At 42.3% G+C, this 122,707-nt stretch overlaps 1 protein-coding gene across 1 annotated transcript; it reads left to right on the forward strand.

The window, feature by feature from the left end:
• Window positions 1-16,726: 16,726 nt before the first annotated feature.
• Window positions 16,727-115,594, forward strand: LOC120038183 (trichohyalin-like). The gene is made up of 7 exons (XM_038984043.1): window positions 16,727-16,748; window positions 16,935-17,954; window positions 18,003-18,438; window positions 35,935-35,971; window positions 76,803-76,835; window positions 114,698-115,021; window positions 115,178-115,594. The coding sequence occupies exons 1-7, from the start codon at window positions 16,727-16,729 to the stop codon at window positions 115,592-115,594; spliced, it is 2,289 nt and encodes a 762-aa protein (XP_038839971.1).
• The last annotated feature ends 7,113 nt before the right edge of the window (window positions 115,595-122,707 follow it).

Genomic DNA, 122,707 nt, shown 5'->3' on the forward strand with positions numbered 1-122,707 from the left:
ATCCTCAGACGGGTCAACAGCAACAACAATGTTCCTGCCAGGACATGATGAAGAAATACATGGTAAATACCCTGAACCTATGTTTAGGTGAATGTATACACACATAATAACACTTCCCAACATATTAAAATTATAACATGTCCCAACATATTAGAATTATAACATGTTATTATATAACGTAATAACCAGTAACTTGTGACTCTTACACATTTCAGAAAGCAACAGAATCAACGCAGTCCTTCTAAAATGATAAAACAGAGATAATCCTGATAATACTTACTATTCCAAACCCCAGAGGATCTGCTGCTCTGTACCAGTGGACAGAATGAAGAGTCCTGTCCTGTGTAACACTGTGGAGTAGTAGAGGTCTGTCCTGTATAGTGTAACACTGTGTATTAGCAGAGGTCTGTGATGGTGTTATTTCCTCTGTCAAACACACAGACTGACCAGACTGTCTCACTGGAGCACAGCTCAACACAGAGGAGTGGGAGGAGAGCAGCACTCAGCTGGGCTGGGTACTATGTCACACACGCACGCACGCACGCACACACACACACACACACACACACACACACACACACACACACACACACACACACACACACAGGAGGGGAGCAGCACCCGGCTGGCCACTATGTCGCACCCAGGCACAGACACACATCCATACACCCACACTACACACACTAGCATGCACACACATACTGGCACACACACATGCGTAACAGATTAGCAACACAATGCAACGTTATGTCCCACAGACTGACAAGAGTTTGTGTGTTTTTCATGAACTATATGAAACTATCATTCTCCATATGGTACTTCTCTGTATTACCGTCTGACTCCATTTGTCTTCCATCATGTATTTCAGCAGTTAAAGTGTTAACGTTCTAGATTCAGTTCATGTCTTCCATCATGTATTTCAGCAGTTAAAGTGTTAACATTCTAGATTCAGTTCATGTTTTCCATCATGTATTTCAGCAGTTAAAGTGTTAACATTCTAGATTCAGTTCATGTCTTCCATCATGTATTTCAGCAGTTAAAGTGTTAACATTCTAGATTCAGTTCATGTCTTCCATCATGTATTTCAGCAGTTAAAGTGTTAACATTCTAGATTCAGTTCATGTCTTCCATCATGTATTTCAGCAGTTAAAGTGTTAACATTCTAGATTCAGTTCATGTCTTCCATCATGTATTTCAGCAGTTAAAGTGTTAACATTCTAGATTCAGTTTGTTTTCCATCATGTATTTCAGCAGTTAAAGTGTTAACATTCTAGATTCAGTTCATGTCTTCCATCATGTATTTCAGCAGTTAAAGTGTTAACATTCTAGATTCAGTTCATGTCTTCCATCATGTATTTCAGCAGTTAAAGTGTTAACATTCTAGATTCAGTTCATGTTTTCCATCATGTATTTCAGCAGTTAAAGTGTTAACATTCTAGATTCAGTTCATGTCTTCCATCATGTATTTCAGCAGTTAAAGTGTTAACATTCTAGATTCAGTTCATGTCTTCCATCATGTATTTCAGCAGTTAAAGTGTTAACATTCTAGATTCAGTTCATGTCTTCCATCATGTATTTCAGCAATTAAAGTGTTAACATTCTAGATTCAGTTCATGTCTTCCGTCATGTATTTCAGCAGTTAAAGTGTTAACATTCTAGATTCAGTTTGTTTTCCATCATGTATTTCAGCAGTTAAAGTGTTAACGTTCTAGATTCAGTTCATGTTTTCCATCATGTATTTCAGCAGTTAAAGTGTTAACATTCTAGATTCAGTTCATGTTTTCCGTCATGTATTTCAGCAGTTAAAGTGTTAACATTCTAGATTCAGTTTGTTTTCAATCATTTATTTCAGCAGTTAAAGTGTTAACATTCTAGATTCAGTTCATGTCTTCCATCATGTATTTCAGCAGTTAAAGTGTTAATATTCTGTTGTTGCAGGAGAAGTAAAACTTTGAACCTCAGGTTTTATTGATGTTATCACATCCCGGAAATATCTTGATAAAACCTTGGACTACAGTCTTGCCACAGATCACCTGAAACAGGTACTTAAAATCTGAAACTTTCAAAGTTAGTGTGTTTAAACTGATTTTACGTGTAATTTTACAAAGAAAACCCTTTGAGATAAGAGAGATATAAAACATATTGCTTATAAGTGATTTCCAAATGTGTCTCCGCTGAAAAGATAAGCGCAGGATCCGTGAGGCTCCCGTGTGTTGGCGAGGTCATGTTTTAAACTCTAACGCTTTTAAAATGTATCGTTAACCCCACAAAATGCTTTGTCGGATGTTTTAATCATTCTAAAGTGATTCAAATGTCAGTTGAGTCCATGTTCAATGCGTTATATTGTCTAGATCCTGCTGCTCTCAGGAGAAATCAGATGGCCTGAATTAAAATTCATGTTAAAGATTAGCTGATGAGAAAGCATAAAATGGTGACCGTTTCAAATAATGTAAATGCTCATAGTGTATGAGTCATAAATGTTGCTCTTCCAGTGTAGCAGATTGAAAATGTGTAATGTGTGATTTTGGGGGGAATCTATTTCTGGGATGTGTGTAGTCTACATGTGATGGATCACCTGATAGAGTCTAGGATGTGTGTAGTCTACATGTGATGGTTCACCTGATAGAGTCTAGGATGTGTGTAGTCTACATGTGATGGTTCACCTGATAGAGTCTATGATGTGTGTAGTCTACATGTGATGGTTCACCTGATAGAGTCTAGGATGTGTGTAGTCTACATGTGATGGTTCACCTGATAGAGTCTAGGATGTGTGTAGTCTACATGTGATGGTTCACCTGATAGAGTCTAGGATGTGTGTAGTCTACATGTGATGGTTCACCTGATAGAGTCTATGATGTGTGTAGTCTACATGTGATGGTTCACCTGATAGAGTCTAGGATGTGTGTAGTCTACATGTGATGGTACACCTGATAGAGTCTAGGATGTGTGTAGTCTACATGTGATGGTTCACCTGATAGAGTCTAGGATGTGTGTAGTCTACATGTGATGGTTCACCTGATAGAGTCTAGGATGTGTGTAGTCTACATGTGATGGTTCATCTGATAGAGTCTAGGATGTGTGTAGTCTACATGTGATGGTTCACCTGATAGAGTCTAGGATGTGTGTAGTCTACATGTGATGGTTCACCTGATAGAGTCTAGGATGTGTGTAGTCTACATGTGATGGTTCACCTGATAGAGTCTATGATGTGTGTAGTCTATATGTGATGGTTCACCTGATAGAGTCTAGGATGTGTGTAGTCTACATGTGATGGTTCACCTGATAGAGTCTAGGATGTGTGTAGTCTACATGTGATGGTTCATCTGATAGTGTCTAGGATGTGTGTAGTCTACATGTGATGGTTCACCTGATAGAGTCTAGGATGTGTGTAGTCTACATGTGATGTTTCACCTGATAGAGTCTATGATGTGTGTAGTCTATATGTGATGGTTCACCTGATAGAGTCTAGGATGTGTGTAGACTACATGTGATGGTTCACCTGATAGAGTCTAGGATGTGTGTAGTCTACATGTGATGGTTCACCTGATAGAGTCTAGGATGTGTGTAGTCTACATGTGATGGTTCACCTGATAGAGTCTAGGATGTGTGTAGTCTACATGTGATGGTTCACCTGATAGAGTCTAGGATGTGTGTAGTCTACATGTGATGGTTCACCTGATAGAGTCTAGGATGTGTGTAGTCTACATGTGATGGTTCACCTGATAGAGTCTAGGATGTGTGTAGTCTACATGTGATGGTTCACCTGATAGAGTCTAGGATGTGTGTAGTCTACATGTGATGGTTCACCTGATAGAGTCTGGGATGTGTGTAGACTACATGTGATGGTTCACCTGATAGAGTCTGGGATGTGTGTAGTCTACATGTGATGGTTCACCTGATAGAGTCTAGGATGTGTGTAGTCTACATGTGATGGTTCACCTGATAGAGTCTAGGATGTGTGTAGTCTACATGTGATGGTTCACCTGATAGAGTCTAGGATGTGTGTAGTCTACATGTGATGGTTCACCTGATATAGTCTAGGATGTGTGTAGTCTACATGTGATGGTTCACCTGATAGAGTCTAGGATGTGTGTAGACTACATGTGATGGTTCACCTGATAGAGTCTATGATGTGTGTAGTCTACATGTGATGGTTCACCTGATAGAGTCTAGGCTGTGTGTAGTCTACATGTGATGGTTCACCTGATAGAGTCTGGGATGTGTGTAGACTACATGTGATGGTTCACCTGATAGAGTCTGGGATGTGTGTAGTCTACATGTGATGGTTCACCTGATAGAGTCTATGATGTGTGTAGTCTATATGTGATGGTTCACCTGATAGAGTCTAGGATGTGTGTAGACTACATGTGATGGTTCACCTGATAGAGTCTATGATGTGTGTAGTCTACATGTGATGGTTCACCTGATAGAGACTAGGATGTGTGTAGTCTACATGTGATGGTTCACCTGATAGAGTCTAGGATGTGTGTAGTCTACATGTGATGGTTGTTCATACAAGAGACCACAGGAAACTTCTTTGATCAGAGGTTAGTTTGTTTAATAAAGATTGCAACCCGGAGTTTACACTTACAGCAATTTGCAAGCAAGACACTCAGTTCAAAATATGGTGTTTTCCTTTTTTATCCCCTACTGAGGATCACCCCGCCCAGGGTGATGTCCCTTAACTTTAATACCATATAAGCTCATAATTAATAGTTGCTAATACAAAGATGTCTCTGCAAGGTGGATTTCAGCTCATTGTTAATTGCAGTTAGTTTCTCAATCCTTCTTCCTCCTATTGCAGAAGTAAGACTGGAACATAGTATCAACAGGAACTGAAAGTATAGTTTCAACACAAAGACATTTGACTTTTGTACAGTTGACCTCTTCATGCACTTACAAAGTGTCTACCACTGATTCTTAATCTCAAGCTAAACATCAATCGTTGTACTTTTGTCATTACAGGTGTTCCTATATGTACAGATATTATAACATTTCATTCATGGTTCACCTGATAGAGTCTAGGATGTGTGTAATCAAATCAAACTATTTGTCACATGTGCTGAATACAACAAGTGTAGACTTTACCGTGAAATACTTACTTACAAGCCCTTAACCAACAATGCAGTTCAAGAAGAGTTGAAGAAAATATTTAACAAATAAACTAAAGCAAAAAATAATAAAAAGTAACATAATAACATAACAATAATGTGGCTATATACAGGGGGTACCGGTACTGAGTCAGTGTGCGGGAGTACAGGTTAGTCGAGGTAATTTGTACATGTAGGTAGGGGTGAAGTCACTATGCATAGATAATAACAGCAAATAGCAGCAGTGTAAAAAAACAAATGGAGTGGGGGGGGGCAATGTAATAGTCTGGTGGCCATTTGATTAATTGTTCAGCAGACTTATGGCTCGGGGGTAGAAGCTGCTAAGGAGCCTTTTGGTCCTAGACTTGTCGTCTACATGTGTTGGATCACCTGACAATTTGTGATTTGCTCTTTCAGCAATATTTTATTCATAACTTCCTCAGTGTGGTGTGATAACATCACATGTTGTGAGAGTCTCCTTTTCCCCGGCTGAGCTGAGATGGAAGTGAGTCTGAGTAAGTTCCGAACTATTCTTGATTTCCTTACTTCGTAAAACTAAACGTTGATAAATCATAAAATATCCTATTGTAGTGCATGTTGACACTCACCTGTGTATTCCTGTTAATTTCAATAACTAGTAGGCAACACTTTCTTGGTTGATTATATCATTAAAATACACATTCATAAATACATTTCTATATTTCTTAATTTTATTGTGTTACTTTTAGATTTGTGTGTATTGTTGTGAATTGTTAGATATTACTGCACTGTTGGAGTTAGGAACACCTGCAATAACATCTGCTAAATATGTGTATGTGACCATTACAATGTGATTTGATTTTAAACATAATAATGAATAACTTAGGAATAATTAAGTAACATTATAAACTGTGTGGTTCAATCCCTGAATGCTGATTGGCTGAAAGCCGTTGTATATCAGACCGTATACCACGGGTATGACAAAACATGTATTTTTACTGCTCCAATTACGTTGGTAACCCGTTTATAATAGCAATAAGGCTCCTCAGGGGTTTCTGGTATATGGTCGATATACCACGGCTAACTCTGCGTTGCATTGTGCATAAGAACAGCCATTAGCTGTGGTATATTTGCCATATACCACACCCCCTTGGGCCTTTTTGCTTAAATAACCCATGAAATATAAAACTGCTGTATAGATTCTGGTCTTAACGAGTAATGATCACATTATAATGGGTAGTTGTTTGGAATTGACAGTGATTTGTAGATAGTGTGTCTATGTACCAGTGATTTGTAGATAGTGTGTCTATGTACCAGTGCCTTGCTCAGGCCAGACTCTAATGTGGAGAATGTTACATAACAGAACAAAAGTCCAATGACCACATTTCCCACCTCATCAGCCAGTCTCACTAGGGAGAAGCCAGAGGAGTATCAGCAAAGGACCATGGGAGATAGAGTCCAGAGCCAAATGCAGACATGCTACCAAAATGAACTGGTCAGAACTGCACAGAGCACCGCTGTTTTCCAGAATCCTACAGTGGGTGAGTGACTCAACATTAAACAACATACTACATTCTCTATTGTCCACCTCAGATCAGTGTCTGGGGGCTACTTCATCTTTCGCCAACCTATCCAATCCTGTTAGGGCCCCTTTATAGGACTAAAACACCAAGGCTGACCTCAGATCAGTGTCTGGGGGCTACTTCATCTTTCTCCAACCTATCCAATCCTGTTAGGGCCCCTTTATAGGACTAAAACACCAAAACTGACCTCAGATCAGTGTCTGGGGGCTACTTCATCTTTCTCCAACCTATCCATTCCTGTCAGGGCCTACTTACAGGCCCAAAACACAAATCTGACCTCAGATCAGTGTATAGGGGCTACTTCATCTTTCTCCATAAATAGAAATATCTCCTTTTCAGTCTTTTAGTGAAAGCTCTCCATCCAACGGTGATTTGTGAAATACGTTGAATAAATAATCTGTGCCATTTACTTAATTATACTTATTCACAATAGTTACAATACAGTAAACTACAGTAAAATACAGAAGAATATAGTATTTATGAGGTTATTTTTCATACACTTTCCTCAAAGAACATAGATCTCTTCCACCTTGGTGACTGTTTCTCCCTTTGAGTAAAGAGGGGTGTGTCTTTCTCTTGGCAGTGCGGACCAATGAGGTGGAGGAGAGGGAGCGCTACAGATACCAGTGGAGGAAGGAGGACAGGCAGAGAATCGTCGGTGACAGATTGGAGCTCTTCGTCGCCATAGGGACGGGGTTGTTGATGGGAGTTCTGACAGGTGGTTTTGGGGGTGTTGTCATGGGAGGGTTGACAGGGGCGGTGATATGGTTTACAACAGGACTGGTCAGGAACTGGTGGAGCCCCTGATTCACTGGGAGGCACCATGTGTAGTGCATGGATCTACTTTTATAAAGACAGACACCATGTGTAGTGCATGGATCTACTTTTATACAGACAGACACCATGTGTAGTGCATGGATCTACTTTTATACAGACAGACACCATGTGTAGGCTATGGATCTACTTTTATACAGACAGACACCATGTGTAGATCTACTTTTATACAGACAGACACCATTTGTAGATCTACTTTTATACAGACAGACACCATGTGTAGATCTACTTTTATACAGACAGACACCATGTGTAGATCTACTTTTATACAGACAGACACCATGTGTAAATCTACTTTTATACAGACAGACACCATGTGTAGATCTACTTTTATACAGACAGACACCATGTGTAGATCTACTTTTATACAGACAGACACCATGTGTAGATCTACTTTTATACAGACAGACACCATGTGTAGATCTACTTTTATACAGACAGACACCATGTGTAGATCTACTTTTATACAGACAGACACCATGTGTAGATCTACTTTTATACAGACATTTGGAGGATAAAACATTTTGAACATGTATAGATAGAAGGGCTTAAGTGGTGGGTCTTGTTTCTTGATGCAATTATTAAACTTAATTATGAATCATTTGGAAGTGAATAAAATCCCAATAAAGAGAGAAAAGAAACAGAGAATATATTGATTATTTTAAAGAGAGATGAAACTCTCATATTCATCACCAGTGCTAACCTACTTCTGTGAAGTCAGTCCTGATATGGGTCTGAACCTGTTAGTCATGAAGGGATTAAAACAGAGATTCATCCAGAAATATCTTTCCCTGATTTCAGCTGACCAAGTATTCAGATATTGTGTGACAGTAGTTATGGCCAGGCGAATGAAAGACCTTCATCCTACCCTGTAAAATCCTTACAAATAACAGCAACAAGAACTAATGACTAGATCACCATATATACATGATCAAATCATTGTTTATGTAAACAAACATAGTGATCCTACTAGAACCCCGATCCAGTGACTGTCAACCCAACACATTCTGGCTAAGATCACATACCGTATCCAGAAAGCATCTCAGAGTAGGAGAACTGATCTAGGATCTGTCCATATATTCATTATGATCTAAAGTCCAATCTGATGCTAGATCAGCACTCCTACGGGCCCTGGTCACTACTAATCTCAACTATGTTGTTATTGCTGTCGGCTCAATCTGTCATGGAATCAGTAAACCGTACTCTCATATCTGTCATGGAATCAGTAAACCCTGCTCTCAAATCTGTCATGGAATCAGTAAACCCTGCTCTCAATCTGTCATGGAATCAGTAAACCCTGCTCTCATATCTGTCATGGAATCAGTTAACCCTGCTCTCATATCTGTCATGGAATCAGTAAACCCTGCTCTCATATCTGTCATGGAATCAGTAAACCCTGCTCTCATATCTGTCATGGAATCAGTAAACCCTGCTCTCAATCTGTCATGGAATCAGTAAACCCTGCTCTCATATCTGTCATGGAATCAGTTAACCCTGCTCTCATATCTGTCATGGAATCAGTAAACCCTGCTCTCATATCTGTCATGGAATCAGTAAACCCTGCTCTCAATCTGTCATGGAATCAGTAAACCCTGCTCTCATATCTGTCATGGAATCAGTTAACCCTGCTCTCATATCTGTCATGGAATCAGTAAACCCTGCTCTCATATCTGTCATGGAATCAGTTAACCCTGCTCTCATATCTGTCATGGAATCAGTTAACCCTGCTCTCATATCTGTCATGGAATCAGTAAACCCTGCTCTCATATCTGTCATGGAATCAGTTAACCCTGCTCTCATATCTGTCATGGAATCAGTAAACCCTGCTCTCATATCTGTTATGGAATCAGTAAACCCTGCTCTCATATCTGTCATGGAATCAGTAAACCCTGCTCTCATATCTGTCATGGAATCAGTAAACCCTGCTCTCATATCTGTCATGGAATCAGTAAACCCTGCTCTCATATCTGTCATGGAATCAGTAAACCCTGCTCTCATATCTGTTATGGAATCAGTAAACCCTGCTCTCATATCTGTCATGGAATCAGTAAACCCTGCTCTCATATCTGTCATGGAATCAGTAAACCCTGCTCTCATGTTAACACACATATTTGGCCTAGATTTGGTCATTTAAATTATATTTATGATTGCTCTTCTGCTGTTCTACATGTAAGTCATTTAGCAGACGCTCTTATCCAGTGTGAACCACAGGAGTAATTAGGGTTACGTGCCTTGCCCAAGAGCCTTTTGACAGATGTTTCAGCTCGGGATTCAAACCAGCGACCTCTGGGTTATTGGCCCAACATTCTTACCCGCTAGTCTACCTGCCCTGAAAGAGGCCTCCACTAAAGTATTAGAGCTGACTGTATAAAATGTCATTGCATTTTACAGGCCTGGCAGATGATGTTGAAAATACATTTCAAATAGTCTGTTATCAGTAGTGATGAAGCTTGTTCAGTTATAAGATGTTGAATGGTGCCCCCTGCTGTATGTTGATGGGATTACATGAACTTTGAACCAATCCCCAACCTTCCTTCTATTTAACTGTTTTACTTTCAAACGTTGTATCCACAAGTGTTATTTCATAATGATTTCCACCATACTGTTGATTTATTTGAACACACTCTGATGTGTGGAATGGAATGCTGTGACCTTATGGAATGCTGTGACCTTATGGAATGCTGTGACCTTATGCATCATTTTAACTGTATGTCCTTTTAACTCGCAGTGATGAAACTTGATGATTCAAGCCAAATAGGTAGTCTACTGCAGCCTGGAGCATGTGGCCACTGGTTGAATATACGTTGTTTCCACGTCATTTCAAGCAAAAAAATATATGTGATGACATTTAATCAACGTGGATAACCAAAAAGTCATCAACGTGATGGCATTCTTTTCACCCAACTTTTATCTTAAATTCAATGACATGGTGACATTTGTTGTTGATTTTATGTTGAATTCATGGTTAGTTGACAACTCAACCAAATGTAAATCAAAGCTAGACGGTGAACTGACGTCTGTGCCCAGCGGGTGATGACGATGCAAAGCATTTACAGTTTTTTACAATCACTTTGGCACTAATTTCGGAACCTTGATGTCATTTTTCAAAACTCTAGACACAAAACTCACAACCGATGATCAAAATGCAAAACAATTTTTCCAATTGCTTGAATACAGTACACATAAAGCTAAGATCATTTGTTCATTGAACTAAAATCACCTGTTCAAAATGACAGAACTTAACATCAAAGTACTACCATTTCAAAATGCAATTCACACATTCCATCTGAAATGACTGTATTCATTTCATTACAATGATCTAACTATCAATTGATACAACTGCTCAAAATGATAAGTAACTGTTGCGTTACTCTTAATACATAGTTTTATGGAAACTGACTAACAATATTCCATGTTTAGATCATGAAAGTTTCAGGATAACAAGATCCATTGACACCAATTACCGTGGAACATGAACCAATTGGACTACATTATCTATGGATGTAATATTTCATCATCATTCTTTATCAGACACTGTTTCTATGGTCCCATGTACCACTTTTCCAGACCATGTTTTCAGATTTGACATTACTGTATATTCACCGGCCACTTTATTAGGTACACCTATCTAGTACTGGGTAGGACCCCCTTTTGCCTCCACAACAGCCTGAATTATTCACGGTGTTGTAAGTTAAGAGACGCAAATTCTGCACACCCCTGTTTTAAACAGCTGTTATTTGAGCGTTTGTGGCCTTTCTCTTAGCTTGAATGAGTCTGGACATTCTCCTCTGACCTCTCATTAACAAGGTGTTTTTGCCCACAGAACTGCTGCTCACTGAATGTGTTTTGTTTATTGCACAATTCCCTGTAAACTCTAGAGATTGTAGTGCGTAAAAATCCCAGGAAGGCAGCTGTTTCTGAGATGCTGGAATCACCATGTGTGGCATCAACAATCATACCACGGTCAAAGTTGCTTAGATTACGCGTCTTGCCCGTTCTAATGTTTGGTCGAACAACATCTAAAGCTCTCTACTCTATATACTCTATATATTGAGTTGCAGGCAGCCACATGATTCGCTGTTCGAATGTAACCTTCCTTGATGAGCTAAATCAGGTCTGTAGAGCTGATGGCGTGACCTATGTCATTGTGTGGGATAATGTCAGGTTCCACCATGCTCAAATGGTGCAAGCATGGTTTCAGGCCCAACCACAATTTACCACCCTGTACTTACCCCCATACTCTCCTTAAACCGATTGAGGAATATTTCTCCACATGGAGGTGGAAGGTATACGATAGGCGCCACCCTTCTCCAGGCCATGGATGACGCATGCAATGACATCACGGCAGACCAGTGTCAGGCCTGGATTGGCCCGAAGATTCTTCCCAAGATGTTTGGCTAATGAAAACATCCATTGTGATGTGGATGAGAACCTGTGGCCAAATCCACAAGACGGGGTTGAGGGAAATATAGAAGTACAGTAATCAACCTGTGTTTTGCTTGTTACAGTAATCCAGATGAGGAACACTGCAGTTGATCTTTAACAGTTTTTTATTTTTTTGTAGCTAATTATTTTTGCTTTGATTCAAAGAAACGTATGTTGTGATTTTATTGTATTTCATCAATACATTTCAGACTTTGTTCAATGATTCCACTGTGTCTGTAGTATTCTCTCTACTAGTCCTATTACAGTGACGTATTTACGTGTAGGACCATAATGAAACATGTATCACATATTTTGTACTACAATATTTAATGATTGTACGAACAACTACACAGTGTAACTATTGGTATCTTGTGTGTGGCTGATCTAAATGAATGGTCCTATGGTATATCATGATACATTAGTTATTTGAACCAATGATTCTGCAAGTGCAAGGTTTCTTTAACTTCTTGCGACTACAGGGGGTGCTGTTCCGAATTAGCATTTTGTCGTCTCCAAATTAAACTGCCTAGTACTCAATTCTTGCTCGTACAATATGCATATTATTAATTCTATTGGAAAGAAAACACTTTCTAGTTTCATACAAAGTTGGAATGATGTCTGTGGGTGACCCAGAACTCTTTCTACAGCGAAATCCATGACAGACAGTGAAAGGTCTGAGAGCGAAGCTCTGGTTTCAGATCAGTTTTTAAGGTCTCTGTCTATCCTATGGAACGACACGAACTGCACCCGCCTTCCCCTGGATGTCAGTAACCAATGAGAAGTGGAATGGGCCTTCTCCGTAGCTCTCAGAGGTTATAAAAGACCAAGGAGTGAGAGTAGCCCCCCTTTCGACGCTCGCCCTTACGCAGGAAGGGACCTCCGGACGCCATTTTCACAGGCTCGGTTATCAACTTGAAATGTATCCGTCTGTAATTTAATTCGATATAGGACTTAGAAACATCATAAGGTAGTTAATTTAAACCGTTTTATAGGAAATTATATCCGTTTAGTGCGATTTTGAGGAATTTCTTTGTTGTGCACTCTGAAACTTTGGACACGTTTTGGGGTCCCGTTCGATCGTTAGTGGATATTTCGAAGGACAGAGGACATCTATCGACCAAAAGACGTTTATAACATAGAAAGGATACATTGCCCAAGAATATGATGGAAGAACAGCTCATAGTAAGCAATATTTAATATGATAAATTGTTGTTCTGTCGAAATATTTTAAACGCATATTTCGCCATTTTGTTTGGTATAGCTTCACTTGGCGAACCCTGTATTGAAAAGTAAGGATAATTTTACAAATGTAAATCAGCGGTTGCATTAAGAACTAATTTGTCTTTCGATTCCTGTCAACCCTGTATTTTTTAGTCAAGTATATGATTAGCTTTCAATTAAACTAGATCACTCTGATAGATGACGTCAGACATATTGAGGCTTGATTTCCTAGTATTTTTATTGTGTAACCACGGTTTTGTATGGCTAAATATGCACCTTTTCGAACAAACTGTATATGTATGTTGTAAAATGATGTTACAGGAGTGTCATCGGAAGAATTCTGAGAAGGTTAGTGAAAAAATTAATATCTTTTGGCGATGTTGACGTTATAGCGCTCTTTGGCTGGAATCGATGCTCTGGTAACGTTTGCACATGTAGTATGCTAACTTATCGATTTATTGTGTTTTCGCTGAAAAACGCTTAGAAAATCTGAAATATGGTCTGAAATCACAAGAACTGGGTCTTTCCATTGCTATGCTTTGTCTATTTTTATGAAATGTTTTATGATGAGTAAATTGGTCATACACGTTGCTCTATCTAGTAATTCTAGTCGATTTGTGATGGTCGGTGCAATTGTAAACTGTGATTTCTACCTGAAATATGCACTTTTTTCTAACAAAAACTATCCTATACCATGAATATGTTATCAGACTGTCATCTGATGGTTTTTTTTATAGGTTATTGGCTATCAATATCTTAGTTGAGCCGAATTGGTGATAGCACCTGAAGGAGTAAGAAACTGATGGAGTTAGAATAGTGGTGTATTTTGCTAACGTGTTTAGCTAATAGATTTACATATTTTGTCTTCCCTGTAAAACATTTTAAAAATCTGAAATGGTGGCTTTATTCACAAGATCTGTATCTTTCATCTGGTGTCTTGGACTTGTGATTTAATGATATTTAGATGCTACTATCTACTTGTGAAGCTATGCTAGCTATGCTAATCAGTGTGTGGGGGGTGGGGGGTGATCCCGGATACGGGGTTGAGGTTCGGTAAAGGTTAAAGATATGAATGCACAATGCAATGTTTTGAACATTGGACAGCCTGTGTTAGAAGTAATGACCGTTTTGAGTTTTGTGTCTAGAGTTTTGAAAAATGGTTCACAAGGTTCTGAAATTAGTGCCAAAATGATAGTTAAAAACTGTAACCTTTGGGCGGTCACAACATGTTTTAATGATATAACTTTCCCTGTTTCCTACCATCTCCATCATATACTACTGTTCCAACATCATCATGGGTCGAAGAATGAATGTGTCAATTGTATTGATAGCTGTCTTTGATTGTGTGTGTGTGTATGTGTGTGGGTGGGTGGGTGTATGTATGTATGTGTGTGTGTGTGTGTATGGATGTATGTCTGTATGGTGGGGTGTATGTTTATGTGTGTGGGTGTACAGTGTGTGTGTGTGTGTGTGTGTATGTATGGGGGTGTGTGGGTATATGTGTATGTATGGGTGGGTGGGTGGGTGGATGTGTGTGTGTGTGTGTATGTATGTATGGGGGGGGTGTGGGTATATGTGTATGAGTGTGTGTGGGTGTACAGTATGTGTGTGTGTGTGTGTGTGTGTATGTATGGGGGGTGTGGGTATATGTGTATGAGTGTGTGTGTTTGTACAGTATGTGTGTGTGTGTGTTTCATTGATCTCCATTCTAAACTCATTCTCCAAAACACGTCAAAAAGGGAAACATTTACTAAGTCTGAATCGGCTCCATGATGCAATTATGAGTTTGACTATTCAAGAATAAATGGCTATATCACTAATATTTTTGAATGTTGAGGTACCAACCCCAGATTAACACTAAGGTCAACACACACCACAGATGATTCATCAGGGCCATCACTGCTGAACTTTCTTCACGAAGGCTCAACACCCATTGAATATGGCCGGTGTCAGTAAACGTTGGCAAAAAAATGTAATTAAATTGTTGCAGGAACACAGTTGCAGTCACCAACACTCTGGATAACATAAAAACAGCCTAACCAGCTCTGCTAGGGCCAGTAAAACGGTAAGAGTGAGCTGTTCTCTCATATGTGTCTGGAAGTAGCTAGCAAGGTAGCCAACGTTAGCCAGTTAGCTTGGGTGCTTGACTGCTGTTGTTAGGACAGTACGCTCGGATCAACCCTCGATCCTACTCCTCGGCCAGAGTGTCCGGCGTGCGCTCTGACCGCTCTGAGTTTACGAAGGGACAATCTGACAACGCTCTGAGTTTACGAAGGGACAATCTGACAACACTCTGAGTTTACGAAGGGACAATCTGACAACGCTCTGAGTTTACGAAGGGACAATCTGACAACGCTCTGAGTTTATGAAGGGACAATCTGAAAACGCTGAGTTTATGAAGGAACAATCTGACAACGCTCTGAGTTTATGAAGGGACAATCTGACAATGCTCTGAGTTTATGAAGGGACAATCTGACAACGCTCTGAGTTTATGAAGGGACAATCTGACAACGCTCTGAGTTTATGAAGGGACAATCTGACAACGCTCTGAGTTTATGAAGGGACAATCTGACAACGCTCTGAGTTTATGAAGGGACAATCTGACAACGCTCTGAGTTTATGAAGGGACAATCTGACAACGCTCTGAGTTTATGAAGGGACAATCTGACAACGCTCTGAGTTTATGAAGGGACAATCTGACAACGCTCTGAGTTTACGAAGAGACAATCTGACAACGCTCTGAGTTTATGAATGCCCAGAAAGTACTGGCACTCCAGATTAAATTTACGAACACAACCGTAGTATAAACCAGCCTTTAGTCTTGAAATCTTTGTTTGTTTAGTACAAGGTCTCACATGTGAGTCCTTAAAGAGATAGGTGGGGTTAAAGTTTAATAGGCTGTGAACGATTCTGAATGGGTGTAGACAAAGAGGAGCTTTCCAGTATGTGCACCAAAACATTCAAGGGCCATTTTCTCAAAAGTGATTTTACAAGTTTATCAACTTTGAAAGCAGGATTACTTTCCCATTGTCCCTCAAATGTAGTGTATGATATAGCATTTTCTAGCTCCGAGTCTCTACCTTTATCCAATGTAAAAAAAATCATTTCATTTTTTTTTTTTTTAGATAAGACCGAATTGAGCCAGTCGGTCAAATATCGCAAATATTTTGGTTTATGTACCAATCCCAGACTGCCCCTTTAACCCCAGTTTAACACTAAGGTCACCACAAAGCACAGATGATTCATCAGGGCCATCACTGCTGTGTGCCGACTTCCCCCAATTAGACACTGGCATGGCAGGAATGTATGTAACCATGTACAGTACTCTGCCCTCCTTCAGGTACAGGTCGTTATAGTTATAGGAAAAACACCTCATCTGCATAACTCCTCCTCTTCTTTTCTAGTCTGTGATTTCCAGGAATCGCTGTTCTGCTGTCATAGAGAGAGAGAGATGTGAGATGCCAAGCAGCAACACCTTTGTGTATTGTGTATAATACATTTGTTACCTCAGCAGTCCAAGACGGGCAATAATCAGATTCTACAGCGGAACTTGCTGGACTTTTTTCATCTATTCTCATCTGACCACAAGACAAGATGCCGGCAACATGCAGCAAAGGTACGTGTTAGTTTGTAGTTCACTTAAGTGTTGCCTTTGAATAAACAAAAAAAACTATATTGAGGTTATGTTTTGACCTGTTCATACCTGTCACATTGCCTTACAGTATTGTGTGTCTACTGATCAATCAGGAGGTTTGATGACATAACATGCTTTATGTCCTTTGACAAACTGGTCCCACAACAGATTCCACCAACATGAGGATAGTTCTGCTGGGTAAGCCTGGATCAGAGAAGAGTGCAACAGGAAACACCATCCTGGGGAGAGAGGTGTTTAGAGAGGAGCCTGGATCAGGGAAGAGTGTGTTGGGGGAAAGAGAGGTGGAGGGGAGGAGCATCAGTGTGATTGACACTCCTGGTATTTACAGCACAACACTGACTGAAGAACAACTGAATGAGGAAATGGGAAGGTGCATCTCTCTCACTTCTCCGGGCCCCCATGTGTTCCTTCTGGTTATCAGACTGGAGAGATTCACACAGGAAGACAGGAATACTTTGTCATGGATCCAGGAAAACTTTGGAGAGGAGGCCTTGAGTTACACCATGGTGTTATTCACCGGAAGAGAAAAACTAACCAGGATGCAATGGGAGGACTTTGAGAGGACTGAAACAACCAAACAACCAATCAGTGTGTGTGGGGGAGGGCATATTGTCCTCAACAGTAAGCCAGAGGTCCACACCACTCAGGTCACAGAGCTGCTGAGGAAGATAGAAGAGATGGTGGAGAGGAATGGAGGAGGTCACTACCTAGAGGAGAGGTGCCAGGAGGCTCAGAGAAAGATCAGAGAGGAGCAGGAGAGGGAGAAGAGAAAGGAGGAGATAAATAAGAGGAAGGGGAAATTAGAGAGGAGAGAGGAAGAGGTGAGGAGGATGGAGGAGGAGTTGAGGAAGTCACTGGAGGGGGTAAAGAGGATAGAAGAAGATTTGAAGGAGAGACAGAAAGAGTTACAAGAAAAGAGAGAGGAGTTTAAGAAAGTGGAGAAGAGAACAAGACAAGAGGAGGAGGATAAATTGATAGAAAAGGAGCAGCAGAAGAGAGAAGAGAATCTTCAAAAGGTAAAGGAAGAGGCAAGGAAGCAAGAGAACAAAGTAAAGGAAATAGAGGAAGACTTGAAGCTAGCACAGGAACATGTGAGGAAGATGGCAGGAGAGGTGAATGAGATAGAGGAAGTGATGAAGAGAGACGAGCAGAGGAGGAGTGAGCAGAGTACACAGGAGAAGAAGAAAATAGTGGAATTGATGAAGAGAGAGATAGGCAAAAGGAAGATAGAGGAGCAGAAGAGAGAGGAGGAGAAGAAAATAGAGGAGCAGAAGAGAGAGGAGGAGAAGAAAATAGAGGAGAAGAAGAGAGAGGAGAAGAAGAGAGAGGAGGAGAAGAGAGAGGAGGAGAAGAGAGAGGAGGAGAAGAGAGAGGAGCAGAAGAAAATAGAGGAGCAGAAGAAAATAGAGGAGCAGAAGAGAGAGGAGGATAAGAAAATAGAGGAGCAGAAGAGAGACGAGCAGAAGAGAGAGGAGCGGAAGAGAGAGGAGCAGAAGAGAGAGGAGGAGAAGAGAGAGAAGGAGAAGAGAGAGAAGGAGAAGAGAGAGGAGGAGAAGAGAGAGGAGGAGAAGAGAGAGGAGAAGAGAGAGGAGCAGAAGAGAGAGGAGCAGAAGAGAGAGGAGCAGAAGAGAGAGGAGGAGAAGGCACTCTTGTTATTAGCAACTGTTACAGGTGGGTTAGCATTACTAGCTGCAGCGTGTTTTTGGGCCAAACAATAGAAGATTGAAGAAGGTGTTTGATTGAATGCTGACTGCTGATTGAGTGTTTCATCTCCTGACCACATTAGTGACACCTACTAATGAAATGTTTTGTTCCCATCAATACGTTCTGTATGTAGAATTATATTCAGATTCAGATCTTATGTAAATATGATTGACATGTAAAGGTATTGGTATTTAAGGTAGTGTGATATGAGGGTGACATGTAGTCAAGCCGTTATTAAGAGTGTTGGGCCAGTAACCATAAGGTATTGCTGGTTGGAATCCCCGAGCCGACAAGGTCCATGTGCCCTTGAACACAGCACTTAACCCTAATTGCTCCTGTAAATTGCTCTGGAAAAGAGCGTCTGTTAAAGGACTGAACTGTAATATGATATTAATTTATGTCAGATTAACAGTTTCATGTTCTACCAAAACTTTTCTTAATCTTGTTTGAACTGGAATCCTCTCTGTGTGTGACACATGACAAAAAATGTATATAGTACTGCATCTCCTGGGTCATTGATATTGGACATCACCTCAAAATAAATAAACAACGTATTTGTTTTATAATTTTAACCAAACCAGCCCAGAAACATCTGACATGTAGGTAGCAAACTTAAAGACCAAACAAGTGTTTCTCTTGAAATGCTGCTGTCATACCTAACAATGACTCTACAGGTGGATACCACAAGATTATTAATAAGGCAGGGCTAGGGGTTTTCCTAAACTCTGTGTGTGTGAATGCATGTGTGTGTGTGTGTGTGTGTGTGTGTGTGTGTGTGTGTGTGTGTGTGTGTGTGTGTGTGTGTGTGTGTGTGTGTGTGTGTGTGTGTGTGTGTGTGTGTGTGAATGCATGTGTGTGTGTGTGTGTGCGCATGTGTGTGCGTGTGTGTGTGTGTGTGTGTGTGTGTGTGTGTGTGTGTGTGTGTGTGTGTGTGTGTGTGTGTGTGTGTGTGTGTGTGAATGCATGTGTGTGTGTGTGTGTGCGTGTGTGTGTGTGTGTGTGTGTGTGTGTGTGTGTGTGTGTGTGTGTGTGTGTGTGTGTGTGTGTGTGTGTGTGTGTGTGTGTGTGTGTGTGTGTGTGTGTGAATGCATGTGTGTGTGTGTGTGAATGCATGTGTGTGTGTGTGTGAATGCATGTGTGTGTGTCAAGCCGTCAGCTACAAAACTGGAGAGTTGTTGGCCTCCTCTGCTATGTCATCACCATAAAACCAGTTCCTCCAGCAACATGCAAACCACACCTCTATAGTTCCTCCTATTTGTTTCTGATCTCTGATTTCCCAGAATCATTTACATGTTCTAATAGAGGAGAGTGGATTTTAATTAAACCAGTCTACTATTTGAAACATGGTTTACTTTGAGAATTTAAGATACAGATATAGGATCTTAATTTGATCACTCTTTTGTTGCAGAGAAATGCAAACTTGTAGTGTATTTGAGTTTTTAAAAGACTTCTAAAGTTTGCAATCTCCACTTAGAAATTTCAGACAATCTCTTTCTACCATTTTATTTTTATATTCTCTTAACTTCTCCTCTTCCTGTTAAAATGAGAGGAAGATGTAATCTCTCCCCAGATCCTGTTAAAATGAGAGGAAGATGTAATCTCTCCCCAGATCCTGTTAAAATGAGAGGAAGATGTAATCTCTCCCCAGATCCTGTTAAAATGAGAGGAAGATGTAATCTCTCCCCAGATCCTGTTAAAATGAGAGGAAGATGTAATCTCTCCCCAGATCCTGTTAAAATGAGGAAGAAGTAATCTCTCTCCAGATCCTGTTAAAATGAGGAAGATGTAATCTCTCCCTAGATCCTGTTAAAATGAGAGGAAGATGTAATCTCTCCTCAGATCCTGTTAAAATGAGAGGAAGATGTAATCTCTCCCCAGATCCTGTTAAAATGAGAGGAAGATGTCATCTCTCCCCAGATCCTTTTAAAATGAGAGGAAGATGTAATCTCTCCCCAGATCCTGTTAAAATGAGAGGAAGATGTCATCTCTCCCCAGATCCTGTTAAAATGAGAGGAAGATGTAATCTCTCCCCAGATCCTGCTAAAATGAGAGGAAGATGTCATCTCTCCCCAGATCCTGTTAAAATGAGAGGAAGATGTCATCTCTCCCCAGATCCTGTTAAAATGAGAGGAAGATGTAATCTCTCCCCAGATCCTGCTTAATCTGTCCACTCTCAGTTAGAGACAGATGAGACTCTTGCAGAAGGTATATGTTGGCTTTAAGGTTGTTTAGATATGTAAATACTCTTATTTTAACAAGGTGATTAATGCTGATACAGAAAAATAATTTAAGAGGCATGTGAGCATCCTTTAATTTCGATTCTTAACTTGTCTTTTAAAAAAAACATTTTTTATAAATGTTCTCTGAACATATGACTGGACACGCAGAAAAAAATAAACACACTAATGAGGCAAACAAACAATGTCAGCATGCCTTATGGGATAATGCATTCTACACATTAAACTCTTATTAAATTCTACCACATATTTCCATGGGCGATATATGAAAAAAGTAGCCAAGTGCTCTTTTCCTGCAATGAGAAATGGTGGCGCAATCCATTTTTTAAATTTCATTTTAAATTTTATTTTCTTTATTTTCTCTCTTTCTACCTTTTTTACTTTGATTTTCTCTTAACTTGTTCTCCTCTTCCTGTCATCTCCCTTCCTCCTCCTCTTTCCTCTTCTCCACCTCTCTGATTTTCCTCTGAGCCTCCTGGTACATCTCCTTGGTGTAATAGTGTCCTCCATTCTGCTTCACCATCTCCTCTATCTTCCTCAGCTGGGGCCTCATTTATGAACCGTGCATATGTACAATATAGACCCCAAAATGTGTGTGCCCTGGTTTTCACGCAAAACTTGTAATTTATAACATCTGAACTTGACGTGAGAATGTGCTTTCCTCCCAGCAAACTTTAAACCATGTAAAAAAATTCCAGAAAATCACATTGTAGGATTTTTAATGAATTTATTTGCAAATTATGGTGGAAAATAAGTATTTGGTCAACAACAAAAGTTTATCTCAATACTTTGTTATATACCCTAAGTCTTCACAAGGTTTTCACACACTGTTGCTGGTATTTTGGCCCATTCCTCCATGCAGATCTCCTCTAGAGCAGTGATGTTTTGAGACTTTCAACTCCCTCCAAAGATTTTTTATGGGGTTGAGATCTGGAGACTGGCTAGGCCACTCCAGGACCTTGAAATGCTTCTTACGAAGCCACTCCTTCGTTGCCCGGGCGGTGTGTTTGGGATCATTGACATGCTGAAAGACCCAGCCACGTTTCATTTTCAATGCCCTTGCTGATGGAAGGAGGTTTTCACTCAAAATCTCACGATACATGGCCCCATTCATTCTTTCCTTTACACGGATCAGTCGTCCTGGTCCCTTTGCAGAAAAACAGCCCCAAATCATGATGTTTCCACCCCCATGCTTTACAGTAGGTATGGTGTTCTTTGGATGCAACTCAGCATTCTTTGTCCTCCAAACACGACGAGTTGAGTTTTTACCAAAAAGTTATATTTTGGTTTGATCTGACCATATGACATTCTCCCAATCTTCTTCTGGATCATCCAAATGCTCTCTAGCAAACTTCAGACGGGCCTGGACATGTACTGGCTTAAGCAGGGGGACACGACTGGCACTGCAGGATTTAAGTCCCTGGCGGCGTAGTGTGTTACTGATGGTAGGCTTTGTTACTTTGGTCCCAGCTCTCTGCAGGTCATTCACTAGGTCCCCCCGTGTGGTTCTGGGATTTTTGCTCACCGTTCTTGTGATCATTTTGACCCCACGGGGTGAGATCTTGCGTGGAGCCCCAGATCGAGGGAGATTATCAGTGGTCTTGTATGTCTTCCATTTCCTAATAATTGCTCCCACAGTTGATTTCTTCAAACCAAGCTGCTTACCTATTGCAGATTCAGTCTTCCCAGCCTGGTGCAGGTCTACAATTTTGTTTCTGGTGTCCTTTGACAGCTCTTTGGTCTTGGCCATAGTGGAGTTGGAGTGTGACTGTTTGAGGTTGTGGACAGGTGTCTTTTATACTGATAACAAGTTCAAACAAGTGCCATTAATACAGGTAACGAGTGGAGGACAGAGGAGCCTCTTAAAGAAGAAGTTACAGGTCTGTGAAAGCCACCATAATTTGCAAATAAATTCATTAAAAATCCTATAATGTGATTTTCTGGAATTTTTTTTCTCTTTTTGTCTGTCATAGTTGAAGTGTACCTATGATGAAAATTACAGGCCTCTCTCATCTTTTTAAGTGGGAGAACTTGCACAATTGGTGGCTGACTAAATACATTTTTGCCCCACTGTACCTGAGTCTGTGTGAGTGTCTTTGTGCGTGCGTGCATGCGTGTTAGTATGTTACTCAACATCGGAGCAGTGAAGAGATTTGAACTGAGGTAAGGATATTTAAAAAATATATTTCACCTTTATTTAACCAGGTAGGCCAGTTGAGAACAAGTTCTCATTTACAACTGCGACCTGGCCAAGATAAAGCAAAGCAGTGTGACAAAAAACAACACAGAGTTACACATAGGATAAACAAAAGTACAGTCGATAACACAATAGAAAAATCTATATACAGTGTGTGCAAATGAAGTAAGGAGGTAAGGCAATGAATAGGCCATAGTAGTGGAGCAATTACAATTTAGCAAATTAACACTGAAGTGATGGATGTGCAGATGATGTTGTGCAAGTAGAAATACTGGTGTGCAAATGAGCAAAAAAGTAAAGAAAAACAATATGGGGATGAGGTAGGTAGATTGGGTGGGCTATTAACAGATGGGCTATGTACAGCTGCAGCGATCGGTAAGCTGCTCTGACAGCTGATGCTTAAAGTTAGTGAGGGAGATATAAGTCTCCAACTTCAGCAATTTTCACAATTCATTCCAGTCATTGGCAGCAGAGAACTGGAAGGAAAGGCGGCCAAAGTGGGTGTTGGCTTTGGGGATGACCATTGAGATATTTCTGCTGGAGCGTGTGCTACGGGTGGGTGTTGTTATGGTGACCAGTGAGCTGAGATAAGGTTGGAGCTTTTCCTAGCAAAGACTTATAGATGACCTGGGCCAGTGGGTCTGGCGACGAATATGTAGCGAGGGCATACCAACGAGAGCATACAGGTCGCAGTGGTGGGTGGTATATGGGGCTTTGGTGACAAAACGGATGGCACTGTGATAGACTACATCCAATTTGCTGAGTAGAGTGTTGGAGGCTATTTTGTAAAATTACATCGCCGAAGTCAAGGATCGGTAGAGTAGTACGTTTTACGAGGGTATGTTGGCAGCGTGAGTGAAGGAGGCTTTGTTGCGAAATAGGAAGCCAATTGTAGATTTCCTTTTAGATTGGAGATGCTTAATGTGAGTCTGGAAGGAGAGTTTACAGACACCTAAGTATTTGACACCTAAGTATGTGCAGTTGTCCACATATTCTAGGTCAGAACCATCCAGAGTAGTGATGCTAGTCAGGCGGGCGGGTGCGGGCAGCGATCGGTTGAAGAGCATGCATTTAGCTTTACTATCGTTTAAGAGCGACATCATTGATATATACAGAGAAAAGAGTCGGCCCGAGAATTGAGCCCTGTGGTACCCCAATAAAGATTGCTAGAGGTCCGGACAATAGGCCCTCCGATTTGACACACTGAACTCTGTCTGAGAAGTAGTTGGTGAACCAGGCGAGGCAGTCATTTGAGAAACCAAGGCTGTTGAGTCTGCTGGTAAGAATATGGGGATTGACAGAGTCGAAAGCCTTGGCCTGGTCGATGAATACGGCTGCACTGTATTGTCTTTTATCGCTGGCGGTTATGATATCGTTTAGTACCTTGAGCGTGGCTGAGGTGCACCCGTGACCAGCTCGGAAACCGGATTGCACAGCGGAGAAGGTACGGTGGGATTCGAGATTGTCAGTGATCTGTTTGTTAACTTGGCTTTCAAAGACTTTACAAAGGCAGGGCACGATGGATATAGGTCTGTAACAGTTTGGGTCTCGATTGTCTCCCCCTTTGAAGAGGGGGATGACCGCAGCAGCTTTCCAATCTTTGGGAATCTCGGACGATATGAAAGAGAGGTTGAACAGACTAGTAATAGGGGTTGCAACAATGGCGGCGGATAGTTTTAGAAAGAGAGGGTCCAGATTGTCTAGCCCAGTTGATTTGTATGGGTCCAGGTTTTGAAGCTCTTTCAGAACATAAGGTATCTGGATTTGGGTGAAGGAGAAGCTGGGGACGCTTGGGAAAGTAGCTGTGGTGGGTGCGGAGCTGTTGGCCGGGGTTGGGGTAGCCAGTAGGAAAGCATGGCCAGCCGTAGAGAAATGTTTATTGAAATTCTCGATTATCTTGAACGACGAGAGATATGAGGAGAGATGGAGAGGATGGATGTAGAGGAGAGATACCCACAGTACACACTAAGAGAGGAGAGATGGAGAGAGGATGGATATAGAGGAGAGATACCCACAGTACACAATAAGAGAGGAGAGATGGAGAGAGGATAGATATAGAGGAGAGATACCCACAGTACACACTGAGAGAGGAGAGATGGAGAGAGGATGGATATAGAGGAGAGATACCCACAGCACACACTAAGAGAAGAGAGATGGAGAGAGGATGGATATAGAGGAGAGATACCCACATTACACACTAAGAGTGGAGAGATGGAGAGAGGATGGATATAGAGGAGAGATACCCACAGTACACACTAAGAGAGAAGAGATGGAGAGAGGATGGATATAGAGGAGAGACACGCACAGTACACACTAAAAGAGGAGAGATGAGGGAGGATGGATATAGAGGAGAGATACCCACAGTACCCACTAAGAGGAGAGATGAGGGAGGATGGATATAGAGGAGAGATACCCACAGTACACACTAAGAGAGGAGAGATGGAGAGAGGATGGATATAGGGAGAATAAAGGGGAATGGAGAAAGATGAATGGAAGAGATGAGAAGAGGAGACAGAGGGATGTAGACAGGTGAGGAGGGCTAGCAAGAGGATGGAGAGGTAGGTTGATGGTTATTGGGATGAGTATTGTCCTTGAGGCAGAACTGAGCAATTTCCGTTCAATGGGCCAGCTGCAAAGTTAAAATTGGCTATAATGTAAGAATTCATGAAAACAAAAAAGTGCTTTTAGGTCTTCATGTAAGGTTATGGTCAGGCATTACAGTTGGCAGTGTGGTTAAGGTTAGGATAATGTTTAAAATATCACATTTTATGGCTTTGTGTCTGTGCCAGATAGTGACCAGTCTGAAGAGCTGCCTCCAGAACAAGAGTCATGAAGAAAAATGTTAACCTGCGATAGAGAGTGAAAACTCAAGGCTACTGCGGTCCAAACAACCACACTTAAAAGAGCCTAATGGTTTATGACAAGTGTCCACTTTTCATTTAAAATGTGTTTTGTCTGATTTGTTTCCTTAAATGTATTCGTTTTTTGGGCACATACTTGGCCTCCACAGTAACATGCCCACTTGCATAATTGCACATACATACCCACATGTTGAACTGAAATGTTTCTCTTCTGGTAAATGAGAAGTTGAGAGTACCATATCCTGTTTTTGAGACCCTGTAACTACACTGAAAGCCATAACCAACACACACAAGGGGTTTGAATGCTAATTGTCAGCAGGATTATTGACTGTGGTTATGCATGTGATCTATGCTAACTGGTCCTGTTCCAGAGCCTTGTGACTGTGGTAATGCCTACACTGACCAGATCTACCCGTGTCATTGTGTTTTGTCTTTGGTATTAAGCAAAATGTTGAAGTTAACAAAGGATTTAAAAGATCAACTTTGGGTTTTTATGTTTGCATTAAATTGAGACTTCATAAGAAATACATACTGTAGCAGTTTCGTTACCTCGCAATAATAATAAAACATGTTTTATTTGTCGTTACACATAATCTTAAGTTACAATGCATTGATAACCAGAAAATGCACAATATGAGGATTCAACTAATTTAATAAATTGATAGGCTAAAATCCTTTGGGAGGCATTTTGGGGTGCATAATGACTATTTAAGTCATTCAAATGTTACCTAATTAAATTGTTTGGTGTTGAAATACTATGCAAATTGCTTAACACATTTCATTTTTTTTCTATGACATTTCATATTACAGAATAAACAGCATGTTTTAGTTGTGTAAATATACATATTTTAGGACTGGCTTGCTGTTGACTGTCCTTTTTGGCTTTCTTTTCCTTGATTTTGTTCACTTGAGAGTGATGTACCTGCAGAGCTTCAACACCAGTCAGCTGTATATTTGAGAGAGATATACCTGTGTGTGTGTGTGTGTGTTTGTATGTGTGTGTGAGTGTGTTCAAAATCAAATCCATTTTTTTTGGTCACATACACATGGTTAGCAGATGTTATTGCGAGTGCAGCAAAATGCTTGTGCTCTTAGTTCCGACAGTGCAGCAATATTTAACAGGTAATATCTAACAATTCCACAACAACTACCTAATACACACAATCTAGTACAGGAATGGGATAAGAATATATTAATATATGGATGAGCAGTGTCAGAGCGGCTAAGATGCAGTAGATAGTATTAAATACAGTATATACATATGAGATGAGTAATGTGAGATATGTAAACATTATTAAAGTGACTAGTGTTCCATTTATTTAAGTGGCCAATGATATCAAGTCTGTATGTAGGCAGCCGCCTCTCTGTGCTAGTGGTGGCTGTTTAACAGTCTGATGGCCTTGAGATAGAAGCTGTTTTTCAGTCTCTTGTTCCCAGCTTTGATGCACCTGTACTGACCTCACCTTCTGGATGGTAGCGGGGTGAACAGGCAGTGACTTGGGTGGTTGTTGTCCTTCATGATCTTTTTGGCCTTCCTGTGACATCGGGTGTTGTAGGTGTCCTAGAGGGCAGGTAGTTTGCCCCCGGTGATTTGTTGTGCAGACCGCACCACCATCTGGATAGCCCTGCGGTTGTGGACGGTGCAGTTGCCGTACCAGGCGGTGATGCAGCCCGACAGGATGCTCTCAATTGTGCATCTGTAAAAGTTAATGAGGGTTTTAGGTGACAAGCCACATTTTTTTCAGCCTCCGGAGGTTGAAGAGGCGCTATTGCACCTTCTTCACCACACTGTCTGTGTGCGTGGACCATTTCAGTTTGTCGGTGATATGTACAGCGAGGAACTTAAATCTTTCCGCCTTCTTCACTGCTGTCCCGTCGATGTGGATAGGAGGTTGGTCCCTCTGCTGTTTCCTGAAGTCCACGATCATCTCTTTTGTTTTGCTGACGTTTAGTGAGAGGTTATTTTCCTGACACCACACTCCGAGAGCCGTCACCTCCTCCTTGTAGGCTGTCTCGTCATTGTTGGTAATCAAGCCTACCATTGCAGTGTTGTCTGCAAACTTGATGATTGAGTTGGAGGCGTGCATGGCCACTCAGTCATCGGTGAACAGGGAGTACAGGAGAGGGCTGAGAACGCACCCTTGTGGGGCCCCTGTGTTGAGGATCAGCAAAGTGGAGATGTTGTTACCTACCCTCACCACCTGGGGGTGGCCTGCCAGGAAGTCCAGGATCCAATTGCACAGGGCGGGGTCAAGACCCAGGGCCTCAAGCTTAATGATGAACTTGGAGGGTACTATGGTGTTGAATGCTGAGCTATAGTCAATGAACAGCATTCTTACATAGGTATTCCTCTTGTAAGACTTTTCTTTGACTACAGCTCAGCATTCAACACCATAGTACCCTCCAAGTTCATCATTAAGCTTGAGGCCCTGGGTATTGTGCATGCGTGCATGTGAGTGTATGTTACTCAACATTGATATCAGCCTGTCATTCACATGAGGAGTGACGAGATTCGAACTGAGATAAGTATATGAGGAGAGATACCCACAGTACACACTGAGAGAGGAGAGATGGAGAGAGGATAGATATAGAGGAGAGGTACCCACAGTACACACTAAGAGAGGAGAGATGGAGAGAGGATGGATATAGAGGAGAGATACCCACAGTACACACTAAGAGAGGAGAGATGGAGAGAGGATGGATATAGAGGAGACGAGAGTAGGAGAGATGGAGAGAGGATGGATATAGAGGAGAGATACCCACAGTACACACTAAGAGAGGAGAGATGGAGAGAGGATGGATATAGAGGAGAGACACGCACAGTACACACTAAAAGAGGAGAGATGAGGGAGGATGGATATAGAGGAGAGATACCCACAGTACCCACTAAGAGGAGAGATGAGGGAGGATGGATATAGAGGAGAGATACCCACAGTACACACTAAGAGAGGAGAGATGGAGAGAGGATGGATATAGTGAGAATAAAGGGGAATGGAGAAAGATGAGAAGAGGAGACAGAGGGATGTAGACAGGTGAGGAGGGCTAGCAAGAGGATGGAGAGGTAGGTTGATGGTTATTGGGATGAGTATTGTCCTTGAGGCAGAACTGAGCAATTTCCGTTCAATGGGCCAGCTGCAAAGTTAAAATTGGCTATAATGTAAGAATTCATGAAAACAAAAAAGTGCTTTTAGGTCTTCATGTAAGGTTATGGTCAGGCATTACAGTTGGCAGTGTGGTTAAGGTTAGGATAATGTTTAAAATATCACATTTTATGGCTTTGTGTCTGTGCCAGATAGTGACCAGTCTGAAGAGCTGCCTCCAGAACAAGAGTCATGAAGAAAAATGTTAACCTGCGATAGAGAGTGAAAACTCAAGGCTACTGCGGTCCAAACAACCACACTTAAAAGAGCCTAATGGTTTATGACAAGTGTCCACTTTTCATTTAAAATGTGTTTTGTCTGATTTGTTTCCTTAAATGTATTCGTTTTTTGGGCACATACTTGGCCTCCACAGTAACATGCCCACTTGCATAATTGCACATACATACCCACATGTTGAACTGAAATGTTTCTCTTCTGGTAAATGAGAAGTTGAGAGTACCATATCCTGTTTTTGAGACCCTGTAACTACACTGAAAGCCATAACCAACACACACAAGGGGTTTGAATGCTAATTGTCAGCAGGATTATTGACTGTGGTTATGCATGTGATCTATGCTAACTGGTCCTGTTCCAGAGCCTTGTGACTGTGGTAATGCCTACACTGACCAGATCTACCCGTGTCATTGTGTTTTGTCTTTGGTATTAAGCAAAATGTTGAAGTTAACAAAGGATTTAAAAGATCAACTTTGGGTTTTTATGTTTGCATTAAATTGAGACTTCATAAGAAATACATACTGTAGCAGTTTCGTTACCTCGCAATAATAATAAAACATGTTTTATTTGTCGTTACACATAATCTTAAGTTACAATGCATTGATAACCAGAAAATGCACAATATGAGGATTCAACTAATTTAATAAATTGATAGGCTAAAATCCTTTGGGAGGCATTTTGGGGTGCATAATGACTATTTAAGTCATTCAAATGTTACCTAATTAAATTGTTTGGTGTTGAAATACTATGCAAATTGCTTAACACATTTCATTTTTTTTCTATGACATTTCATATTACAGAATAAACAGCATGTTTTAGTTGTGTAAATATACATATTTTAGGACTGGCTTGCTGTTGACTGTCCTTTTTGGCTTTCTTTTCCTTGATTTTGTTCACTTGAGAGTGATGTACCTGCAGAGCTTCAACACCAGTCAGCTGTATATTTGAGAGAGATATACCTGTGTGTGTGTGTGTGTGTTTGTATGTGTGTGTGAGTGTGTTCAAAATCAAATCCATTTTTTTTGGTCACATACACATGGTTAGCAGATGTTATTGCGAGTGCAGCAAAATGCTTGTGCTCTTAGTTCCGACAGTGCAGCAATATTTAACAGGTAATATCTAACAATTCCACAACAACTACCTAATACACACAATCTAGTACAGGAATGGGATAAGAATATATTAATATATGGATGAGCAGTGTCAGAGCGGCTAAGATGCAGTAGATAGTATTAAATACAGTATATACATATGAGATGAGTAATGTGAGATATGTAAACATTATTAAAGTGACTAGTGTTCCATTTATTTAAGTGGCCAATGATATCAAGTCTGTATGTAGGCAGCCGCCTCTCTGTGCTAGTGGTGGCTGTTTAACAGTCTGATGGCCTTGAGATAGAAGCTGTTTTTCAGTCTCTTGTTCCCAGCTTTGATGCACCTGTACTGACCTCACCTTCTGGATGGTAGCGGGGTGAACAGGCAGTGACTTGGGTGGTTGTTGTCCTTCATGATCTTTTTGGCCTTCCTGTGACATCGGGTGTTGTAGGTGTCCTAGAGGGCAGGTAGTTTGCCCCCGGTGATTTGTTGTGCAGACCGCACCACCATCTGGATAGCCCTGCGGTTGTGGACGGTGCAGTTGCCGTACCAGGCGGTGATGCAGCCCGACAGGATGCTCTCAATTGTGCATCTGTAAAAGTTAATGAGGGTTTTAGGTGACAAGCCACATTTTTTTCAGCCTCCGGAGGTTGAAGAGGCGCTATTGCACCTTCTTCACCACACTGTCTGTGTGCGTGGACCATTTCAGTTTGTCGGTGATATGTACAGCGAGGAACTTAAATCTTTCCGCCTTCTTCACTGCTGTCCCGTCGATGTGGATAGGAGGTTGGTCCCTCTGCTGTTTCCTGAAGTCCACGATCATCTCTTTTGTTTTGCTGACGTTTAGTGAGAGGTTATTTTCCTGACACCACACTCCGAGAGCCGTCACCTCCTCCTTGTAGGCTGTCTCGTCATTGTTGGTAATCAAGCCTACCATTGCAGTGTTGTCTGCAAACTTGATGATTGAGTTGGAGGCGTGCATGGCCACTCAGTCATCGGTGAACAGGGAGTACAGGAGAGGGCTGAGAACGCACCCTTGTGGGGCCCCTGTGTTGAGGATCAGCAAAGTGGAGATGTTGTTACCTACCCTCACCACCTGGGGGTGGCCTGCCAGGAAGTCCAGGATCCAATTGCACAGGGCGGGGTCAAGACCCAGGGCCTCAAGCTTAATGATGAACTTGGAGGGTACTATGGTGTTGAATGCTGAGCTATAGTCAATGAACAGCATTCTTACATAGGTATTCCTCTTGTAAGACTTTTCTTTGACTACAGCTCAGCATTCAACACCATAGTACCCTCCAAGTTCATCATTAAGCTTGAGGCCCTGGGTATTGTGCATGCGTGCATGTGAGTGTATGTTACTCAACATTGATATCAGCCTGTCATTCACATGAGGAGTGACGAGATTCGAACTGAGATAAGTATATGAGGAGAGATACCCACAGTACACACTGAGAGAGGAGAGATGGAGAGAGGATAGATATAGAGGAGAGGTACCCACAGTACACACTAAGAGAGGAGAGATGGAGAGAGGGTGGATATAGAGGAGAGATACCCACAGTACACACTAAGAGAGGAGAGATACCCACAGTACACACTAAGAGAGGTGAGATGGAGAGAGGATAGATATAGAGGAGAGATGCCCACAGTACACACTAAGAGAGGAGAGATGGAGAGAGGATGGATATAGAGGAGAGGTACCCACAGTACACACTAAGAGAGGAGAGATGGAGAGAGGGTGGATATAGAGGAGAGGTACCCACAGTACACACTAAGAGAGGAGAGATGGAGAGAGGATGGATATAGAGGAGAGGTACCCACAGTACACACTAAGAGAGGAGAGATGGAGAGAGGATGGATATAGAGGAGAGGTACCCACAGTACACACTAAGAGAGGAGAGATGGAGAGAGGATGGATATAGAGGAGAGATACCCACAGTACACACTAAGAGACGAGATGGAGAGAGGATGGATATAGAGGAGAGATACCCACAGTAGACACTAAGAGAGGAGAGATGGAGAGAGGATGGATATAGAGGAGAGATACCCACAGTACACACTAAGAGAGGAGAGATGGAGAGAGGATGGATATAGAGGAGAGACACGCACAGTACACACTAAAAGAGGAGAGATGAGGGAGGATGGATATAGAGGAGAGATACCCACAGTACCCACTAAGAGGAGAGATGAGGGAGGGTGGATATAGAGGAGAGATACCCACAGTACACACTAAGAGAGGAGAGATGGAGAGAGGATGGATATAGGGAGAATAAAGGGGAATGGAGAAAGATGAGAAGAGGAGACAGAGGGATGTAGACAGGTGAGGAGGGCTAGCAAGAGGATGGAGAGGTAGGTTGATGGTTATTGGGATGAGTATTGTCCTTGAGGCAGAACTGAGCAATTTCCGTTCAATGGGCCAGCTGCAAAGTTAAAATTGGCTATAATGTAAGAATTCATGAAAACAAAAAAGTGCTTTTAGGTCTTCATGTAAGGTTATGGTCAGGCATTACAGTTGGCAGTGTGGTTAAGGTTAGGATAATGTTTAAAATATCACATTTTATGGCTTTGTGTCTGTGCCAGATAGTGACCAGTCTGAAGAGCTGCCTCCAGAACAAGAGTCATGAAGAAAAATGTTAACCTGCGATAGAGAGTGAAAACTCAAGGCTACTGCGGTCCAAACAACCACACTTAAAAGAGCCTAATGGTTTATGACAAGTGTCCACTTTTCATTTAAAATGTGTTTTGTCTGATTTGTTTCCTTAAATGTATTCGTTTTTTGGGCACATACTTGGCCTCCACAGTAACATGCCCACTTGCATAATTGCACATACATACCCACATGTTGAACTGAAATGTTTCTCTTCTGGTAAATGAGAAGTTGAGAGTACCATATCCTGTTTTTGAGACCCTGTAACTACACTGAAAGCCATAACCAACACACACAAGGGGTTTGAATGCTAATTGTCAGCAGGATTATTGACTGTGGTTATGCATGTGATCTATGCTAACTGGTCCTGTTCCAGAGCCTTGTGACTGTGGTAATGCCTACACTGACCAGATCTACCCGTGTCATTGTGTTTTGTCTTTGGTATTAAGCAAAATGTTGAAGTTAACAAAGGATTTAAAAGATCAACTTTGGGTTTTTATGTTTGCATTAAATTGAGACTTCATAAGAAATACATACTGTAGCAGTTTCGTTACCTCGCAATAATAATAAAACATGTTTTATTTGTCGTTACACATAATCTTAAGTTACAATGCATTGATAACCAGAAAATGCACAATATGAGGATTCAACTAATTTAATAAATTGATAGGCTAAAATCCTTTGGGAGGCATTTTGGGGTGCATAATGACTATTTAAGTCATTCAAATGTTACCTAATTAAATTGTTTGGTGTTGAAATACTATGCAAATTGCTTAACACATTTCATTTTTTTCTATGACATTTCATATTACAGAATAAACAGCATGTTTTAGTTGTGTAAATATACATATTTTAGGACTGGCTTGCTGTTGACTGTCCTTTTTGGCTTTCTTTTCCTTGATTTTGTTCACTTGAGAGTGATGTACCTGCAGAGCTTCAACACCAGTCAGCTGTATATTTGAGAGAGATATACCTGTGTGTGTGTGTGTGTGTTTGTATGTGTGTGTGAGTGTGTTCAAAATCAAATCCAATTTTTTTGGTCACATACACATGGTTAGCAGATGTTATTGCGAGTGCAGCAAAATGCTTGTGCTCTTAGTTCCGACAGTGCAGCAATATTTAACAGGTAATATCTAACAATTCCACAACAACTACCTAATACACACAATCTAGTACAGGAATGGGATAAGAATATATTAATATATGGATGAGCAGTGTCAGAGCGGCTAAGATGCAGTAGATAGTATTAAATACAGTATATACATATGAGATGAGTAATGTGAGATATGTAAACATTATTAAAGTGACTAGTGTTCCATTTATTTAAGTGGCCAATGATATCAAGTCTGTATGTAGGCAGCCGCCTCTCTGTGCTAGTGGTGGCTGTTTAACAGTCTGATGGCCTTGAGATAGAAGCTGTTTTTCAGTCTCTTGTTCCCAGCTTTGATGCACCTGTACTGACCTCACCTTCTGGATGGTAGCGGGGTGAACAGGCAGTGACTTGGGTGGTTGTTGTCCTTCATGATCTTTTTGGCCTTCCTGTGACATCGGGTGTTGTAGGTGTCCTAGAGGGCAGGTAGTTTGCCCCCGGTGATTTGTTGTGCAGACCGCACCACCATCTGGATAGCCCTGCGGTTGTGGACGGTGCAGTTGCCGTACCAGGCGGTGATGCAGCCCTGACAGGATGCTCTCAATTGTGCATCTGTAAAAGTTAAGTGAGGGTTTTAGGTGACAAGCCACATATTTTTTCAGCCTCCGGAGGTTGAAGAGGCGCTATTGCACCTTCTTCACCACACTGTCTGTGTGCGTGGACCATTTCAGTTTGTCGGTGATATGTACAGCGAGGAACTTAAATCTTTCCGCCTTCTTCACTGCTGTCCCGTCGATGTGGATAGGAGGTTGGTCCCTCTGCTGTTTCCTGAAGTCCACGATCATCTCTTTTGTTTTGCTGACGTTTAGTGAGAGGTTATTTTCCTGACACCACACTCCGAGAGCCGTCACCTCCTCCTTGTAGGCTGTCTCGTCATTGTTGGTAATCAAGCCTACCATTGCAGTGTTGTCTGCAAACTTGATGATTGAGTTGGAGGCGTGCATGGCCACTCAGTCATCGGTGAACAGGGAGTACAGGAGAGGGCTGAGAACGCACCCTTGTGGGGCCCCTGTGTTGAGGATCAGCGAAGTGGAGTTGTTGTTACCTACCCTCACCACCTGGGGGTGGCCCGTCAGGAAGTCCAGGATCCAATTGCACAGGGCGGGGTCAAGACCCAGGGCCTCAAGCTTAATGATGAACTTGTAGGGTACTATGGTGTTGAATGCTGAGCTGTAGTCAATGAACAGCATTCTTACATAGGTATTCCTCTTGTAAGACTTTTCTTTGACTACAGCTCAGCATTCAACACCATAGTACCCTCCAAGTTCATCATTAAACTTGAGGCCCTGGGTATCGTGCATGCGTGCATGTGAGTGTATGTTACTCAACATTGAAATCAGCCTGTCATTCACATGAGCAGTGAAGAGATTCGAACTGAGATAAGTATATGAGGAGAGATACCCACAGCACACACTGAGAGAGGATAGATGGAGAGAGGATGGATATAGAGGAGAGATACCCACAGCACACACTGAGAGAGGATAGATGGAGAGAGGATGGATATAGAGGAGAGATACCCACAGCACACACTGAGAGAGGAGAGATGGAGAGAGGATGGATATAGAGGAGAGATACCCACAGCACACACTGAGAGAGGAGAGATGGAGAGAGGATGGATATAGAGGAGAGATACCCACAGCACACACTGAGAGAGGAGAGATGGAGAGAGGATGGATATAGAGGAGAGATACCCACAGTACACACTGAGAGAGGAGAGATGGAGAGAGGATGGATGTAGAGGAGAGATACCCACAGTACACACTGAGAGAGGAGAGATGGAGAGAGGATGGATATAGAGGAGAGATACCCACAGTACACACTGAGAGAGGAGAGATGGAGAGAGGATGGATACAGAGGAGAGATACCCACAGCACACACTAAGAGAGGAGAGATGGAGAGAGGATGGAAATAGGGGAGAGGTACCCACAGTACACACTGAGAGAAGAGAGATGGAGAGATGCCCACAGTACACACTAAGAGAAGAGACATGGAGAGATGGTGGATATAGGACAAGGAGGGGAAATTGAGAATGTGAGGAGAAAGATGGATGTAAGAGATGAGAAGACAGAGGGATGCAGAAAGGGGGAGGTGGGCTAGAAAGACGGATGGAGAGACGTTGATTTTTATTGGTAAGAGTATTGTCCTTGAGGCAGAACTGAGCGATTTCAGCTAGATAGGCCAGCTACACAGTTAAAATGAGCTTTATTGTAACAATTCATGAAAACAAATATTAGCTTTTACGTTAGATTGTGGTTAAGTTTAGGGTTAAGGTTAGGATTTTGTTTAAAAAATCTAATTTTATGACTTTGTGGCTGTGCCAGATAGTGACCACTCTGCAGAGCTGCCTCCAAAACAAGAGTCATGAAGAAAAACGTTACCCTGGAATAGAGAGTGAAAACTCAAGGGTACTGCGGTCCAAACAACCATACTAAAAGAGCCTAATGGTTTATGACAAGTGTTCACTTGTCATTTAAAATGTGTTTTGTCTGATTTGTTTCCTTAAATGTATTAGTTTTTTTGAAACATACTTTGCCTCCACAGTAACATGCCCACTTGCATAATTGCACATACATACCCACATGTTGAACTGAAATGTCTCTGTTCTGGTAAATGAGAAGTTGAGAGTACCATTTCCTGTTTTTGAGACTCTATAACTACGCTGAAAGCCAATAACCAACACACACTAACACACACACGAGGGGTTTGAATGCTAATTGTCAGCACGATCAGGAGCCGTGGGTTTCTTCCTCCTTCCTCTTTCTCCTCCTAGAGGCACCTGACAAACTGATGTTACAATAGTAAACAACAGTGTAAAGGTGTTTACAGATTAGAATGTCTTTTTTAATTTCTCTACAGTATGTCAACTGAAATGTTCCAAAGCCTTGTGACTGTGGTTATGCCTGTGATCAATGCTAACTGAAATGTTCCAAAGCCTTGTGACTGTGGTTATGCCTGTGATCAATGCTAACTGAAATGTTCCAAAGCCTTGTGACTGTGGTTATGCCTGTGATCAATGCTAACTGAAATGTTCCAAAGCCTTGTGACTGTGGTTATGCCTGTGATCAATGCTAACTGAAATGTTCCAAAGCCTTGTGACTGTGGTTATGCCTGTGATCAATGCTAACTGAAATGTTCCAAAGCTTTGTGACTGTGGTTATGCCTGTGATCACTGCTAACTGAAATGTTCCAAAGCCTTGTGACTGTGGTTATGCCTGTGATCAATGCTATTTGAAATGTTCCAAAGCCTTGTGACTGTGGTTATGCCTGTGATCAATGCTAACTGAAATGTTCCAAAGCTTTGTGACTGTGGTTATGCCTGTGATCAATGCTAACTGAAATGTTCCAAAGCCTTGTGACTGTGGTTATGCCTGTGATCAATGCTAACTGAAATGTTCCAAAGCTTTGTGACTGTGGTTATGCCTGTGATCAATGCTAACTGAAATGTTCCAAAGCCTTGTGACTGTGGTTATGCCTGTGATCAATGCTATTTGAAATGTTCCAAAGCCTTGTGACTGTGGTTATGCCTGTGATCAATGCTAACTGAAATGTTCCAAAGCCTTGTGACTGTGGTTATGCCTGTGATCAATGCTAACTGAAATGTTCCAAAGCTTTGTGACTGTGGTTATTCCTGCGCAAACCAGCTGTACCCATCTTATTGCCTTTTGTCTTCGGTATTAAGCCAAATGCTGAAGTTAACATCGGATTTAAAAGATCAACTTGGGTTTCCTCCAGATGTGATTCTTGGCATTCAGGCCAATGAGTTTAATCTTGGTTTCATCAGACCAGAGAATTTTGTTTCTCATGGTCTGAGAGTCTTTAGGTGCCTTATGGCAAACTCCATAAGGATGTGCCTTTTACTGAGGATTGGCTTCCGTCTGGCCACTCTACCATAAAGGCCTGATTGGTGGAGTGCTGCAGAGATGGTTGTCCTTCTGGAAGTTTCTCCCATCTCCACAGAGGAACTCTGGAGCTCTGTTAGCATGAGCATCGGGTTCTTCGTCACCTCCCTGACCAAGGTCCTTATCCACGGATTGCTCGGTTTGGCCGGGCGGCCAGCTCTAGGAAGAGTCTTGGTGGTTCTAAACGTCTTCCATTGAAGAATGATGGAGGCCACTGTGTTCTTGGGGACCTTCCATGCTGCATAATTTTTTTGTTACCCATCCCCAGATCTGTGCCTCGACACAATCCTGTCTCAGAGCTTTAAAGACAATTCCTTCAACCTCATGGCTTGGTTTTTGCTCTGACATGTACTGTCAATTGTGGGACCTTATGTAGACAGGTGTTTGCCTTTCCCAATCATGTCCAATCAATTGAATTTACCACAGGTGGACTCCAATCAAGTTGAAGAAACATCTCAAGGATGATCAATAGAAACAGGATGCATCTGAGCTCAATTTCGAATCTCATAGCAAAGGTTCTGAATAGTTACGGAAATAATGTATTTCATTTTTTTTTTTTTATTAATTTGCAAACATTTCTAAAAAGCTGTTTTCACTTTGTCATTACGGGGTATTGTGTGTAGATTGATGAGGGAAAACATTATTTAATCAATTTTAGAATAAGGCTGTAATTAAACAAAATGTGGAAAAAGTCAAGAGGTCTGAATAGTTTCTGAATGCACTGTACCTGCAGAGCTACAACACCAGTCAATATCTCAGTCACATGAAATAAAGGGTTGTGTTCCTGAGAAGCTGCTATATAACATGGAATACAAAAGTATAACAGCAGACCTAAAGTTTTCATTTTGTCCCCTAACACCCCTCACACAGAAGGGAGAGACTGAGATAGATACAACTATCTCTCTCTCTCTCTCAATTTAAGGGCTTTATTGGGAAACATATGTTTACATTACCAAGGCAAGATGAATAGGTAATACAAAATAGTGAAATTAACAATTATCAGTGAACATTACACTCCAAAAGAATAAAGATATTTCAAAAGTCATATAATTTGCAAATAGTTAAAGTACAAAAGGGAATATAAATAAACATACATATGGGTTGTATTTACAATGGTGTTTGTTCTTCACGGGTTGCCCTTTTCTTCGTGCAACAGGTCACAAATCTTGCTGTTTGGTGCTTCTACACCTGCATTGCTTGCTGTTTGGGGTTTTAGGCTGGGTTTCTGTACAGCACTTTGAGATATAAGCTGACGTAAGAAGGGCTATATAAATACATTTGATTTGATTTGATTTGCTGCTGTGATGGCACACTGTGGTATTTCACCCAATAGATATGGGAGTTTATCAAAATTGGATATGTTTAAGAATTCTTTGTAATCTGAGGTAACTATGTGTCTCTAATATGGTCATCCATTTGTCAGGAGGTTAGGAAGTGCAGCTCAGTTTCCACCTCATTTTGTGAGCAGTGAGCACATAGCCTGTCTTCTCTTGAGAGCCAGGTCTGCCTACAGCGGCCTTTCTCAATAGCAAGGCTATGCTCACTGAGTCTGTACATAGTCAAAGCTTTCCGTAAGTTTGGGTCAGGTATTCTGCCACTGTGTACACTCTGTTTAAGGCCATATAGCATTCTAGTTTGCTCTGTTTCTTTGTTAATTCCTTCCAATGTGTCAAGTAATTATCTTTTTGTTTTCTCATGATTTGGTTGGGTCTAATTGTGTTGCCAGGACCTGCTTGCTTAGGGGACTCTTCTCCAGGTTCATCTCTCTGTAGGTGATGGCTTTGTTGTTGAAGGTTTGGGAATTGCTTCCTTTTAGGTGGTTGTAGAATTTAACGTCTCTTTCCTGGATTTTGATCATTGGGCCTAATGGGCCTAATTCTGCTCTGCATTCATTATTTGTTGTTTTACATTGAGGATGTTTTTCACTGAGGAAATGTACAAGCCTGCTGTTAATGATAATGCAGAGGATTTTCCCAAGGTTGCTGTTGATCCATATCCCACAGTGGTTAATGGGGTCAAATCTGTCTCCACTTTTGTGGACTGGGGTGATCAGTCCTTGGTTCCAAATATTGGGGAAGATGCCAGAGCTAAGGATGGATGTTAAAGAGTTTAAGTATAGCCAATTGGAATTTGTGGTCAGTATATTTAATAATTTCATTTAGGATACCATCAACACCACAGGCCTTTTTGAGTTGGAGGGCTTTTATTGTCCTGTAACTCATTCAAGGTAATTGGAGAATCCAGTGGGTTTATGTTTTTGCTGTTTATTCTTTGTTTTTGAGCCAAAAATATTGGAGAAGTGGTTTACCCATACTTCTTCGTTTTGGATAGATAACTTTGTGTAGTTGTTTGTTTTGTGTTTTCCAATTTTCCCAGAGGTGGTTAGAGTCTATGGATTCTTCAATTACATTGAGCTGATTTCTGACGTGCTGTTCCTTCTTTTTCTGTAGTGTATTTCTATATTGTTTTAGTGATTCACCATAGTGAAGGTGTAGGCTCAGATTGTCTGGGTCTATGTTTTTGTTATAATCGGTTTCTTAATTTATTTCTTAGGTTTTTGCATTCTTCATCAAACCATTTGTCTTTGTTGTTAATTTTGTTAGGTTGTCTGCTTGACATGTTTAGATTTGATAGGGAAGCTGAAGTGTCAAATATACTGTTTAGGCTTTCTACTGCCAAGTTTACACCTTCACTATTACAGTTAAATGTTTTGTCCAGGAAGTTGTCTAAAATGTATTTAATTTGTTGTTGCCTAATTGTTTATTGGTAGGTTCCCACACTACTGTCCTTCCATCTATAGCATTGTATTCATATTATTAAGTTCCTTTGGTTTTGTTGCCTCATGGTTGAGTATTGCTCTATTCACATAGACTGTGATTTTGCTGTGGTCTGATAGGGGTGTCAGTGGGCAGACTGTGAATGCTCTGAGAGAATCTGGGTAGAAGTCAGTGATAAAGTAATCTACAGTACTACTGCCAAGAGATGAGCTGTAGCTGTACCTACCGTAAGAGTCCCCTCGAAGCCTACCATTGACTATGTGCATACTGTACATGTACATACTGTACCCAGTGTGCGACAGAGCTGCAGGAGTTGTGACCCGTTTTTCTTGGTTATGTTGTCACAGTTGTGCATAGGGGGACATATGGGGGAGGGAATGCTGTCACCTCCAGGTAGGTGTTTGTCCCCCTGTGTGCTGAGGGTGTCAGGTTCTTGTCCAGTTCTGGCATTTAGGTCACCACAGACTAGTACATGTCCCTGGGCCTGGAAACAATTGATTTCCCACTCCAGGATGGAGAAGCTGTCTTCATTAAAGTACAGGGATTCTAGTGGGGGGATATAGTTAGCACACAGGAGGACATGAGACTCCCTTTAAGAGTGTACTCCTAATCTCAGCTCGTTACCTGTATAAAAGACACCTGGGAGACAGAAATCTTTCTGATTGAGAGGGGGTCAAATACTTATTTCCCTCATTAAAATGCAAATCAATTTATAACATTTTTGACATGCGTTTTTCTGGATTTTTTTGTTGTTATTCTGTCTCTCACTGTTCAAATAAACCTACCATTAAAATGATAGACGGATAATTTCTTTGTCAGTGGGCAAACGTACAAAATCAGCAGGGGATCAAATACTTTTTTCCCTCACTGTACTTTGCCTCCACAGTGACATGCACTACTGCATACACACCCACATGTTTCTCGGAAACGTCTCTGTTCAGTTAAGAGAAGTAGAGGGTGTCACTAGTTTGAGGCACCATTTAAAGACGACTGAATAGTTGGATCTGAGATCATTCTTTGTCTTCACTTCCAACTAACCAGAGTTTCATTGAGAAGTGGAGCTGATGAACTACAGAACAGCTTTTCTAAGAACATCCAGGAAGAAGAGAAGAAAAACGTCAGATGAGAACGGTAAGGACGTTTATTCACTAATCTTTCAATTTCAAATGTAAACACATTTCCAGCAGCAACACCGTAAAGATTGAATCCCACTGAAACAATAAAATGTTTGAATTGACTTTAACTCATTAATGCAAACACACATCATTTTCACTGCCTAACGACAAAGAAAACAAAAGAAGATTAGACAACTTGTCTGTCCCTTCTGAGTTGAAATGACTGGGCCACAGAAACAAAATTATAAAATGCATGGTTCGAGCCCTGAATGCTGATTGGCTGGAAGCAGTATACCACGGGTATGACAAAACACATATTTTTACTGTTCTAACTGCGTTGGTAAGAAGTTTATAATAAGCAATAAGACAATGCTGGAATGTGTAGTATATGGCCAATATACCACGGCTAAGAGCTGGTCTTAGGCACGACGCAACGCTATTGTTTTTAATGTTAGTTTGAGTTTGCTGCAACTGTCTGCTGCTAGGAAGACATTGCAGTCACAGGTTATTTTCATTACAGACAAGAGAGTGCCCAAGTAACCATGGTAATGGTCAGTCCCTTAAATCCCGTGCATCAATTTAAGTAACATAAAAAAATCTGTCAGTTTAAGCTAGGGATACACTACATCACCAAAAGTGTGTGGAAACCCATTCAAATCATTGGATTTGGCCATTCCAGCGACACCCGTTGCTGACAGGTGTATCAAATCGAGCACACAGCCATGCAATCTCCATAGACAAACATTGGCAGTAGAATGGCCTTACTGAAGAGCTCAGTGACTTTCAACGTGGCACCGTCATAGGATGCCACCTTTCTAACAAGTCAGTTTGTCAAATCTCTGCCCTGCTAGAGCTTCCCAGTCAACTGAAGGTTCTGTTATTGTGAAGAAGTGGTAGGCCACAAAAGCTAACAGAACGGGACCACCGAGTGAGGAATCGAGTAAAAATCGTCTCTCCTCGGTTGCAATACTCACTACCGAGTTCCAAACTGCCTCTGGAAGCAACGTCAGCACAATAACTGTTCGTCAGGAGCTTCATGAAATGGGTTTCCATGACCGAGCAGCCACACACAAGACTAAGATTACAATGCGCAATGCCAAGCGACGGCTGGAGTGGTGAAAAGCTTTACGCCATTGGACTCTGAAGCTGTGTAAGCTCGTTCTCTGGAGTGATGAATCACACTTCACCATCTGGCAGTCTGACGGACAAATCTGGGTTCGGGGGATGCCAGGAGAACGCTACCTGCCTCAATGCATATTGCCAACTGTAAAGTTTGGTGGAGGAGGAATAATGGTATGTGGCTGTTTTTCATGGTTCGAGCCCCTTAGTTCCAGTGAAGGGAAATCTCAATATTAATGCTGCAGGATACAATGACATTCTAGATGATTCTGTGCTTCCAAATTTATGGCAACAGTTTGGGGAAAGCCCTTTCCTGTTTCAGCATAACAAAGCCCCCGAGCACAAAGCTAAGGTCCATACAGAAATGGTTTGTCGAGAACGGTGTGGAAGAACTTGACTGGCCTGCACAGAGCCCTGACCTCAACCCCATTGAACACATTTGGGATGAATTGGAACGCCAACTGTGATCCAGGCCTAAATCGCCCAACTTCGGAGCCTGACCACATTAATGCTCTTTTGGCTGAATGGAAGCAAGTCCCTGCAGCATTGTCCCAACATCTAGTGGAAAACAGCTTCCCAGAAGAGTGGAGGCTGTCATAGCTGCAAAGGGGGGAACAACTCCATATTAATACCCACGATTTTGGAATAAGATGTTTGACTAGCAGGTGTCCTTAAACTTTAGGTAGTGTACATTGGTCACAAAAATGAAATGAAATGAAGCAAAATAACCCATGTGTACTAGAGTTCTGAACAAAAAAAGTAAGAACTCAAATGGACAACTAGAAACATGGAACAGAATATGAACTTCCCAATGTCTCACTCAGTAACTTTCCATACACCAGGTTTCTATTCACCCTTCATTGACCCCAACAGAAACATTCCCTATCAATAAGTTAGAGTAACATGAAATGGTGTATTTCAAGCTCCAACACTAGTTATTCATTTCAGTGTTTTGAAACATCAGAAACACGCTTTGAGATGTTTTGGTGTATTTATGGTGGAACAAAACATACATTTCCCTCCCTGTCTAATGTGGAAGCAATGTTGACTCAACCAGTTGGGCCAGTGGGTAGGAAAGACAATTTGATAAATTGACAGGTGCGTGTATTGGACCATATTGCTTTCCTGCATTAACCTGTTATGGCTGCAGCCCGACGCCGGTACACCTATGACAACATCCAGCTCAAGTGCAGGGCGCGAAATTCAAAATCTATTTTTTTTTATATTTAACTTTCACACATTAACAAGTCCAATACAGCATTTGACAGATAAACATCTTGTCAATCCAGCCAACATGTCCGATTTTTTAAATGTTTTACAGAGAAAACACCACATATATTTATGTTAGCTCACCACCAAATAAAAAAGAGGACAGACATTTTTCACAGCACAAGTAGGATGCAAGTAGCATGCACAAGCCAACCTAACTAACCTAGAACCAACCTAAATAACCTAGAAAAAACGACCTCAGATGACAGTCCTATAACATGTTACACAATAAATCTATGTTTTGTTCAAAAAATGTGCATATTTTAGCTATAAATCAGTTTTACATTACTGCTACCATCATAGCTACAGTCAGAAATCGCACGGGAGTAGCCAGAGAAAATACAGACACCAACGTCAACTACTAATTACACATCATAAAACATTTCAGAAAAATATATGGTGGATAGCTAATGAAAGACAAAGATCTTGTGAATAGAGCCAATATTTCCGATTTTTGAAGTGTTTTACAGCGAAAACACAATATATCGTTATATTAGCTTACTACAATAGCTAGCACACAGCAGCATTGCTTCTAGTCAAACGGTAGCATAGCACAGTTCGACAGATATATGAAAAAGCATCCCAAATTGGGTCCTTATCTTTGTTGATCTTCCATCAGAATGTTCTCCAAGGGGTCCTTTGTTCAGAACCGTCCGTCTTGACAAAAATTCTTGCGTCGCATCACGTCTAAAGTCCAGAATAAATTTCAATAATATAATTAAACTATATTGAAAAAACATACTTTAGGATGATATTGTGACATGTATCAAATAAAATCGAAGCCGGAGATCATATTCACCTTTAACGAGGGTTTTCCAGGAGCCGAGTCCAGGTCCTACTTCGCGCCCAGAAAAAAAAATAAAGTGCGCAACTCTCACTCCAAGAGGTTGTGTTCAATCCCAGGACGAGATAATCAAGTCATTTCTGCTCTCACTTCCGCATGACACCCAGGGGAAGGCGTATGACGTGTTTCTACAGTCCTAAGTGACATGCCCTTTTATAGACAAGCTCTTGAAGAGAGACATCGATTTTGGAAATCTCACTTCCGGATAGGAAATGGGCTGTAAAAAGAGTTCTGTTCCACTTAGAGAAATAATTCAAACGGTTTTAGAAACTAGAGACTGTTTTCTATCCAATAGTAATAATAATATGCATATTGTACGAGCAAAAATTGAGTAAGAGGACGTTTGAAAATGGGCACATATTTTCCAGTTTTTCAATACGCCCCCTGCAGCCATAACAAGTTTTTAAGAATGTAACAAGTACTTTTGGGTGTATCAGGGAAAATGTATCGGAATATCAGAATTTTCTTTAGGAATGTTGTGAAGTGGAAGTAAAAGTTGAAAAAATATATAAATACAGATACCTCAAAATACTACTTAAGCAGTTCTTCAAAATATTTTGTATTTACACCACTGCCTAATGTAGTCACCGTGCTAGTGAGCCTGACCTAAAATAAACCCTGAATAATCTCATGACTGTTTTTAATCTATCACCATGTCAGATATCTACAGTTTCTCTTTCTCTGTTATGATTCACGCTCAGACATGTTGATTGCTTCAGAAATAGCAGACATTCATACACCTGTGGTAAAAGATAAGATACGTATCTAAGAAGATTGGTCTGAAAGAGCTCTGTACAAACTGACACATCACCAATGGCAACCTATTCCCCTTATAGTGCACTATTTTTGACCAGGGCCCTAGTCCACTATGAAGTGAATAGGGTGCCAATTGGGACGAACTATACATGTACCTCCTGCAACACAACCCCAATGGAAATTGTTTTTATCACTGAAGTTAATATTTAGTGTAGAGTGATCAACATAATGTTTAGCATATATAGAGTTTCTGTAATATACATTATATACAGTGTTCTATGTGACATTCAAAGAGCAGTTTGATGGTCACTAGACTTGATGCTGAGTGTTATGGATGGTTCTCATACCTGTTGATGAATTGATTGACACCAGAGCAAGTTACTGAAGGTCCATGTTCAACGACCAAGGACACAGCAATTATTCACTGTTGTATTATATTGATGACATTCTGTGGACAATAATGATCTAATTATTTTACTACTGCTGTTTGGTGTAATTGATTACTAATGATGCTTTGACAACTGTGACTGTGTTAATACTGTTATATAACTTTGTAACAGGTGATGTTAATAACTTTGTAACAACTGATGTCTATAACTTTGTAACAACTGATGTTTATAACTCTGTAACAGCTGATGTTTATAACTCTGTAACAGCTGATGTTTATAACTCTGTAAAAGCTGATGTTTATTAAAGCTGATAATTATAACTCTGTAACAGCTGATGATTATAACTCTGTAACAGCTGATGTTTATAACTCTGTAACAGCTGATGATTATAATCCTGTAACAACTGATGTTTATAACTCTGTAACAGCTGATGTTTATAACTCTGTAACAGCTGATGTTTATAACTCTGTAACAGCTGATGTTTATAACTCTATAACAACTGATGTTTATAACTCTGTAACAGCTGATGTTTATAACTCTGTAACAGCTGATGTTTATAACTCTGTAACAGCTGGTGTTTATAACAGCTAATGTTTATAACTCTGTAACAGCTGATGTTTATAACTCTGTAACAACTGATGTTTATAACTCTGTAACAGCTGATGTTTATAACTCTGTAACAGCTGATGTTTATAACTCTGTAACAGCTGATGTTTATTACAGCTGATGTTTATAACTCTGTAACAGCTGATGTTTATTACAGCTGATGTTTATTACTCTGTAACAGCTGATGATTATAACTCTGAAACAGCTGATGATTATAATCCTGTAACAACTGATGTTTATTACAGCTGATGTTTATAACTCTGTAACAACTGATGTTTATAACTCTGTAACAGCTGATGTTTATTACTCTGTAACAGCTGATGTTTATAACTCTGTAACAGCTGATGATTATAACACTGTAACAGCTGATGTTTATAACTATTTAACAGCTGATGTTTATAACTCTGTAACAGCTGATGTTTATAACTCTGTAACAGCTGATGTTTATAACTCTGTAACAGTTGATGTTTATAACTCTTTAACAGCTGATGTTAATACTTCTGTAACAGCTGATGTTCATAGCTCTGTAACAACTGATGTGTATAACTCTGTAACAGCTGATGTTTATAACTATGTAACAGCTGATGATTATAATCCTGTAACAACTGATGTTTATTACAGCTGATGTGTATAATCCTGTAACAGCTGATGTTTATAAGTAACAGGTGTTTTTTATAACTGTAACAGCTGATGTTTATAACTCTGTAACAGCTGATGTTTATAACTATGTAACAGCTGATGTTTATAACTATGTAACAGCTGATGTTTATAACTCTGTAACAGTTGATGTTTATAACTCTGTAACAGCTGATGTTTATAACTCTAACAGCTGATGTTTCTTCCTCTGTAACAGCTGATGTTTCTTCCTCTGTAACAGCTGATGTTTCTTCCTCTGTAACAGCTGATGTTTCTTACTCTGTAACAGCTGATGTTTATATCCATGTAAAAGCTGATGATTTGAAAACTATGTAGCAGGTGATGGATTTAAGGGCCTGCTCAGAGAAGGCTGTTGGAACTTTTTACCTGCTTCTGTGCTGGGGTCTCCTGTTGTAACTTGTAATAAACCAGACTTGACTATAAGAGGTGCATTGTCGTCTGTCTAGTGCACTGCTCTGTATGCAGGGTTTCCCAAAACCTCTTATTGCACCCCCCAACTCATCATCAAGCTCATCACCAACCCTACTCTATAACACACCTTGAATTGAATCCAGGCCATAGTCTTGTTCTCTACTACTACTACAGTGAGCCTGACCTGAAATAGCCCCTGAATAATTTGTGTTTTTAGTCTGTCTAATGTTTCTCTTTCTCTGTTAGGATTCACGCTCAGACATGTTGATGGCTTCAGAAATAGCAGACATTCATGCAGCTGTGGTAAAAGATAAGATAAGTATCTAAGAAGATTGGTCTGAAAGAGCTCTGTACATACAGACACATCACCAATGGCAACCTATTCCCCTTATAGTGCACTACTTTTGACCAGGGCCCTAGTCCACTATGAAGTGAATAGGGTGCCAATTGGGACGAACTAATCATGTACCTCCTGCAACACAACCCCAATGGAAATTATTTTTATCACTGAAGTTAATATTTAGTGTAGAGTGATCAACACAATGTTTAGCATATTCAGAGTTTCTGTTATAAACATTATTTGCAGTGTTCTATGTGACATTCAAAGAGCAGTTTGATGGTCACTAGACTTGATGCTGAATGTTATGGATGGTTCTCATATCTGTTGATGAATAGATTGACACCAGAGCAAGTTACTGAAGGTCCATGTTCAACGACCAAGGACACAGCAATTATTCACTGTTGTATTATATTGATGACATTCTGTGGACAATAATGATCTGATTATTTTACTACTGCTGTTTGGTGTAATTGATTACTAATGATGCTTTGACAACTGTGACTGTGTTAATACTGTTATATAACTTTGTAACAGCTGATGTTAATAACTTTGTAACAACTGATGTTTATAACTCTGTAACAGCTGATGTTTATAACTCTGTAACAGCTGATGTTTATAACTCTGTAACAGCTGATGTTTATAACTCTGTAACAGCTGATGTCTTTAACTGTAACATCTGATGTTTATAACTCTGTAACAGCTGATGTTTATAACTCTGTAACAGCTGATGTCTTTAACTGTAACATCTGATGTTTATAACTCTGTAACAGCTGATGTTTATAACTCTGTAACAGCTGATGTTTATAACTCTGTAACAGCTGATGTTTATAACTCTGTAACAGCTGATGTTTATAACTCTATAACAACTGTTGTTTATAACTCTGTAACAACTGATGTTTATAACTATAACAGCTGATGTTTATAACTCTGTAACAGCTGATGTTTATAACTATAACAGCTGATGTTTATAACTCTGTAACAACTGATGTTTATAACTATGTAACAGCTGATGTTTATAACTCTGTAACAGCTGATGTTTATAACTCTGTAACAGCTGATGTTTAAAACTATAACAGCTGATGTTTATAACTCTGTAACAGCTGATGTTTATAACTCTGTAACAACTGATGTTTATAACTATGTAACAGCTGATGTTTATAACTCTGTAACAGCTGATGTTTATAACTCTAACAGCTGATGTTTATAACTCTGTAACAGCTGATGTTTATAATTCTGTAACAGCTGATGTTTATAACTCTGTAACAGCTGATGTTTATAACTATGTAACAGCTGATGATTATAACTCTGTAACAGCTGATGATTATAATCCTGTAAAAACTGATGTTTATTACAGCTGATGTTTATAACTCTGTAACAACTGATGTTTATAACTCTCTAACAGCTGATGTTTATAACTCTGTAACAGTTGATGTTTATAATCCTGTCACAGCTGATGTTTATAACCAGGTAACAGCTGATGTGTATAACTCTGTAACAGCTGATATTTATAACTATTTAACAGCTGATGCTTATAACTCTGTAACAGCTGATGTTTATAACTCTGTAACAGCTGATGTTTATAACTCTTTAACAGCTGATGTTTATAACTCTGTAACAGCTGATGTTTATAACTCTGTAACAGCTGATGTTTAAAACTATAACAGCTGATGTTTATAACTCTGTAACAACTGATGTTTATAACTATGTAACAGCTGATGTTTATAACGCTGTAACAGCTGATGTTTATAACTATTTAACAGCTGATGTTTATAACTCTGTAACAGCTGAGGTTTATAACTCTGGAACAGCTGATGTTTGAAACTATAACAGCTGATGTTTATAACTCTCTAATAGCTGATGTTAATACTTCTGTAACAGCTGATGTTCATAGCTCTGTAACAACTGATGTTTATTATTCTGTAACAGCTGATGTGTATAATCCTGTAACAGCTGATGTTTATAAGTAACAGGTGTTTTTTATAACTGTAAAAGCTGATGTTTATAACTCTGTAACAGCTGATGTTTATAACTATGTAACATCTGATGTTTATAACTCTGTAACAGTTGATGTTTATAACTCTAACAGCTGATGTTTATAACTCTATAACAGCTGATGTTTATAACTCTGTAACAACTGATGTTTATAACTCTGTAACAGCTGATGTTTATAACTCTGTAACAGCTGATGTTTATAACTCTAACAGCTGATGTTTATAACTCTATAACAACTGATGTTTATAACTCTGTAACAGCTGATGTTTATAACTCTGTAACAGCTGATGTCTATAACTCTGTAACAGCTGATGTTTATAACTATGTAACATCTGATGTTTATAACTCTGTAACAGCTGATGTTTATAACTCTGTAACAGCTGATGTTTATAACTCTGTAACAGCTGATGTTTATAACTCTGTAACAGCTGATGTTTATAACTCTGTAACAGCTGATGTTTATAACTCTGTAACAGCTGATGTTTATAACTATGTAACAGCTGATGATTATAACTATGTAACAGCTGATGATTATAATCCTGTAACAACTGATGTTTATTACAGCTGATGTTTATAACTCTGTAACAACTGATGTTTATAACTCTCTAAGAGCTGATGTTTATAACTCTGTAACAGTTGATGTTTATAATCCTGTAACAGCTGATGTTTATAACTATGTAACAGCTGATGTGTATAACTCTGTAACAGCTGACATTTATAACTATTTAACAGCTGATGTTTATAACTCTGTAACAGCTGATGTTTATAACTCTGTAACAGCTGATGTTTATAACTCTGTAACAGCTGATGTTTATAACTCTGTAACAACTGATGTTTATAACTATGTAACAGCTGATGTTTATAACGCTGTAACAGCTGATGTTTATAACTATTTAACAGCTGATGTTTATAACTCTGTAACAGCTGATGTTTATAACTATAACAGCTGATGTTAATAACTCTGTAACAGCTGATGTTTATAACTCTGTAACAGCTGATGTTTATAACTCTGTAACAGCTGATGTTTAAAACTATAACAGCTGATGTTTATAACTCTTTAACAGCTGATGTTTATAATTCTGTAACAGCTGATGTTAATACTTCTGTAACAGCTGATGTTCATAGCTCTGTAACAACTGATGTTTTTAATTATGTAACAGCTGATGTGTATAATCCTGTAACAGCTGATGTTTATAACTCTGTAACAGCTGATGTTTATAACTCTGTAACAACTGATGTTTATAACTATGTAACAGCTGATGTTTATAACGCTGTAACAGCTGATGTTTATAACTATTTAACAGCTGATGTTTATAACTCTGTAACAGCTGATGTTTATAACTATAACAGCTGATGTTACTAACTCTGTAACAGCTGATGTTTATAACTCTGTAACAGCTGATGTTTATAACTCTGTAACAGCTGATGTTTAAAACTATAACAGCTGATGTTTATAACTCTTTAACAGCTGATGTTTATAATTCTGTAACAGCTGATGTTAATACTTCTGTAACAGCTGATGTTCATAGCTCTGTAACAACTGATGTTTTTAATTATGTAACAGCTGATGTGTATAATCCTGTAACAGCTGATGTTTATAAGTAACAGGTGTTTTTTATAACTGTAACAGCTGATCTTTATAACTCTGTAACAGCTGATGTTTACAACACTGTAACAACTGATGTTTATAACTATGTAACAGCTGGTGTTTATAACTCTGTATCAGCTGATGTTTATAACTCTGTAACAGCTGATGTGTATAATTCTGTAACAGCTGATGTTTATAATCCTATAACAGCTGATGTTTATAATCCTGTAACAGCTGATATTTATATTTCTGTAACAGCTGATGTTTATAACTCTTTAACAGCTGATGTTAATACTTCTGTAACAGCTGATGTTCATGGCTCTTTAACAACTGATGTTTATAATTCTGTAACACCTGATGTGTATAATCCTGTAACAGCTGATGTTTATAACTATGTAACAGCTGATGTTTATAACCATGTAACAGCTGATGTTTATAACTCTATAACAGCTGATGTTTATAACCATGTAACAGCTGATGTTTATAACTCTGTAACAGCTGATGTTTATAACTCTGTAACAGCTGATGTCTATAACTATGTAACAGCTGATGTTTATAACTCTAACAGCTGATGTTTATAACTCTGTAACAGCTGATGTTTATAACTCTATAACAGCTGATGTTTATAACTCTTTAACAGCTGATGTGTATAATCCTGTAACAGCTGACGTTTATAACTCTGTAACAGCTGATGTTTATAACTCTATAACAGCTGATGTTTATAACTCTGTAACAGCTGATGTTTATAACTCTATAACAGCTGATGTGTATAATCCTGTAACAGCTGATATCTAAAACTATGTAACAGCTAATGGTTATAATGCTGTAACAGCTGATGTTTATAACTCTCTAACAGCTGATGTTTATAACTCTGTAACAGCTGATGTTTATAACTCTGTAACAGCTGATGTTTATAACTCTGTAACAACTGATGTTTATAACTCTATAACAGCTAATGTTTATAACTCTATAACAGCTGATGTTTATAACTCTTTAACAGCTGATGTGTATAATCCTGTAACAGCTGATGTTTATAACTATGTAACAGCTGATGTTTATAACTCTGTAACAGCTGATGTTTATAACTCTGTAACAGCTGATATTTATATCTCTATAACAGCTGATGTTTATAACTCTGTAACAGCTGATGTTTATAACTATGTAACAGATGATGGTTATAATGCTGTAACATCTGATGTTTGTAACTATGTAACAGCTGATGTTTATAACTCTGTAACAGCTGATGTTTATAACTCTAACAGCTGATGTTTATAACTATGTAACAGCTGATGTTTATAACTCTGTAACAGCTGACGTTTATAACTATGTAACAGCTAATGGTTGTAATGCTGTAACAGCTGATGTTTATAACTATGTAACAGATGATGGTTATAATGCTGTAACATCTGATGTTTGTAACTATGTAACAGCTGATGTTTATAACTCTGTAACAGCTGATGTTTATAACTCTAACAGCTGATGTTTATAACTATGTAACAGCTGATGTTTATAACTCTGTAACAGCTGATGTTTATAACTATGTAACAGCTAATGGTTGTAATGCTGTAACAGCTGATGTTTATAACTATGTAACAGCTAATGTTTATAATCATTTAACAGCAGGTTTTTAACTCTGTAACAGCTAATGGTTACAATGCTGTAACAGCAGGTGTATAACTCTGTAACAGCTAATGGTTATAATCATTTAACAGCTGATGTTTGTAACTCTGTAACAGCTAATGTTTATAACTCTGTAACAGCTAATGTTTATAACTCTGTAACAGCTAATGGTTATAATTCTGTACCAGCAGGTTTATAACTCTGTTACAGCAGGTATATAACTCTGTAACAGCTAATGGTTATAATAATTTAACAGCAGGTTTATAACTCTGTAACAGCTAATGTTTATAATCATTTTACCTGTTGAGGATAGAGGGCGCTATTTTCACTTTGGGGAAATATCGTGTCCAATTTAAACGGCCTCGTACTCTATTCTTGCTCGTACAATATGCATATTATTATTACTATTGGATAGAAAACACTCAAGTTTCTAGAACCGTTTGAATTATATCTGTGAGTAAAACAGAACTCATTTTGCAGCAAACTTCCTGTCAGAAAGTGACAAATCTGAAATCGAGGCTCTGTTCCAGGGCCTCCCTATTAATTTGCTTGAAATTTATGACTATACATGCACTTCATACGCCTTCCACTAGATGTCAATAGGCAGTGAGAGGTGAAATGGGGAGTCTAGCTATATCTATGGTCAAAAGAGAGGTCTTGGAATGACATGACCCCAATTTCCTTTGTTCCGGAAGACGCGGGAAGGTCATCAGCTTTGGCTTCTGAAAAGCTTTCGTTATAGATGGCTAATATCTCCGGCTTTGATTTTATTTGATAAATGTGATAATATCATCGTAAAGTATGTTTTTTCAATATAGTTTTATCAGATTATTGAAATTTTTTCAGGGGTTTTGGCTTGTTCCGTTCTCTGCGTTTGGTGACGATGGACAGCTTCGCGCCACTTGGCTAGTTTTGATTGCTAATTCAACAGACGAAGAGGCCATACTAAATCCAAACAACGATTATTCTGGACAAAGGACCCCTTGTACAAGATTCTGATGGAAGCTCAGCAAAAGTAGGACCCATTTATGATGTTATTTCGTATTTCTGTCGAAAATGTTTAGACGTATATTCCGCTCTTATTTTGGGCGCTGTCTCGCTATAACGTAAGCTGTATGTCGTACTAAAGTTATTTTTAGAATTCTAACACGCCGATTGCATTAAGAACTAGTGTATCTATCATTTCCTGTAAAACATGTCTTTTTTAGTAAAGTTTATGATTAGTTATTTGGTCAGAATAGGTGAGTGTCAGAAATATATCCGGAGATTCTGGAAAATAGTTGCTACGTTTTCATAATGTATAACCACGGATTTCAGCTCTAAATATGCACATTTTCGAACAAAACCATATATGTATTGTGTAATATGATGTTATAGGACTGTCATCCGATGAAGATTATGAAGGTTAGTGAAATAATTAATATCTTTTGCTGGTTTTGTCGCTATCGCTACTGTTGCCTTGAATCAATGCTGTTGTGTGGTTGGCTATTGTAGTAAGCTAATATAATGCTATATTGTGTTTTCGCTGTAAAACACTTAAAAAATCTGAAATATTGGCTGGATTCACAAGATGTTTGTCTTTCATTTGCTGTACACCATGTATTTTTCATAAATGTTTTATGATGAGTATTTAGGTATTTCACGTTGGTCTCTATAATTACTCTGGCTGCTTCGGTGCTATTTGTGATGGTAGCTGTGATGGTAGCTGCAATGTAAAACTATGATTTATACCTCAAATATGCAAATTTTTCGAACAAAACATAGATTTATTGTATAACATGTTATAAGACTGTAATCTGATGAAGTTTTTTCTTGGTTAGTTTGGTTGGTTCTTGGTTAGTTTGGTTGGTTTTGTGCAAGCTACCTGTGCTGTGAAAGAAATGTTTGTGCTTTTTTGTATTTGGTGGTGAGCTAACATAAATATACGTGGTGTTTTCGCTGTAAAACATTTTAAAATACGGACATGTTGACTGGATTCACAAGATGTTTATCTTTCATTTGCTGTATTGGACTTGTTAATGTGTGAAAATTAAATATTTCTCAAAAATATTTTTTGAATTTCGCGCTCTGCCTTTTCAGTGGAATGTGGGAGGAGTTCCGCTAGCGGAACCCCGGGGCTAGACAGGTTTTAACAGCAGGTTAATAACTCTGTAACAGCTAATGGTTATAATCATTTAACAGCAGGTTTATAACTCTGTAACAGCTAATGGTTATAATCATTTAACAGCAGGTTTATAACTCTGTAACAGCTAATGGTTATAATGCTATAAAAGCAGGTTTATAACTCTTTAACAGCTAATGGTTATAATCATTTAACAGCTAATGGTTATAATGCTGTAACAGCAGGTTTATAACTCTGTACCAGCTAATGGTTATAACGCTGTAACAGCAGGTTTATAACTCTAACGACTGATGTCTAAAACTGTACCATCTGATGTTTCTTACTCTGTAACAGCTTATGTTTATAACTCTAACAGCTGATGTTTATAACTCTGTAACAGCTGATGTTTGTAACCATGTAAAAGCTGATGATTTGAAAACTATGTAGCAGGTGATGGATATAAGGGCCTGCTCAGAGAAGGCTGTTGGAACTTTTTACCTGCTTCTGTGCTGGGGTCTCCTGTTGTAACTTGTAATAAACCAGACTTGACTATAAGTGGTGCATTGTCGTCTGTGTTACGCACGCCTCTGAGAAGAGGGAACGCAACTCCCTGCTACAACTCAACTCTCTGAAGTGCAAGAGGTATGGACTGTAGGTGCGAGTAAGGATGACACAAAAGCAGAATTTACCGTTTACTAGGATTTATTTTCTTACACGGTAATATGGGGAAAAGGGGCTGGACGGAACCAAAGCAAAGAAAGTAAATATCAAAGTTCCCCCTCTCCTATCTAACCTGCCTACCCACTTAACTTACCTAACTTAGCACCACCTGGTGCCCTAACCAAAATACAGGGGGTGGTCCGCCCAGGTCTTACCTAGTGTGCCTAGACAGTGAATATACTACGGGTATATGTATGCCCGCGGGCCTCTTGCCTAAGCACTCCCAAAGTGCCTTCTCCTTCCCCCCTGGGAACAAAATGAAACAGAATAATTATTAACGATTTCACAAACACTTTACAACAAAACTGAGTAAACTAACTCAGGCCACTAAAGAAGCTTTGACAAAGCAACAAACACAGAACTCTCTAATGATTTCTCCAAAACATTCAATCTCCCTCTAATCTCTCTCCTTTCTCTTCCTCTCTAATCTCTCCAAAATATTCAATTCTATCTCTGATCTCCAAATCTCTACTCTCCTCTTCCTGAGCAGAACACTGGCTTTTATATCTTCAGGTGGCAATGGTGATTAGAGTCAGCTGCTTCTTGACGAGGGGGCGGGGTCAGCTCCAATCATCAATTAGCCTGGGGTCGACCAATCAGCTGGTTGGGGAGAACTCAGGAAGCAATGTCCTAAAACACACACACTCAAATACAAAAGCTACAACATAGAAACTGGGGAACGTAACAGTCTGTCTAGTGCACTGCTCTGTATGCAGGGTTTCCCAAAACCTCTTATTGCACCCCCCAACTCATCATCAAGCTCATCACCAACCCTACTCTATAACACACCTTGAATTGAATCCAGGCCATAGTCTTGTTCTCTACTACTACTACAGTGAGCCTGACCTGAAATAGCCCCTGAATAATTTGTGTTTTTAGTCTGTCTAATGTTTCTCTTTCTCTGTTAGGATTCACGCTCAGACATGTTGATGGCTTCAGAAATAGCAGACATTCATGCAGCTGTGGTAAAAGATAAGATAAGTATCTAAGAAGATTGGTCTGAAAGAGCTCTGTACATACAGACACATCACCAATGGCAACCTATTCCCCTTATAGTGCACTACTTTTGACCAGGGCCCTAGTCCACTATGAAGTGAATAGGGTGCCAATTGGGACGAACTATACATGTACCTCCTGCAACACAACCCCAATGGAAATTGTTTTTATCACTGAAGTTAATATTTAGTGTAGAGTGATCAACCCAATGTTTAGCATATTCAGAGTTTCTGTAATAAACATGATTTGCAGTGTTCTATGTGACATTCAAAGAGCAGTTTGATGGTCACTAGACTTGATGCTGAATGTTCATAACTCTGTAACAGCTGATGTTTATAACTCTAACAGCTGATGTTTATAACTCTATAACAGCTGATGTTTATAACTCTGTAACAGCTGATGTTTATAACTATGTAACAGCTGATGTTTATAACTCTATAACAGCTGATGTTTATAACTATATAACAACTGATGTTTATAACTCTGTAACAACTGATGTTTATAACTATATAACAACTGATGTTTATAACTCTATAACAGCTGATGTTTATAACTCTATAACAACTGATGTTTATAACTCTATAACAGCTGATGTTTATAACTCTATAACAGCTGATGTTTATAACTCTATAACAGCTGATGTTTATAACTCTGTAACAGCTGATGTTTATAACTATGTAACAGCTGATGTTTATAACTCTGTAACAGCTGATGTTTATAACTCTGTAACAGCTGATGTTTATAACTCTGTAACAGCTGATGTTTATAACTATGTAACAGCTGATGTTTATAACTATGTAACAGCTGATGTTTATAACTCTAACAGCTGATGTTTATAACTCTGTAACAGCTGATGTTTATAACTATGTAACAGCTGATGTTTATAACTCTGTAACAGCTGATGTTTATAACTATGTAACAGCTGATGTTTATAACTATGTAACAGCTGATGTTTATAACTATGTAACAGCTGATGTTTATAACTATGTAACAGCTGATGTTTATAACTATGTAACAGCTGATGTTTATAACTATGTAACAGCTGATGTTTATAACTCTAACAGCTGATGTTTATAACTCTGTAACAGCTGATGTTTATAACTCTGTAACAGCTGATGTTTATAACTCTAACAGCTGATGTTTATAACTCTGTAACAGCTGATGTTTATAACTATGTAACAGCTGATGTTTATAACTCTAACAGCTGATGTTTATAACTCTGTAACAGCTGATGTTTATAACTCTGTAACAGCTGATGTTTATAACTATGTAACAGCTGATGTTTATAACTCTAACAGCTGATGTTTATAACTCTGTAACAGCTGATGTTTATAACTCTGTAACAGCTGATGTTTATAACTCTGTAACAGCTGATGTTTATACCTCTGTAACAGCTGATGTTTATAACTCTGTAACAGCTGATGTTTCTTACTCTGTAACAGCTGATGTTTATATCCATGTAAAAGCTGATGATTTGAAAACTATGTAGCAGGTGATGGATTTAAGGGCCTGCTCAGAGAAGGCTGTTGGAACTTTTACCTGCTTCTGTGCTGGGGTCTCATGTAGTAATAAACCAGACTTGACTATAAGAGGTGCATTGTCGTCTGTCTAGTGCACTGCTCTGTATGCAGGGTTTCCCAAAACCTCTTATTGCACCCCCCAACTCATCATCAAGCTCATCACCAACCCTACTCTATAACACACCTTGAATTGAATCCAGGCCATAGTCTTGTTCTCTACTACTACTACAGTGAGCCTGACCTGAAATAGCCCCTGAATAATTTGTGTTTTTAGTCTGTCTAATGTTTCTCTTTCTCTGTTAGGATTCACGCTCAGACATGTTGATGGCTTCAGAAATAGCAGACATTCATGCAGCTGTGGTAAAAGATAAGATAAGTATCTAAGAAGATTGGTCTGAAAGAGCTCTGTACATACAGACACATCACCAATGGCAACCTATTCCCCTTATAGTGCACTACTTTTGACCAGGGCCCAAGTCCACTATGAAGTGAATAGGGTGCCAATTGGGACGAACTATACATGTACCTCCTGCAACACAACCCCAATGGAAATTGTTTTTATCACTGAAGTTAATATTTAGTGTAGAGTGATCAACACAATGTTTAGCATATTCAGAGTTTCTGTTATAAACATTATTTGCAGTGTTCTATGTGACATTCAAAGAGCAGTTTGATGGTCACTAGACTTGATGCTGAGTGTTATGGATGGTTCTCATATCTGTTGATGAATAGATTGACACCAGAGCAAGTTACTGAAGGTCCATGTTCAACGACCAAGGACACAGCAATTATTCACTGTTGTATTATATTGATGACATTCTGTGGACAATAATGATCTAATTATTTTACTACTGCTGTTTGGTGTAATTGATTACTAATGATGCTTTGACAACTGTGACTGTGTTAATACTGTTATATAACTTTGTAACAGCTGATGTTAATAACTTTGTAACAACTGATGTTTATAACTCTGTAACAGCTGATGTTTATAACTCTGTAACAGCTGATGTTTATAACTCTGTAACAGCTGATGTTTATAACTCTGTAACAGCTGATGTCTTTAACTGTAACATCTGATGTTTATAACTCTGTAACAGCTGATGTTTATAACTCTGTAACAGCTGATGTTTATAACTCTGTAACAGCTGATGTCTATAACTCTAACAGCTGATGGTTATAACTCTGTAACAGCTGATGTTTATAATCCTGTAACAGCTGATGTTTATAACTCTGTAACAGCTGATGTTTATAACTCTATAACAACTGTTGTTTATAACTCTGTAACAACTGATGTTTATAACTATAACAGCTGATGTTTATAACTCTGTAACAGCTGATGTTTATAACTATAACAGCTGATGTTTATAACTCTGTAACAACTGATGTTTATAACTATGTAACAGCTGATGTTTATAACTCTGTAACAGCTGATGTTTATAACTCTGTAACAGCTGATGTTTATAACTCTGTAACAGCTGATGTTTATAACTATGTAACAGCTGATGTTTATAACGTTATTGCAGATTATGTTTATAAAACTGGAACAGCTGATGTTTTATAACTCTGTAACAGCTGATGAAGGTTACTGCCTTATTTGGACTTCCTACCAGTTTCCAGATCTATTGTTGATAGAACAGCATTATTTTCTTGTTAGTATAAAAGGGCCTGCTCAGAGAAGGCCTGTTGGACATTTTCTCTGCTTCTTTGCTGGGATGTTGTCTCCCTGTTGTAACTTGCCAGCTGTCTAGTGTGCTGCTCTATAACAGAGTTTCCTAAACTCAATGTTTTTTTGTTCAAAAGATTGCATTGGTGTCCAGTTCCAAACAACTGTTTTTTTTTATCTACACTGACTGGTACACACATAGAAATAGAATCTGTGTACACAGGCTACATTGCCACACCATTTACTGGAAATGCACCTCCTGAGGAGGACTGTGAGTCTAGGTGATGTTATTCCATCAACACCAACTACAATGTATAATGTACTTCAGGCCACACCTGTAGGCAAATCCAGGAAGTTATAAAGCCGTGTATTTTCCCTGTTCGCAGAAACCCACTTTTTAAAGACAAGAGAGTGAAGCATTTAGCCTGAGTCAACTTCACCTGGACATCCGTGAGGCAGACAAGAGAACTGAATTACCTTTCCTGGTATAATCTACGGAACACAAATGTTCGGTACACAAAAAACAAGCATGGCAGATGATTCTGAGTATAGTGAGTACACATTGTTTTGTATTTATTATATAATATGATTTCCAAAAACATTTTGAAAAGTTTGCTTAAATTAAACTATACAGAACGTCACTCTGAGCCTGATATGCAAGTAGACATGAGTCTCTTTATTTGTATGTCTACTACAGACCTTTTACTCCAGGAGGAAGATATTACATTAGATTCTGGTAAGTATGGCTTGATTACTATATGTTTAAAAAAAAAAACTGATAATTAATACGTTTGTTTTCAAATAATAATGGTTGTATTTCTATCATGCATTATAGGTGTGTCAAACTCAATCAGCGCATAAGCCATATTGAAAAAACACAATGAATTTGAGGGCCAGACATAGATTTGTTTTTACAAATATTGTTGTTTAATTATTTATTTTTTTAAATATGCTGCGACCCTAATCAAAAAGTATATATTAACTCCAAACAACAAAAACATAGCTATAGGTTGTGGTAACATTTAAACTTAAAACACGTTTAATTGTTTTAGACTGCATGAATCACCAGTGTGGTTGAATGCAGCATTGCTGAATGGTGCACTCAAAATCTATTGTAGTTGAGTAGCCACATAGGCTATAGCTCTGTTACTGTAATAGGCCTAAATGTTTCTCCTTTGTGTGGTGTTTTGTTGCAGGTTTCGTTTTATTGTTATTCATTGTCAAGCTTTAGAAAGCGACTCCAGACAGCAATATTTAGCCTAGCTAGGACTGTATCAAGTGCCTGTACACTTTCCCTCCGCTGTACGCTGTAAACGGGACACATAAAAGAAGCGCAATTAAAGTTGATTTCACCAATGCAAGCGCATCAGGCTGAAATTTCATGAAGTAGATTACTTAATTGTTGACAAATGTATACTCGCTTGTGTGTCCTCTATCTTATAACTTTTTGACCACCAAGATGACATTTTCTGTAGGCTACGGCAATGAATAGTAGGAACCGAAACTTGCCATCAGCATTTAGCCTACAACACAATTAAACTTTGGGGTTGGTAGAAGATTTGGTCAGTGGCATTAGTGATGGTATGATACAGCACATTGACTGGCTCATGAGTGGGTGTCTCTGAGAGGAGTGGTTTGTGGGTGGCAATGTCACTGTCTTTTGACGTGAGCACGTTGGCAGTTTTTCCTATGACTTGCAGTGTAGCGCATCGCGGGCAATATGGTAGCTGGACAAAATGAATTGACAACCCAGTCTGGACAGAAATGTGCAATGGGCAGGATTTGGCCTGTTGGCCTTGTGTTCGACACATTTTCATTACAGTCTTATCAATTTCCACTACAGGTTCTAATTATGAATTATACCTTGGTGAAATATCCTCACCCATTGGTCCTGCTTCACCCAATCACATTCCACCCAAGAATGCCAGCAAGGCAGGTATGATACAAGCTGGACAATAGAATAAAACAATTGCAGTGAAATTACACCAATTTTCAACCTCATAATCGTTCCCTCTCTCTACCAGTGGTGGTCAGTGGCGTTTTTTATGAGCATGACCTTATTTCTATTACAGTGGTCATTCATATTGTCATTCATATTCCATACACCCAGTTCAATGTAACAGCAATAGGTTTAGGCTACTACATGATCATTTTCCCTATAGCCATCATGAGGTTGCTACAATCTAGCCTATGAATTAAAAGGATTGGTGTCCCGCTAGCGGGACAACTTCCGGGGGAAACAGGAGGGCACGCAATTCAAACAAAATCAAAATCATACAAATTATGGATATTAAACATTTAGGAACATACAAGTGTCTTATATCCGTTAAAAGCTTAAATTCTTGTTAACCTAACTGCACTGTCCGATTTACAGTAGTCTTTACAGCGAAAGCATACCATGTGATTGTTTGAGATCTAAATATTTTTCCACCGGCACATGTTTCATAAATTCACAAATAGCGATTAAATATTCACTTACTTTTTGAAAATCTTCCTCTGATTTGTCATCCAAAAGGTCCCAGCTATAACATGTAGTGTTGTTTTGTTAGATAAAATCCTTCTTTATTACCCAAAAGCGTCTGTTTAGTTGGCGCCATCGATTTGAGTAATCCACTTGTTCAACATGCCAAGATAGGAATCCGAAAATCTTCCCCTAAACTTTGTTTCAACAAGTCAAACTACGTTTCTATTTAATCCTCAGATACCCGAAAATGTAATTAAACTATAATATTTAATACGTAAAGAAATATGTTCAATAGGAAAACGATATTAGCAGGTGCATGCCCTCCTCCTCGCGCGCATACACAAATTTCCAAGTATGTGTTATTCTTCCTCGTTTTGGAAGAAACAAGCCAGATACCTTGAACATTGAGTGCTGACACCCAGGGGAAGCCATAGGAATTGCATCCTGAGAGCTAGATTTCAGAATGCCCGAATACTTTCCATTGTAAGAGCATGTGCTCTCAAAAAAAAAAGATTCTGGTTGGTTTTTCTTTGGATTTTCTCCTACCATATCAAGTGTGTTATAGTCTCCTACATTATTGTAACATTTCTACAAACTTCAAAGTGTCTTCTTTCCAATGGTACCAATTATATGCATATCCTGGCTTCAGGGCCTGAGGAACAGGCAGTTTACTTTGGGCACGTCAGTCAGGTGGAAATTGAGAAAAAGGACCCTAGCCCTAACAAGTAGTTTACAACGGGTTGAGAGATACATTTGAGGTGACAGACAGTGACACACACATTTTGTTTCCGTTTGCTTCCATTTAAGAAACGTTTTTTCAACAGAATCGGTGCAATGAATTCACCCCTGATCACGCGTAAATACAGTTCACTTTCATGGCAGCCACGTCCTATGCGCTCTCCTTCTCTCACCTATTCCCTTCGCATGTGGACTTCAATGGACAGCAAATCAGCTGTATGTGACCAGATGAAGAAAAAAAATCCAGCCCAAACAGCTACACACAGCCTACATCGTTGTCACCATATTAACTAAAGTAAGGTCGTAGTCAGCTTAGCTAATAGAACTAACGCGTTAGTAAACATGCTACAATCATGCAGTAATTGTACAGTCAGTGTACAGTCAGTAAGCAGTTACAACGTCGGGCCCCGGTGGCAATATATTAATAAAACCAAACTCTTACCTTGACTTGGAAGAGTTCCAGTGTTGTGTTGGAAAGTCATAGCCAGCTAATGGTGACTAACCCCGTACAAATTTGCACAACCGCGACATTCAAACAAGGCTGCAATGAAAACTAATGGGACTGTTGCGACTGTCAAAATCTGGGGTGTGAACTATGTTTCTATTTTAATTCACCTTTATTGAGGCCAGTTGAGAACAAGTTCTCATTTACAACTGTGACCTCGGCAAGATAAAGCAAAGCAGTTCGACACAAACAACACAAAGTTACACATGAACAAATGTACAGTCAATAACACAATAGAAACATCTATATACAGTGTGTGCAAATGTGGTAAGATTAGGGAGGTAAGGCAATAAATAGGCCACAGTGGCGAAATAATTACAATTTATCAATTAACACTGGAGTGATAGATATGCAGAAGATGAATGTGCAAGTAGAGATACTGTGGTGCAAAGGAGCAAAAAAATTTATAACAATATGGGGATGAGGTAGTTGGGTGGGCTATTTACAGATGGGCTGTGTACAGGTGCAATGATCGGTAAACTGCTCTGACAGCTGATGCTTAAAGTTAGTGAGGGAGATATAAGACTCCAGCTTCAGTGATTTTTGCAATTCGTTCCAGTCATTGGCAGCAGGGAGCTGGAAGGAAAGGCGGCCAAAGGAAGAGTTGGCTTTGGGGATGACCAAAAACAAAAACAAGAAAGGGACAAGGACAGGGTAAGGGGGATACCTAGTCATTTTCTGCGTCATCACTGCAAGTTATCATGACTCTCAAAAGCCGCTGTTTACTTCTGAAGATCACTTTAGCACCGCCCTAAAAACCTGATTCAAATTCGACACAAACCTTCAAATACATATGTAATGACACATCATATAAACTCTTTATAGTGTTTTATTTACATTTTAGAGGTGATAAGGTGATAAGTTGGACAGATTGAGTGAAAAAAGCCGTTTCCCAACACGACATCTCTCCTTTTCACTATCACGCAATAGGTTTCGCTTCCTCACCCGCCATTTTCAAAAAGAGCTGACGAAACTCATTGCCTTCTTGAATCATGCAGAGATGGGTATCATGAAGGTCTCGTCATTGATTTTGTTGAAAAAGGGAGTGCTTTTTTAAAAAGTTGTGCTTTACAATGGTATTGATCTGGAAGAATTATGTTTTTGGCGCTAAAATAAGAGTCAATTGTGTGGACCAGCGCGATGTACAAAAGTGAGTTAGTTAACGTTAGCTAACATAGCATACCTCTGTTTGAGCTGGGTGTTTCAGTAGGCTAAACTAGCTAGCTGAATTTGCTTGCTAAGTAAGTGAAACAGAAAGTGGAAAAAAATGACTCTCTCTCTTTTTCTCTTGCTTCTCCTTCATTTTGGAATAAATTAATTTGATAAAAACTGTAAAACTATTGTCTTTCTCTGAGTCAACTACTCACCACATTGTATACAGTACACTGCAGTGCTAGCTAGCTGTAGCTTATGCTTTCAGTACTAAATTCATTCTCTGATCCTTTGATTGGGTTGACAACATGTCAGTTCATGCTGCAAGAGCTCTGATAGGTTGGAGGACGTCCTCCGGAAGTTAGCATAATTACTGTGTAAGTCTATGGAAGGGGGTGAGAACCATGAGCCTCCTAGGTTTTGTATTGAAGTCAATGTACCCAGAGGACGGAAGCTAGCTGTCCTCCGGCTACACCATGGTGCTACCCTACAGAGTGCTGTTGAAGCTAATGTAGACCTTCTTTGCAAAATAATGGGTTTTAATCAGTTATTTGGTAACATGATTATATTTAGTGTAGTTTTATCTAAAAAGGATACATTGTTAAATGTTTCTCAATTTATGTTCATGAAATTCACTGAGGAGGATAGTCCTCAACCTCCTCCTCTGAAGAGCCTCCACTGGTGTGATATATGGCCAATATACCCCAGCTAAGGGCTGTTCTTAAGCACGACTCAACGTGCAGTTAGCCATGGTATATTGGTCATGTACCCCAACCCCTGAGGGGCCTTATTGCTATTATCCATGTGAAGCTGTTTGAGAGAATGTCAAGAGTTTGCAAATCTGTCATCTAGGCAAAGGGTGGCTACTTTGAAGAATCTCAAATATAAAATGTATTGTGATTTGTTTAAAACTTTTTTGTTTACTACATGATTCCATATGTGTTATTTCATAGTTTTGATGTCTTCACTATTATTCTACAATGTAGAAAATTGTGAGAATTAAGAAAAACCCTTGAATGAGGCGGTGTGTCCAAACTTTTGACTGGTCCTGTAAATATGTTAGGTTCTCAAGGGAAAATATTACATATGTTGAACATTAACATAGGATTCAATTCCAACTGTTTCATTTGATTATTACCAAACCTATTTTTCCAGTAGGAGCAACCTATTTCTTTCAACACTCAACAACATCCAAGATGGCGTAGCAGTCAGACGTGTCTTTGTCTTGTCTTGTCCCGTGTAAATAGTCTTCGTATTTTTCGTATACATTTCGTATATATTTTAATTTCACTTTCCATCTAGGAACTGAATATACATTCCTACATTCCGCCTCACCCAATGTGGTACGGACCTGCTATTTTTTTATACTTTAGAACCGTAACCCCAATCAGAAGCTAGCCAGATAACTAGCTACTAGCTAGTAGTCAGTTAGCCACTGCTGCGGTCTTCACCCTCAACTCGGACACAGCCAGCTTCAATACCGGGCCAATACCTGCCAGTCTGCAAGCGCGATATCAACCCAGAGCATATAGGACTGCTTTTTCTCTACCACATCACCGGATTCCTGACGCAAGCTCTGGACAATTACACCGTATCATCACAGCTAGCTAGCTGCAACCGAGTGGCTACTACTGGCTAACACCTCTGTCCCGAAGCAAGCACCAGTTAGCCCTGAGCTAGCCTCGAGCTAGGCCCATCTGCCGGCTAGCCGAAGAGGTCTACCAGCGAATTCTTGGGCTACAATACCTCTTTTGCCAATTGGACTGGACCTTTTTTTAGCGCAGCTAGCGCCACTGCCACGAAGCTAGCACCAGTTAGCAAACACAATTCTACAATTCACAACCTCTCTTTCGCCATCCGGCTTGGTTTCTCTGTCGACACGACCACGTCTGAGCAGACCCCCTCCGTCTGAGCAGACCACCCCCCGGGCTACTAACTTTAAACGCCGCGTGCTAGCTTAGTGGAGGCCTCCCTGCTCCATCTACGGCTGCCCCCTGGACACTATGATCACTTGGCTACATAGCTGATGCATGCTTGACTGTCCATTAATTCACGGTACTCCATTCTGTTTATTTGTGTTTTATCTGTCGGCTCTGTGCTTTAACTCAGGATCTGTGTGTAGTTAATCCGACCCTCTCTGCCTAGTCGTCGCCATTTTTACCTGTTGTTGCTGTGTTAGACTAGCACCCTGTTATTGCTGCTGTTATCTTACCTGTTGTTTTAGCTAGCTCTCCCAATCAAGACCTGCAATCACTTTATGCCTTATTGTATGTCTCTCTCAAATATCAATATGCCTTGCATACTGTTGTTCAGGCTAGCTATCATTATCATTGTTTTGGTTTGCAATGGACCCTGTAGTTCCACTCTCCATACCTCTGATACCTCCTTTGTTCCACCCCCCACACATGCGGTGACCTCACCCATTGAGACCAGCATGTCCAGAGATACAACCTCTCTTATCATCACCCAGTGCCTGGGCTTGCCTCCGCTATACCCGCGCTCCACCATACCCCTGTCTGCACATTATGCCCAGAATCTATTCTACCACGCCCATAAATCTGCTCCTTTTATTCTTTGTCCCCAACGCTCTAGGCGACCAGTTTTGATAGCCTTTAGCCGCACCCTCATCCTACTACTCCTCTGTTCCTCGGGTGATGTGGAGGTAAACCCAGGCCCTGCATGTCCCCAGTCACCCTCATTTGTTGACTTCTGTGATCGAAAAAGCCTTGGCCTCATGCATGTCAACATCAGAAGCCTCCTCCCTAAGTTTGCCTTACTCACCGCTTTAGCACACTCTGCCAACCCTGATGTCCTTGCCGTGTCCGAATCCTGGCTTAGGAAGGCCACCAAAAATTCTGAGATTTCCATACCCAACTATAACACTTTCCGTCAAGATAGAACTGCCAAAGGGGGAGGAGTTGCAATCTACTGCAGAGATAGCCTGCAAAGTTCTGTCATACTTTCCAGGTCTATGCCCAAACAGTTCGAACTTCTAATTTTAAAAATGAATCTCTCCAGAAATAAGTCTCTCACTGTTGCCGCCTGCTACCGACCCCCCTCAGCTCCCAGCTGTGCCCTGGACACCATCTGTGAATTGATCGCTCCCCATCTAGCTTCAGAGTTTGTTCTGTTAGGTGACCTAAACTGGGATATGCTTAACACCCCGGCAGTCCTACAATCCAAGCTTGATGCCCTCAATCTCACACAAATCATCAAGGAACCCACCAGGTACAACCCTAAATCCGTAAACATGGGCACCCTAATAGACATTATCCCGACCAACCTGCCCTCCAAATACACCTCTGCTGTCTTCAATCAAGATCTCAGCGATCACTGCCTCATTGCCTGTATCCGCCACGGGTCCGCGGTCAAACGACCACCCCTCATCACTGTCAAACGCTCCCTAAAACACTTCTGCGAGCAGGCCTTTCTAATCGACCTGGCCCGGGTACCCTGGAAGGATATTGACCTCATCCCGTCAGTTGAGGATGCCTGGTCATTCTTTAAATGTTACTTCCTCACCATATTAGACAAGCATGCTCCGTTCAAAAAATGCAGAACCAAGAACAGATATAGCCCTTGGTTCACTCCAGACCTGACTGCCCTCGACCAGCACAAAAACATCCTGTGGCGAACTGCAATAGCATCGAAGAGCCCCCGCGATATGCAACTGTTCAGGGAAGTCAGGAACCAATACACGCAGTCAGTCAGGAAAGCAAAGGCCAGCTTTTTCAAGCAGAAATTTGCATCCTGTAGCTCTAACTCCAAAAAGTTCTGGGATACTGTAAAGTCCATGGAGAACAAGAGCACCTCCTCCCAGCTGCCCACTGCACTGAGGCTAGGTAACACGGTCACCACCGATAAATCCGTGATAATCGAAGACTTCAACAAGCATTTCTCAATGGCTGGCCATGCCTTCCTCCTGGCGACTCCAACCTTGGCCAACAGCCCCGCCCCCCCCGCTGCTACTCGCCCAAGCCTCCCCAGCTTCTCCTTTACCCAAATCCAGATAGCAGATGTTCTGAAAGAGCTGGAAAACCTGGACCCATACAAATCAGCTGGGCTTGACAATCTGGACCCCCTATTTCTGAAACTGTCCACCGCCATTGTCGCACCCCCTATCACCAGCCTGTTCAACCTCTCCTTCGTATCATCTGAGATCCCCAAGGATTGGAAAGCTGCCGCGGTCATCCCCCTCTTCAAAGGGGGAGACACCCTGGACCCAAACTGTTACAGACCTATATCCATCCTGCCCTGCCTATCTAAGGTCTTCGAAAGCCAAGTCAACAAACAGATCACTGACCATCTCGAATCCCACCGTACCTTCTCCGCTGTGCAATCCGGTTTCCGAGCCGGTCATGGGTGCACCTCAGCCACGCTCAAGGTACTAAACGATATCATAACCGCCATCGATAAAAGACATTACTGTGCAGCCGTCTTCATCGACCTGGCCAAGGCTTTCGACTCTGTCAATCACCATATTCTTATCGGCAGACTCAGTAGCCTCGGTTTTTCTAATGACTGCCTTGCATGGTTCACCAACTACTTTGCAGACAGAGTTCAGTGTGTCAAATCGGAGGGCATGTTGTCCGGTCCTCTGGCAGTCTCTATGGGGGTACCACAGGGTTCAATTCTCGGGCCGACTCTTTTCTCTGTATACATCAATGATGTTGCTCTTGCTGCGGGCGATTCCCTGATCCACCTCTACGCAGACGACACCATTCTATATACTTCCGGCCCTTCCTTGGACACTGTGCTATCTAACCTCCAAACGAGCTTCAATGCCATACAACACTCCTTCCGTGGCCTCCAACTGCTCTTAAACGCTAGTAAAACCAAATGCATGCTTTTCAACCGTTCGCTGCCTGCACCCGCACGCCCGACTAGCATCACCACCCTGGACGGTTCCGACCTAGAATATGTGGACATCTATAAGTACCTAGGTGTCTGGCTAGACTGCAAACTCTCCTTCCAGACTCATATCAAACATCTCCAATCCAAAATCAAATCAAGAATCGGCTTTCTATTCCGCAACAAAGCCTCCTTCACTCACGCCGCCAAACTTACCCTAGTAAAACTGACTATCCTACCGATCCTCGACTTCGGCGATGTCATCTACAAAATAGCTTCCAATACTCTACTCAGCAAACTGGATGCAGTTTATCACAGTGCCATTCGTTTTGTTACTAAAGCACCTTATACGACCCACCACTGCGACCTGTATGCCCTAGTCGGCTGGCCCTCGCTACATGTTCGTCGTCAGACCCACTGGCTCCAGGTCATCTACAAGGCTATGCTAGGTAAAGTGCCGCCTTATCTCAGTTCACTGGTCACGATGGCTACACCCACCCGCAACACGCGCTCCAGCAGGTGTATCTCACTGATCATCCCTAAAGCCAAAACCTCATTTGGACGCCTTTCCTTCCAGTTCTCTGCTGCCTGCGACTGGAACGAATTGCAAAAATCTCTGAAGTTGGAGACTTTTATCTCCCTCAACAACTTAAAAAATCTGCTATCCGAGCAGCTAACCGATCGCTGCAGCTGTACATAGTCCATCTGTAAACTACCCACCCAATTTACCTACCTCACCCCCCATACTGCTTTATTTATTTACTTTTCTGCTCTTTTGCACACCAGTATCTCTTCTTGCACATGATCAACTGATGATTTATCACTCCAGTGTTAATCTGCTAAATTGTAATTATTCGATTTATTGCCTACCTCATGCCTTTTGCACACATTGTATATAGATTCTCTTTTTTTTCTACCATGTTATTGACTTGTTTATTGTTTACTCCATGTGTAACTCTGTGTTGTCTGTTCACACTGCTATGCTTTATCTTGGCCAGGTCGCAGTTGCAAATGAGAACTTGTTCTCAACTAGCCTACCTGGTTAAATAAAGGTGAAAAAAAAAAAAAAAAAAAAAAATCCTAATTTTGGTTAAATCTAAAGAATAACAAATACAAATAAATATTTCCTGTAAATACAGCCATTTTTGTTATCTTGTCACAAGTATATTTTTCACTTTGGAACTACCTTCCTTCAATTATTTCAACTGGCATAAGAGCAATTCCATCAATTCCATGTTTCATTGACATGTAATAATGATTCCAAATTGATTTTTACATAAAACTTTAAGTATCACATGAACTTATGCTAGTATCATTACAGATTCCGTGTGGACAGTGCATGGTGCATTAAAATTCTGCATGGTAAATACAACATACTAGATTAACTTGAATGACATTCAGTCAGACAGGTGGTTAAAATAACAAACTTAAAGCCACACCCTGAATAAACTCTTCTCTTGATAGGCTGCTGCTGCCGCTACAATCCCATATGGAAAAGTAATATATGGTCATATATATCAAAAAACGTGACATATATTTTAAAAGATATAATATATTTAAAACCCATCTCTAAATGTGACATACATTTTAAAATATATGATCATCTATTTTAATAACATATACAGTCTCCACCATATATGCCTAAATAAAACATATAAGTAATTTACATATATTGCCATTGTCACGACCGTCGTAGTGAGGAGACCAAGGCGCAGCGTGATACGAATACATCTTCCTTTTTATTGAGAGAAGATGAACACGAAACGAAACACTTTTACAAACTAACAAAATCAACAAACGACCGTGAAGCTACAAAACGAAAGTGCAGACACAAGCTACTAACGTTTAGACATAGACAATTACCCACAACCTGCCTAATGCCTATGGCTGCCTTAAATATGGCTCCCAATCAGAGACAACGATAGACAGCTGTCTCTGATTGAGAACCACTCAGGCAACCATAGACATACCTAAACACCTACACTGAACACAACCCCATAAACTCTACCAAAACCCCTAGACAATACAAACACCCTCGACTAGACAAAAACACACAAACATCCCCCATGTCACACCCTGACCTAACTAAAATAATAAAGAAAACAAAGATAACTAAGGCCAGGGCGTGACAGCCATATAAGTATTATACATATAAGCACCAGTGGAGGCTCTTAAGAGGAGGAAGGGGGGAACCATCCTTCTCAGTGAATTTCATAAAAATAAAAATTGTAAAACATTTAAGCAGTTTTCCTTTTTAGATAAAACTATACTAAATATATTCACATACCATCCAATAATTGATTAAAACACACTGTTTTGCAATGAAGGTCTACAGTAGCCATTGGTCGATTCTGTTTAAAAACATTTCTTAAATGGAACGGGGACAAACACATCGGAATTTGTCCAATAGAAACTCTAATTTCAAACTGTTGGACTAATGATTACAACCTAGATCAGCTAGACTCAGGCAAGAGTGGGCAAGGCGGTATTGAATGTATCACTGTCTCTCACCTTGATTACTCTCATTTTTCTCTCGACCTGTGCACCTGTTGAAAACTGTCAATCATAGGCTAGGTTGTAGCAACCTCATGATAGGTATTTTTGAAAATGTTAGTATCATGTAGTAGCCTAAACCTATCACTGTTACATTGAGCTGGGTGAATGGAATATGAATGAGAGTCATCCAATATGCTGTAATACAAATAAGGCCATGTTCATCAAAAAATAATCGTCCTCCCTCATCTTAAATGTCACCGACCACCACTGATATGTACATATGTGTATATAAGTGTAACGTGTGCGCTGGGAGTCGGGAAGCAAGTTCAGGGAGTGCATAATTTAATAAACAAATTAACAAAACAAGAAACACGAACAACGTACAGACAGGAAACTGAAACAGAAACATTGACGCCTGGGAAAGGAACCAAGGGGAGTGACATATATAGGGCAGGTAATCAAGGAGGTGATGGAGTCCAGGTGAGTCGGAGAGGTGTGCACTATAACAAGCAGCCTGGTGAGACGCGGGAGCATGGCGACCTAGGGCCCCGGAGAGAGCACATACATGACGGTACCCCCTCCCCGGCACGTTCGACTCCAGCTGCAGGACGCCAACCAAAGTGATGATCCCGGGGATCCGGAGCGGACCGGTCACCTCTGCTGAGGCGCAGAAGCCTTACGAACCGGCTGAGGCATGAGAGCCTGATGAGCCGGCTGAGACCTCCCCGGTCGAGACATGGGAACCTGTTCACGAAGAAGAAACCAGCTGACGCAGGGGACGTGGACCTGCGGATTAAATCCTATTGGACCGTCTCTTGAATGTAGTCCTCCATGGCCTGGGTCTCAGCCACCGACAGAGGGTAGATGCATCTGCGTGGAGGTGTAGCACCAGAAAACAGGTCATTGGCACAGTCCCAGCGGCGATGAGGAGGGAGACAGGTAGCGCGGGTCTTGGAGGATACCTCCCTTAGTTCCTGATATTCCTCTGGGATGTTGGGCTGGAGGGCAACCACAGGACAATCAACCAACGTGGAACCACAGGGGACAGGGAAGCAGGTTGTCCGGAATTCAGGTGACCAGTCGGTTATTCTCATCCTCGACAATGAGATGGTGGGGTTATGGCACAGAAACCAAGGTAGGCCGAGGATGATCTTGTAAACTGGTGCACTGTTGATGGAGAAGGGGATGTTTTCCTGGTGATTGGGCTCCACGGTGAGGGTGAGTAGTTGGGTGATGTGTGTGATGGTTCCGGATCCTAGAGGCCGACAGTCGAGACTTTGAACCGGAAAAGGAGAGGAGAGCGGGTAGGTAGTAATATTGAGAGAAGAGGCAAGGGTCTGATCCATAAAGTTCCACGGCGCCGGAATCCACTAAAGCTGTAGACACAGGGCAGGAGGGACAGTCAGCCAGGGTGATGGGTACTACAAAAAGTCTGAAGGAAGAGCAGTAGATGGAATACTCATTCCTGGTGCAAGGGACGTAACATCACGTGACCGTCCCTCTGCTCAATTGGATCGCGGATTCTGAAGTAAAGGACACCTCTGGCGCTTGAGCCCTCCCTGGCTACAGTACAGACAGAGCCCCAGCTGTGTCCGTCTGTGTCGTTCCGCTGCGGGAAGGCATGTGAACCTCCATGGGTTCAGGCTCTGATCCCGACCACTCGCCAAGGAGGAAGAGGTGATGAAGATGCCGACGCTCCCGGAGGAGGTTATCCAGACGGATACCCATCGTAATGAGTGCGTCCAGGTAGAGGTTGTCATCTCAGCAGGCCAGTTCCGTCTTGAACTCCTCGCACAGACCTCTTCCAAATAACATGCTGAACGCCGGCTCATTCTATCCACTGGAAGCTGCTACTGTCCGGAAGGTGAGCGCATTCTCAGCGGCCGTCTGTTTCCCCTGCTGGAGTTGAAGAAGACACTCACCTTCCTCTCTGCCCTCTGCCTGGTGATCGAAAATACATTTAAACAGAGCCATGAACCCCTCATAAGACTCAAACTCCTCTTCTCCTCTCTCCCAGATGGCCGTAGCCCATTCCAATGCCCGGCCATTCAGCAGAGAAATAATCATTGCAACCTTAGACCTATCAGTGGTGGGGGCTCCCATCTGATGTGCGAAAAAGAGGGAGCACTGAAGGAGGAAGCCATGGCATTTGGATGGTGTCCCGTCATATTTCTCCGGGAGGGATAGACAGGCATCGCTGACCTGAGCGGGTTGCTGGATGGGCTGATGTGCTGACTCGTTGGGTAGACAGGCTCTAGATTATCCTCCGCTGTTGAGACGTTGTAGACCTCGGAGAACATCTTTCATGGCCGTCCCCAGTTGAGCAAGCTGATCATGGTGATGACGAAGAAGGTAACCTTGTTCATCGATTGTCTGGGAGATGTCCGGTTGTCCTGCTGCTTCCATATTTTGAGTTGGTATTCTATAATGATGAAGCGGTGAGTCAGAAGCAGGTGCAGGTGAAACGTTTTAATAAAACAACAAAACCAAGAACACGACACTAACATAAGGCAGACTGCCGATGCACAAAAACAATACCAACTGGTGAGTGAACATGGGAGAGTGACATATAAAGGGGAGGAGATAATGAAGGTAATGGAGTCCAGGTGTGAATCATAATGATTAACAGGTGCGCGTGATGATGAGTGCCAGGTGTGCGTAATGATGAATCCTAGGACCGGTGGTTGGTACTCTGGTGACATTGTACGCCGGAGGGGAGGAGCAGACGTGACAATAAGCCAGAAATATGTGTCACATATATGAAAATGTTTGTATATTTCAACATGTATGCAACATATATTCACAAGATGTTTTTTTATTTTACCTTTATTTAACTAGGCAAGTCAGTTAATAAGAACAAATTCCTATTTTCAATGAGAGCCTAGGCTGTGGGTTAACTGCCTTGTTCAGGGGAAGAACGACAGATTTGTACCTTGTCAGCTCAGGGATTTGATCTTGAAACCTTTCGGTTACTAGTCCAATGCTCTAACCACTAGGCTACGCTGCCTCCCCATGTGTGGAGACATGCGTATACTCACTGAACAAAACATTAAGAACACCGTCCTAATATTGAGTGGACCAACCCCTTATTGAATATGAGTTTTGAAAAGTGGTGGAATTGCCCTTTAACCTTACAATGAATATGCTCTGAATATGGTCAGTGACAGTGAACATAAGTTAACCACTTGTGTCATTGATAATGATTCAGTTACATACTATATTTTGTGTTTCAACAGAATTACCTGCTGATCTGAAGATAGTTTTGGTTGGGAAGTCTGGAGCAGGGAAAAGTGCAACAGGAAACACCATCTTGGGGACAAGGGTATTTAAAGTGGAGGCTTCTCCAGTGCCTGTAACTACAAAGAGTGAGAAACAGAGTGGAGAGGTGTATGGGAAGAATATTGAGGTGGTTGACAGTCCAGGAATCTGTGACATATTATTGAAAGAATCCCATGTCCTTATAAAATTGATGAACAAGAAAGGGGGAAAAGAGAGAAAGGAAATAGAGAGCTGCATCAAGATGTCAGTCCCAGGACCCCATGTGTTCCTGCTGGTGATCAGACTGGATAAATACACAGAGGAGCAAAGAAAAGCAGTGAAGTACATCCAGGAACACTTTGGAAAAGGGGCCTCAGACTTCACTATAGTATTATTCACTGGTGCAGATCAGCTGGAGGGAAAACCAGTAGAGGAGTTTCTGAAAGAGTGTCAGGAGCTTCAGAAACTGGTCAGAGTCTGTGGAGGCAGATATCATGTCTTTAACAATAAAGAGCAGAGAGACCGTACCCAGGTCAGAGAGCTGCTGAGGAAGATAGAGGAGATGGTGGAGAAGAATGGAGGAAAACACTACACCAATGAGATGTATGAGAAGGCTCAGAAGGTTATCAGGAACAGACAGTTGTTAAAGTTGGGTAAACAAGCAGCTATAGGAGTTATAGGAGTTGGCTGCACAACTACAGTAGTAGGACTAGGTTTTCTTGCAACCCCTGCCGTTGCAGTGCCAGTGATAGGGGCAGGAGCAGCAGCAGCTATAGGAGCAGCTATAGGAGGAGGAATAACACATGTTATGAAGAAGAGATTGGAGGAGAGAGGGGAGATGGACGTGGAGACGAGAAACCTGAGCAGGAAAAAGCAGTAGCAGGTAAAAAGACAACATTAGGAGAGGGAGAGGAGGAGGAAAGAGCAGGACCAGGAAGTTAATTAAGAGTCAATATAATGAACATAATAAAATAATCCCCATCAAAATCTGTCTGTTTAACCTAGAGATACGTGTTATTTTGCATAGGCTGCAGGTCTCAAACCACCGCATCCGCCAATATCGCCCTTCCACTTCTGCGGTGAAAGGTGGCAGAGCTAGAGCGGTGTTTGTCAGTCCATGAGACATCCTGAAATTCAGTCTTCTCACTGAAACGTCTGTAGCATCCGAACGGTATGGCCTCCTCTCACGAACACAATGGTGTTCTCCGTTTGCCCTAGGACACACATAACACAGGTCTGAAGTTGGTACAGCCTCTTCTGCAACTTCTGTCTGTAGCGTCCGCACGGTTTGAGATACACACTAATATGACCCCTCTGTGGAAAGGTGAGACTCTCATGAACACGTTGGTGTTCTCTGTTTTTCCCAAGCCTCACAAGACTAATCTGAAGGTCCCCGGTACCAGTTTTAAAAACAAATAGAAGTTTAAATGGAGATTTAGTGCATGTAATTTTTGGGGTGGGGGAATTGGGTCCTGAACTTATATCTCTCAGATAAAGGACAGACACTTCAGAAATAGCTTCCTTAACATTTTTTGGGGGACTATCTGTTGTTCCATGAAGTGAATCTGGTATTCAATGTGTTTCTATTGGCTAATAGCAGTAATGCCAGATTCAATGTTTCATCCAATAATGTTTAAATATATATATGTTTTTATATCTTAAGAGGTCTTAAAATTTTAAATCAAATATATAAATGATCCATGGTATGATCATCTTAAAACAATTCCAAATGTCAGCTTAGAACCCCCTCCCCCTGGTTTAGACAGGGGTTAGACTCTAGAGGGTTTTAAAAAAGTGGTTAAAAATGTTTTTTATATATCTCAGATATAGTACAGACACTTAAAAACAAACCTCTATAGATAGTAAAACATATATGTTTTTCCATATATGCATTTCTGTGGGATAAAAGCATTAAGGCCCAAAAATAATCCCTGGTCTGTGTACTCTCTACCCTCCCTCCGTGGTCTGTGTTCTCCCTCTACACTCCCTCTACCCTCCCTCCCTGGTCTGTGTTCTCCCTCTACCCTCCCTCTACCCTCCCTCCCTGGTCTGTGTTCTCTCTCTACCCTCCCTCCCTGGTCTGTGTTCTCCCTCTACCCTCCCTCTACCCTCCCTCCCTGGTCTGTGTTCTCCCTCTACCCTCCCTCCCTGGTCTGTGTTCTCCCTCTGTCCTCCCTCCCTGGTCTGTGTTCTCCCTCTAGTCTCTCTCTACCCTCCCTCCCTGGTCTGTGTTCTCCCTCTACCCTCCCTCCCTGGTCTGTGTTCTCCCTCTATCCTCCCTCCCTGGTCTGTGTTCTCCCTCTGTCCTCCCTCCCTGGTCTGTTCTCCCTCTACCATCCCTCTACCCTCCCTCCCTGGTCTGTGTTCTCCCTCTACCCTCCCTCTCTGGTCTGTTCTCCCTCTACCCTCCCTCTACCCTCCCTCCCTGGTCTGTGTTCTCCCTCTAGCCTCCCTCCCTGGTCTGTGTTCTCCCTCTATACTCCCTCCCTGGTCTGTGTTCTCCCTCTAGCCTCCCTCCCTGGTCTGTGTTCTCCCTCTACCCTTCCTCTACCCTCCCTCCCTGGTCTGTGTTCTCCCTCTACCCTCCCTCTCTCCTCCCTCCCTGGTCTGTGTTCTCCCTCTAGCCTCCCTCCCTGGTCTGTGTTCTCCCTCTACCCTTCCTCTACCCTCCCTCCCTGGTCTGTGTTCTCCCTCTACCCTCCCTCCCTGGTCTGTGTTCTCCCTCTAGCCTCCCTCCCTGGTCTGTGTTCTCCCTCTATCCTCCCTCCCTGGTCTGTGTTCTCCCTCTAGCCTCCCTCCCTGGTCTGTGTTCTCCCTCTAGCCTCCCTCCCTGGTCTGTGTTCTCCCTCTAGCCTCCCTCCCTGGTCTGTGTTCTCCCTCTACCCTTCTTCTACCCTCCCTCCCTGGTCTGTGTTCTCCCTCTACCCTCCCTCTATCCTCCCTCCCTGGTCTGTGTTCTCCCTCTACCCTTCCTCTACCCTCCCTCCCTGGTCTGTGTTCTCCCTCTACCCTCCCTCTATCCTCCCTCTCTGGTCTGTGTTCTCCCTCTAGCCTCCCTCCCTGGTCTGTGTTCTCCCTCTACCCTCCCTCTATCCTCCCTCCCTGGTCTGTGTTCTCCCTCTACCCTCCCTCCCTGGTCTGTGTGCTCCCTCTGTCCTCCCTCCCTGGTCTGTGTTCTCCCACCCTGGTCTGTGTTCTCCCTATACCCTTCCTCTATCCTCCCTCCCTGGTCTGTGTTCTCCCTCTACTCTCCCTCCCTGGTCTGTGTTCTCCCTCTACCCTCCCTGGTCTGTGTTCTCCCTCTAGCCTCCCTCCCTGGTCTGTGTTCTCCCTCTATCCTCCCTCCCTGGTCTGTGTTCTCCCTCTACTCTCCCTCCCTGGTCTGTGTTCTCCCTCTAGCCTCCCTCCCTGGTCTGTGTTCTCCCTCTACCCTCCCTCCCTGGTCTGTGTTCTCCCTCTACCCCCCCTCCCTGGTCTGTATTCTCTCTCTACCCTCCCTCTACCCTCCCTCCCTGGTCTGTGTTCTCCCTCTAGCCTCCCTCCCTGGTCTGTGTTCTCCCTCTATCCTCCCTCCCTGGTCTGTGTTCTCCCTCTACTCTCCCTCCCTGGTCTGTATTCTCCCTCTAGCCTCCCTCCCTGGTCTGTGTTCTCCCTCTATCCTCCTTCCCTGGTCTGTGTTCTCCCTCTACCCTCCCTACCTGGTCTGTGTTCTCCCTCTACCCTCCCTTCCTGGTCTGTGTTCTCCCTCTACCCTCCCTCCCTGGTCTGTGTTCTCAATCTATCCTCCCTCCCTGGTCTGTGTTCTCCCACTATCCTCCCTCCCTGGTCTGTGTTCTCCCTCTACCCTCCCTCTACCCTCCCTCCCTGGTCTGTGTTCTCCCTCTGTCCTCCCTCCCTGGTCTGTGTTCTCCCTCTACTCTCCCTCCCTGGTCTGTGTTCTCCCTCTTCTCTCCCTACCTGGTCTGTGTTAGCCCTCTACCCTCCCTCCCTGGTCTGTGATCTCCCTCTTCTCTCCCTACCTGGTCTGTGTTCTCCCTCTACCCTCCCTCCCTGGTCTGTATTTTCCCTCTACCCTCCCTCTACCCTCCCTCCCTGGTCTGTGTTCTCCCTCTACCCTCCCTCCCTGGTCTGTGTTCTCCCTCGACCCTCCCTCTACCCTCCCTCCCTGGTCTGTATTCTCTCTCTACCCTCCCTCTACCCTCCCTCCCTGGTCTGTGTTCTCCCTCTGTCCTCCCTGGTCTGTGTTCTCCCTCTACCCTCCCTCCCTGGTCTGTGTTCTCCCTCTACCCTCCCTCCCTGGTCTGTGTTCTCCCTCTACCCTCCCTCCCTGGTCTGTGTTCTCTCTCTATCCTCCCTCCCTGGTCTGTGTTCTCCCTCTGTCCTCCCTCCCTGGTCTGTGTTCTCCCTCTACCCTCCCTCTACCATCCCTCCCTGGTCTGTGTTCTCCCTCTGTCCTCCCTCCCTGGTCTGTGTTCTCCCTCTGTCCTCCCTCCCTGGTCTGTGTTCTCCCTCTACCCTTCCTCCCTGGTCTGTGTTCTCCCTCTGTCCTCCCTCCCTGGTCTGTGTTCTCCCTCTGTCCTCCCTCCCTGGTCTGTGTTCTCCCTCTACCCTTCCTCCCTGGTCTGTGTTCTCCCTCTACCCTCCCCCCTGGTCTGTGTTCTCCCTCTGTCCTCCCTCCCTGGTCTGTGTACTCCCTCTACCCTCCCCCCTGGTCTGTGATCTCCCTCTGTCCTCCCTCCCTGGTCTGTGTTCTCCCTCTACCCTCCCTCCCTGGTCTGTGTTCTCCCTCTACCCTCCCTCCCTGGTCTGTGTTCTCCCTCTATCCTCCCTCCCTGGTCTGTGTTCTCCCTCTATCCTCCCTCCCTGGTCTGTGTTCTCCCTCTACCCTCCCTGGTCTGTGTTCTCCCTCTATCCTCCCTCCCTGGTCTGTGTTCTCCCTCTGTCCTCCCTCCCTTGTCTGTGTTCTCCCTCTGTCCTCCCTCCCTGGTCTTTGTACTCTCTCCACCCTTCCTCCCTGGTCTGTGTTCTCCCTCTGTCCTCCCTCCCTGGTCTGTGTACTCTCTCCACACTTCCTCTCTGGTCTGTGTTCTCCCTCTACCCTCCCTCCCTGGTCTGTGTTCTCCCTCTACCCTCCTTCCCTGGTCTGTGTTCTCCCTCTACTCTCCCTCCCTGGTCTGTGTTCTCCCTCTACCCTCCCTCGATCCTCCCTCCCTGGTCTGTGTTCTCCCTCTACCCTCCCTCCCTGGTCTGTGTTCTCCCTCTACCCTCCTTCCCTGGTCTGTGTTCTCCCTCTACTCTCCCTCCCTGGTCTGTGTTCTCCCTCTACCCTCCCTCTATCCTCCCTCCCTGGTCTGTGTTCTCCCTCTACCCTCCCTCCCTGGTCTGTGTTCTCCCTCTAGTCTCCCTCCCTGGTCTGTGTTCTCCCTCTATCCTCCCTCCCTGGTCTGTGTTCTCCCTCTACTCTCCCTCCCTGGTCTGTGTTCTCCCTCTAGCCTCCCTCCCTGGTCTGTGTTCTCCCTCTACCCTCCATCCCTGGTCTGTGTTCTCCCTCTACCCCCCCTCCCTGGTCTGTATTCTCTCTCTACCCTCCCTCCCTGGTCTGTGTTTTCCCTCTACCTTCCCTCCCTGGTCTGTGTTCTCCCTCTAGCCTCCCTCCTTGGTCTGTGTTCTCCCTCTATCCTCCCTCCCTGGTCTGTGTTCTCCCTCTACTCTCCCTCCCTGGTCTGTGTTCTCCCTCTAGCCTCCCTCCCTGGTCTGTGTTCTCCCTCTATCCTCCCTCTCTGGTCTGTGTTCTCCCTCTACCCTCCCTACCTGGTCTGTGTTCTCCCTCTACCCTCCCTCCCTGGTTTGTGTTCTCCCTCTACCCTCCCTCCCTGGTCTGTGTTCTCAATCTATCCTCCCTCCCTGGTCTGTGTTCTCCCACTATCCTCCCTCCCTGGTCTGTGTTCTCCCTCTACCCTCCCTCCCTGGTCTGTGTTCTCCCTCTATCCTCCCTCCCTGGTCTCTGTTCTCCCTCTACCCTCCCTCCCTGGTCTGTGTTCTCCCTCTTCTCTCCCTACCTGGTCTGTGTTCTCCCTCTACCCTCCCTCCCTGGTCTGTGTTCTCCCTCTACTCTCCCTCCCTGGTCTGTGTTCTCCCTCTTCTCTCCCTACCTGGTCTGTGTTCTCCCTCTACCCTCCCTCCCTGGTCTGTGTTCTCCCTCTTCTCTCCCTACCTGGTCTGTGTTCTCCCTCTACCCTCCCCCCCTGGTCTGTATTCTCCCTCTACCCTCCCTCTACCCTCCCTCCCTGGTCTGTGTTCTCCCTCTACCCTCCCTCCCTGGTCTGTGTTCTCCCTCTACCCTCCCTCCCTGGTCTGTGTTCTCCCTCTACCCTCCCTCTACCCTCCCTCCCTGGTCTGTATTCTCTCTCTACCCTCCCTCTACCCTCCCTCCCTGGTCTGTGTTCTCCCTCTGTCCTCCCTGGTCTGTGTTCTCCCTCTACCCTCCCTCCCTGGTCTGTGTTCTCCCTCTACCCTCCCTCCCTAGTCTGTGTTCTCCCTCTACCCTCCACCCTGGTCTGTGTTCTCCCTCTATCCTCCCTCCCTGGTCGGTGTTCTCCCTCTATCCTCCCTCCCTGGTCTGTGTTCTCCCTCTACCCTCCCTGGTCTGTGTTCTCCCTCTACTCTCCCTCCCTGGTCTGTGTTCTCCCTCTATCCTCCCTCCCTGGTCTGTGTTCTCCCTCTACCCTCCCTCCCTGGTCTGTGTTCTCCCTCTACCCTCCCTCCCTGGTCTGTGTTCTCCCTCTACCCTCCCTCCCTGGTCTGTGTTCTCCCTCTGTCTTCCCTCCCTGGTCTGCGTTCTCCCTCTGTCTTCCCTCCCTGGTCTGCGTTCTCCCTCTGTCCTCCCTCCCTGGTCTGTGTACTCTCTCCACCCTTCCTCCCTGGTCTGTGTTCTCCCTCTACTCTCCCTCCCTGGTCTGTGTTCTCCCTCTATCCTCCCTCCCTGGTCTGTGTTCTCCCTCTACCCTCCCTCCCTGGTCTGTGTTCTCCCTCTACCCTCCCTCCCTGGTCTGTGTTCTCCCTCTACCCTCCCTCCCTGGTCTGTGTTCTCCCTCTGTCTTCCCTCCCTGGTCTGCGTTCTCCCTCTGTCCTCCCTCCCTGGTCTGTGTACTCTCTCCACCCTTCCTCCCTGGTCTGTGTTCTCCCTCTACCCTCCCTCCCTGGTCTGTGTTCTCCCTCTACCCTCCCTCCCTGGTCTGTGTTCTCCCTCTGTCTTCCCTCCCTGGTCTGCGTTCTCCCTCTGTCTTCCCTCCCTGGTCTGCGTTCTCCCTCTGTCCTCCCTCCCTGGTCTGTGTACTCTCTCCACCCTTCCTCCCTGGTCTGTGTTCTCCCTCTACCCTCCCTCCCTGGTCTGTGTTCTCCCTCTACCCTCCCTCCCTGGTCTGTGTTCTCCCTCTACTCTCCCTCCCTGGTCTGTGTTCTCCCTCTACTCTCCCTCTATCCTCCCTCCCTGGTCTCTGTTCTCCCTCTACCCTCACTCCCTGGTCTGTGTTCTCCCTCTGTCCTCCCTCCCTGGTCTTTGTACTCTCTCCACCCTTCCTCCCTGGTCTGTGTTCTCCCTCTAGTGTCAGACTTTTTTTGTAAAACACCATGATTAACACAGTGAGGAATGTTGTAAAAAACTGTACTGTACTTCATTACTGTATTTCTACTGTACCTCATTACTTTATTTCTACTGTACGTCATTACTGTATTTCTACTGTCTGTCATTACTGTATTTCTACTGTACGTCATTACTGTATTTCTACTGTAGGTCAATGTTGTATTTCTACTGTACGTCAATGTTGTATTTCTACTGTACGTCATTACTGTATTTCTACTGTACGTCATTACTGTATTTCTACTGTACTTCATTACTGTATTTCTACTGTACTTCATTACTGTATTTATACTGTACTTCATTACTGTACTTCATTACTGTATTTCTACTGTACTTCATTACTGTATTTCTACTGTACTTCATTACTGTATTTCTACTGTACTTCATTACTGTATTTCTACTGTACTTCATTACTGTATTTCTACTGTACTTCATTATTGTATTTCTACTCAAATTCATAATCCAGGGGAAGGGATGAGGGCTCAGAACTGTAGGACAATTATTACTAAAACAATTAAATTAGAGGAACATTTTATATTAGATTAACTTCTATGTTTATTACTTTAACAATTACAATAGAGGGATTTAAATATTGTTTACTTACAAAGAGGTATTTTGTATTGTATACCTACTAAAAGGGATTTAGAGCGATTTTGTATTGTATACCTACTGAAAGGAATTTAGAGGGATTTTGTATTGTATACCTGCTGAAAGGGATTTAGAGGGATTTTGTATTGTATACCTACTGAAAGGGATTTAGAGGGATTTTGTATTGCATACCTACTGAAAGGGATTTAGAGGGATTTTTTATTGTATACCTGCTGAAAGGGATTTAGAGGGATTTTGTATTGTATACCTACTGAAAGGGATTTAGAGGGATTTTGTATTGCATACCTACTGAAAGGGAATTAGAGGGATTTTGTATTGCATACCTACTGAAAGGGATTTAGAGGGATTTTGTATTGTATACCTGCTGAAAGAGATTTAAAGGGATTTTGTATTGTATACCTGCTGAAAGGGATTTAGAGGGATTTTGTATTGTATACCTACTGAAAGGGATTTAGAGGGATTTTCTATTGCATACCTACTGAAAGGGATTTAGAGGGATTTTGTATTGTATACCTGCTGAAAGGGATTTAGAGGGATTTTGTATTGTATACCTACTGAAAGGGATTTAGAGGGATTTTGTATTGTATACCTACTGAAAGGGATTTAGAGGGATTTTGTATTGTATACCTACTGAAAGGGATTTAGAGGGATTTTGTATTGTATACCTGCTGAAAGGGATTTAGAGGGATTTTGTATTGTATACCTGCTGAAAGGGATTTAGAGGGATTTTGTATTGTATACCTACTGAAAGGGATTTAGAGGGATTTTGTATTGTATACCTACTGAAAGGGATTTAGAGGGATTTTGTATTGTATACCTACTGAAAGGGATTTAGAAGGACTTTGTATTGTATACCTGCTGAAAGGGATTTAGAGCGATTTCTATATTGTATACCTGCTGAAAGGGATTTAGAGGGATTTTGTATTGTATACCTACTGAAAGGGATTTAGAGCGATTTCTATATTGTATACCTGCTGAAAGGGATTTAGAGCGATTTCTATATTGTATACCTGCTGAAAGGGATTTAGAGCGATTTCTATATTGTATACCTGCTGAAAGGGATTTAGAGCGATTTCTATATTGTATACCTGCTGAAATGGATTTAGAGGGATTTTGTATTGTATACCTACTGAAAGGGATTTAGAGCGATTTCTATATTGTATACCCGCTGAAAGGGATTTAGAGCGATTTCTATATTGTATACCTGCTGAAAGGGATTTAGAGCGATTTCTATATTGTTTACCTGCTGAAAGGGATTTAGAGCGATTTCTTTATTGCATACCTGCTGAAAGGGATTTAGAGCGATTTCTATATTGTATACCTGCTGAAAGGGATTTAGAGCGATTTCTATATTGTATACCTGCTGAAAGGGATTTAGAGCGATTTCTATATTGTATACCTGCTGAAAGGGATTTAGAGGGATTTTGTATTGTATACCTGCTGAAAGGGATTTAGAGGGATTTTGTATTGTATACCTGCTGAAAGGGATTTAGAGCGATTTTGTATTGTATACCTGCTGAAAGGGATTTAGAGCGATTTCTATATTGTTTACTTACATTTATGTATGTCTATTACAGTGCGCTCATTGCTATTTGAAAATTTGTCTGAGCTGTTTGTAAATTGACAGATAATCAATTAATAATATTTGTTGTTTCATGGTTGTGCTTTATGATTTTTCATGATTTGTCAACATTTAATGAACATTTGATGGACAACCTTTGAGTACATTTAGTCATTGGTAGTGTGTGCTTAGTGTTGCATGTATGATTTTCCCTATATTCAACAATAAATAATCAAATGAAATCCACAAAATCCTCTCCTCATGTTCTGTTCAAACACCACTATGATTACAACAGGATTTTGGTTTGTTTTTGCCAAAACATTTATTGAAAACAGGCAGTGGTGACCCGTCATTCAGGGCAGGTGGGGCAGAACATTTTTAGCACAAAAATAAAATGAATATATATATTTTTTTATGGGGACTTGCCTGTTTTGCGTGCTATTTTGGCATTAATACGTGTCACATACCAGTTTGCAAAAAATGTAAAAAAGAAAATATATATAATTGAGTTAATAAAGCCACATACAAACATGGTTTCTTTTTTGCTTTCTTGAATGAGGCAGCTCCAAAATGCAGGTATTTCAGTGCTTTCTGTGGTAGTGGGGCGAACCAGCAGAAAATAGGAGAATTGTGCCGTGATTGGCTCAGTGTTCTGTCACTCATGGGGACACTACGTCATCGCCAAGTTGAAGTACAAAATTTCAGCCCTTTGGGTCCTGCCATAGAGTTATATTACAAGTGACCTTCCAAGAAGACTCAAGGTCATTGGCCACAGATAAAATGATGTCAAATAACGTTGTACAGTAGCTGTGAATGGACTGATCATGTCAACATCTTACTTTCAAAGTCTTAGCTAGCAGTCATCATAATTGTCACGTTCCTGACCTGTTTTCCGTTGTTTTTGTATTTTGTCTACTAATGTCAGGGCGTGAGTTGGGGTGGGCATTCTATGTTATGTGTTTCTATGTTGGGTTCATGTTAACTAGCCTGATATGGTTCCCACCAACAAAGGATCAAGCAGCGGGGTAACGGGCAGCAGCAACAGCGCAAGAAGGAGGAATGGACATGGGAGGACGTTTTGGACGGCAAGGGTTGCTACACATGGGAAGAGATCCTGGCTGGAAAAGATCGCCTCCCATGGGAACAACTGGAGGCAGTTAGGAGACCAGAGGCAACCGGAGAGAGGAACCGGCGTTATGAAGGTACGCGGCTAGCACGGAAGCCTGTGAGTCAAGCCCAAAAATTTATTGGGGGGGAGATAAAGGGTAGTGTGGCGAAGGCAGGTAGGAGACCTGCGCCAACTTCCGGATCTTAGATGGAGAGCGAGAGTACGGGCAGACAACGTGTTATGCGGTAGAGCGCACGGTGTCTCCTGTACGTGTGCATAGCCCGGTGCGGGTTATTCCACCTCCCCGCACTGGCAGGGCTAGATTGAGCATTGAGCCAAGTGCCATGAAGCCGGCTTCACATATCTGGCCTCCAGTACGTCTCCTTGGGCCGGTGTACATGGCACCAGCCTTACGCATGGTGTCCCCGGTTCGTCAACACAGCCCAGTGCGGGTTATTCCACCTCCCCGCACTGGTCGGGCTACGGGGAGCATTCAACCAGGTAAGGGTGGGCAGGCTCAGCGCACAAGGGAGCCAGTACGCCTGCATGGTCCGGTATATCCGGCGCCACCTTCCCGCCTCAGCCCAGTACCACCAGTGCCTACACCACGCACCAGGCTTCCTGTGCGTCTCCAGAGCCCTGTTCCTCCTCCACGCACTCGTCCTATGGTGCGTGTCTCCAGCCCAGTACCACCAGTGCCAACACCACGCACCAAGCCTCCTGTGCGTCTCCAGAGCCCTGTTCCTCCTCCACGCACTAGCCCTATTGTGCGTGTCTCCAGCCCGGTACCACCAGTTCACGCACCACGCACCAAGCCTCCTGTGCGTCTCCAGAGTCCTGTGCGTCCTGTTGCTGTTCCCCGTACTAGCCTTAAGGTGCGTGTCCTTAGCCCGGTACCACCAGTTCCGGCACCACGCACCAGGCCTACAGTGCGCCTCATTCGGCCAGAGTCTGCCGTCTGCCCAGCGGCGCCTGAACTGCCCGTCTGCCCAACGCCGTCTGAGCTGTCCGTCTGCCAAGCGCCGCCTGCGCTGCCCGTCTGTCCTGAGCCTTCAAAGCCGCCCGTCTGTCCTGAGCCTTCAAAGCCGCCCATCTGTCCTGAGCCTTCAAAGCCGCCCGTCTGTCCTGAGCCTTCAAAGCCGCCCGTCTGTCCTGAGCCTTCAGAGCCGTCCGTCAGTCAGGAGCCGCTAGAGCCGTCCGCCAGACAGGAGCCGCTAGAGCCTTCCGCCAGACAGGAGCCGCTAGAGCCTTCCGCCAGACAGGAGCCGCTAGAGCCTTCCACCAGACAGAAGCAGCCAGAGCCTTCCGCCAGACAGGAGCAGCCAGAGCCTTCCGCCAGACAGGAGCAGCCAGAGCCTTCCGCCAGACAGGAGCAGCCAGAGCCTTCCGCCAGACAGGAGCAGCCAGAGCCTTCCGCCAGACAGGAGCAGCCAGAGCCTTCCGCCAGACAGGAGCAGCCAGAGCCTTCAGCCAGTCATGAGCTGCCCTCCAGTCATGAGCTGCCCTCCAGTCATGAGCTGCCCTCCAGTCATGATTTGCCCTCCAGTCATGAGCTGCCTTCCAGTCATGAGCTGCCCTATAGTCCGGAGCTGCATCTAGTCCGGAGCAACCATTCAGTCCAGAGCTGTCTCTCTGTCCTGAGCTACCCCTCTGTCCTGGGCTACCTCTCTGTCCTGAGCTACCTCTCTGTCCTGCGTTGTCTCCTCTATTTAGGAGGGGCCTTGGTGAAGGTTCCTGGACCAGGGTCGGGGGCGAGGGTCGCCACTCAAGGGACGCTAAGGAGGGGGCCAAAGACAATGGTGGAGTGGTGTCCTGCGCCGGAGCCGCCACCACAGACAGATGCCCACCCAGACCCTCCCCTTGAGTTTTAGGGGTGCACCCGGAGTTCTCACCTTGAGGGGGGGGTTCTGTCACGTTCCTGACCTGTTTTCCGTTGTTTTTGTTTTTTGTTTAGTATGGTCAGGGCGTGAGTTGGGGTGGGAATTCTATGTTATGTGTTTCTATGTTGGGTTCATGTTAACTAGCCTGATATGGTTCTCAATCAGGGACAGGTGTTTTACGTTTCCTCTGATTGAGAACCATATTTAGGTAGGCTATTCACACTGTTTGTTTGTGGGTGATTGTTGCTGTGTCTGTGTTTGTTACACCACACGGTACTGTCTCGTCTCGTCTCGTTCGTTCATTCATTCATTCGTTCTTTCCTGTTCGTGCGTTCTTCGTTTTATGTAGTTCTCATGTTCAGGTCTGTTTAACGTCGTTTGTTGTTTTATAGTTTATTCAAGTGTATTTCGTGTCAGTGTTCGTCTGTTCAAATAAATCAACATGTATTCATCACCCGCTGCGCCTTGGTCCACTCTCTCACCAAAAGACGAACGTTACAATAATGAATCAAGTCAACAATCTACTGGCAAATCCTTTTAAATCCTTGCCAAATGAAGAAAAATAATGAAGAGAAATTATAGATAAAACGTATCGGTGCTCATCGGCCATTGGACATAAACATTACACAACAAGTGGGAAATCGCAAATTCAACAATGATTGGTTTGGAAGGAATCGTGACATTGACTTACCACAAGCATTGCAACTTGAAAGTCGGGGATACATTAGATCAGACTGGTAAAGCACGATTTGAACGGTCATGCAACTCGGAGTTGTAATCTTTCTCTTTATTTGATGACAAAATTTGCCCACGAAGAACCTCCGTGCCACCTTCCTGTTCAAGTGAAAACATCACAACAAGGTGAGTCCAAAAATGTCTTATATGCTGCTGCATAAATTATCTAATTAATTATTGGATAAGTATACTGTAGCTAAGAAAGTAACACTACATTTAAGTCATTTACATTTAAGTCATTTAGCAGACGCTCTTATCCAGAGCGACTTACAAATTGGTGCATTCACCTTATGATATCCAGTGGAACAACCACTTTACAATAGTGCATCTAACTCTTTTAAGGGGGGGGGGGGGTTAGAAGGATTACTTTAACCTATCCTAGGTATTCCTTAAAGAGGTGGGGTTTCAGGTGTCTCCGGAAGGTGGTGATTGACTCCGCTGACCTGGCGTCATGAGGGAGTTTGTTCCACCATTGGGGTGCCAGAGCAGCGAACAGTTTTGACTGGGCTGAGCGGGAACTGTACTTCCTCAGAGGTAGGGAGGCGAGCAGGGCAGAGGTGGATGAACGCAGTGCCCTTGTTTGGGTGTAGGGCCTGATCAGAGCCTGAAGGTACGGAGGTGCCGTTCCCCTCACAGCTCCGTAGGCAAGCACCATGGTCTTGTAGCGGATGCGAGCTTCAACTGGAAGCCAGTGGAGAGAGCGGAGGAGCGGGGTGACGTGAGAGAACTTGGGAAGGTTGAACACCAGACGGGCTGCGGCGTTCTGGATGAGTTGTAGGGGTTTAATGGCACAGGCAGGGAGCCCAGCCAACAGCGAGTTGCAGTAATCCAGACGGGAGTTGACAAGTGCCTGGATTAGGACCTGCGCCGCTTCCTGTGTGAGGCAGGGTCGTACTCTGTGAATGTTGTAGAGCATGAACCTACAGGAACGGGTCACCGCCTTGATGTTAGTTGAGAACGACAGGGTGTTGTCCAGGATCACGCCAAGGTTCTTAGCGCTCTGGGAGGAGGACACAATGGAGTTGTCAACCGTGATGGCGAGATCATGGAATGGGCAGTCCTTCCCCGGGAGGAAGAGCAGCTCCGTCTTGCCGAGGTTCAGCTTGAGGTGGTGATCCGTCATCCACACTGATATGTCTGCCAGACATGCAGAGATGCGATTCGCCACCTTGTTATCAGAAGGGGGAAAGGAGAAGATTAATTGTGTGTCGTGGCAAAGAGCTTCCTAGGGTTAGAGGCAGATGCTTGGAATTTAGAGTGGTAGAAAGTGGCTTTAGCAGCAGAGACAGAAGAGGAAAATGTAGAGAGGAGGGAGTGAAAGGATGCCAGGTCCGCAGGGAGGCGAGTTTTCCTCCATTTCCGCTCGGCTGCCCGGAGCCCTGTTCTGTGAGCTCGCAATGAGTCGTCGAGCCACGGAGCAGGAGGGGAGGACCGAGCCGGCCTGGAGGATAGGGGACATAGAGAGTCAAAGGATGCAGAAAGGGAGGAGAGGAGAGTTGAGGAGGCAGAATCAGGAGATAGGTTGGAGAAGGTTTGAGCAGAGGGAAGAGATGATAGGATGGAAGAGGAGAGAGTAGCGGGGGAGAGAGAGTGAAGGTTGGGACGGCGCGATACCATCCGAGTAGGGGCAGTGTGGGAAGTGTTGGATGAGAGCGAGAGGGAAAAGGATACAAGGTAGTGGTCGGAGACTTGGAGGGGAGTTGCAATGAGATTAGTGGAAGAACAGCATCTAGTAAAGATGAGGTCAAGCGTATTGCCTGCCTTGTGAGTAGGGGGGAATGTGAGAGGGTGAGGTCAAAAGAGGAGAGGAGTGGAAAGAAGGAGGCAGAGAGGGATTGAGTCAAAGGTAGACGTGGGGAGGTTAAAGTCACCCAGAACTGTGAGAGGTGAGCCATCCTCAGGAAAGGAACTTATCAAGGCGTCAAGCTCATTGATGAACTCTCCAAGGGAACCTGGAGGGCGATAAATGATAAGGATGTTAAGCTTGAAAGGGCTGGTAACTGTGACAGCATGGAATTCAAAGGAGGCGATAGACAGATGGGTCAGGGGAGAAAGAGAGAATGACCACTTGGGAGAGATGAGGATCCCAGTGCCACCACCCCGCTGACCAGAAGCTCTCGGGGTGTGCGAGAACACGTGGGCAGACGAGGAAAGAGCAGTAGGAGTAGCAGTGTTATCTGTGGTAATCCATGTTTCCGTCAGTGCCAAGAAGTCGAGGGACTGGAGGGAAGCATAGGCTGAGATGAACTCTGCCTTGTTGGCCGCAGATCGGCAGTTCCAGAGGCTGCCGGAGACCTGGAACTCCACGTGGGTCGTGCGCGCTGGGACCACCAGGTTAGAGTGGCCGCGGCCACGCGGTGTGAAGCGTTTGTATGGTCTGTGCAGAGAGGAGAGAACAGGGATAGACAAACACATAGTTGACAGGCTACAGAGGAGGCTACGCTAATGCAAAGGATATTGGAATGACAAGTGGACTACACGTCTCGAATGTTCAGAAAGTTAAGCTGACGTTGCAAAAATCTTATTGACTAAAATGATTAAAATTATACAGTACTGCTGACTGGTGAAGTAGGCTAGCTAGCAGTGGCTGCGTTGTTGACTTTGTTTGAAAGTGTAGCTGGCTAGGTAACCTCGATAACTGGCTAGGTAACCTTGATAACCTCGATAATTACTCTAAACTACACAATTATCTTAGATACAAAGACAGCAAAGACAACTATGTAGCTAGCTAACACTACACTAATCAAGTCGTTCCGTTGTAATGTATTAGTTTCTACAGTGCTGCTATTCGGTAGAAGTTGGCTAGCTGGCTAGCTAGCAGTGTTGACTAGGTAGGAGAACGGTGGCGCGGCGGACGAAAATAGCTGGCTAGCTAACCTCGATAATTACTCTAAACTACACAATTATCTTAGATACAAAGACAGCAAAGACAACTATGTAGCTAGCTAACACTACACTAATCAAGTCGTTCCGTTGTAATGTAATAGTTTCTACAGTGCTGCTATTCGGTAGAATAGCAACTTCGGTAGAAGTTGGCTAGCTGGCTAGCTAGCAGTGTTGACTACGTTAGAAGGACGAAAATAGCTGGCTAGCTAACCTCGGTAAGTGTACCACTAAGTGTATGTTGTGTAGTAAACTGTTAGTAGCCCATTTACCTCACCCTAATAATTTGGTCTATTTCCACCTTTTAAAACTTCTTTGAGCGCATGAACCGCTAGCGGGACACCGACGACAACATCCGGTGAAATTGAAGAGTGCGAAGTTGAAAATACAAAAATAAAAATATTAAACATTCATGAAAATACAAGTGTCATACATAACTTAAAATCTTAACTTCTTGTTAGTCCAAACACGTTGTCAGATGTCAAAAAAAGCCTTTACGGCGAAAGCATACCATGCGATTATCTGAGGACAGCGCCCCACAACAAAATACGTTTTCAACCAGCACAGGCGTCACAAAATCACAAATAGCGATTAATTAAATAATTTACCTTTGAAGATCTTCCTCTGTTTGCAATTCCAAGGGTCCCAGCTACACAATGAATGGTCGTTTTGTTCGATAAAGTCCTTCTTTATATCCCAAAAATGTCAGTTTAGTTGGCGCGCTTGATTCAGTAATCCACTCCTTCAACATGCATACAAACAAATCCAAAAAGTTGCTGGTAAAGTTCATCCAAACAAGTCAAACAATGTTTCTAATTAATCCTACGGTATTCTAATATCTAAATAAATGATAATATTTAAATGTATTTGGCTAAGGTGTATGTAAACTTCCGACTTCAACTGTACATTAAACCACAGGTTTTGTTCTTGAGACTTTGGAATGGGGTGGGGTTTAGGGGTAGGTAGGGTGTATCTGAGGGAACAATGGGTGTAGGCCGGGGTAAGTGGTGTTGAGATAATGGGCATAATGCCAACCCAGAAATGCTGCTAGTGGGTCACCTATCTAGGATTGATAAAGGGTAGGTAGGTGGGGTGGGTGTAGTGGTAGGTGGAGTGTATCTGAGGGAATAGTGTCATCTCATATCTCTGATCCTCATGTCTCTAAACCTCATGTCTCTAATCCTCATGTCTCTGAACCTCATGTCTCTGAAACTCATGTCTCTGAACCTCATGTCTCTGATCCTAATTTCTCATGTCTCTGATCCTCATTTCTCATGTCTCTGATCCTCATTTCTCATGTCTCTGATCCTCATTTCTCATGTCTCTGATCCTCATGTCTCTGATCCTCATGTCTCTTGTCTCTGATCCTCATGTCTCAGATCCTCATGTCTCATGTCTCTGATCCTCATGTTTCTGATCCTCATGTCTCTGATCCTCATTTCTCATGTTTCTGATCCTCATGTCTCTGATCCTCATGTCTCATGTCTCTGATTCTCATGTCTCTGATCCTCATTTCTCATGCTTCTGATCCTCATGTCTCTGATCCTCATGTCTCATGTCTCTGATTCTCATGTCTCTGATCCTCATGTCTCTGATCCTCATGCCTCTGATCCTCATGCCTCTGATCCTCATGCCTCTGACCCTCATATCTCTGACCCTCATGCCTCTGACCCTCATGTCTCTGACCCTCATGCCTCTGACCCTCATGCCTCTGACCCTCATGTCTCTGATCCTCATGCCTCTGACCCTCATGTCTCTGATCCTCATGCCTCTGACCCTCATGCCTCTGACCCTCATGCCTCTGACCCTCATGTCTCTGATCCTCATGCCTCTGACCCTCATGTCTCTGATCCTCATGCCTCTGACCCTCATGCCTCTGACCCTCATGTCTCTGATCCTCATGCCTCTGACCCTCATGCCTCTGACCCTCATGCCTCTGACCCTCATGTCTCTGACCCTCATGTCTCTGATCCTGACCACGTAGAGGGAACCTAACCCTGATCTGGGACATAGGCCTTTCTTTGTCTGCGTGTGTGTGTGTGAGTCTGTCAGTCTGTGTAAGTGTGTTTGTATGCATTTGAGTGTATGTTACTCAACATTCCAATCAGCCTGTGGTTCACAGCGGCATGGAAGAGAATAGAACTGAGATAAGGACAGGTATGCACACCTGCATAATTGCATGTACACACCCACATGTTTCTCTGAAACATCTCTGTTCAGGTAAAACAGCAGTAGAGGGTGTAGTCACTAGTTTCAAGCAACATTAAAAGACTGAAGAGTTGAATCTGAGATCATTATTTGTCTTCACCTCCAGCTAACCAGAGTTTTATTGAGAAGTGGAGCTGATGAACTACAGAACAGCACAGCTTTTCTAAGTACATCCAGGAAGAAGAGAAGATGTCAGATGAGAACGGTAAGAACGTTTATTCACAAATTTATTCACAAATCTTTCTAAATTAAAATATGAACACATTTCCAGCAGCAACACCATAAAGATGTAACAGCAATGTTTCTTTATTTAACTAGGCAAGTTAAGAACAAATTCTTATTTCAATGACGGCCTAGGAACAGTGGATTAACTGCCTTGTTCAGGGGCAGAACGACAGTTGTCAGCTCGAGGATTCGTTCTAGCAACCTTTCGGTTACTAATCCAACGCTCTAACCACTTGGCTACCAATGGCACTGAAATAATAAGCGGTTCAAGGGAATTTGCAACAACACATAACTTTCACTGTTGAACGGCAAAAAAAAGAAAAGAAGATTAGACAACGTGTTTTTACTGAGTTGAAATGACTAGACCACATCATGGCATAATTATAAACTGTGTGGTTCGAGCCCTGAATGCTGATTGGCTGAAAACTGTGTTCCACGGGTATGACAACATTTATTTTTACTGTTCTAACTGTGTTGATAACCATTTTATAATGGCAATAAGACACCTCAGGAATGTGTAGTATATGGCCAATATACCACGGCTAAGGGCTGGTCTTAGGCACGACGCAACGCAGTTGTTAGTTTGAGTTTGCGGCAACTGTCTGCTGCTAGGACATTGTAGTTAGAGATTATTTTCATCACAGACAAGCGAGTGCCCCAAGTTACCACGGTAATGGCCCATCCCACGGTAATGGCCGGCACCACTGCGTCAATTTAAGTAACATAAAATAATCCCCATCAAAATCCGTAAATTTTCTAGGGATACACTACATCACCAAAAGTATGTGGACACCCTTTTAAATTAGTGGATTTGTCTGTCCCAGGTTGCAACACTCACTACCGAGTTCCAGACTGCCTCTGAAATAGCTCTAGCTCTGCTACCTTCCACTGCAGATGCAGAAGGCCGATATCGGGGGATGTGGTGAATTGAGACACAGCCCACATGCAAAAAAAAATCATATCTCTAGCTTAAACTGACGGATTTTGATAGGGATATTTTTATTGTGTTACTTAGATTGACGCACGGGTGAATCAATAGACTCTTAAGGATTAATAGCCTAATGATTCTGTGAGCTCCAAGCCTCACACAACCACAGTATGTTGGATAAAGCAATTTCACAAAATAAATACTGTCATTTGTGTCTTAATAATTTCATAAAACAGTGCGCTTAAAGCATCAGCTCAGTGCAAATAGTTGATTTTATTAAAACACATAGGTTGTGTCTTTATATGGAAAAAATACAATCAAGAATTCAATTCCCACGAGTGTAGAGCGTTAAGGTCAGCGGCATCATGAACTCTACCAAGTATCAGGTCATATTAGCCAGAAACCTGGTTGCCTCTGCCAAGAGGCTGAAATTAGTGTAAGGGGTGAACAATAGTTATTAGGTAATGTGATTCACAAAAAAACATTTGGAAAAGTTCCATTAAATATGTAAAACTATACAGGATTTCAATCTGAGCCTGAATATATTACAGACATTTTCCATGCGCACAAAAAAATGTATTTCTCTCAGTTTGTGCACAAATTTGTTAACATTCTTGTTAGTGAGCATTTCACCTTTGCCAAGACAATCCATCCACCTGACAGGTGTGGCATATCAAGAAGCTGATTAAACATCATGATCATTACACAGGAGCACCTTGTGCTGGGGACAATAAAAGGCCACTCTATAATGTGCAGTTTTGTCACACAACACAACGTCACAGATGTCTCAAGAGGAGGGAGTGTGCAATTGGCATGCTGAATGCAGGAATGTCCACCAGAGCTGTTGCCAGAGAATTAAATGTTAATTTCTCTACAATAAGCCCTCTCTGTTGTTCTAGAGAATTTGACAGTACGTCCAATCGGCCTCTCAACCACAGACCACGTGTATGGCATTGTGTGGGAAAGTGGTTTGCTGATGTCCATTGTTGTGACATTCATCCGCCACCATCACCTCATATGACCTCATAACTGACAATTGTTGTTGTCTTTACCTTCCTTCCCTTTGTGCTTCCTTCCCTTTGTGCTTCCTTCCTGCCCTTTTATTTTTGTTCACCAAATGACCCTGCAACAATTCAATAAAACCCAACCTTTAAAAACTTCTTGATGCACCCATCCCGTTAGCGGGATCATTTTCGTCAACCACCGCTGAATTGCAGAGTGCCAAATTCAAATTAAATCACTAAAAATATTCAATTTTCATGAAATCACAAGTGCAATATAGTAAAACACAGCTTAGCTTGTTGTTAATCCACCTGGCGTGTCAGATTTCAATAAAGCTTTTCGGCGAAAGCTATCCAAGCATTTATGTAAGCACATCTCTCTCAGGATACAAAATATTACAAACAGCTAGCAGCCAACTAGATTGGTCACAAAAGTCAGAAAAGCAATAAATTAAATCGCTTACCTTTGATAATCTTCGGATGTTTGCACTCACGAGACTCCCAGTTACACAATAAATGTTCCTTTTGATCCATAAAAATTATTTTTATATCCAAAATACCTCCATTTGGTTGGCGCGTTATGTTCAGAAATCAACAGGCTCGAGCGGTCACGACATTGCAGACGAAAATTTCAAATAGTATCCGTAATGATCGAGGAAACATGTCAAACGTTTTTTATAATCAATCCTCAGGTTGTTTTTACAATATATAATCGATAATATATCAACCAGGAATGTTGCTTCTTCAGAGAGAGAGAGAGAGAAAATGGATGCTCCATTCTGTTGCGCATACAAAACGCTGCTGGCACCCAACCATTCAATGACGCACCCAGCCATACAATGACGCGATGTGATCTTTCTCGCTCATTTTTCAAAATAAAAGCCTAAAACTATGTCTAAAGACTGTTCACACCATGGGGAAGCCATAGGAAAAGGAATCTGGTTGATATCCCTTTAAATGGAGCGATAGCAGGCTATGTAACATGGAGCTTTCAAAATAGAAGCCACTTCCTGGTTTGATTTCTCAGGTTTTCACCTGCAATATCAGTTATGTTATACTCACAGACAATATTTTGACAGTTTTGGAAACTTTAGAGTGTTTTCTATCCAAATCTGAATTATTTGCATATTCTAGATTCTGGGCCTGAGAAATAGGCAGTTAAATTTGGGTACGTTTTTCATCCAAAAATCTAAATATTGCACCCTACACTCAAGAGCTTTTAAGGTGGCAGCTTGGAGTCCAGCAGCTACCTCTCTCTGATCTGTCTTGCGCCCAGAGAACACCATGTGCTCTACTTTTAAAGGGAAGGGCAGAGCTGTGCTCAATCACCATGTTAACCTGCAAGCAGTGAGACAAACATAATGGATCACCTATCACATTCATCACAGAGTGGTGTAACAGTATAGCTTCCATCCCTCTCCTCGCCCCACCTGGGCTCGAACCAGGGACCCTCTGCACACATCGACAACATTCCCCCTCGAAGCACCGTTACCCATCACTCCACAAAAGCCGCAGCCTTTGCAGAGCAAGGGGAACAACTACTTCAAGGTCTCCGAGCAGGTGACGTCACCAATTGAAACGCTATTAGCGCGCACCCCTCTAACTTGGGGGGCGGCCCGTCAGGAAGTCCAGGACCCAGTTGCACAGAGTGGGGTTCAGACCCAGGCCAGAGTTTAATGATGAGCTTGGAGGGTACTATGGTGTTGAAGGATGAGCTATAGTCAATGAACAGCATTCTTACATACAGTGGCAAGAAAAAGAATGTGAACCCTTTTGTCTGTTGTTGTGACTTAGATGAAGATCAGATCTAATTTCATGACCAATTAATGCAGAAATCAAGGTAATTCCAAAGGGTTCACATACCTTTTCTTGCCACTGTATGTAGAATGCTGTTCATTGACTATAGCTCATCCTTCAACACCATAGTACCCTCCAAGCTTATCATTAAACTCTGGCCTGGGTCTGAACCCCACCCTGTGCAACTGGGTCCTGGACTTCCTGACGGGCCGCCCCCCAAGTGGTGAAGGTAGGAAACAACACCTCCAATACGCTGATCCTCAATATTGGGGTCCCACAAGGGTGCGTGCTCAGCCCCCTCCTGTACTGCCTGTTCAACCATAACTGCGTGGCCACGCACGCCTCCAACTCAATGATCAAGTTTGCAGACGACACAACAGTAGTAGGCCTGAATACCAACAATGACGAGACAGCCTACAGGGAGGAGGTGAGGGCCCTGACGGAGTGGTGCCAGGAAAATAGCCTCTCCCTCAATGTCCAAAAAATGAAGGAGCTGATCCTGGACTTCAGGGGACAGCAGAGGGAGCACCCCCCTATCCACATCGACGGGACCGCAGTGGAGAAGGTCAAAAGCTTCAAGTTCCTCTGCGTACACATCACTGACAATCTGAAATGGTCCACCCACACAGACAACAGCGCCTCTTCAACTTCAGGAGGCTGAAGAAATTCGGCTTGGCCCCTAAGGACACCTATGGCAACTGTACCATCCGCATCTACAGGGCTCTCCAGTAGGTAGTGCGGTCTGCCCAAAGCATCACCAGGGGCACACTGCCTGCCCTCCAGGACACCTACAGCACCCGATGTCAAAATTAAGGACATCAACCACATGAGCCACTGCCTGTTCACCCCGCTATCATCCAGAAGGTGAGGTCAGTACAGGTGCATCAAAGCAGGGACCGAGAGACTGAAAAACTGCTTCTATCTCAAAGCCATCAGACTGTTAAATGGCCATCCCTAGCCGGCTACCACTTGGTAACTCAACCATGCATCTTAGAGGCTGCTGCACTATATAAATAGACATGGAAACACTGGCCACTTTAATAATAGAACACTAGTCACTTCAATCATGTTTACGTACTGCTTTACTCATTTCATATGTATATACTGGATTTTAGTCGATGCCGCTCCAACATTGCTCGTCCTTGCTACGCTTACTCCCTTTCCCCCTCTCCTGTACTCAACGTCGCCGGTCTACTAACCACTGATCCTGGCAACCATCATTACACACACCTGCTCCTTATCATTACACACCAGCTCCTTATCATTACACACCTGCTCCTTATCATTACACACCTGCTCCTTATCATTACACACCTGCTCCCCATCATTACACACCTGCTCCTTATCATTACACACCTGCTCCCCATCATTACACACCTGCTCCCCATCATTACACACCTGCTCCTTATCATTACACACCTGCTCCTTATCATTACACACCTGCTCCCCATCATTACACACCTGCTCCTCATCATTACACACCTGCTCCCCATCATTACACACCTACTCCCCATCATTACACACCTGCTTCCCATCATTACACACCTGCTCCCCATCATTACACACACCTATTCCCCATCATTACACACCTGCTCCCCATCATTAAACAGCTGCTCCCCATCATTAAACACCTGCTCCCCATCATTACACACCTTCTCCCCACCATTACACACACCTGCTCCCCATCATTACACACCTCCTCCCCATCATTACCCACCTGCTCCCCATCATTACATACCTGCTCCCCATCATTACACACCTTCTCCCCATCATTACACACCTGCTCCCCATCATTACACACCTGCTCCCCATCATTACACACACCGATTCCCCATCATTACACACCTCCTCCCCATCATTACACACCTGCTCCCCATCATTACACACCTACTCCCCATCATTACACACCTTCTCCTCATCATTACACACCTGCTCCCCATCATTACACACCTGCTCCCCATCATTACACACACCTATTCCCCATCATTACACACCTGCTCCCCATCATTAAATACCGGCTCCCCATCATTACACACCTGCTCCCCATCATTAAACACATCTGCTCCCAATCATTAAACACACCTTCTCCCCATCATTACACACCTGCTCCCCATCATTACACACCTGCTCCCCATCATTAAACACACCTGCTCCCCATCATTAAACAAACCTGCTCCCCATCATTACACACCTACTCCCCATCATTACACACCTGCTCCCCATCATTACACACCTACTCCCCATCATTACACAACTGCTCCCCATCATTAAATACACTTACTCCCCATCATTACACACCTGCTCCCCATCATTAAACAAACCTGGATTTCATCATCACCTTGATTACCTTCCCTTTATTTATCCCTCAGTAGCCTCAGTCATCAGGCAATATTGGTTTGTTTTCATGTTCAGTACGCGACTCCTGTTTTGTTCATCTGCCTTGTATGATTTGTGGCGTACAGCAGATCAGGCACCAGGGGGAGACTCGTCGAGGCCTGGTAACAGATGGAGTATACATCACGAGATAATGGCTCCATTTGCTGGACGTGCCAGGTCTCAATGGGCTCTCCGCCCAGGACTAATTGGGGCTGATTGGGAGCTGGTGAGTAATCAAGGGCGGATTTCTCACCAGCTGTGCGTGGCCCATAAATCTGCCAGAAGGGCAGCACACAGGGAGAGGACTAGGGGAAGTGAGGTGACTTCCATGTGGTTGGATACGGTTACCCGAGGGAGTTGAGTTTGTGTGCAGGAAGACCCGGAGCCCAGGAGAAGGTATCCCGGAGAGGGTCTCATGGGGGAGACCTGTTCTTTTCTTTTTGATTTATTTTTTAATAAACACCCTTGAAACCGAGCTAATCGTACTCTGTCCGTGTCTGATCTACGTAAACGTCTTGACCAAACCACCTGGTCTGCTGCAGATTATTAAACTCTCTTTCTGCACCTGCTTCCTGACTCACTGCGTATACGTCACAGTCCTAATATTCATACATTTCTTACTTCCATTATTTTGTTAGATACAACTGAATTGTTAGATACTACTGCACTGTTGGAGCTAGGAACACAAGCATTTCACTACACCCGCAATAACATCTGATAAATATGTGCATGTGACCAATAACATTTGATTTGATTTGACATTATTTGTAAATCATGTGAATTTGAGTCTAATTTTATGAATTTAGTAACTGATAATGATGAAACTGCATTACATTTTGTTTTTCCACAGGTTTAGTGCAGCCAGCTGACCTGAGGATAGTTCTGGTGGGGAAGACTGGATCAGGGAAGAGTGTAACAGGAAACACCATCCTGGGGAGACAGGTGTTTAATTCTAAGTCAAGTCCAAATCCAGTGACTGAACAGTGTGAGAAACAAAGTGTAGTGGTGGATGGGAAGAAGATTGATGTCATCGACACTCCTGGGATCAGTGACATATTATTGACAGAAACATATTTGATTGAGAAAATATGGAAACAGTTTTTGGGAACAGATAAAGTAGAAATAGAGAGATGCATCAAGATGTCAGTCCCAGGACCCCATGTGTTCCTGCTGGTGATCAGACTGGATAAATACACAGAGGAGCAAAGAAAAGCAGTGAAGTACATCCAGGACAACTTTGGAAAAGGGGCCTCAGACTTAACTATAGTATTATTCACTGGTGCAGATCAGCTGGATAACACAACAGTAGAGGAGTTTCTGAAGGAGAGTGAGAGTCTTCACACACTGGTCAAAAGCTGTGGAGGCAGATATCATGTCTTTAACAACAGAGAGCGGAGAGACCGTACCCAGGTCAGAGAGCTGCTGAGGAAGATAGACAATATGGTGAAGTTCAACGGACACTACACCAATGAGATGTATGTGAAGGCTCAGAAAGAGATATGGAACAGTCAGTTGTTGGAGTTGGGTAAACAAGCAGCAAAAGGAGCTATAGTAGCTGGCTGCACAACTACAGTAGTAGGACTTGGTCTTATTGCAACCCCAGTAGAAGCTGAAGTTGTAGGGAAAGTGATAGCAGGAGGAGCAGTAACAGCTTTAGCAGGAGGGATAACTCAACTTGTAATCAAGAAGAAAATCGATACATAACTGCAGGGTTAGTGTCTGTAAATAAGGCCTGAAGGACCAAAATTATTATTGCTTTACCTTTGATTTATTATTTCTTTGATATGGTTTAACCTTGACCCTCATGTGGTTATGTCACTGCATACTGCATTTAACCAAATGACTAAATCATTCATTAAAGTTATTAAGTTAATTATTGTTTTACTTCACATAAATGAAGAAATGTGACACAGTACATTTGTACAACATGGCTTCCATACCTGATGTGTTGAAGCTGTAATCATGGTTGTAATCGAGTTTAATGTGCTGCTCACTAATCACATTTATTTATAGTCTTTTGTTAAGTACCTTTAACATGGTGTTAGGTAGTGATGGGCACTGATATGGAACATCTATATCGACGTCAGTTGTATTGTTTCTAACATACCCAACCAGTTGTATCACAATATGAAGCTTGTTGATGGCCATCAGCAGGCAGCAGTAAGCTAAGTTGAGAGCCTGTGAGAAGGTATTGTGCCTGTAGGAACAGTCATGTATGATATGTTGAGAGCCTGTGAGAAGGTATTGTGCCTGTAGGAACAGTCATGTATGATATGTTGAGAGCCTGTGAGAAGGTATTGTGCCTGTAGGAACAGTCATGTATGATATGTTGAGAGCCTGTGAGAAGGTATTGTGCCTGTAGGAACAGTCATGTATGCTCTTTAATAACATACAGTAAGGTTAACAGCAAGGATAAGGCTATATCAAGATATGCCTTGCTCATATTGATATCAAATGATATCATATTGAATTATCAATATTGATGCCCATCTTTACTGTCTTTCATTACATAATAATATATTTATTTAAAAACTTTGTAATACTTTTTGATTATTTACAAAATAGAGAAATGTAAGATTTTGTTGATCAATTGAAACTGCCCTTGATGATGACCTGATGATAAAACATGCCCAGGTTAAAGGGGAAATGTGTTGACCTGTATTTAATGATAAAACATGCCCAGGTTAAAGGGGAAATGTGTTGACTTGTATTTAATGATAAAACATGCCCAGGTTAAAGGGGAAGTGTGTTGACCTGTATTTAATGATAAAACATGCCCAGGTTAAAGGGGAAGTGTGTTGACCTGTATTTAATGATAAAACATACCCAGGTTAAAGGGGAAATGTGTTGACCTGTATTTAATGATAAAACATGCCCAGGTTAAAGGGGAAGTGTGTTGACCTGTATTTAATGATAAAACCTGCCCAGGTTAAAGGGGAAGTGTGTTGACCTGTATTTAATGATAAAACATGCCCAGGTTAAAGGGGAAGTGTGTTGACCTGTATTTAATGATAAAACATGCCCAGGTTAAAGGGGAAGTGTGTTGACCTGTATTTAATGATAAAACATGCCCAAGTTAAAGGGGAAATGTGCAGTTGCTACATCCATTTTAAGACTTATAAATTAATTAAATGTACTCATTTGTTCTTGAAGAATTTAACTTACAAATGTCTCAGGAGCTTAGTTCAACTGTCATACCCCATCAAATAACCAAAAATAGCAGCTTGTTTTAATCTAATGTTTGTGATCAAAGTAAATGTAAACACACACTAGCCCTTAAAACATCAAAACTATAATGTTGATATCATGGATGGTCAGTCCTTGTATCCAGAGCTCTGTCTATGAATGGGATAGTGGTTACATTTCTCCAGCTCCATCCCTCAGGTTTTTACCGAAACAGAGGCGGGGAGTCAACTTTATTGTTTTAACTGCTGATTGCCGCTTTAAGTTGCATCGATTATTATATTTTTGATTGTTTCATGCTTCTGCTTCATATGATGTTTCATGATTTGCCAACTTTGTGGATGTTCAAAGGAGATTTAATCATTGTTAGAGTATAGTTTACCCAGATTTCAACAATATATAATAAAGTGAAATCAAGAAAATTATTATTTCATATTTTGTTCAAAAAACACTATGCATACAACAGGCCAGGTGGTTTATTTAATTTTTTTTAAGTATCTTCTCCCGCTCTCGCTCTCTCTCACACATTGGGGTTGTCGTGGTAATGTATTTCCTATGCACACCTTTCCTATGCACGACTTTCCTACGCACTTCTCAGTAGTTGGTATTCAGACATTCCTTAATAACGTGCATAACGAGTTTCAGGACTCACTGAATAGATCTAATTAAACTGCTGAAAACTTTCCCACTTGCTGGCCAACATATTTTGTCATGGAGTTTCATTTAATAGGGTTTTTAGTACATTTATCTTAAGTCATCCCTTTAAATACAGTGTACCTTTAATAATAATATTGTCAACATACTCAATAGAATACATAGAGAGAACGTGTTCAGAATACAGGGATCAATGAAAGAAATGTATGCATATTGTCTCAGTTTCAGCACCAATTGGCTGAAAAAAATACTCTAATCCTGTAGATTATTTAGGCACATTTTTGGATAAGAAAGTATATACACTACCGGTCAAAAGTTTTAGAACGCCTACTCATTCAAGGGTTTTTCTATATTTTTACTATTTTCTACATTGTAGAATATTAGCCAAAACAATCAAACTATGAAATAACACATATGGAATTATGTAGTAACCAAAAAAAGTGTTTAACAAATCAAAATATATTTTACATATTAAAAAAAATCTCTTACTCTGCCACGTTTTTGTTGAACAGCTGAGGAATGGGTCTGGAGATATCTGTCACACATTCATAAACAGGGCTATGGGTGTAAGGACTGACCATAACTTAACAACTATAGTTTTAACCATGTTTTGTTATTTTTAAACAAACAAGCTATAGTGTTTGTTTACAATTATTATTTTAACTAAGCTCATTGGGGAAGATTTAGACCAGAGTTATGCGTGCAAAATGGAACTTCATTCCCTTGTTATGCACGTTTCTCTCTATGCGCATTCTGAGGTTAAACTTGAGTATGGGTTAGGGTTAGTGTGTATATAAATTGATAAGAACTATTGATAAGACCTAGCAAGAGGTATGAGAATGTATGCACTCACTACTGTAAATTGCTCTGGATAAGAGTGTCTGCTAACTGACAGAAATTTTAAAATATATATATGTAAAATGTCAGCTAGGTAAATGAGTAGGTATTAATCTGTTTGGAGAAGGGGATTGTAAATGTAACATTTTCCTTCTGCTTGCTGGAGACAAATGTGAAACCAGTCATGGAAGCAAACTGAAAACTCAAGGCTACCAACAAGTGGCCCTTTTGCACAGTAAAGTATGGAATGCTGTGACCTTATGGAATGCTGTGACCTTATGGAATGTTGTGTCCTTATGGAATGTTGTGACCTTATGGAATGCTGTAACCTTAATGTCCAACGGGACATTAACAACTGTAATATCTTATGTTTCACTGAGTCGTGGATGTACGACGACATTAAGAACATACAGCTGGCAGGTTATACACTTTATCAGCAGGACAGAACAGCAGCCTCTGGTAAGACATGGGGTGGGGGCCTATGCATTTATGTAAACAACAGCTGGTGCACAATATCTAAGGAAGTCTCAAGGTTTTGCTCGCCTGAGGTAGAGTATCTCATGATAAGCTGTAGACTACAATATCTACCAAGAGAGTTTTCATTTGTATTTTTCGTAGCTGTCTACATATCACTACAGACCGATGCTGGCACTAAAAAAGCACTCAATGAGCTGTTTACCGCCATAAGCAAACAGGAAAACGCTCATCCAGAGGCGGCGCTCCTATTGGCCGGGGACTTTAATGCAGGGACACTTAAATCAGTTTTACCTAATTTCTATCAGCATGTTAAATGTGCAACCAGAGGGGAAAAAACTCTAGACCACCTTTACTCCACACACAGAGACGCATACATAGCTCTCCCTCTCCCTCCATTTAGCAAATATCACCATATTTCTATCCTACTGATTCCTGCTTATAAGCAGAAATTAAAGCAGGAAGCACCAGTGACTCGGTCTACAAAAAAGCGGTCGGATGAAGCAGAAGCTAAACTACAGGACTGTTTTGCTAGCACAGACTGGAATATGTTCCGGGAATTCTTCCGATGGCATTGAGGAGTACACCACATCAGTCACTGGCTTCATCAATAAGTGCATCGAGGATGTTGTCCCCACAGTGACTGTGTGATCACGCTCTCCGCAGCCGATCTGAGTAAGACCTTCAAACAGGTCAACATTCACAAGGCCGCAGGGCCAGACGGATTACTAAGACTAAGTGTACTCCGAGCATGCGCTGACCAACTGGCAAGTGTTTTCACTGATATTTTCAACCTCTCCCTGTCTGAGTCTGTAACACCAACATGTTTCAAGCAGACCACCATAGTCCCTGTGCCCAAGAACACTAAGGTAACCTGCCTAAATGACTACTGACCCGTAGCACTCACGTCTGTAGCCATGAAGTACTTTGAAAGGCTGTCCATGGCTCACCTCAACACCATTATCCCAGAAACCCTAGACCCACTCCAATTCACATACTGCCATAACAGATCCACAGATGATGCAATCTCTATTGCACTCCACACTGCCCTTTCCCACCTGGACAAAAGGAACACCTATGTGAGAATGCTATTCATTGACTACAGCTCAGCGTTAAACACCATAGTGCCCTCAAAGCTCATCACTAATCTAAGGACACCTGGACTAAACACCTCCCTCTGCAACTGGATCCTGGACTTCCTGATGGGCCGCCCCCAGGTGGTAAGGGTAGGTAACAACACATGCGCCACGCTGATCCTCAACACTGGGGCCCCTCAGGGTTGCGTGCTCAGTCCCCTCCTGTACTCCCTTTTCACTCATGACTGCACGAACAGGCATGACTCCAACACCATCATTAAGTTTGCTGATGACACAACAGCGGTAGACCTGATCACCGATAACGATGAGACAATCTATAGGGAGGAGGTCAGAGACCTGACTGTGTGGTGCAAGGACAATAACCTCTCCCTCAACGTGATCAAGACAAAGGAGATGATTGTGGACTACAGGAAAATGAGGACAGAGCACACCCCAATTCTCATCGACGGGTTGTAGTGGAGCAGGTTGAGTCCACATCACCAACAAACTAACATGGTCCAAGCACACCAAGACAGTCGTGAAGAGGTCACGACAAAACGTATTCCCCCTCAGGAGACTGAAAAGATTTAGCATGGGTCCTCAGATCCTCAAAGGGTTTTACAGCTGCACCATCGAGAGCATTCTGACAGTTTGCATCACTGCCTGGTACAGCAACTGCTCGGCCTCTGACCGCAAGGCACTATAGAGGGTAGTGCATACGGCCCAGTACATCACCATGGCCAAGCTTCCTGCCATCCAGGACCTCTATACCAGGCGGTTGACAGAGGAAGGCCCTAAAAAGGCCCTAAAAATGCTGTGACCTTATGGAATGTTGTGACCTTATGGAATGCTGTGATCTTATGGAATGCTGTGACCTTATGGAATGCTGTGACCTTATGGAATGCTGTGACCTTATGGAATGCTGTGACCTTATGGAATGCTGTGACCTTATGGAATGTTGTGACCTTATGGAATGCTGTGACCTTATGGAATGCTGTGACCTCATGGAATGCTGACCTTATGGAATGATGTGACCTTATGGAATGCTGTGACCTTATGGAGTGCTGTGACCTTATGGAATGCTGTGACCTCATGGAATGCTGACCTTATGGAATGATGTGACCTTATGGAATGCTGTGACCTTATGGAATGCTGTGACCTTATGCATCATTTTAACTGTATGTCCTTTTAACTTGTAGTGATGAAACTTGTTGATTCAAGCCAAATAGGTCGTCTACTGCAGCCTGGAGCATGTGGCCACTGGTTGAATATACATTGTTTCCACGTCCTTTCAAGCAAAAAAATATATGTGATGACATTTAATCAATGTGGATATCCAAAAAGTCTAAGACCAATTAGATTTGCAAAATGTTTGGGCATGTTATTGTTTTTTTCACCCAACTTCTAACTTAAATCGAATGACATGATGGCATTTGTTTTTTGATTTCACGTCAAATTCACAGTTAGTTGACAACTCGATCAAACGTAAATCAAAACTAGATGTGCACTGACTGATGACGATGTAAAGCATTGCCCAATGACAGTTGTACCAAATGTAATCAAATCAAAATACATTGTATTTGTCATATACACATGGTTAGCAGATGTTAATGCAAGTGTTGCGAAATGCTTGTGCTTCTAGTTCCGACCATGCAGTAATATCTAACAAGTAATCTAACAATTTCACAACAACTACCTTATACACACAAGTGTAAAGGAATGAATAAGAATGTGTACATAAAAATATATGGATGAGCGATGGCTGAACGGCATAGGCAAGATGCAGTAGTGTCACGTTCTGACCTTTATTTCCTTTGTTTTGTCTTTATTTAATATGGTCAGGGCGTGAGTTGGGGTGGGCAGTCTATGTTTGTATTTCTATGTTTTCCTATTTCTGTGTTTGGCCTGATATGGTTCTCAATCAGAGGCAGGTGTTTTGTGTTGTCTTTGATTGGGAACCATATTTAGGTAGCCTGTTTTGTGTTGGGTTTTGTGGGTGGTTGTCTTCAGTCTTTGTGTGACTGCACCAGACAGAACTGTTTCGGTTTTTCACATTGGTTGTTTTTTGTATTTTGAGTGTTCACTTTTATTAAACAAGATGAACAATTACCATGCTGCACATTGGTCCTCCGATCCTTCTAACTTCTCCTCCTCAGACGAGGAGGAAGACGAAAGCTGTTACAAGTAGATGGTATAGAGTACAGTATATACATACGAGGTGAGTAATGTTGGGTATGGAAACATTATATAAAGTGGCATTGTTTAAACCTTTTGTCAATAGGGGGAGCAGTTAGCATTTTTTTTTTCTGGGTGTTGCCAAATTAAACTGCCTCGTACTCAATTCTTGCTCGTACAATATGCATATTATTAATTCTATTGGATAGAAAACACTCTCTAGTTTCATAAACCGTTGGAATTATGTCTGTGGGTGACCCAGAACTCTTTCTACAGCGAAATCCATGACAGGTACTGCGAAGGTCTGAGAGCGAAGCTCTGGTCTCAGATCAGTTTTAAAGGTCTGTGTGTATCCTATGGAACGACATGAACTGCACCCGCCTTCCCCTGGATGTCAGTAACCAATGAGAAGTGGAATGGGCTTTCTACGTAGCTCTCAGAGGTTATAAAAGGCCAAGGAGTGAGGTGCGCCTTCTTTTCGACGCTGACCATTACGCAGAGAAGGACCTCAGGATGCCATTTTCAAACGCTCAGTTATCAACCTTAGATGTATCCGTCTGTAATTTAATTCGATATAGGTGTTAGAAACATCATAACGAAGCTATTTTAAACCGAGTTATATCAGATTATGCGAGTATATTGCTATTTTTCGGAATTTCCTCAGTATTGCGTCTTGAGGATTTGGACACGTTGGGGCAAAATAGCTATTGTTAGCTATTGTTAGCTGCTATATCAGAAGTTGAATGCAACGTTTTACAACCAAGCAACGATTCTTTTGGACAAAGGACCACTTGGCCAAGATTCTGATGGAAGCTCGTCGAAAAGTAAGAGCTATTTATGATGTTATTCCGTTTTTATGTGGAAAAATGTAAACTCAATAATGGCGACTAGTGACGCCATTATTGCGGCACTAGTCTGGCTGTAACGCACACTGTATGTCTAGTAACTTTAATTTTAAAAATCTAACTCAGCGGTTGCATTAATAACTAATGCATCTTTCATTTCATGTCCAACCTGTATTTTTTTAGTCAAGTTTATGAATAGTTTTCGATAAAAATAGTTGTATTTTCAAGATGGCGCCGGGCAGATTGCTTGAGTAGTTGGACACTATTTCCATTGTGTAAGCACGATTTGTGCTGCTAAATATGCACATTTTCGATCAAACTCTATATGGATTGTGTAATATGATGTTACAGGAGTGTCATCGGAAGAATTCTGAGAAGGTTAGTGAAAAAATTAATGTATTTTGGTGATGATAACGCTATAGCTCATTTTGCCTTGAATCAATGCTCGGGTAACGTTTGCAAATGTGGTATGCTAATATAACGATTTATTGTGTTTTCGCTGTAAGACACTTTGAAAATCTGAAATATTGTCTGAATTCACAAGATCTGTGTCTTTCCATTGCTGTGAGCTGTGTATTTTTAAGAAATGTTTTATGATGAGTAAATTGGTAATACACGTTGCTCTCTGTAGTAATTCTAGTCGCTTTGGGGAGATTTGTGATGGTGGCTGCAATTGCAAACTATGATTTATACCTGAAATATGCACATTTTTCTAACAAAACCTATGCTATACAATAAATATGTTATCAGACTGTCATCTGATGAGGTTTTTTCTTGGTTAGTGGCTATTTATTTCTTTATTTGGTCGAATTGGTGATAGCTGGTGATGGAGTGGAAAGATAGTGGAGTAAAAAAAATGGTGTCTTTTGCTAACGTGGTTAGCTAATAGATTTACATATTGTGTCTTCCCTGTAAAACATTTTAAAAATCAGAAATGGTGGCTAGATTCACAAGAAGTGTATCTTTCATCTGGTGTCTTGGACTTGTGATTTAATGATATTTAGAAGCTACAATTTACTTGTGACGCTATGCTAGCTATGCTAGTCAGTGGGGAGGTGGTGGGGGGTGCTCCCGGATCCGGGTTTCTGAGGCAGTAAAAGTTAAAGTGACTAGTAACACATTTATTACATCCAATTTTTAATTGTTAAAATGGCTAGAGATTTGAGTCAGTATGTTGGCAGCAGCCACTCAATGTTAGTGGTGGCTGTTTAACATTCTGATGGCCTTGAGGGAGAAGCTGTTTTTCAGTCTCTCGGTCCCAGCTTTGATGCACCTGTACTGACCTTGCCTTCTGGATGGTAGCGGGGTGAACAGGCAGTGGCTCGGGTTGTTGTCCTTGATGATCGTTATGGCCTTCCTGTGACATCGGGTGGTGTAGGTGTCCTGGAGGGCAGGTAGTTTGCCCCCGGTGATGCGTTGTGCAGACCTCACTACCCTCTGGAGAGCCTTACGGTTGTGGGCGGAGCAGTTGTCGTACCATGCGGTGATACAGCCCGACAGGATGCTCTCGATTGTGCATCTGTAAAAGTTTGTGAGTGTTTTTGATGATAAACCAAATTTCTTCAGCCTTCTGAGGTTGAAGAAGCGTTACTGTGCCTTCTTCACCAAGCTGTCTGTGTGGATGGACCATTTCAGTTTGTCCGTGATGGGTACGCCGAGGAACTTTTCACTATCCACCTTCTCCACTACTGTCCAGTCGATGTCGATAGGGGGCTGCTCCCTCTACTGCTTCCTGAAGTCCACTATCATCTCCTTTGTTCTGTTGACGTTGAGTGTGAGGTTATTTTCCTGACACCACACTCCGAGGGCCCTCACCTCCTCCCTGTAGGCCGTCTCGTTGTTGTTGGTAATCAAGCCTACCACTGTAGCGTCGTCTGCAAACTTGTAACCTTTGGGCAGTCACAAACTGTTTCAATTATATAACTTTCTCTGTTTCCTACTGTTTCCATTATACTCTAATCTTCCAACATCACTATGGGTTGAAGAACGTGTGTCAGTTGTTTTGATGGCTACCTTTCATTGGTCTCCATTCTGAAGACATTCTCCATAGCCTACATTCTAACATTGTGTTGATGGCTACATTCTAATATTGTGTTGATGGCTACATTCTAATATTGTGTTGATGGCTACATTCAAATATTGTATTGATGGCTACATTCTAATATTGTTTTGATGGCTACATTCTAACATTGTGTTGATGGCTACATTCTAACATTGTGTTGATGGCTACATTCTAACATTGTGTTGTTTTGATGCCTACATTCTAACATTGTGTTAATGGCTACATTCTAACATTGTGTTGATGGCTACATTCTAATATTGTGTGGATGGCTACATTCTAATATTGTGTTGATGGCTACATTCTAATATTGTGTTGATGGCTACATTCTAATATTGTGTTGATGGCTACATTCTAATATTGTGTTAATGGCTACATTCTAATATTGTGTTGATGGCTACATTCTAATATTGTGTTGATGGCTACATTCTAACATTGTGTTGATGGCTACATTCTAATATTGTGTTAATGGCTACATTCTAACATTGTGTTGATGGCTACATTCTAACATTGTGTTAATGGCTACATTCTAACATTGTGTTGATGGCTACATTCTAATATTGTATTGATGGCTACATTCTAACATTGTGTTAATGGCTACATTCTAATATTGTGTTGATGGCTACATTCTAATATTGTGTTAATGGCTACATTCTAATATTGTGTTGATGGCTACATTCTAACATTGTGTTGATGGCTACATTCTAATATTGTGTTGATGGCTACATTCTAATATTGTGTTGATGGCTACATTCTAATATTGTGTTGATGGCTACATTCTAATATTGTGTTGTTTTGATGGCTACATTCTAATATTGTGTTGATGGCTACATTCTAACATTGTGTTGATGGCTACATTCTAACATTGTGTTGATGGCTACATTCTAATATTTTGTTGATGGCTACATTCTAATATTGTGTTGATGGCTACATTCTAATATTGTGTTGATGGCTACATTCTAACATTGTGTTGATGGCTACATTCTAATATTGTGCCATATCAAATTCTAATTAATTGTACACAGTATCTAAAGGGATTGGTTTACATAAATAAACAGAACAACTAATTTAAGAAAAATCCTCATCAAGTTGGTAGGCCTAACCAGTTGGTGTGTTTTCTGGAAATGAATTGAATGTATTCAGTATGCGCAAGGGAGCCACACCTGTAAATCTTGTTACACACCTGCATTAGGTAAGTCTGATACCAAATACTGAGAGGTGCTTAAATCAAAACGCGCAAAAAAAGGGATACATTTACTAAGTCTGAATCGGCTCCATGATGCAATTATGAGTTTGACTATTCACGAATAAATGGCTATGTAACTAATATGTTTTGATGTTGATATACCTACCCCTTTAACCCCTTATTAACTCTAAGGTCACCACAAAGCACAGATGATTCATCAGGGCCATCACTGCTGTGTGCCGACTTCACCCAATTAGACACTGGCATGGCAGGAATGTATGTAACACTGTACTCTGCCCTTCTTCAGGTACAGGTCGCTATAGTTACAGGAAAAACACCTCATCTGCATAACTCCTCCTCTTCTTTTCTAGTCTGTGATTTCCCAGATCGCTGTTGTGCTGTCATAGAGAGGGAGATGTGAGATGCCAAGCAGCAACACCTTTGTGTTTAGTTTATAACACATGTATTACCTCAGCAGTCCAAGACGGGCAATAATCAGATTCTGCAGCGGAACTTGCTGGACTTTTTTCATCTATTCTCATCTGACCACAAGACAAGATGCCGGCAACATGCAGCAAAGGTACGTGTTTGGTGTTTGTGTGCAGTTCACTTAAATGTTGCCTGTGAATAAACAAAAAAAATATATATTGAGGTTATGTTTTCCAATTGACCTGTTCATACCTGTCACATTGCCTTACAGTATTGTGTGTCTACTGATCATTCAGGAGGTTTGATGACATAACATCCTTTATGTCCTTGGACAGACTCTGGTCCCACAACAGATTCCACCAACATGAGGATTGTTCTGGTGGGGAAGACTGGATCAGGGAAGAGTGCAACAGGAAACACCATCCTGGGGAGGGAGGTGTTTAGAGAAGAGACTGGATCAGGGAAGAGTGTGTTGGGGAAAAGAGAGGTGGAGGGGAGGAGCATCACTGTGATTGACACTCCTGGTATTTACAGCACAACACTGACTGAAGAACAACTGAATGAGGAAATGAGAAGGTGCATCTCTCTCACTTCTCCGGGCCCCCATGTGTTCCTTCTGGTTATCAGGCTGGAGAGATTCACACAGGAAGACAGGAATACTTTGTCATGGATCCAGGAGAACTTTGGCGAGGAGGCCTTGACTTACACCATGGTGTTATTCACCGGAAGAGAAAAACTAACCAGGAAGCAATGGAAGGACTTTGAGAGGACTGAAACAACTAAACAACCGATCAGTGTGTGTGGAGGAGGGTATTATGCTCTCAACAGTAAGTCAGAGGTCCACACCACTCAGGTCACAGAGCTGCTGAGGAAGATAGAAGAGATGGTGGGGAGGAATGGAGGAGAATACTACCTAGAGGAGAGGTGCCAGGAGGCTCAGAGAAAGATCAGAGAGGAGCAGGAGAGGGAGAAGAGAAAGGAGGAGATAAATGAGAGGAAGGGGAAAATAGAGAGGAGAGAAGAAGAGGTGAGGAGGATGGAGGAGGAGTTGAGGAAGTCACTGGAGGGGGTAAAGAGGATAGAAGAAGATTTGAAGGAGAGACAGAAAGAGTTACAAGAAAAGAGAGAGGAGTTTAAGAAAGTGGAGAAGAGAACAAGACAAGAGGAGGAGGATAAATTGACAGAAAAGGAGCAGCAGAAGAGAGAAGAGAATCTTCAAAAGGTAAAGGAAGAGGCAAGGAAGCAAGAGAACAAAGTAAAGGAAATAGAGGAAGACTTGAAGCTAGCACAGAAACATGTGAGGAAGATGACAGGAGAGGTGAATAAGATAGAGGAAGTGATGAAGAGAGACGAGCAGAGGAGGAGTGAGCAGAGTACACAGGAGAAGAAGAAAATAGTGGAATTGATGAAGAGAGAGATAGACAAAAGGAAGAGAGAGGAGCAGAAGAGAGAGGAGGATAAGAAAATAGAGGAGCAGAAGAGAGAGGAGAGGAAGAGAGAGGAGATGAAGAGAGAGGAGCAGAAGAGAGAGGAGGATAAGAAAATAGAGGAGAGGAAGAGAGAGGAGCAGAAGAGAGAGGAGAAGAGAGAGGAGGAGAAGAGAGAGGAGCAGAAGAGAGAGGAGGAGAAGAAGAAAATAGAAGAGAGGAAGAGAGAGGAGCAGAAGAGAGAGGAGGAAAATAAGAAAATAGAAGAGAGGAAGAGAGAGGAGGAGAAGAAGAAAATAGAAGAGAGGAAGAGAGAGGAGCAGAAGGAACTCTTGATTTTAACAACTGTTACAGGTGTGGTAGCATTACTAGCTGCAGCGTGTTTTTGGGCCAAACAATAGAAGATTGAATAAGGTGTTTGATTGAATGCTGAATGCTGATTCAATGTTTCATCTCTCCTTACCACAGACGTTATTTAAGGTATTGTGATATGAGGGTGAAATGTAGCCTAGCTGTTAAGAGCGTTGGGCCAGTAACCAAAAGGTTGCTTTTTGGAATCCCTGAGTCGACTAGGTGAAAAATCTGTCTATGTGCCTTTGATCGGGCACTTAACCCTAAATGCTCCTGTAAGTTGCTCTGGAAAAGAGCATCTGCTAAATACTTCAAATGTAGTATGATATGAATTTATGTCAGATTAACGGTTTCATGTTCTACCAACACTTTTGTGTTTGACACACGACACAACATGCATTTCTTCAGTAGAGAATATGTAGTACTGCATCTCCTTAGTCATTGATATTGGATATCATGTCAAATAAAATAGGCATATTTGTTTTGTAATTTTAACAAAATCAGCCCAGAAACATCTGACACGTTGGTAGCAAACTTAAAGGCAACACAAATGAGTATGTGACAAATGTATTGGTTTTTTTCTCTTGAAATGCTGCTGTCATACCTAACAATGACTCTACAGGTAGATACCACAAGATTATTAATAAGGCAGGGCTAGGGGTTTTCCTAAACTCTGTGGGCATTTGCATTTGTATTTGTATTTGCGTGTGCGTGTGCGTGTGCGTGTGCGTGTGCGTGTGCGTGTGCGTGCGTGTGTGCGTGTGTGTGTGTGTGTGTGTGTGTGTGTGTGTGTGTGTGTGTGTGTGTGTGTGTGTGTCAAGCCGGCAGCTCCAAAACTGGAGAGTTGTTCGCTACGTCTGATATGTCATCATCGTAAAACCAGTTCCTCCAGCAACATGCAAACCACACCTCTATAGTTCCTCCTGTTCTTTGCTGATCTCTGATTTCCCAGAATCATTAACATATTCTAATAGAGGACAGTGGTTTTTATTAAACTAGTCTACTATTTGAAACATGGTTTACTTTGAGAATTTAACTATGCACAGATATTGGATCTTAATTTGATCACTCTTTGTTGCTGAGAATTGTCCTGCAAAGCAGAAAATGCAAACTTGTAGTGTATTTTTAAATACAGTTTTAAAAAGGCTTTTAAAGTTTGTAATTTCCGACTTCAGACTTTCTCTTTCTTCCATTTTATTTTGATCTTCTCTTAACTTCTTCTCCTCTTCCTGTTCAGAAAGTATTCCACCTTTTGTTGTATTAAAAACTGAATTGAAAATTGTATCACCCATCTACACACTTACCCCACAATGACAAAGTGAAAACTTGTTTTTAGAGATTTTTGCAAATATATTAAAAACGAAATGCAGAAATATTACACTTACATAAGTTTTCAGCTCCCTGAGTCAATATATTTTCGAATCATCTTTGGCAGCGATTACAGCTGTAGTCTTTCTGGGTAAGTCTCTAAGAGCTTTACACACCTGGATTGTACACTATTTGCACACATTATTTGTTTTTTTAATTCTTCAAGCTCTGTCAAGTTGGTTGATGTAGACAGCCATTTTCAAGTCTTGCTATAGATTTTCAAGCCTATTTAAGTCAAAACTGGAACTAGGCCACTAAGGAACATTTAATGTCGACTTGGTAAGCAGCTCCAGGGTATATTTGGCCTTTTGTTTTAGGTTGTTGTCCTGCTGAAAGGTGAATTAAATGACAAGCATACTCATAACATGATGCAGCCATCACCATGCTTGAAAATGTTAAGAGTGGTACTCAGGGATGTGTTGTGTTGGATTTAGAAAAGACATCGGCACATGTAGCATGAGTCATAAATGGCACCATATTCCCTTAATACTGCACTACTTTCTACCAGAACCCTAGTGCACTACTTTCTACCAGGACCCTAGTGCACTACTTTCTACCAGGACCCTAGTGCACTACTTTCTTCCAGGACCCTAGTTCACTACTTTCTTCCAGGACCCTAGTGCACAACTTTCCACCAGGACCCTAGTGCACTACTTTCTACCAGGACCCTAGTGCACTATTTTCTACCAGGACCCTAGTGCACTACTTTCTACCAGGACCCTAGTGCACTACTTTCTACCAGGACCCTAGTGCACTACTTTCTACCAGGACCCTAGTGCACTACTTTCTACCAGGACCCTAGTGCACTACTTTCTACCAGGACCCTAGTGCACTACTTTCTACCAGGACCCTAGTGCACTATAAAGGGAATAGGGTGCCTTTTGGGAAGAAACCCCCATGTACCTCCACAACACAAACATCCTTCTGAAAGTCAACTTCACCTGAGTATCTGTGAGGCAGACAAGAGAGCTGAAGGAGGCCGGCTTATAATCCGTGTCATTGCCAAACATACTGGCCTTTCAGTAACCTTCACATATGAACATTCTATCATTAATGAGCTTGAAGAGATCAGAGGATTTGATCCTGATTCAATAACCCTCATCGATACCTTTAAATCACAAGGGTTATGCAAATATTGGAACATGTACCTTATTTTTGTGTTTGTGTCCGGTTGCTAAGCAAATGTTTTGTAAGCTAAACTGACTTTTACACAGGTACAGTGCATTTGGAAAGTATTCAGACCCCTTGACTTTTCCACATTTTGTTACGTTACAGCCTTATTCTAAAATGGATTAAATAAAAACATGTCCTCAGCAATCTACACACAATTTTTTTTTTTTTTTTTTTTTATTTCACCTTTATTTAACCAGGTAGGCTAGTTGAGAACAAGTTCTCATTTGCAACTGCGACCTGGCCAAGATAAAGCATAGCAGTGTGAACAGACAACAACACAGAGTTACACATGGAGTAAACAATAAACAAGTCAATAACATGGTAGAAAAAAAAGAGAATCTATATACAATCTATATACAATGTGTGCAAAAGGCATGAGGTAGGCAATAAATCGAGTAATTACAATTTAGCAGAGATACTGGTGTGCAAAAGAGCAGAAAAGTAAATAAATAAAGCAGTATGGGGGGTGAGGTAGGTAAATTGGGTGGGTAGTTTACAGATGGACTATGTACAGCTGCAGCGATCGGTTAGCTGCTCGGATAGCAGATTTTTAAAGTTGTTGAGGGAGATAAAAGTCTCCAACTTCAGAGATTTTTGCAATTCGTTCCAGTCGCAGGCAGCAGAGAACTGGAAGGAAAGGCGTCCAAATGAGGTTTTGGCTTTAGGGATGATCAGTGAGATACACCTGCTGGAGCGCGTGCTACGGGTGGGTGTAGCCATCGTGACCAGTGAACTGAGATAAGGCGGCACTTTACCTAGCATAGCCTTGTAGATGACCTGGAGCCAGTGGGTCTGACGACGAACATGTAGCGAGGGCCAGCCGACTAGGGCATACAGGTCGCAGTGGTGGGTCGTATAAGGTGCTTTAGTAACAAAACGGATGGCACTGTGATAAACTGCATCCAGTTTGCTGAGTAGAGTATTGGAAGCTATTTTGTAGATGACATCGCCGAAGTCGAGGATCGGTAGGATAGTCAGTTTTACTAGGGTAAGTTTGGCGGCGTGAGTGAAGGAGGCTTTGTTGCGGAATAGAAAGCCGACTCTAGATTTGATTTTGGATTGGAGATGTTTGATATGAGTCTGGAAGGAGAGTTTGCAGTCTAGCCAGACACCTAGGTACTTATAGATGTCCACATATTCTAGGTCGGAACCGTCCAGGGTGGTGATGCTAGTCGGGCGTGCGGGTGCAGGCAGCGAACGGTTGAAAAGCATGCATTTGGTTTTACTAGCGTTTAAGAGCAGTTGGAGGCCACGGAAGGAGTGTTGTATGGCATTGAAGCTCGTTTGGAGGTTAGATAGCACAGTGTCCAAGGAAGGGCCGGAAGTATACAGAATGGTGTCGTCTGCATAGAGGTGGATCAGGGAATCGCCCGCAGCAAGAGCAACATCATTGATATATACAGAGAAAAGAGTCGGCCCGAGAATTGAACCCTGTGGTACCCCCATAGAGACTGCCAGAGGACCGGACAACATGCCCTCCGATTTGACACACTGAACTCTGTCTGCAAAGTAGTTGGTGAACCAGGCAAGGCAGTCATTAGAAAAACCGAGGCTACTGAGTCTGCCGATAAGAATATGGTGATTGACAGAGTCGAAAGCCTTGGCCAGGTCGATGAAGACGGCTGCACAGTAATGTCTTTTATCGATGGCGGTTATGACATCGTTTAGTACCTTGAGCGTGGCTGAGGTGCACCCGTGACCGGCTCGGAAACCGGATTGCACAGCGGAGAAGGTACGGTGGGATTCGAGATGGTCAGTGATCTGTTTGTTGACTTGGCTTTCGAAGACCTTAGATAGGCAGGGCAGGATGGATATAGGTCTGTAACAGTTTGGGTCCAGGGTGTCTCCCCCTTTGAAGAGGGGGATGACCGCGGCAGCTTTCCAATCCTTGGGGATCTCAGATGATACGAAGGAGAGGTTGAACAGGCTGGTAATAGGGGGTGCGACAATGGCGGCGGACAGTTTCAGAAATAGGGGGTCCAGATTGTCAAGCCCAGCTGATTTGTATGGGTCCAGGTTTTCCAGCTCTTTCAGAACATCTGCTATCTGGATATGGGTAAAGGAGAAGCTGGGGAGGCTTGGGCGAGTAGCAGCGGGGGGGGCGGGGCTGTTGGCCAAGGTTGGAGTCGCCAGGAGGAAGGCATGGCCAGCCATTGAGAAATGTTTGTTGAAGTTTTCGATTATCATGGACTTATCAGTGGTGACCGTGTTACCTAGCCTCAGTGAAGTGGGCAGCTGGGAGGAGGTGCTCTTGTTTTCCATGGACTTTACAGTATCCCAGAACTTTTTGGAGTTAGAGCTACAGGATGCAAATTTTTGCTTGAAAAAGCTGGCCTTTGCTTTCCTGACTGACTGCGTGTATTGGTTCCTGACTTCCCTGAACAGTTGCATATCGCGGGGGCTCTTCGATGCTATTGCAGTTCGCCACAGGATGTTTTTGTGCTGGTCGAGGGCAGTCAGGTCTGGAGTGAACCAAGGGCTATATCTGTTCTTGGTTCTGCATTTTTTGAACGGAGCATGCTTGTCTAATATGGTGAGGAAGTAACTTTTAAAGAATGACCAGGCATCCTCAACTGACGGGATGAGGTCAATATCCTTCCAGGGTACCCGGGCCAGGTCGATTAGAAAGGCCTGCTCGCAGAAGTGTTTTAGGGAGCGTTTGACAGTGATGAGGGGTGGTCGTTTGGCCGCGGACCCGTGGCGGATACAGGCAATGAGGCAGTGATCGCTGAGATCTTGATTGAAGACAGCAGAGGTGTATTTGGAGGGCAAGTTGGTTAGGATAATGTCTATTAGGGTGCCCATGTTTACGGATTTAGGGTTGTACCTGGTGGGTTCCTTGATGATTTGTGTGAGATTGAGGGCATCAAGCTTAGATTGTAGGACTGCCGGGGTGTTAAGCATATCCCAGTTTAGGTCACCTAACAGAACAAACTCTGAAGCTAGATGGGGAGCGATCAATTCACAGATGGTGTCCAGGGCACAGCTGGGAGCTGAGGGGGGTCGGTAGCAGGCGGCAACAGTGAGAGACTTATTTCTGGAGAGATTAATTTTTAAAATTAGAAGTTCGAACTGTTTGGGCATAGACCTGGAAAGTATGACAGAACTTTGCAGACTATCTCTGCAGTAGATTGCAACTCCTCCCCCTTTGGCAGTTCTATCTTGACGGAAAGTGTTATAGTTGGGTATGGAAATCTCAGAATTTTTGGTGGCCTTCCTAAGCCAGGATTCGGACACGGCAAGGACATCAGGGTTGGCAGAGTGTGCTAAAGCGGTGAGTAAGGCAAACTTAGGGAGGAGGCTTCTGATGTTGACATGCATGAGGCCAAGGCTTTTTCGATCACAGAAGTCAACAAATGAGGGTGACTGGGGACATGCAGGGCCTGGGTTTACCTCCACATCACCCGAGGAACAGAGGAGTAGTAGGATGAGGGTGCGGCTAAAGGCTATCAAAACTGGTCGCCTAGAGCGTTGGGGACAAGGAATAAAAGGAGCAGATTTATGGGCGTGGTAGAATAGATTCTGGGCATAATGTGCAGACCAGGGTATGGTGGGGCACGGGTACAGCGGAGGCAAGCCCAGGCACTGGGTGATGATAAGAGAGGTTGTATCTCTGGACATGCTGGTCTCAATGGGTGAGGTCACCGCATGTGTGGGGGGTGGGACAAAGGAGGTATCAGAGGTACGGAGAGTGGAACTACGGGGTCCATTGTAAACCAAAACAATGATAACTAGCCTGAACAACAGTATGCAAGGCATATTGATATTTGAGGGAGACATACAATAAGGCATAAAGTGATTGCAGGTCTTGATTGGGAGAGCTAGCTAAAACAACAGGTGAGATAACAGCAGCTAGTCTGCTAACACAGCAACAGCAGGTAAAAATGGCGACGGCTAGGCAGAGAGGGTCGGATTAACTACACACAGATCCTGAGTTAAAGCACAGAGCCGACAGATAAAACACAAATAAACGGAATGGAGTACCATGAATTAATGGACAGTCAAGCAGGCATCAGCTATGTAGCCAAGTGATCATAGTGTCCAGGGGGCAGCCGTAGATGGAGCAGTGAGGCCTCCACTAAGCTAGCCCGCGGCGTTTAAAGTTAGTAGCCCGGGGGGTGGTCTGCTCAGACGGAGGGGGTCTGCTCAGACGGAGGCCGGTTGAGGGCACAGCGGATGGGGTAATCGTCTGCAGACCAGACGTGGTCGTGTCGACAGAGAATCCAAGCCGGATGGCGAAAGAGAGGTTGTGAATTGTAGAATAGTGTTTGCTAACTGGTGCTAGCTTCGTGATTCAGACAGCTAGTCATGGGTAGCAAGCTAGCAGAAGATGGAGGTCTGATTTTAGCCACGCCGTGCATTTCCGTCGGTAGATTAGTGGGGTTCCGAGTGGTAGAGGGGACCAATCCAATTGTCAAAATAGTTATAGTGGCCTAAGAAGATTGTTCGATAGACCTGTTCAGATAGCAGCCGATATGCTCAGGACAGCTAACGATTAGCGGGCCGCAATTAGCATATGGGCGTTCAGGTTACGTCGCGATGGAGGGGCCAGTTGAATAACTCCCTCGGGCAGATAACGTCGGTATCCCAGTCGTGAAGGCCCGGTGGGGCTCCGCATCGGC

The sequence above is a fragment of the Salvelinus namaycush genome, unplaced genomic scaffold, assembly GCF_016432855.1.
Source record: "Salvelinus namaycush isolate Seneca unplaced genomic scaffold, SaNama_1.0 Scaffold21, whole genome shotgun sequence".
Classification (NCBI taxonomy): domain Eukaryota; kingdom Metazoa; phylum Chordata; class Actinopteri; order Salmoniformes; family Salmonidae; genus Salvelinus; species Salvelinus namaycush.

Coding starts and splice junctions, on each gene's coding strand:
- LOC120038183 (XM_038984043.1), top strand. CDS start 16,727: ATGCCGGCAACATGCAGCAAAG. Junction 16,749..16,934: donor GCCGGCAACATGCAGCAAAG/GTACGTGTTAGT, acceptor GTCCCACAACAG/ATTCCACCAACATGAGGATA. Junction 35,972..76,802: donor AGGATGGAAATAGGGGAGAG/GTACCCACAGTA, acceptor CAACATTAGGAG/AGGGAGAGGAGGAGGAAAGA.